This window comes from Prionailurus viverrinus, chromosome F2 (assembly GCF_022837055.1).
Source record: "Prionailurus viverrinus isolate Anna chromosome F2, UM_Priviv_1.0, whole genome shotgun sequence".
NCBI classification, from domain to species: domain Eukaryota; kingdom Metazoa; phylum Chordata; class Mammalia; order Carnivora; family Felidae; genus Prionailurus; species Prionailurus viverrinus.
Window position 1 is genome coordinate 22,060,225 of NC_062578.1, and position 144,179 is coordinate 22,204,403.

At 39.5% G+C, this 144,179-nt stretch overlaps 1 protein-coding gene across 2 annotated transcripts; it reads right to left on the reverse strand.

Annotated features, from left to right (window-relative positions):
• Nucleotides 1-55,019: 55,019 nt before the first annotated feature.
• Nucleotides 55,020-111,049, reverse strand: TRPA1 (transient receptor potential cation channel subfamily A member 1). Of its 2 annotated transcripts, XM_047842531.1 has the most exons (27): nucleotides 110,623-111,049; nucleotides 104,842-105,001; nucleotides 101,375-101,550; nucleotides 96,619-96,726; nucleotides 93,363-93,471; nucleotides 93,032-93,177; nucleotides 92,482-92,618; nucleotides 89,633-89,681; nucleotides 87,589-87,688; nucleotides 86,842-86,942; nucleotides 84,933-85,102; nucleotides 84,681-84,845; nucleotides 82,861-82,975; nucleotides 81,772-81,938; nucleotides 80,049-80,142; nucleotides 75,230-75,289; nucleotides 74,617-74,715; nucleotides 72,051-72,121; nucleotides 70,971-71,133; nucleotides 70,094-70,183; nucleotides 67,670-67,839; nucleotides 65,998-66,127; nucleotides 65,421-65,603; nucleotides 62,174-62,242; nucleotides 58,452-58,562; nucleotides 56,723-56,820; nucleotides 55,020-55,892 (listed from the first exon to the last, which is right to left on the reverse strand). In XM_047842531.1, exons 1-27 carry the CDS (start codon nucleotides 110,731-110,733, stop codon nucleotides 55,688-55,690), a joined length of 3,357 nt encoding a protein of 1,118 aa, XP_047698487.1. In that variant the 5' UTR covers nucleotides 110,734-111,049; the 3' UTR covers nucleotides 55,020-55,687. The 2 variants fall into 2 exon arrangements, with proteins under 2 accessions (XP_047698487.1, XP_047698488.1); XM_047842532.1 differs by lacking the exon at nucleotides 58,452-58,562.
• Between the last annotated feature and the right edge of the window lie 33,130 nt (nucleotides 111,050-144,179).

Sequence of the window (144,179 nt, forward strand, 5' to 3'; positions counted from 1 at the left end):
TCTTTCATGAGTAAGACACAGTGAAGTTCATAATCTGTGAAATCATTTTAGCCCAAGTGAGCTCTTTGTGTCTTTTGTTCATGGAGATTGTGTGAAACCGGGCACAGATGTTTCAATAGTAACTGTAACCCCACTGAGAAAAGACGTTTTTGAGTTGTATGCTTAAAACTCGTTCTTGCATACGTGAGAAAAGAGAGAGGGTAGAACAGAGGGCAGTCATGTAACAGATAAGAACGTGAAGCTTCATTCTCTGGAAAAAGCGGAGTGCATTTACCCTTCTTTAATGTGGCCAAAAGTACACAGTTTGCCTCCGATCCCAGTGTTCTCAGTGAACACCAACCATGGGCATATTCCAGAGCATTCATGCCTGATCTGCTACCTGTTAGGAGCAGAAAAGGTTTGTACGTTCTTAACGCTAATGTATGGACACAAGGGAAGATGTTGACTAGTAACCTTGGCAATTAATTATTAGAAAATGCACATTTTGTCTTGAACGTCTACGTCATCTTAGAAGGAGAGAGACAGTGGGCTTCCCAGAGGGGATTGTACCTCAGTTGAATTTCGAAGCACGGGAAGGAATTAGCAGGCAAAGGTGGTGTGGGGGAGGCATCCTCAACACAGGGCACAGAATGTGCAAATACAGAGAAACAAGAGGCCACGGTGTCATGCGCCCGTAGATGGTTAGGTCTACTCTACATTGACACATTATGTAGGATGCAAACATATTTGCCGATACTGTCTGCCGACTCCATTCATTCAAGAGTATTAATGAAGGTCCTGCTATCAGAACCTCTTAAAACTTCACAGGATCATAGAATCCGGGGAGCAGAAGAAACATTAAATGGCTTTTACTAATCTACCTCAGCTCCCAATCCATAGGATGAGTCCTCACTGTCCAGTGAAAAGCTGGACAGATATTAGAGCCACTGTACGGGAATAAGGGACCAGCAACATTTTCTTTTTTCTCTAGCTGAGGCACTCAGCTGTATGATTGAATATATGTGACTTATGGCCTACTGACGAGCATGCTGAAAGCAGCAGTAAGCATTTGTTTACTTTCATTCAGCCAATAGTGGCCGAGCATACGTTTGTTGAATAAATGCAAAGTTATCAGGACATGGACACCTCCTTTGCCAACGAAGAGATTCCAGTAGAGAAAAATCCCCAGAAATCCAATAAGACACACAAATACCCAGTACCGAAGATAGAGACAGCTAGTCTTATAGTCAGACAGCCACAGTTATTTGTTTATGGACATATGCATTGCCATAGAGATTTATACTTGAGAGAGATCATCCCATTGGGGAATCAGAAAGTCTTTTATGGGGAAGTGGAATTTGAGTTGGATTTTGAAGAACGGATACGTTTGGACATGGAAAACTGGTGGGAAATGGGCACCCCGGGGAGACTGAAGGGAGGAACAAAGGCACAGGGCCACCCAGGCACAGGGTAGGTCTGAGAGCAGAGAAGGCTTCAGCTACTTCTCTAAAGCACGTGGAGAACTGTGTGATAGGAGAAAATGCAGGACATATGGGTTGAGGTCAGACTGCGGAAGGCTCAGGGATCTGGGCTTTATGCAGGAAGCTGAAGCAATGCCTGCACCCTTTATTTCGCCTGGATATTTTCTGTTTCGTATGCTTTATTCTTTATGAACAAAAATGGGAGGTAAATTTCCTTACTAAAATTTTCTTACTTACCCCTTATTGGCGAGATCACCATTAGGGAGGTGACCACTGATTTCACTACACTCTTTGTTGAGGAAGGAGGGAGTGAATATCATGGTTGGCAGCAAGGCAAGTGGAACTTTGCTTTGTGACCTGATGTCTGGAGGTAAAAGTGGTGTTCGTACCTTATCCACTGTCTTCACATTCTGACCCATCAGCTATTCTTACACAATAAAACTTTTTAAATAATTAAGAATTCCTTCATCTAGCAGTTTATTTGTGCTAAATCCAACCAACTGTATCACATTATTGATTATTGCTCTCGATTTCCATTCACCAAACTCTTCTATTCCCTGAGAGAGAATTTCTTCTGGTTGGTGTTTCATCATTTTTCCTGTTAGGTCTCAGAGTAAAGAACCACCTTGAATTAACTGACGTATTGACAATATGTGACTGGAATCAACTGAAAATTTTAACAATTTGAGGATAACCTTAACAGATACCACAGAGAATCACAGATTTTTTTTTTTTTTCACAAAGGAAAAGGACAAAAGCCAAAATTTTTTGGAGACCCGCAGAGCTAGCCCTGTCCCTGTGGATGTCTTGTGGAGTTTTGGTAATTTGAGTCACTATCCGGGTTCTCTTTTTACTGAAGGAGGTGTCTTATTAACTAGTGAATGATTGAAAACTTTATAGAGATATAAGATGTTTGGAGTATCATTTTTGTTACTGACATCATCTACTTTACATATTCTTGGAAAGCTTCCGTGTGAAGAAAGCCACATGAATGCTGATGATAATGTGTTACAGTTGAGGATCAACGCTACTAGGGAGCGGCTGTGCTTCCTTTCTACCTGACTCCCTAACAGCTGTCTCAGTTTCCAATTAAAGCTCTGTATGTTGGCCGTCTTGAAGAGGGGCGGGAGGAGGGGAGCAGGTGAGGTAGAACTTGTGAGAGCAGCAAAATCTTCACTTAAGGGATATTTAACACTAGCCCAAAATTTCTTCAACTAATTGGACTCAAAAACTTGAGTGCAAAAAGGAAGAGCAAATCAACTAGATTTTCAGTTAAAAAGTTATGTTGTGTGGTTGTTACCTATAATTGTTTATTTAAATATAAAGAAGTATACTTTTGATACGTTGGTTAACTTCAACCAAGACCCTTACTACGTTGTTCTCCCAGACACATTGCACTGTCTTTAGCAGATCTGTTGGTTTAGAGAAGCAGAACTTGATGGCAAATTACTCTTTTGTTTGGAAAGAGTTTTCATATTATATTATTATAGAGATGATTTGGGTAGATTGCATATTTGAACATTTTTCTGATAGTTTTGACATATTTGATAAGTATTTATAGGTTTTTCCTAAGACATTATGAAAATTACAAGTTTTATTAATGAGAGGCTAATTAGGTAAGAATGTGGAGATGTATCTTGAATTTCCAATCACTATTTGGGAAGGGAAGGAACAAAGGTTGCAAAGCCAAGAGCTATTGTGCACAAAATCGCCATCTAGTAACCAGAATGCGTAACTGCATGGACATAATAGGAACATAAAGGCAGAATCCATTAAGGCACTGGGTACGGTAACTGGCTCCCATGGGTTCACTCTTCTACCAGTGTCAGTGTTATCATCAAATGAAAATAAATTAGTAATTAATCAGTAATTAGTTTCAAGCTCTACCTTTATCTCCTTTCAGTAAATTCTTGGGTTTAATGTTTTTATGCTTTCTTACCCTTTTCAGTATTGGCTGTTTCAAAATGACCTGATAATCATATTAATTTGTAAAAGACTTATAACTGACCTCAACTCTTCTCCCAGAATATATGTAAATTTTGAAAGACAACACTCTGTGAACAGTAGAGGGATCTTGGATATTCTCTAGACTTATTGTAGTAATCATGTCGCAATATATACCTATATCAAATCATAATGTTGTGCACCTGCAACTAATATGTTGTATATCAATCATATCTCAATAAAAAGATCTTATGGGTTAGTAGGCCTTTAGCTATTTTTGATAAAGAAAAAATCCTCTACCATTTAAAATAGTTGACCAACTATTAATAGCATAAAATTTTCCCTGATTGGATGGCATGGCCATTACAAAACCACCTGGAAACATCACCAAGACATTAAAATTGCTGGCCTTTGGGGTGCCTGGGTAACAGCGTCCAGCTTTGGTCCAGGCCATGATCTCGTGGTTCATGAGTTCGAGCCCATCACTGGGCTGTCTGCTGTCAGCACAGAGCCTACTTTGGATCCTCTCCCACCCTGCCTCCCTGCCCCTTCCCTGCTCATGTGCTTGCTCTCTCTCTCTCTCTCTCTCTCTCTCAAAAATAATAAATAAATTTTTTAAATTGCTGGCTATTAGTACTTTACTATTGCTTAGGAGAGCAATGCATGTAAAGCAAAACACTACAGGGTTAGTTGATATACACTGATATCATGTGTTATTTTTTTTCTTATGTGATACCATGATTTTTTGTCTTTTGTTTTTTGTTTTAATATCCAAAATAGAGCTTACTAAAAGCTAAGAGATGGCTGGTGCCACTTATGAAGAAGGAACAGAATTCCTGAGAGTAAATCCAGATGAGTATATTACAATTTTTTTCAGGTTTGGATTTTCATTCCCTGTCTGCTGTGCAATCTGCCTATTAAGGATGCTCCTTCATGCTTCTGTGGCACAAACAGGTGTCATTTTTAGCATCGGGGGTATCCCTTCTACTTGTGAGGAAAAAAGTGTCCACAAACTAAATGCCCACTAACAGTAAAATGATGAAATAAAATACAGCATATCTCTATGCTGGACTAACAGATAGCAAAAGTGGATTGTCTAAGATCATTTAGTGACATCAAAAGATGCTTCTGATATACTTTGATGAGATTTTTTAAGCCTACATAACTCTATGTTAGTTTGATATCAAGTTTGAAAATAGTAAAAGAATTTTTTACATCCCTAGGAAAAATAGTGGAACAGTGATATCATTATAAGTCATGGTTATCTGTGAATGTTGGGATTAGGGGATACATTTTAATTTCTTACTTATTCTCACTCGTCTTTTTAAAAATTTCAACTCCTGTTTTTGTCAGATTGTATTAATGTCCTCAGTTGTTCATCTGTATAGTCTCACACTTCACCATGGAATTCTGTAGCCCCCCCCCCCCCCCCCAGTAAAAAGGAATGTTTTCACCACGCCTTATATTTGGGCTCAGCCTTGTGACTTGCTTTGGTCAACAGAATGTTAGCAAGCATGCCATAAGCAGAATCCTGAAAAGCGGTTTTGTGCTTCAGCTAGCCCTTTTGCACCTCTGCCGTGTTCATGAGAAGACTGGCCCTAAGCTAGCCTGCTGGTCCCAGGAGTAGGATGAACCATGCCTGGAGCAGTGCCCAGCAGAGCTGAGCCCGGCTGAGCCCTGCCTCCCTGCACATTTTTGCTGGCGACTGAGATTTTGTGGTTGATTATAATGCAATACTATTGTAGCAATAGCTATCCGATTCGCTGTCATTACAAGGAAAATCTATATATGTGATTCAAACAAGTAGTGTCCAATGTAATTGCAGAGTAAGAAAGAGAGTCCCAAGGATGGGACAGCTGTCTCCTCACTGCTCAACAGGCCCAATAGTGCTCATTCCCATGGCTTCCTTTTTTATGTTGTCTTCTTCGACAATGAGGTCTCAAACACTTTGAAGTCTTTAGTCCGGATGTAGAGATCGCAAGGACTCTGGGTCAACCCAACTCCTTTATATGCTTTTCCTGGGATTTTTCCTTCACGTTTCCTTTTAGTCACGAATAAGGAAATTTATCAATAAAATGGTTTTTTGTCGTCAAAGAAGTCACTGTATTATTTTTCAGTTTTCCATGCTCCAATTTGCCTCCCTTCTTTCTCTCTCTGCTCCTCCCTTCTTTCCCCCATCTATGGGTTTCTTTATTACAACAGTGAAACAACACAACAGGCAGCAATTCTAGTGGGTTCTTTTCAAGGAGCATTCCTCTGGACCACCTCGATTTAGTACAGCACTATGTCACTACATTTTTATTCCTAAAGGTGTTACTCTTATGTGCTATCCATTTTCCACTTTATGGAGACTCCAGTGCCTTTGTAGACAGTATTTGACTGCATTGACCAGCCAGGCCTAGGGCAGCAAATTCAGTCACTGTTCCCCCCCTCTCATGCCAAAGCAAGTCGAGTTTTAAGGAGATAGAGGACTCAGAACGAGTTCATCCAGCATGGGCTCTGAGCCACTTCTCTCAGGGACCTGGGGTGCTAGGACTTGCCTTAGATAGTCAGCAATGCCGAGGAACCAGCAGTGTCCCACAGGCCCTGAGCTAGTCAATATGTGGGCATCTGATACACAGAGGGAATTACCAGCCAACTCAGGGCTGCAGAGAAGGCATGACAAATGAAGGAAAAGATGGCAAGCTCATCATGGATCTTCAAGCAGGTTAACACACTCTGGCCTCTTTTTCCCTCCTTCCTACTCAACCACAAAAGAGTAGCGGGAAGGAAGAGGGAGCCCCACCCCACCTCCACTCCAGGCCCCTCCCACTTGTGCTGGCTTGGGGATGAGCAAAGCTTGAAATGCCTATGAGGTTCAAGTGTAAAAGAAAAAATGAACTTCGGTACATTTTAAGAACTAAAATAAAACATTCAATAAGTCGAAGTGACTCAACAAGATGTCCTCAGACTGATACCATTGAGGACAAGTGAAAGCAGCCTCGAATGCAGAGTTTGATAGAGCACAGCTGAGAGCAGATACTGGAAAACTCAAAGTATTTCATGTTTAAACTCCCAGTCAGCTGAAACTGCTTACTAAACCAGCTTCCTCGGCTTATCAAATGAGGCACAAGGGATGGGGAGGAAGAAGAGAAAAACGGATGACTCTTCCTTTGCTCATGGCAGGATGGCCATCCCCTGTACTTCCGTGTCTCCAGCCCCTCTAAGGACTTTGCTGCTTTTGTGGACTTACAGTTACTTTCAGACAAGAGGCAGCCTCATCAGGCATCCTTCAATCTCGTATGAAGAGAGGCCAGGTGTCTGAGTCAATTTAGGAAGAGATCATTGATGCTCCACGCACTGCGTTCTTCATAAAGCCTCCTTCCCCAGTTAGAGGCCTCATCCTGTGTGCGCATGCGCAGTGGGGTATGGGGGAGTGGGGGTGCGGGGATGGGAAGGGAGATGGTCCTTCCAGTTCCCCGAAAACGGTGCCTTGGAAATCTTGACCCCTGTACTGGGCGGCACGAAGTCCCTTGGGTCCTCATCAGGAGGCTGTAGTAGTTAATTCTAGGAAAATAAGAAGCACTTTCTCCGCACTTCACGCTGGCCCGTTTGACGTCTGTAACTCTTAAGAGGGTAGCTTGCCCACACCGCTTCCCGTTTGCCCAGCCAGCCCCTTGGCTTGACCCAGCGGCTTGGACTTAACTCTCATTCCTGCTGCTGCAGCCATGAATGCTAACAGTAGTTTACAAAATACTACTGGCACGTCTAGTCTACACCAGGTGCTGTACCTGCTTTTTGTCATTAAATGCTCACTGCAACATAGAGCTTTATTAGTCCACCTGACAGGCGCGGAATCTTTGTCATTGGCCACCTGTCTCCCGTCCAGTGTCAGAGTTCTAGTATTTCCTTTTTGAGCTTGTGCCCCTCTGGGGCCAGCTTGGTGCCTTCACAGCCACAGCCCCCCCCCCACCCCCCCGCCCCAGGAAACCCTGGGCTGTCCCAGTCTCTACCAGCGGCACTTGCCAGAGAAGCGTCTGAGAGTAAGTGTCCAGAACCAGTTAGGATGATTCACGACAATGACAGGCAGCTATCCTGGTGGCAACAGCACGCAGATTATTCTTCAGAGTAAGGTAAGACTGATTCCGTACAGTGTGGGCAAGAGGCCTCCCGCTTTGGTGGCTTTTTGCTGACCTTGGCCCCCTTTGATGGGGGCCCTCCTTCGCACATTCGCTATGCACTGCCTGGCTTCTCCCCGGTGGCTTGCCTTCCGGGTGGGTTCCCCCCATCAGGTGACACAGAGGCCTCAGAAATGCTAGATGGGATCCTATGAACTAGCCACGTTTGTAAGTCCTAAAGTCAGCGTCATGATGTTGTATGCTTTAGCCTGGCACCTCACCATTCCCAAACCCAAGCAAGCCTAGCGGAGGCTTTATGTTATATGAAGTCAACTACCGTATATTTTATCGGAACTTGTGTTAGAAGATTTAATATATCAATGTACCTAGTGAAGATCTTCTTATGACTTACGGTTTACTTTTATAATAGAAGTCCCTGTGACCCATCTTTGTTTGCCACACTAGTGTTTTGTGTTTGGTTTGTTGGTAAAGCCAAACACAGCGTGTCTGTTTAGCAGAGTTAACTGTCCTGTATCAGCTAAGTGTCCTACATATAAACGGTCATCTATCATATTAAAGTTGATTGTCCAGTTGAAACATCAATAAAATAAATAATGTTAAGCTGTCTGAAGTCCATGCTAGACCCAGAGAAGCTAAATCCAAAATGTATTCATGGACCTGTTTATTTGGGGGGGGAAAAACCCCACTTATAACCATTGTCCAAAATGAAATTGAATTCACATCAGGTGTTCTCAGTTCTGCGCAATGAGGGTTCTAAGTGAGAGAGGATAGAGTGTAGCGTTTCAGGGAAAACGTTCTCTGGAGTAGAGTGGTTCTCTTTAAATACTCCTCAGCTTCAGAGCCCAAGTGAGCTCCTATGCTGCTCAGCCCTCTCTGATTCTAACTGGAAGCATTTAGAAAGGCCCCTTTCCTTGTTGTTCAAGTCACACATCCTAAAATCCTGCAGCTGTTCACCCAAGATTGCCCGCAAGATAACAGCTATAAAACTCAAACCGTAAGATGCACATTTGTGCACATTTTCTCAGTTCTAGCCTAGCAAAAATATCCTGCACCTTCCCTGCTTCCTAAGAGCGGCTGCGCCAGCGTGGGGGTGGCGGGGGGGATGGGCTACGACTGTTCACAGGGAAAGGAAGAACCCTGCAGCCCGGTTGAGCTTACTATGGGTCTCTGCTTCTCTGAGGCCTACGGTTTACCCAGGAGTGACTTCGTTTAGAAATGCTGTGATTGTTTCAAAGGACAGCAAGCGCAGGAAGGGCCATCTTTGAAGTGAGTGGGCACAAGACCACCCTTCTGCTTGTGCCAGTGAACAAAGGCCCAGCCTCTCCAGTTCTAACGGTTTGAGCTAATACAGTGTGAAAAACTAAATATAGAATACTTTTGTTAAAATCAGATTAGACTAATTCTATATGAAGTGCTTTAATGAAAAATGTTTAATGGTTGAAATACTATAACTCTGGAGGTAAAGCGCAGGTGCAGGAATGATATTCTACCCTCCCGAGAGAGAACGCTGCTACATACTGTGAAATGTCAATTAAAGTTTATAGTTGCCGGGGTTGGCTAAATGTCTTTTTCATGGGAAATTTTCATTCTCTTATGAAATAATCATTTTGGGTTAAAATATGTGCTGAATTATGTGGGCATTCCAAGTTATTAAGAAATGGCTTTCTTTTACAAGCAAGCTGTAAGCATTCTTTGCTGTTTTTATGAGGTCATCGACATGACTTTTAAATGGGGCTCCAGGCCAACTCCGATTCTCACATCAGTTCATTAATTCACACAGCTGTCTCTGAAAACTACAAGAATAATATATACTGCAGACAGAGGGCCAGAGAGGGGTGGGGTGAGATTTCCAGGCTGTATTTCAGTCGGGAGATCCTGCTGACATCATAAACTATGAGAAGACAGCTTAAGCTGTTTGGGGAACAGCGGGAGCCCCCCTGATGGAAATATGGCTGGTTTAATTGATTCTTTTTCGCTTCAGAATATACAGAGTGGGGACACCCAGTCGTTTTTATTCGGAGCAAAGTCAGAACATGAAAGGCAGGCACTGCAGGAACGCATTAGCAGGGAAACCCAAGCAGCACCCTGAGGTGCGAGAATGGATTTGATTGTGTTCATGATACACGAGCGGCCGCGCTGACACGGGAAGGGCATGGGCAGAGTTGACTGCACAGTGATTTTGTTTCACGGGTGATTGTGAACTCACTGTCTCCATGAAGAGTTTTCTTTTTCCACATGAGATGTGACCAGGATGATATGACTGTAGCCTGGGTGAGGGCTTGGGAGAAACAAATCCTCCGGCGAAGCCTCCTTCCTCTCTCTCTCTCTCTCTCTCTCTCTCTCTCTCTCTCTCTGTCTCTCTCTCTGCTTCCTGGTGGTGAACACCGAGTGTGGAGAATGAAATAAGCCGTGGTGGGACTTCTGACGGCTTTTCCCACTTGCTCCGAAAGAGGCGTTGCCAACATCGGCGCTGTGGACTCGGTCTGCCGGGAGCCCAGCTCACGAGGGGTTGACACCAAAGTGAATTTGGAGGCAACTTCTGCGAAACGAATGTGTAGGAGGCCGTCCTGGTCTCCAATGCCCCCTCGAGCATTAAAATGATATTTTTAAAAGGAATAGCTGCAGTTTCATATCCTTTAAATCCCAGACTTGTTTGGGTTGCCATGGGAAGGTGGTGAGCTAAGCCTCTCTGAGAGTAGTTTTAGTTTTACAAATACGTCCAGCTACATTTTTATGTCTTTGGATGGGGGAAAGTTTCATGAAATGTGACGTTTTAAGTGTGCTCTTCAGTGACTCTTCATTAAAACGTTGATACCTATGGGGGCGCCTGGGTGGCTCAGTCGGTTAAGTGTCCGACCCTTGGTTTTGGCTCAGGTCCTGGTCTCACCGTTTGGTCCGGGAGATCGATCATGGTGTTAGGCTCTGTGCTGATAGCATGGAGCTTGCTTGGGATTCTCTCTCTCCCTCTCTCTCTGCCCCTCCCCTGCTTCTTCCCTCCCTCTCTCTCTCTCTCTCAACAAATAAACACAAAAAAATTGACACCTGTGTACACATGGATAGTGGAGGTGTGGATGCCCTCGTCTTATTTGGATACACAGATGTCTTTTTGTACATGTGAATTGAAGCTTTGCATGCCCTCAAAGAGTGCTAATGCATAAAAAAAAAAAGAGTGGAAAAAAATAAATTTACTGAAGAGATCAGGGATGAATCCCCTCTAAGCTTTCCCTGTACATTTTTCATTCCCCTTCTATACTTAGTTATTCCGGGGACAAAAACTGTGGGTTTTCCACTTAGGATCTTGAAAATTCTGTAAAAGCCTAGCATGTTGAGCAGAATTGTCGTAGTCTGTTCAGGCCACTCTAACAGAGTACAATCGACTTGCTGGGTTATAAACGGCAAATATTTATTTCTAACTGTTCTAGAGGCTAGGAAGTCCAACATCACAATGCCCACAGATTCTGCGGACACAAGCCTTCTTGCTGTAACTTCATGAGGTGGAAGGGGTAAGAGTGCTGTCTCTGGGGGTCTCTTTAAGGGCACGAATCCCATCCATAAAGTCACCACCCTCATGGGCTAATCACCTCCCAAAGGCCCCACCTCCAAATACCATCACCCTGGGGGTTGGGTTTCGACATATGAATTTGGGGGGAGCACAAACATTCACTGTATAGCTGGATCCCCGACAAGTAGGAGGCAATCCCCAAACATTACCTGAGAGGCTCTCAGGTTGGCAGCTGGAGCTCTGCACCTACGACCCCAGACCCTGTCATACCTTGTCGCCTCTCCCCCAACTCTGGGCTCTGAGATGTTAGACCAGTTGAGAGCGCTTTTTCATCAAGGAGAGTTTGAGCAATCCTCATTGAGAGCATTTGAAACCTTGAGACAGGTGCACCTTTTGATAGGTTTGTGGTGAGAAATCCAAGTTTAGTTAAACATGTTATTAGTTTTAAAAAAGATGCTTTGTGGGGCGCCTGGGTGGCGCAGTCGGTTAAGCGTCCGACTTCAGCCAGGTCACGATCTCGCGGTCTGTGAGTTCGAGCCCCGCGTCGGGCTCTGGGCTGATGGCTCAGAGCCTGGAGCCTGTTTCCGATTCTGTGTCTCCCTCTCTCTCTGCCCCTCCCCCGTTCATGCTCTGTCTCTCTCTGTCCCAAAAATAAATAAACGTTGAAAAAAAAAATTTAAAAAAAAAAAAATAAAATAAAAAATAAAAAAAAAAAAAAAAATAAAAAAAGATGCTTTGTGGCACCTGGGTGACTCAGTCTGTTAAGCGTCTGACTCTTGGTTTGGATCTGGTCATGATCTTAGGATTCCTGAGTTTGAGCCCTGCATCGGGCTCCGCACCGTCAGCTTGGGCTTCATCTCTCTCTCTCTGCCGCTCCCCTGCTCTCAAAAATAAGCATTTAAAAACAAAAATAGGTAATAAGCTTATAAATTAGACCAGGAAACAGGAGCTAAGGGAGAAATATTAGGTTAAGAACTTTAAATGTGTAGCAGCTGGCATTCAGGGAGTTGGTTGAAATCAGAATCTAATCTTGCTAGTGTTATAAGGGATAAGACTTCCAGAGTGAATAGCTGGCAGACGTTATGGACTGAGTTTGTGTTCCCACAAAATTCATAGGGTGAAGCCCTAACCCTTATTGTAATGTATTGGGAGGTAGGACCTTTGGAAACTAATTAGGTTTAGATGAGGTAATGGGGGTACGGGGGGGGGGGGTGTGAAACCTTATAATGGGATTGATAACCCATAAGAAGGGGAAGAGACACCAGAGCGCCGTCTCTCTCTTTCCGTCTCTCTTTCCGTCTCTCGCTCTCCCTCCCTCGCGCTCTCCCTCCCTCGCGCTCTCCCTCCCTCGCGCTCTCCCTCCCTCGCGCTCTCCCTCCCTCGCGCTCTCCCTCCCTCGCGCTCTCCCTCCCTCGCGCTCTCCCTCCCTCGCGCTCTCCCTCCCTCGCGCTCTCCCTCCCTCGCGCTCTCCCTCCCTCGCGCTCTCCCTCCCTCGCGCTCTCCCTCCCTCGCGCTCTCCCTCCCTCGCGCTCTCCCCCCCCTCCCTCCCTCGCGCTCTCTCCCTCCCCCTCTTTCCCCCCCTCTTGCTCTCTTCCTCTCGCTTTCTTCCTCTCGCTTTCTTCCTCTCTTTCTTTCTCTCCCTCCCTCTCTCTTTCTTCCTTTCTCTCTCTCCCTCCCCCTCCTCTCTCTCTTCTTTTCTCTCTCTCCCTCCCCCTCCTCTCTCTCTTCCTTTCTCTCTCTCCCTCCCCCTCCTCTCTCTCTTCCTTTCTCTCTCTCCCTCCCCCTCCTCTCTCTCTTCCTTTCTCTCTCTCCCTCCCCCTCCTCTCTCTCTTCCTTTCTCTCTCTCCCTCCCCCTCCTCTCTCTCCCCCTCCCTCCTCCTCCCTCTCTGTGCCCTGTGAGGACACAGTGAGAAGGCAGCCACCTACAAGACAGGAAGAAGGGTCTCACCAGGCACTGTATCGACCAGCATCATGATCTTAGACTTCCCAGCCTCCATAACTGTGAGAAATAAATATCTGTCATTTAACTCATCCAATTTATAATGTTTTGTTACAGCAGCCCAAGCTGACCAAGTGGGCAGCTTTGTTATGAATGTTACTAATTTATTCCATGGAATGAGTCCTTTTTATTTTTTTTTTAATTTTTAAATTTTTATTTTTGAAGACAAGAGATACAGAGTGTGAGCAGGAAGGGGCAGAGAGAGAGAGGGAGACACAGAATCTGAAGCAGGTTCCAGACTCCAAGCTGTCAGCGCAGAGCCTGATGCGGGACTTGAACTCACAAATCCCGAGATCATGACCTGGGCTCAAGTTGGACGTTTCGCCAACTGAGCCACCCAGACACCCTGAATGAGTCCTTTTTTTAGTTACTGAGTTTTCTTTGTTATAAAGATTTGTTTCTTTTATTTATAGATTATAGGTATACAGACTGTCAATTGTTTCATTGCAGCTGAGTCCTCTCAGTTGTATATTTCAGGTCATTGTTGGTACATACAGTGCAAGTTCATAAGAACTTCACAAGTTCACACCTTACCAGCAACTGGTAGTCTCAACACTGGAATGCCCAGGTGACAATGAAGACGTCAAAAGAATTCTTATAAAGTGTAGACTATTTAGGACTTGTGGATCTTTAATACGTTTACCTACTGAATAGATCTAGTGTTTTCCTTGAATAAAAATTTAAGGTATTAAAAATACATTCTTTTCTTGTGAGAATATGTGATACTGATTCAATAATGATTGAAGACATCCCTGTCTTTGCTCCTTGGATCTTCTTTCTTGTTTTCAAATAGAAAACTGACCTGGGAGAGAGACTCTAAACATTGAATAGAATCATACTGTGAATAGTTTCTATGTCACCTCTTTCAAATACAGCAAATTGTTTCGAGTCTGATTTCAAGTAATTTTCATGTAAGCAATAAAGTATTTTTGAGATGAGTAATGTATATTTTTTTTAGTTTTTATTTTTTTGAGAGAACGTGCACAGGCGGGGGGGTGGGCAGCAGAGGGGGAGAGGGAGGATCCAAAGCAGGAACTACGCCTAGTCCGGTGTGGAGCCCTATGAAGGGCTCAATCACAGGACCAGGAAACCATGACCTGAGCTGAAATCAAGTGTTGGACCCTCAACCTACTGAGCCACCCAGGCACCTGGAGACCAGTGATATTTTCTAATGGCAGCCATTTTTTGGAGATTACTTTTCTTTTTCTTTGCCTTTTTTTCTTTCTTCTCTCCCTCCCTCTGATTCTTCCTTAGAAACAAAGGGGAGGCCACTTCAGGTAATCCCGTTATTTTCTTAAAACAATTTTTCTTACTGATTATATTTGTCCTCAGGAGCACTAGGAAACTATTCAACCATTGAAGGTGGAATCTGCCTATCTGCTGTCTGGAACTGTGGTCCTTTGTGGAAGTAGGTGGTTGGGTCAGTGATCCAGTCCTAAAGATCAGTTAGACTTCAGCCTCCCGTCCCCTACACAGGTCTCCATTCCTTAGTTATCTAGTCCTTTCATGACTTCCCCTCACTGCTTCCTGAGCCCTCTGGAGCAGTGTTAAGTGGTAGATAAAAGCATGGCTTCTGGTTTCAGACCTCAGTTTAAATGTTCTGCTATTTAAATATATGACCTAGGGAACAGCTCTATTTCTTCATCTGTCAAATGGGCATCCTAACGAGCTTCCTATCTTAGGAAATGGGTGTGGGTGTTCAAATGAGACCATGTATGTGAATTACCTGGGAGTACCTGCACATCATAGGAACTCGGGACACATCAGTTCCTTTCTGCTCTCCACACCTGGACCCATTTCTTCTGTTTGATTTGCCCTGGTTCAACTCGAAGCTAAACTCAGGTAGCTATCCCACTGGCGCATATATGACAGATCTATACATAGATGTCAACAATTAACGAAACTGAGTTTCAGGGAAGTCATGCAACTTTCCCAAGATGTAGAGTTAATGGCAGGGACAAGTATCAAGTTCAGGGTGGTCTGATATCAAAATCCATGCCCTTGACCACTCCACCAGACCGGTTCCCAGGAGCTGCTGTCAAGACTCCAGGCAATGGGGAATTCTCCCCAAAGACAGTTCAAAGTATAGATGGTAAAAAGAACAAAGTGGACACTAAATGGCTAAAAATAAGCAAATGTTCTTTAGCAAAGGATTTACAGTATTCTCTCTCTCAACAGTGGAAGCACACCCATTTCTCAACAGATTAGGTGATTCTGAATATTAATGACCTTAGCTATTTTGACTCTCTAATGAATGAAAACTATTACTTTGCTGGCCACTTGTATTTTTCGCTAGCAGGTTCAGTCTGATTTTCACAAAAAATTTTTTCAAGTGCTTATTACTAAGAGACAGAGACAGAGCATGAGCATGGGAGGGGCAGAGAGAGGCGAAGACGCAGAATCTGAAGCAGGCTCCAGGCTCTGAGCTGTCGGCTCAGAGCCTGATGTGGGGCTTGAACTCACAAACCATGAGATCATGACCTGAGCCAAAGTTGGACACTTAACTGACTGAGCCACCCAGGCGCCCCTGATTTTCACTGATTTTTAATGTCAGTTCATTCAATGGCATCTTCTAGTATACGTGCTCCCGAAGCAAGCACTCAAAGGTATTTTCTAAAGGCAAGTCTTATTTTCTAAAGGAAATAAGAAAAGAGCTTACTGGTAAAATGTTTTTTAGATGATTTAAAGTGAAACTTTTATATACTAGGATGATTCAGCTGTCTTCGGACTAATGAAGTTAAAATAACATGTTGAATGTGCTTGTTGTATGGTTTTTTTGAGTAAGATACATCGAAAATCCCTAAGCCTGATGTCGATTCCGACAGACCTACACCAAATCTTAGGTCTCTGGTCAGGATTTTGTGCAGTATTTGTGTCAGTCATTTTGTCTTTCTTAGGTAATTGTGTTTTCCTCCAGTTGTGCCATTTTCTTAATGCATTGCACTCTTAATGTCAAGGCCTAAGTATTAGACAAAGGTAGTATAGTTTTGGAATTTGTTTTTCAGCAGTTGATATTATAGAACCTAGGGATAGGAATGAGGCCCAAGTTTGAGATCTCATTAAAATGTACATATACACTGGTATACATTTGTGTACAATGCACATATCCATACAGATCTGTTAGTAGAATGTTTTGTTGGGACCAATGGAACATTAACAAAAATATTTCCTATACTAGAGTTCAACATAAATTTCAACACCTATCAAAGAATTTTTGTACAGACTGTATTCTATAAGTAGAGAGGAACTAATTTTAGTGATATTTAATCAAAACATAGCCATAGTCTCCAAATGAGGCGCCTGGGTGGCTCAGTCGGTTGGGCGTCCAACTTCGTCTCAGGTCATATTCTTGGGGTTCATAGGTTCCAGCCCCATATCAGCCTCTGTGCTGACAGCCCAGAGCCTGGAGCCTGCTTCAGATTCTATGTCTCCCTCTCTGACCCTCCCCCATTCTCTCTCTCGCTCTCTCTCTCTCTCTCTCTCTCTCTCTCTCTCTCAGAAATAAACATTGAAAAAAAATTTAAAACCATAGCCTCCAAATACTTTTGGACTATTAAAATCACTTCAAACTAACTTATGAGTCAATGACAAAAATTGTAATTGAAATTTTACTCTTGAATATAAAAGAAATATATTAAGTGATTGCATATTGAATCCACTAATATTCTGGGAAAATGTTAGGACCAATTATTATCATAGCAATGGAAAGATGAGTTAACATTAGAAATTCAGTTGAGGTAATGGGGTGCCTGGTGGCTCTTTGTTGAGTGGTGGAGCGCCTGACTTCGCCTGAGGTCTTTATCTCAAGGTTCATGCGTTTGAGCCCCGTGAAGGGCTTACTGCTGTCAGCCTGTCAGCAGGGAGCCCACTTCAGATCCTCTGCCCTCTCCTCTCTCTGCCCCTACCCTGCTCATACTCACTCTCTCTCAAAAAATAATTAAAACATTTTAAAAATGTAAAAAATTCCATTGAGGTAAATTGTCATCTTAACAATTAGTTGGGATATTACATTATAAATTAACAGAAAAAAATGACAGCCTATTTCGTTAAAAATTCAGGAACAAATGGCTATAATGTGAAAAAAATAACATTAGGTAAATAAACTCCAGTTGCTTTAAGGGACTAAACTTGAAAAGTTAACCTTAAGACTTCTGAAAGAAAACAAAAAATTATTTATGACATCAAGATAAAGATTGCTTGAACACAATATAAAGTGAACAAAACAAAAAAAAATGAATAAAATTTACATCATTATTTTCAAAAACTGATGAAAGTATCTTCTATAATAAACCAACATACAAATTACAGACTGGGAGAGGATATACAATGTAATTTAATAAAAAGGAATTCATAGAATTAATATATTGTAAAAGTCCCTACAACCCAATTAGAAAATGGGTAAAGGATCTGAATTTAAGGATGAATAAACAAAATATGTTCACCTTCACTAGTAATAAAGAATTTGTAGGCAACTGACAGAATGGGAGAAGATATTTGCAAATGACATATCAGATAAAGGGTTAGTATCCAAAACCTATAAAGAGCTTATCCAACTCAACACCCAAAAAACAAATAATCCAGTGAAGAAATGGGCAAAAGACATGAATAGACATTTCACCAAGGAAGACATCCAGATGGCCAACCAACACATGAAAAAATGCTCAACATCACTCATCATCAGGGAAATACAAATCAAAACTACAATGAGATACCACCTCACACCTATCAGGATGGTTAACATTAACACCTCAGGCAACAACACATGTTGGTGAGGATGCAGAGAAAGAGGATCCCTTTTGCATTGTTGATGGCAATGCAAGCTGGTGCAGCCACTCTGGAAAACATTATGGAGGTTGCTCAAAAAACTAAAAATGGAACTACCCTATTACCCAGCAATTGCACTACTAGGCATTTATCCACGGGAAACAGGTGTGCTGTTTTGAAGGGACACATACACCCCCATGTTTATAGCATCAGTATCAACAATAGCCAGAGTATGGAAAGAGCCCAAGTGTCCCTCGATGGACGAATGGATTACAGAAGAAGTGGTATATATATACAATGGAGTATTACTCGGCAATCAAAAAGAATGAAATCTTGCCATTTGCAACTATGTGGATGGAACTGGAGGGTATTATGCTAAGTGAAATTAGTCAGAGAAAGACAAAAATCATATGACTTCACTCATGTGAGGACTTTAAGAGACAAAACAGATGAACATAAGGAAAGGGAAAGAAAAATTAATATAAAAACAGGGAGGGGGACAAAGCAGAAGAGACTCTTAAATATGGAGAACAGAGGGTTACTGGAGGGGTTGTGGGAGGGGGGATGGGCTAAATGGGTAAGGGGCATTAAGGAATCTACTCCTGAAATCATTGTTGCACCATATGCTAACTAATTTGGATGTAAATTAAAAAAAAAAATAAAAATTAGATTAAAAAAAAAAGGATTTGTAAATGTGCTAAATTTTCACACCCACCATCTGAGCAGGTATCCTGAGAATACTAAGTGTTGGTGAGGAGGTGGGAAATGGGAATAAGTGGGAATATAAATTGGTCTGATCACTGTGTAGGAGATATGCGCTAACACCAAAGAAGCACATACCTGGAACCAGGGATTGCCATTTTTGTGACAAACCTTGTAGAACTATTTCATTCTCAAAGACATGGAAAATACAACTTGAAATAAAAATTTAAGTATTAATTAAAAACAGAGAAATGAAGAACTATGCCTGGAAAGATAGGCTAAAGTCGAACTTGAGAAGTTTCTGAGTATCAAACTAAATTCTATCTGTAACGGATTCAGGTGGTAATGGTAAGCCACTGAATGGTTTTCAACAAGGAAATACTGAGACCAAAGCTGTTCTAAAGATGGTTTAGCCAAGAGGTGAAAGATGGTTTGGAGTGGGTCAATGACCAGGGAGGAGGCATTGTATTAATATGGGAATAGGTGACAAGCTGAACTGGGGGGATGGTGCTAGGAATTGAGAAGAGAAGATAAAAAACAAATTCTAGAAATATCCCACCTGCTGTGTAAAACTCCCTCCCTGTTGCCCTGCGTGTCCGTTAATCTCCTTCCAGTCCAATACCTCCTCTCAGCCTCTTGAGCCTCTGGGCCATTTTAGACAAGACAGCCTTTGAGACCATGGTCTAATTCACAGCCACCTCCTCCTGGCCTTTCCCGAGGTTGAGCCCCATAAGTACCATCTTGCTCTTCTGGGAGATAACAGAATTTTCTCACATACATACCAAGGTAGCAAAGTTTGTCCCTTGATTTTCTCTTTGTCTTTGGTTGTATGACCATTCTGTGCTCTACAGAATTCCAGTGCTTCCATAAACTAAGTACAATCTCCACAATTAATGTCCTCACTTTTGCAAGAGTTAATATTCCTGTGAACTAGCAAACACACTTCTAGATATAAAATGGCTTTGGAAATATTCCTTCCTCTTCAACTTTTTGGAAGAGTTTGAAAATGAATAGCATTAGTTTTTCTGTAAATGTTTAGCACACCTTATTTTTAAAGATAAAATCTCCACATATGTGATGTTGAAGGAGTAATGACAGCTACCTCCTAGCTTTAGGGTAAAATGACAAAAATAGATATAAAGTCCTATCAGGGAGTCTGGAATATAAAAGAAGCTTTTTTCCAGTAAAAAAAAAGTTTTTCTGGGCTGCCTAGCTGTCTCAGTCAGTCGAGCCTATGACTCTGTATTCTCAGGGTTGTGAGTTCAAGCCCCACATTGGGCATGGAGACTACTTTTTTAAAAAGAGTTTTTTTTCTCCCCTCTACCTCAGTAGACCTGTCAAGAAAACTCAATAAATGTTCACAGAATTTTTAAAGTTTATCTACACACAAGTAACGTATACATTACTGTAACAATAAAACTTATTTATCATTGGTACCCAACAGTGAATGGCACCTGATAGAAGCTTCCAACTTTTTGTACAATAAACTATACAATTATTATGTAAAAAGGGATGCTTTAAAAATATTTGATTAGTGATTTGTTATGACCTTTACAAAATTAGGATAAGAAGTTTTTATCTTTTATTAATACATTAACAGATTTTCAAGGTTAACCTTAAAATCTTTAATAACATTTTTATAAAAGTCTATTACTGGGAATTGTTAAGTAAATCCAGGAAACACGTTAAAGCATTGGAGTCTAAACCATTACCAAAATACATGAAAGCTCTTTTTCTGGAAGGCTGCAAATCCCTTCCAAATATATTTTTCTGGAATTATTTACTCTACTTCTATTCTGTCTACTCTTCCCCTAAGTTTTGTGAGTAAAATTTCAAAATTTCTGATGGGTATATGAAATGTTTCCATTTTATTTGCATCCTACACTCACTTCTTTGTCAGTTACAAGGTCAACTCAGTAAAGCTTTTAGTACTGATTTCCTAAATGTATTGATTTCCTAAAACCCAAAGCTTGGTTTCCAACCTTCCTCATTGTGTTAGGTTGGAATTTTGCTAGTGTTATTCTTTCCCTTTGAATATGTGTAAATAAGGGCAGTGCATAATTGGAAATTGGGGACAAAATTTCAAATCCATTTACTGATGTCCAAATGACTTTACCTTAGCAGTTTACAATTAAATGTTGATAGTTAGGAACCACCTTAGCAACATTCATTTTATTAATTACTACATGCGGTACGATTCTTTGAATTTACCATTTATTTCACAAGAGGAAAGATTTCGTTATCTCATTAGTTTAAGGCACTTGCTTATTTTTATAATCCTCAAGTTGATTTTTTCAATGCCAAAGTATGTAAATGTTCTGATTTGTTTTTCTCACAACTAGAATTTTTCCCCAAAACTGTATTACCCTTTTAATGGATTATTTGTGGCATAGTTCACAGAAACAAATGGGTTCAAATTAGTTTATATCAACTCTCATTTAGTTTTGGTCCATCTATGGTTTTATATAGTACTGTTAACCTTTCTCCCCGCTTTTAAAATGAGATGCTTACAATAGAAAGGTTATTAAGATAGAATAAAATAGAAAAGCCAAATGAAAACCACTCTATAGGAAATCTGCCTCCCGCCTGGTAATAGAAGTGACTTTTAGGTTTATGATGCTGGCGATGTAGCAGGTATTGGCTGTGGAAGCGGCTGGGTGTTTTCACAGGTAGACAAAGGCACACGATGGGTGTAACTTGATCTAGATAGAATTTCACATTGAAAGAAGTAATTTATTGTGTATTTGACCCATTAGATGTCATAAAAATATTCCAGAAAAAATATAGCACCTCCTATAAAAAATTTCTTAAATGAATGTTCTGTGCTGTTTTAACTTTGACCAGAATGCTTTTCCTTAGGTCCTTGTCAAATAAAATAATCGTCCATCAGACTAAAAAGAAAATGCATAGCTTAAAGTTTACTTGAAAATGAACTAACTTTGGGTCACAGACTGAAGCTTATTTGGGGATTGAAATGCATATTCTATAATTGAGTGTGGAAAAGTGTGTGTGACTGTTGTTAAAATTCTCCTTCAAAATTAACTCAGCTTGTGGAGTTTGACACAAAGCCTCCTTTTCGTTATTGTTGGACTCTCTTCTTGAATCAGCACGGGTATCATTAACCCGAAAGGAGGTTTTGAAAGGGTCTGAGGGAGAATTTTCTGCCCCCCATCTGCCTCTCAGTCAAGTTGCCACAGCATTTGGTACTGCCATTACTGGCCTCTCCCATTACTTTAAGTGGTGACTTTGTTCCACGGTGTGACTTGCCCTCGGGCCCCTCAGGCTGGCGACTTGTGTATCCTTCACCCTCTCTCTCACTCACAACCCCTGCCACTCAGTCGATCGCAAGCGCCTCCCAGACTCTGTCCTCTGGCCATTTCCCAGAGCCTCTGAGAACCCCATCTTCGCTCCCACGCTGTTAGAAAGCGGCTCCTAGGCTGGGAGCTCCTCAGCCACTGATCACTTGCCTTTGCTTCAGGCACACGAAATCCTTACCTTTCCTGGAACATTTCTGGCCCTTTCACAGCTCCATGACTTTCTCTTCCTGGCTGTACCTCTCCTTTAGCCCAGGAAAGAACAACTTGCCAGTCAGACTCCATCTCGAATGCCACCATCTCTGTGAAGCACATGCCTGCCAGCACATGTCGTATCGCGGTATTCAGATTTCTGACTACACACTCCCCACTAGACCAAGCTGCCTGAGAGCCGGGGTGACTTCTAACCCTGTCTGGGTCACCGACACAACTGCACTACGCATCGCTGTTCCCGGCACACCTGACATGCTCAAGATATATTTATGTGGTGTGTAATTGGCTGAACAAAACCCCAACGCTTGGGAGTAAAACATCAATCTGCTACCTCCAAATATGTTCATTCCGGTTCCTTTCTCTGGGTTTGGAAGTACCGAGTAGCAAGAAGACATGGGGGCTTGGGGACACTGATGGAGCAGATGAGAGGGACGGCAGGGGCTGAGGAGGCCATCAGCCACACTTCACCCACCTCACAGTGGGCCAGGACCGGGCCTGGTCAATGTGACCGATACCAGGAGGCTTAAAATGCAACCAAAAGAAAGCGGACGGGAGGAGGGAGGGTGGGGAAGGATATTGCTGGACACTTAGATCGTTTAGGTGACTGCTCCGTGGATAAATACATTTTGAAAAAAATAATTTATTGAAGGGAAATTAACATGACATAAAAGTAATCACTTCTTAAAGTGTTTTCTTTATTAAGAGAGCGAGCAGGGGAGGTGCACAAAGGAGGGAACAGAGGATCCTAAGCAGGCTCCGTGCTGATAGCAGAGAGCCCAACACAGGGCTCGAACTGACGAAACGAACCTGGAGATCGTGACCTGACCTGAAGTCAGACGCTCAACCGACTGAGCCACCCCAGGTGACCCTGCAAGTAACCACTTCAAAGTGAGAAATTCACAACGCTGTGCCTCCAGAAGTGCTAGAAATGTCTTGGAACCAGATACATATTTTTAATCCTTCCTTCCGACCGCTGTTACACACAATATCCCTTCAGTAAAGGAATACACTCCCTAGTTCTCCTCCCTCTCAATCTTGAAGCAAACGCACAGCTCAAGGATGAGAAGTATGTCCCAATGTCCACGACGTTTGAATCCCGCCTATTTCAATTCTGGTGTAGTCGGGTGATGGTGGATGCTGAGTGACGAGCTGGAAATGCAGATCAGGTGGATGACACTAGACCGGGACTAAAACCCTCATTTCTGCTTTGAGGTTTGGGACAAGAGATACACTTCTTGTGACTCTTCTATGTTTGATTTCAGAGGAGAGGTACCCCACAAGGAAATCCCCTTATTAAAGAGAGGAGCAGAGGGGCGCCTGGGTGGCTCAGTCGGTTAAGCGTCCAACTTCGGCTCAGGTCACTATCTCGCGGTCCGTGAGTTCGAGCCCCGCGTCGGGCTCTGTGCTGACAGCTCAGAGCCTGGAGCCTGCTTCGGATTCTGTGTCTCCCTCTCTCTCTGCCCCTCCCCTGCTTGCCCTCTGTCTCTCAAAAATAAACATTAAAAAAAATTTTTAAAAAAGCAGTGAGCGCACAACGAATGAATAGTGTAAAGTTGTGCCAGATTAACCTGTACCTGGGCTGCTAGGGAGGTGTCTGTGCACCTGAGCACGTGTGTGTTATGCTAAAGATCAGTGTGCTCTCTTCACAAGGGTGGTAGATGTTGGTAAGCCTGGAGATTTGTAAAGGTATAGTTGTGATTCTTTTTGTTTTCTAATCATTAAAATGCCCAGTGAAAAGCCACGTAGAGACCAGTTTTGGCGAGAGCAAACATAAGCATTTAATTTCATTCTAGAAATCTGCCTAAATATCTGAAATGTGAGTAGCACAAAGACCACATTTCTTTGTAAGACACGGAGACCATGTGACTGTGGATCTGTGTTAGCTGATGAATTATAATGGGTATAGTGAATGCTGTAAGAGCATGTACTTCAAACCTGACGATTAGAGCTGGCAACCTGTGCTAATATATTTCATTATCTTGTGTTTTTTTTAAAAATTTTTATGTTTATTTATTTTGGGGGGAGAGAGAGAGAGAGAGACTGAATGGTTGAATGAATGAATAGGGGAGAAGCAGAGAGAGAGGGACACCTAATCCAAGCAGACTCCAGGCTCTGAGCTGTCAGCACAAAGCCCAATACTGGGCTCAAATCCACGGACCATGAGACCATGACCTGAGCTGAAGTTGGATGCTCAACTGACTGAGCCACCCAGGCACCCCTTATCCTGTGCTTTTTAACTTTATTTTTAGGTTACATTTCTTCTAAAAGATTTTTTTTTTTTTTTTTAGATTTAACCACAAGTATGCTTTCAAGGCATGGAATACCTCTCTCAAGCTACTGTGACCATCCTATCACCAAGTCTGTCCCCACACTGTCCACAAATGCTTGGACCAGAATAATTCCAAGTGACCAAAGAGAACTGGCTACCACCACCTGCAAAGACAGTGCTCCACTGTGACGGAACTACTAGACTGTTGGGAGATTTGCCCTGATACTTGGTATGTGCTTTCCTTCCAGTAACGCTGTCTGTTGCACGTTCATTTTAAGGCATGGCTTAATTGATGCTATGAAACCATTTTCTAGCTCCTGTAAGAAGTCAGTGCTTCTGAGTATTAGCTTTGTTTTCTTAGTGACATCAGTTTGTTTTAACGTTCCCATCAGGGACGCTGTTGTGAGAGGAGATGTAAATTAGGCTTTACTCTGTTTATTCTGCGTTTCTTACAAGCAGGATTTTGATGAAATAATCTTTGGAAATCCAAAAGCCTTACGTACTATGGTAGCATAATTCATTTTCTCCCTCACATCTCATATGACATCCCTCTGAAAAAAAAAAAAAGAATATTTTCAGCAGGAGACAAACACAAGGGAAAGAAGGGGCTTTGGGGGTGAGATGGGGGACAGATGAGAACCGCAGAGTTTGGTGAAATGTATCTGCTCGTTCAATGTGCCGATTCTCAGTCGTCCGGCTTCCTCCACATTTCCACCCATTTGACTCCCCACCTGTAAGGGCAGCTGCTCCAAGGAGCAATTTATAAAGTTGCAGTTCATATTGTGGTTGCAGTTCCAGGACTGACATGAAATTAAATCAGTCTTGAGTGCTGTAGGATACAAAGGTACCTTCCGAGTTTGCTGAGCCCTCTATGACTCCTAATAAATCTTAGAAAGGTAGCGTTCCACCAGTAACTGTCCAGGCTCCCCTGTCATGAAAGAACCTGGCAATGGAAACAATGAAGTTTTCTTTGCGGCCGTATTTCATACCACGAGAACAAGATATACGTGGAGGCCGCATGCCGCAGCACCCTTTTCCAACTTTGGGATAAGCACTTTGTAAGTTAAATGAGCCCTTAACATGCTACTTCGTGTTCCAAATGGCTGGGGCCACGTGCTAGGGAAACATCCATGAACAGTTGACTGTGCCCACAAAGGTTCTTTATTGGTTTTCAACAACAGAAGGTAAGTCTTTAAAAAGTCTGTGAGCTGATAAACTTGCCTTCACAACAAATGTGTCATCCTTCACTCTCCAGGGACACCCGCTGAAGCCCACGAGTCCTCCTTGTGGCGGAGAAGGAGTGTGAAACAGGTGCTATCAGATGGTAATGCTGAATCATGCCCAGTGCTAACTCAGGTTTTCTAATGTTTTAAAATGTAACCTTTATTAGTCAATCGGCCCCAAATCTTGGGACACAAAGAGTCAGTTATTGAGGCCTGCACCAAGTCTTTTATTGGCATTTGCACTTAATTTTCCTCAGACCTATCTGAGCGAAATGTTACCATGATGCCCTGTGACGGTTAACTTTACGTGTCAACTTGGCTAGGCTGTGGTACCCATGGTTCCAAGTTTGGGGCCAAACACCAACTGAGATGTGGTTCTGAAGGCATGTTTCAGATGAGACTAACATTTAAATCAGTAGACTTTGAGTGAAGCAGAGTGCCTTCTATAATGTGGTTGAGTTCATCCAGTTCATCCAGTCCGCTGAAGGCCTTGAGAAAGATTGAATTCCCCTGACGAAGAGGGAGTTCAGCTTCCTGAACACTTTGGACCCGAAAGGGCACCAGCTCTTCCCTGGGGCTCTAACTGCAGATTTTACTTGTCAGCCCTCACAATCCTGTGTACCAGTCCCTTAAAATACATCGTTGTCTCTCTCATGTGTGTGTGTGTGCGCGCGTGGGGGGCGGGGGGCTGTGTATTTTAACCCTGGAGAACCCTGACTAATGCATTTCTCTTTTACAAATGACGAAACAAGTCCCAGAGATAGATATTAATTAGCTGTAGGACACGCAGCTAGTTAGTGGCAGGGTAGAGTGTGGGCTGCTGGTCCTTGAAGGGCCACCCTCCTCCTAGTCACACAGAGAGCCGGCATTCCTCCCTGCCTGTGGCCCGCAGCCACGTGAGGGGCACATGAGGAGTTGCTTGTGTTTAATCCTGTCATCGGTTTATTGGAAAGCTTTTCGCTGCAGCCTGCATGAGGGAAAACGATTTGCTTGGGATGAATGTGGCCACCAATGTGCTATTTCCCTTAATCTAAACAGGGCCTCAGGCACACTTCATTGATCATGCCTCTAAGCTGAGAGGTCGCCTTCAGGCTGGCCAGCAAATATTATGTTTCTCAGGCAGCCCTATGCTGTCAACCACATTTCCTGATCTACTCTGATTAGATATATAAACAGCTTCAGTAAAACAGAGCCCGAGCTTTGCTGTTAAAAATGTAAGATAAGGCTTCCATAAAGATTCATCAACAGCAGAGACGCTGTCTAAGTTGGGTCTGAGCCCTCAGAGCTCACGGCTTCTTTTTTTGGTGTTGTAAGGAAGGTCAGTGGGCAAATGCCTATGATTTATCATCATGTTTTAATAGTGCTTGTGCTTTGGTTAAGGGACACCTTGGGGAGAAGAAAGGGTTAAAATATTTGAGCAGGGTCACAAAGTGGTCTTGCATTAAGAACCCAGCACGCAACTGACATTACTAAAAGTTACTTAGTCATTTTGTACCTGCTAAGAGGTATCGCCCGGTCCCAGCTAAGAACCGGGAAGAAGCGGGCTGATACCTGCATGTTGCAGAAAGTTTATGAAGACCAAACACTCCCTTGAAACTCAGCTGGGGAAATGAAACAACTAAAACCAAACATCTTCTACCTTCAACCATCATGACTGTTTCCGATACATTTTGTAAGATACTCAAGTACAACGCAGGAGAATTTTGTGAAATTTGATTATAGAGACGTGTGTTTAATCCGTGCATATTGCAATATCCTCTTCCACTGTTTGTCCCCAGGATAGATGAGATGATCTAAAGGATTTGTCCACCTCCAGTTTCTTGGAATGAGAACATATGCCTTTTCCAGATGATTTTCAGTATTTATTTTTCAGAAAGAAAGGGATCGATACCAGTTTTAAAGAAGACAAAGCAAGGTGAGAGTAAGAAGAGGTCTAGCCAATATCACTTGGTGGGAAAATGTAAGAAATTAACATACCAGTGAAGTTTTAATTTGTTTTGATATTTATATATAATTTCTGAGATGCATTTTGCTCACATAAAGAGCGGACCATTCCCCACTTTAATGATCATTTACAATTTCCCCAAATTAATCAATGCAATTTCTACTCAATACTAAAAATAATTGCTAACATTTATTGAGCATTTTCTGTGTACCCAGGCCTGTTTAAAGCACTCTATACAAATGAGCTGAGAAAATCCTGCCAGCAATCACATGGCCTGCTGCTTTCTCCCCCGTCTTAATCTCAGTCTATAAAATTATACATGCTAAATTTAAGCCTTTCTTGAATTAGGATTGTATCCTCCCAGGTTCATGCCTGGTTTGGGTTAACATCAAATGCAAATATGTCAGGGCACCTGGTTGGCTCAGTCAGTTTATCCTCTGACTTCAGCTCAGGTCATGATCTCGTGGTCCATGAGTTTGAGCCCCGCGTTGGGCTCTGTGCTGACAGCTCAGAGCCTGGAGCCTGCTTCAGATTCTGTGTCTCCCTCTCTCTCTGCCCCTCCGCCGCTCACGCTGTTTCTCTCTCTCTCTCTCTCTCTCTCTCTCTCTCTCTCTTAAAAAGTAAGCAAACATTTTTTAAAAATGCAAATATGTCCCTTATTCTTCTGAGATAATTGTTTTATTCTCTTGGAATCATTGTAATCAACCAGTGGTTCCTATGTCTGGCTGTGCATCGGGATGGCATGAAGAGCTTTCCAAAAATGCTGGTTCCTGGGCCACACCCCCGACTGCCGGATCTTTTTTCTTTTTGGTGTTTTTAATGTTTATTTTTGAGAGAGAGAGAGAGAGAGAGAGCGAAAGCGTGAGAGGGGGAGGGACAGAGAGAGGGGGAGACACAGAATCTGAAGCTGGCTCCAGGCTCTGAGCTGTTAGTACAAAGCCCAACGTGGGGCTCAAACCCATGAGCCGTGAGATGATGACCTGAGCTGAAGTCGGATGCTTAGCCAACTGAACTGTCCAGGTGCCCCCTTACTGCTGAATCTTTTAGAGTGGAACTCAAGAGTCGCCCCTTTTGTAGAAGTGGTAACTGAATCTCATGAATGTGACAGCCAGAAGTTTACCCTAAGAGTAAATGGGTAGTAAGTGGAATTGTAGTTGATCTTAGTGCTAGTTGTGCTTATAACGATATATTTTCTTTCTACAAGGTACTCAAATACTAAAGCTAAAATGATACTGGCTGCACGGAAGGGTACATTTGAGGCACTTTGGCCATCTCTCTGAAAGGACTAGAAAAAATGAGGATAGGTGGGCTTTCATTCTTTCCTTTAGATCAAGCATTCTTAGGTATGTTTGACACATGCCAGTGGGTTTCAGTTATTAGAGTGACTGGAGAGAACCCTTCCTTCAGATGGTTGTGGGTCTAGAAGCATGGCTGCATGGATGTCTGGGACCTTCAGCATTTTAGGAGAAGCAGGCGTAACCCTGAACCCAGAGTCAGAAGCCCAGGGTGCCAGTGCTGTCCCAGTCACCTCCTATCTGCTCAGCCCTGAGAAAATCTTAGGATCTCTTTGGGAGCACTTCTAGCTTTTGCCTCTGACATCTCAGTGAAGGGCCCTGAAGGCCAATGCCCAGGCGTTCTGTAATGACGAAGCCTGCTGGTTCTCCGAACAAAGGTGCAGAACAGAGGTGCAGGGCACTCTTTTGACGAGCCCATTTCTGAAAGGGGCAAATTCTTCATGAGAGACAAAAAGTGAATCTCTGATAGTATCCAGGCACGGGGAGCCTGAGAAGAAGGGTCTCTTCGGCTTGCTTGATATTTATAAGTGTTGGGGAAGGACAGGGTGCTCTCAGCTTTTCATCTGCAAAAGGAGCATTCTGTTCTGCATGTCATTTTCAGACTTCCTGCAACAGAGTTCCCCACGTTTCTTAAGGGAAGGAATTTTATGTTATAAATATTGCACTCAGGGCCTTTACTACAACAGTAAATTATTTCCTTAATTCTTTCGTAATTCCCAAGTACACAGTGCAGAGGTAAACAGATCTAGCCTTTTGCCATTTAAAGCTCTGAAGTATTTATGTATAAATCCAAGAGCACTGCAGTCCACAGTGTGCAGGTGACACACAGCAGGTTACTCTGTGCGTCCTTTAGTTGTAATTTCCTGTTTACCCAAGGTGAAGAAGCATCTTGCTACCACAGAGCGGAATCAGATATACGCCATTTGCACCCCTGAGAGCCAAAGTTACGAGGACCGAGGACCGTGTCTGTTTTTCAGACAAGCTGTGTTTACTCTGCCTTCAGTCCTTGCTCTAGCCCCGCCCTTTTCCTCGTCATGTTGATGTTCCACGGCTCTATTTACATACTTCTCCCCAAACCAGGTGCACACATTGCGATTTCTTTCCCCTGTAATTGAAATAGATATCATATATAATCATATAGAATAATTATTACATTAATATCAAAATATAAACAATATGTAATACTCAGTTGTATATAACATGCAGTAATAATCACTATAGTATAAATTTCCCTTCTATGTTAATCCTACAACTGCTCAACCTTTACAACCTTGCCGTCCCCATTCTCTGCTGCTGTTGGTCACTGTTGATGACCGGGTCACATCTGAAAAAAACATGAAGTTGACAACGATCCAATCTGTAAAATAAAGAAACAGGACAGTTTTCTGAAGCCCCAACCTTACAAAATGCGATTCATTCCACCGTATCTGTTGAGTTAAACTGAAAGAAATGTCAGTCTTACCGGCTGAAGTGTGAGCAATGCGACCAGGAGGCCAAGCTTTGCACACCCTTCATGCTGTCACATTACCAGCACGGTCAGGGCCCCCGCCTGGCTTACTGACCGCCTCCAAGTGCATTCGTGCCCTACATCTTGCTGTAATGCCTTTCGGAATGCAACTGCGATTGGTGATTGAGCCCTTGGCCTTTGAAGCAAACATCAAAAAAGGTGCTCGTTTTGGGGTTTTGACTAATCTTTCTATTTTCAGATGCAGTGCTGACTAATCTGCCTATTTTCAGATGTGATGCTGAGTTACAGAAATGCAAAGTAAGGAGGTAGTTTAAGAATTAGCAAAAGTCTCTTAATGAGAAATTGATCTAGCATCAAGGGGGGCATCCATGTGGGTAGCTAGAACATATTTTAAGAGTATCTTAAAATCTTAGAACTACATCTATGAATGAGTCCATGCACTGTCACAGGAGATAAATACACCAGATCTTCTGGGAATTCTAGAGAACAGTTAAGTGGTGGCCCTTCTCAGTGGCCCTTCTCAGTGGCTGCAAGTGACTCTTGCAGGGTGTTATAGACTTGAGATTCTAGAGTCCTGAATATTGTTCCTCCAATCCCATGTCTGTCCACCTCGGGCTGTGGACATTTGGGGAATAAGCCTTTGTCGTGGGAGCTGTCCCGTACATTGTAGAACATTTAGTATCATACTCATTAGATGCAAGTAGCATTCCCTGCAAGTAGCATTTTGGAAACCAAAATGTCCTTATCCCTCATTCTTCAAACTAAATGAAAACCACACGCATTTTGCATTTAAATTGCCATTAGGAAATGGACCAGATGTTCAATAGCAAAAGAAAATGCACTAAAGAAGAAAAATACAGGCTTCTTCTGTTCACAGGTGGCCTGGAGGTCATCCCAGCTCCGCCTGTTTCGGCTTCCCCTCCTGTAAACGGTTGACTTTCCTGGGCATTATGTTCTGGCTTCTTACATTTCTTTTAATGTCTTTATCCTGTATCCCATAGTGATGAGACATGTCACAGCCCGCTCTCCTCTCTCGATAAGGGGGGGGGGGTGCGGGTAGCCACAAAGCTCCAGCTGCATCCAAGCCTGTTAAAGGACACATTAAAAAGTGGGACTGTAACCATAGGAAGATGACAGAGGTGTGGAGAGGTCTAGATAGACCATTTCATCAAAAACACTGGGGGAAATGAGCTTGTATAAAGAGAGAAGGGAAAGAATGAAATAATAGAGTACACACTAACAGTCTTTCAATTTAGTGAATTATAAAGGAAAACTTTTGTACTAACCAAAGAAGGCTAGCTAGGGCAAAGGCTAGCAGGACTGAAGTTACAATATGGACCATCTTTCTAGGACTTTGCCTGTGCAAGGGATTTAAGTGTATTTAAGTTCAAGGTGTACAATGTGTTGGTTTGATACATTTATAAATTGAAAAACGATTACCACCATAATATTTAGCTGTCTTCTCCATCTCTCCACATAGTTCCTATGTCTTTTTTTGTGATGAGGACATTTAGGATCTACTCTCTTAGCAACATTCAAGTACATGATACAGTATTATTAACTCTAATCACCATGCTGTACTTCTTTTTATCTTCCCCTTTTGGAAGTCTAGTCTCTTAATCATGAATGAACCTCTCAGCCCCTGGCTTTCCTTCTGCTCTTACGTAAACTCTTTCAGATAACTGCTGATATCAATGTGATCATTTACTCTGTCCACAGTCTGGGAGAGACCATGACTTCAGGGACTCTGGCTGGGCCATCAGCCAGGGAAGCTCATTCTCTGTGTTCACCTGCTGCTCCCTGTGATAGGTACTCAACAAATATCTGTTGAATGAATGAATCAGTCAAGAAAGCTTAATTTTATTTTAATTTCAGGGGAAATATTTTTTTTTCTGTTTTCATAGCAGTAATAGGATGAAGACCTGTCTTAAAGTAATGTCTATCAGTTAATTAGAAGGATTAATTGTGTGTTCATTGGAAGATAACTATCATAGTAGTGAATTGTTTGCTTCAGGTTCTGGAGAAATTAAATCGGCTGAAGCATTATGAGTAGAAAAAGACCAAAGAATCACAACAGAACTGGCAGAGACTGAATAAAGGAGAGAGTTCCATTAATATCCAATTACCATAGAAGAGGGGAAGTTACTTAGAACAGCACCTGACACACATGAAGTGCTCAGGAAATGTCACTGTGATATATCACCCTCATCATCGCTATGATGACAATTTTAAGTGATGTTCCGATAAGACATTCAAAAATATCAAATCACACATTGATGGAGTTATTTCCTGTTTGTTTGTTTGTTTGTTTGTTTGTTTGTTTGTTTGTTTTGAAAGAGGGAAAGAAGGAGAATCCCAAGCAGGCTTCAAGCTGTCAGCATAGAGACCGACGTGGGGCTCGATCTTGGGAACCATGAGATCATGACCTGAGCCAAAATCAAGAGTCAGACACTTAATCAACTGAGCCACCCAGGTGCCCCAAGTTATTTCCTTTTTGATTTCAAGTGTTCTCATGACCGCCAGAAGAATGTGGCCAGGTGGCACTAGTTTATCTTGTACACGCATTGCAGCTGACTCTGAGCAGACCTCAAGCTTAGCTGGAATTTAACAGCATTGTTTTGTTTTCATTGTGGTCATTTTTTTAATGATTACTTTCTATTTATTACAAACAGTATTGATTTTCCTTAGTGGTAGTGCCTAAAGTTTCCCTTCAAATATTTGTTTTTGGAGCTAAAGCAAGCCAATTTAAAGAAAACATGAAGTTATTGATGGAAGAAGAGGTATACAGATCAGGCAAAATCTTGATGGTGGAAGGTTTGTGTCTAAAGTTTAGGAGAGTGCTTCAGGGGCATTTACTTGAACTCATCAAACCTCCCTAACCCAGATGTTTCTGCGGCACCACATGTGGGTGTCCTGTCTACGCTACCTGGCTGCCCGATTGGCACAGATGGCCTAGGAAATAATCCTTCCTCCTCAGATTACTGATGTAGAGAAGGAAAGGACACCCACTGGTGGCTCCCTTAGCCTGAGGTCAGATGCCTTGGCCCCCAGCTCCCCCGGCCCAGCTGGTAGTTGGAAATGCTCACTACATCCTGGTTAGTAGCAAGGGTGGAACCCTCCACAAGATCACACGCTTATCTCCAATGCTGTGCGGGTGAAAAGTTAACAGGCGCTCTCGGGGAAGGACTGGTTTGTGACACTTGCCGATGTCAGCGGTCTAAGTTCTCCCACCTTAGCTGATTTCAGTCACGGCTGTGTTTAACAACCGGCTGACAAAATTCCTGAATATCGAACAGGTGTCCGGGGGCGGAAGCCCCAGCAGGCTTCAGCACGCCACTGTAAGTTGCAGTGTCAGCATTTGATGTTGTAACTGGGTTATTCCTCCGTGTCAGCCTTTTCCTCTAAAGGTGAAGCTCCATGAGAGAAGAAACCACATCTGTCTCACTCACCATGGTAACTCCTGTGCCCAGCACAGTCCTGACACTTAGCAGCTGCCCCACGAATACACTGGCTAATACTTACTGGCAGGCGATCTGAGGTTAAAAGGCATTCCCACAAAGGCCCCAGTCCCTTAAATCTTGCAGCTTTCTCAAGCCTAGTGAAGTTTGAGGGCGTTTTGTTTTGTTTGTGTTCTTTCTCCTTGAGCAGCAGACCAGCTTGGCTCCACAATGTCAAAGAGCACATGTGTCTTCTTGGGAGCCTGAGAAGAGCTGGAGCTGGAAGGAAGCAGAGCCGGGCTGACCACGTCAGGTCCCCTGCTTCAAGGGCCCCTGCCTCCTGCAAGGTGCACCGCTGCGGGTAAGAGCACCCCGGGGCCAGCCGCTGTCCTGCCGGGGTCCTGTGGACTCTGTGCTCTCACAGGTTCTCTCCGAGAGGCGGGAGAGCCTGCACTGACAGCCTGGCCTCGCTGACAGGTGGGGAGCATTCCTGCCCGTGCCACCCCAGGGAAGGGGCCTCGGGGACTGGGCCAGAGGAGGGGAGGCATCAGGCTTCAGAAAGGATGGCTGGGTCTGCGTCAAGAGGCAGGGACCAGGCAGGAGGTGGCGCACGGTCCAGGCGCTGTGGCGGGCGGGTCACGGGAGCTGGTTCCCTGCCCTGCCTTCGGGCTCAGCTGTGCATCCGCCTGTGTGGTCCCAGACTATGCAGCTTCACAGATAGAGCCCCAACCTACCAGCCTCCTTTAAGTTTAGGATCCGTGACACCCGTTTCCTCCTGAAGGCAGCGACATTCGGGAACTTACACTCACTCTTTGGAGGGGGATTGCTCCAGTGGCTTAAAAGGAGCCTGTCCTTCATATCACACCTATCTGACTGTCCTGCCCCTAACTGAAGCTTACAGAGCTTGCGTGGGGCTTCTGTCCCATCTTGCTGGGCTTCAAGGCCATAGAAGCCAGGTGAAAGGACATGCCCGTAGACAGGACATTACCCCCAACCTGGTACCTTAGCCTGGAGAACCTACTTCTTCCACTCAGCACCTTTGGCCTAGGAGCTTATAAAAAGTACTGAAGAAGCTATGCAGACCAAGATACCTTGGTTCTATTTCTAACTTCATCACTGATGGGCTGTGTGACCTCTAGCAAGTTACTAAACTTCTCTGAACCTTAGTTACTTCATCTGAAAATTTGTACCACGTGACTATTAAGGCCCCTTTCAGCTCTGATGGTCCAAGATGCTAAATTTCTACTTGCTGAGGATATACAACTATAACAATTTCTTCCTTAGTAATATTATACACTTTCAGTAAATAAGACTAACAATTGGAAAACAAATACCACAGGCTTACTTCACATATGGCAAAACAAAATCTAATGAAATCTATATTTAAAGGATTTTATTAAGGGCCCTCCAAGTGCAAGACATCTAAAGCATTTGAGTAAGAACTGATAACAACGATAACCAAGTAAATAGAAGGATGAACTATGCTCCCTGTCTTTAAAGAGCCTATATACGTAAGTATAGGTATATGCATATATGCTTTCAAAGAGAAATTTACACTAAGGCACGTAAATATGAAAGATCACAGCACCAAAATGAATAGAGAAACTGACAGTAAAGCAGAAGACCAAAACAAAAACTATAGTTACCTTTAGAGAAGGGAAAAACTTTAATAGTTCCCTTTTTAAAGGGAAATGCCTTTAATATTTCACGTGGATTATAGCAAAAACAGTGAAATAAAGCAAGAGTGGAACAGATGATTTTTGTTGTTCTATGTCAATACTCAAGACAGTCCAAACATGTCCACAATGTCATTATTAATGACGCCGGATTCCTATTTCCAACTAAGTACTATCATTCACTGCCATCTAGTGTTAACCAGATAAATTAATTTTTTTCATATTGTTTCTTAAATTCCTCTCCCAGCCCTCTGTATTCAGATTAAAGGGGACCACACAAACCATCTCTCCTGAACATCTAGTCTTCGGCTGTGATGTCCATGTCCTGACAAATCGTGGTTCCTGCCTACTGAGGTGCGTCCTGTGGCTCAACCTCACCTTATTCTCTGTTCATCTTCCCCAGACCTCCATCACTGGTATCAGCCCTTGCTCCATGGACTTTTCCATGGACCATCATCTCACAGGACTGGATACTTCCATTACTGGGCAGAAAGTTTGTAGCAGAAAGAGAGAGTGTATAACTCACAAATTAATTAGGAAGATGGTGAGGAAAAGGACTTCTCCACTTTTGCAAATGAGCTTGAACTTTCACTTTAATAAAACCCCAAGAGAAGCGTCTGAACTTTACATTAAAGACTCGAGTTCTAATGGCTCTGAAACATTATCTAAAAACCAACTAAGCTATTTAGGCAAACACCAAGTTGCTTTCATGTTTGTCTTATAGCTATAGTAGTTACATCTCTGGATGTATACAGAAGTGCCCTTTGTTTCAAATATCTCCAGTTACTTCAGGTGTCTTCAGTTTGCCTCAGATGTCTCCAGTTGTTCATATAAAATTCCTGTTCTGTTGCCTTTTGTGAACTTTACAAAATAACAAAATCAACAAAATATTGAACTTAGACTACTTAGAATCAGAATAAAAAGAATATATCATATTCAGAGTATTCAAATTTAAATTATCCATGTTTTTCGAACACTAAGAATTATAATTCTCTCAAGATTGACTTTAATCAATTTGTGTAATCCTTAATAGTAGTGAAGCTAAAATATAGAAAATTAAAGTCCTATTTTATGAGAGATAAAAATTAGGACTGCTCTTCCTGGATCTTCAGAAGTAAGCTTATCTGAAGGTTTAAGTAACTTCTGCTCTCAGGATATATGGACACGGAAGTAAACTCAGTTCGGTAGAGACATTTCACAACGCGAGCAGGTGCATCAGGGAGGAAAATCTCCATTCTGCTTACTCAGTTCATTCACTATTTTCCTTCCTATTACAGTTTCCTGATACAGCAGTGTTATGCTTTTCTGAAGATGGGGATTTTCATGCAAACCCTCTTTTAGGACTGCCTTCACACCTTCACACCTGAATGTATCTTCATTCTTCTGGAATGTTTATAGGGCTGCTCTGGCTCTCGCCACTTGCGACTGGATTTTGGTGCAACTTCTAGAATCTGAGGTAAATCCTTCTTGTTATGTCATCCATCAGTTCAACAGCCAGTGGTGTGCTAGACCTTCCCACGCCAGTGTGAGAGCCTAATGTGACATTTTCAGGATTTTTTGCAGGTGTCCACGGATTCCTTTGTTTTGCTTTGTTTTCCTGGTTGTGGATTCCTGATGGTTGTCGGAGCAGGAAGAGCGTTACTAACTAGTTCTTTTTTTTGGTTAAGCATGGACCAGCAGCTACAGAATTCAGGGACTGAGCAGAGAGGAGAAATAAGGAGAGAGTCTGGGAGTGAAAGTGTGTGCAACAGGCTGTCTGCTCACAGTGATGTGAGTGCAACACACACACACACACACACACACACTCCAGAGTCAGCTCGAGTAGAAGTTCTAGTAGGGAAGGATGGGGTGATGGACCATGCAGGACCACATCTGCAATTAGAGTAATTACCTCTCCTGTCTTGGCCTGGCATGGGCTCTCTTTATCATTCAAATGTTCTGAGCTGAGTGTGAACAAAAGCCCTTCACTCAACAACTGGCTCAGACTTGAAATAGGAGCAAAATGTTCAAAAATAAACGATAGTAAATTCATGGGTGAAAAGAGAAATGGAGTATCATAAAACTAGGTAATTTGGCTTGCGAAATAAGTGTTTGCTCTCTGGAAGCTTTCCCCTGCTATCCCCTTTCCCTTGGACCTCCAGAAAGAAAAGGAAGGCCTTGCTTGGCGTATGTCATTAGTTTCCATCGTGCTGCCTTTGAAACTGGTTTTCTATTTAACGTGTAGCCTCTTGCAAACTTTTGTGGATACTTGTGCCATTTTAAATACCAGATTGAGCAAATTTCTCCCTTCTGTTTAGCCAAGACTCATCATCCCAGAGAATGTTTCTATTCTAAGACTCAGACCTCCCCCCTCTCAAAAAAGACTCGTGTCTTCCCCATCAGACGAGGTATCTGACATCAGAAAGAGCTCCCTTTTTCAGAGCCTGCCCTCTCTTAACAGGTGGTGTAATTTTGAATTTTCCCTTATAATCTGTGGTAGAGATTGCTGGTTAACCGGCAACATCTATTGGCCCGTTCTTCCAAGTAGTAGCAAATTCCACAATTCATCTAGATGAATGGAATAAGAACTAAATTTTCCAAACTCTCTTAAGGCAGAGCGTAGTCGTCTTACTAAGTTCAAGTAATGGCATATAAGCAGGGTAATGTGGACAGATTCCAGGAACCTTCTTTGAGAGATATGTGGTGTAGTCCTTTTTTCTGTCCCTCCCTTTAATCCATAGCCTGGAACATGGGTGCCCACATTTGGGACCTTGAAAACAGGGTACATGCTTGGATGGTAGGATGGCGAGCAAAAGAGTCCGTAAAGCATGGTTGCCATATCTTCCCCATGCTATTCACCTCTAGGTTTTGTTAGTTTACAGAGAAGCTTTTTGTTTATGTTATTTTAACTTTACACTTTCATTTATAGTTAGGTTTTGCTCTTGTGGACAGACCTGTTACTGTATCTCCCCCAATCCGTATGTCCAAGTCCTGACCCCAAGTACCTCAGAAGGGTCATTGCAGATATAATCTGTTTGGATGAGGTCAGTAGGTGGGCCTCAATCCACTATAACTGGCATCCTTATAAAAAGAGGAAATTTGGACCCCGAGGGAATGCCAGGTGAAGATTAAGGCACAGATCAGGGCCAGGCTTCTACAAGCCAAAGAATGCAAAGATTTCCAGCAAATCACCAGAAGCTAGGTAAGAGGAATGGAACAGATTCTCTCTCAACCCTCAGAAGAGACCTTGCTGACACTTTGATCTCAGACTTGCAGCCTCCAGAACTGTGAGACAATAAATTTCTGTTGTTCGAGCCATCCAGTTTGTGGTACCTGGTTATGGCAGCCCTTGGCAACTAATACCCTGTCCTAGCCAATTCAGGTCTGGCCAGAATAACCTTGGCTTAATCCAGAGCAATATTATTCTTTACCATTCAGATATTCTTACCATTCAGATAATAGAAACTCCACACACACCCATGTGCCCACCTGACCTTCTATCATAATCTCCATCCCCGATCAGCAGTTTGAGCCAATCTCCTTTATCTGGAAAGACTAAGCAAGGAAATCTTGTGGCTACCCTCTGATAGTGTGGCTCTATCACACAGAAGTGCATTAGCCACATTCAAATGTTGGTTTATTTTAGGTCCCACATAGAATATTTTTTCTCGCCAGTGGAACTACTGTGAACATCTCAGCCAAAATGTATTCCCCATCATTGACTGCTCCTGGTGAGTTAGTGAGTGAGTGATGAATGAATGAGGTGGATTTGGCTGACATTAGCCCAAGCAGTTATACCGGAGCTTTCTGTTAAACACTGGGCTATAGTGTCTAAAAGTGGGGTCTGTGGTGTCATAGGTCTCTAGATTCAAATCCCAGTTTACCATTTGTTAGTGATCCTGGAAATTATGTAATATTTCTATGCCTCAGTGTCCTCATCTGTCAAGTGGGGGGATATGATAGTTGCTTTCTTACCAGTTATGATTTATTTTATGTGAACTACTTTGCATGAGCCATGTCATGATGTGCTGCGGCCGGTTTGTACTGGCTCACAAGGACTGATGATGTGTACCTTTTCTGATTCTCCAAATCCTCCCATCCCCACATCCAGTAACATCTTATTAGTAGCTTGAAATTAATTGGTCCTGTGAGAGTATATACACCGTGGCAATTGTCAAACAGTACACATCAGGGGCTGGGTTGCCCATATGCCATAAATTCTGTATAAATGTTAGCATCATTATGATTCTTAGTAGGCACTCTTTACTCCCTTGTGGTTTTGAGAAAGCATTCTGCTAATTAAATAAATTCTGAGTTGAAATACCACTGATGGGATTCATTTAGCAATTGATTACCTCAAGGGAATTCGTGCATACCTTTGTGGTCTATAGATCTTAAGCCTTAATTCACGTGAACTGATCTTTGGCTCCATGAAAGTAGGAACCGTGTCCGCTTTTCTCATTGCTGCAGCCCCCCTTTCCCCAGCACGGACCTAGGAAGGAGTAGACACGCATAAATACTTGTTAAGTGAATAAATGAATGAATGGAATTTCTGTCAACACTCATATTTTCCACAGGGCTTTCACATCTATTTCACTTTTTCCTCCAAAACCACCCTTTGATTAATTAATTAAAGGTCACAGTGTTGTCCACATCAAATGGGTGAGGAAACTGAAATCCAAAGATGTGCCTAATTGGTGATTTGCTCTCATTCATCATATTATGTTCATTAGTCCAGCATTTCCCAAAATGCTCCATAGATGTGAATTCTGAAGGATGTTAATAGTTATCGTGTGACAGGGGGATCCATGGAAGAATAGGTTTCAAAAAGACTGAAGCAAAAAGAAAATTGGCTTATTCAATACAGTTTTATCAGAGACTTTATTAAGCCAATGTACATTGGGAAAGTGGAGTAGGGTTGGCTGGACACGGTATTGAATGACATATCCAACGTTATTAGCAGAAAATAGTCACTAGACCAGCGCTTCTCAGACTGTCATGTGCACGCGAATCACCGGGCAATCTTGTTAAGATGCAGATTCTGATTCGGTGGGTTTAAGGTGGGGTAAGAGATTCTGCGTTTCTAGCAAGCTCCTAGGAGATGCTCGTGCGGCTGGTCCACAGGCCACACCTTGAATAGCAAGGCTCCAGAATACATTAGAGTCAAGAAAAATATTTGGTATCCCCATGAAAGAGCATATACCACCACTGAAGCATATACTACTCACCATCAGGACCAGTTGTTTAAACCAGTATGCTGCTTAGAAGGGATGAGGAAATGTGGGATCAACCCATACGGAAAACACGTTTTGGAGGAAGCAGCAAGCGAGACTAAATTGAAGTAGCTTAAGTAGGGCAGGTTGCATTCGGCTAACGCTTAGATGGTGGGTTAACTGGAGAAGGGACACAAGGATAGTTAAACAGCCCCTAATTGGCATAGGGACTAAAGGAGGTTCATTTTACCATGAAAACCCAGGTGGGAGGAGGGGATGGGGGCGGGGAGAAAGACACAGTACTCGTTCAGATTTGTTATTATTTTCTTTCTCTACCTACAAACTCAAGTTCTGTAGGTTATGAAATTTTAAAAATGAACTCATTTTTCAAAATGGGATATTAATGTCAGAAATTGGAGGGGGAAAATGGACTGAGATAAAAAGAGGTTAACCTGAGTCAAGTGCAGTAAGGCAAGTAAGGTAAGACCACAAAATATAGTCAGATATGTAAAAAGGTTCATAAACCCTTCTCCCTCCGAAGACCCATCTTTCTGCCGAGGCCCTGTTCTCGTCTGCCAACCTGGTTCTGGCACCTGTGCTACTCCAGCGGCTGCTGATCTCTGCTGGCTGCCTTGGCCTGACAGACTCTTCCCTCCTGGTTCCTTGACAACCGTGTTTTAATAACCTTTGTGGGTCACACAGTTCATAAATGCAGAGCTTGGGATTAGTCTAATGGAGGTATGATAAGGTTCTCCCATAATATTTCTATCAGTGATTCATTTCTACCAGTTATGGCTTGACATATTTTGGTAACTTATTTGAAACAAAAAGGCTAATAACTCATGACTCCTTAATAGATCAAAACCTTTATCAGTGGAAAGCACTATTTTTGCTTAATTTCATAATTTCTCCCTTCAGTTCTTTACGTTCATTGGATCACTACCATTGTTTACATTTTTAGACTTATCTTTGTTTATCTTTCTACAATGCTAGCTTATATTATCCTCTAGTAATTAAATTTCTTCACTCAATTGATTTGTTGTCAGAGTCGACAGGTTTTGTTTTATTTGGGTAGTCTTGTTTATGTGTTTGGATTTTTGCATGTCCTGGTGTTTTCCTTTTTTTAAAAGAAAGCTTCTCTTATATTGCTCATTTGGTTAACTTTCTGCTATTTTTAATCATAGGTATTCTGTTTAAAGTATGTTTGTGGTTACTTAACAATTTTTAAAAGAAATTGTCTAACCTGTATTTCTAAAGTTTCAAACATCAGGTATGAAACGGTATCTTTACTTGATTTGAATAGAATTGACTCCTTGCTAAGAAAAATGATTTAATACATTTGCCATCCCCTGTGTACCACCATAACTGCGAAATGCAAACAGCTGGACTTTTTTTATCGTTGTCAGAGCTGTCATTGATCAGTACTGAAGGTATAATCTATAGGTACACAGCCCTGGCGGTCTTTCAAATGGATACGGTGGAAATTTACAAACAGGTTAGTTTCTTCCCCCATAAACATCTGTGTCTTGCGCCATATACATCCACGCTGTGGTGTTCCCGATCTCTTGGAACATTTGTTGATCAGTGAGAATTCATAGTTGTTTCTGCTCCAGAGTTTGGACTCAGGCATAGTTAGTTAAAACTGAGTTTTAAAATATCATAAAACAACTATCCAGTGCCCAGTAGAACCTTAGTTAACATTATTTTCTGTATGTTTCAGTGCTGCATTTTATTGCTCTTGTCTTATCTAGTGGAATTGGTGCACATGTCAAATGGTGTTCCTCATTATGGTGAAAAATGAAACAAAAGGTGCTTTTTTCCCATTACCTTGTATCCCGAAATAGCCAGAATATATACACATGGCACCAGAAGAACAGAGAGCTTGCCTTTTTCTAACTTGTTTTAAAAGTTCAGTGCAGACAGGCTAAATCCATCTGGGAATTCTGTGGGTCACAAGTGTCATTAGTGGTGTAGAGTTGAAGCCGTCTAGAGCTGACTCTAGAATATTTACATGGAAAGGTTGTTTGTGTTGCCTTAAATCTTCTTTGAAGGTTATGATAGCCACTTAATGACTGGCTATTTTTTTTAATCAGTGATACATTCTTTGTTTAATTCAAAAGCATCTGATACTTCTTACCTAAATACAGAATTTTAAGTCACACACATAATACAATGTATATTAACATTACAGCCCAGATACATAGCCCTAATTTTCTATTTACTCATGTGATTTGTGTCATTTGAAATGTACTGTTCAAATCAGAGTTTACATTTCAAAAGTTATCTTTAGTGCTAACTCTCAATATATTCACTTATAAAGAGTTCTTAGGATGTCATTTTTCAGAATATGAAGATATATGAGTGTATCCTTGGGAAGTTAAAAACCACAGCTAATTATTGTTTTCTGAGACTGTGTGTGTGTGTGTATGTGTTTTCCTATGATAATGGTTTCTTAAAATATTCATTTAAAAGCAAACATTAACCATAAATGGAAACATCTATGGCAATTACTATTCGAAATGGTTTAATCAAAACACCCATCCTGACTTTTTCTCTGTCATCCTTTCCAAGCAGGTGAGGCCCTGAATCTTAGGAAACATTTTACCCAACCAGCAAAGTTCTGCCCACACTGAAAGGCCTACCCCAGATTTCCGCTCTAGTAGCATGCTTCTCAAAGTAAACAACCTTAAAAACCAAAAATAGAACAGAATGGCTACTTTAAGCCACTCATGGGTTATGGTAAACTGTGTACCAATCTTATGGAAAATTAAAGCAGCAGTTTGCTGAATTTCCACATGAAAAGAACATCAGTAAAGCCAGCACAGTATTATTTTTTGTAAGATTTTATTTAAATATTCCCTACACCCAACATGGGGCTCAAACTCACAACCCCAAGATCAAGAGTCGCATACTTTACGGACTGAGCCAGCAAGGCACCCCCGCCACATTATTACCTTAATAATAAGGAAATCACTGCATTTTTATGATGATTCTTATAAATTCTAGGACTTAAAATGGCAGTTTCAAACATACCTCAAAAAACATTTAATTTCTCTCTCACTGGCTTTTCTTTATAGTTAAAACACACACACACACCTCTATTTTAAAAATTTAACATTGTGAAAAATTTGACCTGCCACATAAGCAGTACTTTCATATTGTGAAATTAATATATTCCGCATTTCAGGGGTTTGATAAATTCTGTGGACTGTCACTCACCAATGTATAGAAACTTTGAAAATCCCTGATCTTCTGGCTGATCATTTGCTGGCAGTGTCACCATGACAAACTTGGGTCGAATCCATTTCAAGGCATTAAGTGGCAGCATAGCTCTTACAGGGTGGCAAGAGCTTGTTATCAGTAATTGGACTGGTCAGGGCTTGTTCCCAGTGATTTGGATGAGAAAAAGGCCACTCTATGCTCTTAGGAGCTGAGGCGGAATGGCGGAGGCTGACCACTAGATGGCAGTGCTCTGACTGCCACGGAACCGCAAGGGGAGGACAATTGGGTTTAACATTTCCCGTGCTATTGAGGAGGGCACCTGTTGGGATGAGCACTGGGTGTTGTATGGAAAATCAATTTGACAATAAATTTCATACTAAAAATAAATAAATTTGGATGAACACATTTTTTTAAAGCAAATTTATAATTGGCAAAGTTTTCAAAGTGACATTGGATGGTGGTAATTGCATACAATTTTACAGGCAGTTCAATACCACAGCTCTCCAGTACTTTTCTGGTTCCTGTAGTACACCCTGGACTTGAAAGGCAAAACCTGTCTGGGTCACCATGGTGGAGAGGAACAGACTTGGAGTCCCTTTTTCAAGACAGCAGTGTGGCTTGCTTGTTTCATTTCTTCACAGGACCCATCCTGTATCTCCAGGGCTGGGGACACCTCCCCGAGTCACAGTAAACTTGGGACTTGCGGGTTTACCTGGTTGTGAAAGATTTTATGTCTAACGTAAGGTGTCCTGAAAGTAGAGATGTCTGCTCTTTATCCCCAGCTCCTGGTTTTTCCCACTGCGATTTTCTCAGCTTTGGCTTCTTTAGAATCAGTGCCGTGTGTCTGTGCAGCGTATGGTTCGCGACTGACCGGTAGTGTTTTCACTTTTACTGAGTCTGTTTGTAGACAGGAAAACAATTACCTTTGTTGAGCCACTTGATTCCCCACCCCGCCTCACGCACACACATTTCCCTCTTCTCGTGGACACACTTAGGCGGGGGCTTACACTGAGAGTCCTGCTTTGCTCTGAAACCAGGCCTGCAGCAGGTGTTGATGAGAAATTTGAATTTTGAGAGCAACTGTTGCTGTGGGGCTGTGGAAGAAGAGTTGGTTGTTATTCTAACAGGTTCCTGAGCTCCAGGATTGCTTCAAAATTAGATTCTTGAAAGCTGGTTTAAGAAGGTCCAAGAGAAACCGTCCTCTTCAGGTTTTGCTGGTACCACTGAGAACCCTTCTGTCCATGAACCATAATAACCTTGCTCCTCCCCCTTTTTCTGATTTTCTTCTCCATCAGTTTTTTAAAAAACAATTGAACAGTTGAAGTTCCTACTGATAAGTTTGTCTTCTGAGACTTTTATTCCTCAGCTTACTCACTTTTTTTGATTTGGTTCTAGAGAGGGAACATCTCCTTTAAGCCACTAAATACTTGTGATTTACACAGAAGCATCATTTACTGGCACCCTAAATAATGTAATGCTGCAATTGCAATTGAAGCCTTTGGTAAATTAGTACCACCATCTACCTTTGCCCTTGCAAGTGACCAATACATTTCAGTGGGAGAATGGGCAAAATTGTATGTAATTGCCACTGGAGATTTTCCTGTGATTTAAAAAACAAAACAAAGCAAAGAAGAATTACCTGTGGCACAAAACAGGTCTCTGGCAATGTCTTCCGTTCAGGCTCAGTATCATTCACACCTCTAGGGGGCGCTAGTTTTATTGTTGCCATTAGTGGAGTTGCAGTTCAGTTGTCTTAAATCTCCTTTCATCTCCTGAGAACCTGTGGAAATGCTTGAATGCCTTTTTGCGGGCGAGTCTAGAGTTGGAAATGGCCAGGGGTGGCCTGCAGCTTCCTGTCTTGTCTCCCGCCGAAACTGCTCTTCTTTGAGAGCAAGTTAATGACAAAGATGTTGGTGTCAGGGACTCTAAACTAGAAGGCTCAGATGTAACAATGAAATTTAACCCATCCTGAAGCCACGCAATGACAGGAACTGAGACAGTCCCCAGAATCAGAGACGGGTCCTCTGATTTTTAGACCCCATTTCCATAATGTCATCAGGAGTTTTCTAGCCCCGGATTCCTGCAATTTCCCTCTGATTACACTCGAGATCTTGCAGCCAAGCAGGTGCTGCTCTGCAGGTTTCAGTGACAGTCTTGACATGTGGGATCCCTGGGTTACTGGGTCACTGGCCCCTCCCTCAGACCCTAGGCCTGCATATGCTGCGTGCACTAAGTGATGTTTAAACATTTCTTAGATGTACTTCATATTTTTAAAAAATTTTTTAATGTTCATTTATTATTTTTGAGAGACAGAATGTGAGCAAGGGAGGGGCAGAGAGAGAGAGAGAGAGAGGGAGACACAGAATCTGAAGCAAGCTTCAGGCTCCAAGCTGTGAGCACAGAGCCTGATGTGGGACTTGAACTCATGAACCATGAGATCATGACCTGAGCCGAAGTCAGATGCTCAACTGACTGAGCCACCCAGGTACCCTGAGATGTTTTTTAAAAATAACTTCGAGGGCACCTGGTGGCTCAGTCGGTTAAGCGTACAACTCTTGATTTCCGCTCAGGTCATGATCTCGCAGTTAGTGAGATAGAGCCCCACATCTGGCTCTGTGCTGACAGTGCGAAGCCTGCTTGGGATTCTCTATCTCCCTCTCTCTCTCTCTCTCTCTCTGCCCCTCCCCCACTTGTGCTTTTCCCCTCTCTCTCAAAATAAGTAAATAAACTTAAAAAATAAATAAGTAAAAATCACTTTCTACCCTGGCCAATGATTATTTGTCTTAGAAGGATGCTAATTTCCAGGCTGCATTTTTAAATCTCATTGCCCTTAAAAAACCAGCCTTTAAAATAAATCTGTGGCTTAAACATACCTGGCAGATGGAAAGAGAACCCAGGCAATTCCTATATGCATTAACCTTCATTACCTAATCTTCAAATGATATGTTTTATGTTTGCCATCTTCGTATAATCACTGTTACTTGAAACAGATATTAGATTCATGAAAGGGTTACCAGGCACACGATGCTCCTCTATCTTATTCATAGTTTAAAAAAAAAAAAAAGCAATTTGCCCATTTGAGTTTTTATAACTTACAAAATGTCACCATGATCTGGTGGGAAGATAGGTCATATCAAGCACATGAGTGAAATCAGATTTGAGAAATTTGGGAATCAAACCAGGAGGAAAATCTGAACTAGGATATGATAGCTAAATTTTTAAGATGGTCCTTCTACAGTTCACATTTTTCAATTTGAATAAAAAGGAAAAAATGCTTTAAATAAATAGTTGTTCGGGGGCGCCTGGGTGGCGCAGTCGGTTAAGCGTCCGACTTCAGCCAGGTCACGATCTCGCGGTCCATGAGTTCGAGCCCCGCATCAGGCTCTGGGCTGATGGCTCAGAGCCTGGAGCCTGTTTCCGATTCTGTGTCTCCCTCTCTCTCTGCCCCTCCCCCGTTCATGCTCTGTCTCTCTCTGTCCCAAAAATAAATAAACGTTGAAAAAAAAAAAATTTTAAAAAAAAAAAAAAAAAAAAAAAAAAAAAAAAAAAAAAAAAAAAAAAAAAAAAAAATAAATAGTTGTTCTTCCAGAACTTTGCAAATGATTTATTCTTCTATAATGGCTAGTAATTTTTGAGTGCTAATACTCAGAATAGTGCCAAATTCACTATTCCAAGCATTTTACCGGCACGAATTCACTTAATCCTCAGCACAACTCTGTGAGGCACATACCCTTACTATCCGCACTTGACCAAGAGTTTAAGTATGTTGTTCAAGGTCACACAGAACGTCATTTGATGTGGAGAGAGACTCGGGCAGCCAGACTTCAGAGCCTGCGTATCTGATGTCATTATGTCTGCAGCGTCCCACGCCTCCTAACCTTCAAATGCACGTACCTGTGAATATTACATTGAGAATATCCACTCGGTAACCTTTCATGCAGAGTCCCCAAGGAAAAAAATGATCTTCCTGATTTTTATTTAAGAGACAGGATAGATAGCTTCATGATGAGAGCGCAGCATCCAGAGGTAACCCTCTGAGGTCACGTCTCAGCACTGTAACTTTGGACAAGCTACTCTACCTACAAGTGTCATGATTTCCTTCATAAAACAAGGATGATGAATAATAGTACCTACCCGCTTATGGCTGTTTTGAGAATCAAATGAGTTCATACATAGCACTGGAGCAGTACCTGATACAGTAAAATCTTGGATTGCCAGTAACTTCTTCTGGGACTGTTCCGTGAGATGAACAAGCATTTCTAAGAAATTTCAACTTGATAAATAAGCAATGTCTTGCAATATAAGTTGTACATGATGCCAAATGTCACATGATCACAACTGAGCCAATGGTTCTCCCTTTCTCTCGCTCGCTACAGGATTGTGGGTGATTGTCTCCCATGCTCGGATGCTCAGTCTCAGGCCACAGTGTTTGACAGAAATCAGTGATTTTTCAGAATGTTGGAAGGTGCCCAAAACTGGCACTAGAGTATTTTTTTTGTCACTTCAAAGCACCTATGCACAGTCCTTTGCTTTTCCATACCAAGAGTAAGCTTAGGAATGCTTTGCTTCATTCTAGGTCAGGCTGCCTGAGGATATAGACCCTTTCCTCTGCTCCCTTATTGCCAGTTACATTAAATACAGTAGATGACAAGAGTTTATCAATACTGTACTGTAGTCAGCATCTGTGTGAGCGTATACAATGGTCCCCATGCAGAAAAAGGTTGAAAAGAAAGGCAGTAAGGAGGAGGAGATGATTATGGTGGAAGTTAAGAAGGAAATCATAGAGATATAAAAACGAGGTATGTGAGTGGCCAAAATTGAAAGATTTTATGAGAAGTCTATGTCAGCACCTCTTCTGCAGAGGAGGAGGAGAAAAAGGCGGAGGAACCCATCACTTTATTTTTTTTTCAATATATGAAATTTATTGTCAAATTGGTTTCCATACAACATCCAGTGCTCATCCCAAAAGGTGCCCTCCTCAATACCCATCACCCACCCTCCCCTCCCTCCCACCCCCCATCAACCCTCAGTTCTCAGTTTTTAAGAGTCTCTTATGCTTTGGCTCTCTCTCCCACTCTAACCTCTTTTTTTTTTTCCTTCCCCTCCCCCATGGGTTTCTGTTAAGTTTCTCAGAATCCACATAAGAGTGAAAACATATGGTATCTGTCTTTCTCTGTATGGCTTATTTCACTTAGCATCACACTCTCCAGTTCCATCCACGTTGCTACAAAGGGCCATATTTCATTCTTTCTCATTGCCACGTAGTACTCCATTGTGTATATAAACCACAATTTCTTGATCCATTCATCAGTTGATGGACATTTAGGCTCTTTCCATAATTTGGCTATTGTTGAGAGTGCTGCTATAAACATTGGAACCCCTCACTTTAAATGAGATTAGGGAGATGTGTAAAATGTGAGAAGCATTGCAAAATTTTGTAGAAGACCAACGCCCGAATAAGGCTGTAGCAGTGTGAGTGATGAATCTGTTTAATAACAGTGCAAGGTCACATTTCTGCAAAATCCTCAAAAGGAGGCAAAAGCAAGTGCCGTTGGATAGGTTCCTTGTTAAAGTTGAGTGAAAAGAAAAGGATTCCATTGAGTCAATAGTAGCTGTGATTCCATTAGTGATAGTGAAAGTCTTCCTAAACAATAACCCTCCTCTCTCTTGTCTCCCTCACACCAGCCAAGAAGGTTTTCAAGGGTAAGTGCAGGTTAATTTGTTTATTTTTCTTTATATTTTTTATTTGCTTTATTATTTTGTATTACAGTATTGTAATCATTTTTATATGAATATTTTGGGGTTGTGGAATGAATAATCTGAGTTTCCATTATTTCTTATGAGGAAATTTGTTTTGGTGTACAAGTGCTTTGGATTACAAACATCTTTCCAGGACAAATTATGCTTGTTGCAAACTAGGGTTTTCCTGTACACAGTAAATACTTCATAAGCCTTTTTCTTATTACTGTTGTTTAATCTGCTAATATCCAGGGGTGTCTGGATGGCTCAGTCGGTTAAGTGTCCGACTTCAGCTCAGGTTATGATCTTGTGGTTCTTGAGTTTAAGCCCCACAGGGTGCTCACTGCTGTCAGCTCTGAACCTGCTTCAGATCCTCTGTCTCCCTCTCTCATTCTGTGCCCCCCCCCCCACGCTCTCCCTCTCTCTCAAAAATAAACATTAAAATCTTTTAAATGGCATTTTTTAAATCTCCTATCAACATGTCAAAAATGATTTCAAAATACACAATGCTGATGGGTTATTCTGGCTAGCAAAGAGCTGGTGCTCTGTTGATGTTTGGTCATTTGAATCTGGGGCAAAGACCAGATAAGTGCTAGTACATATTTTAATTATTCTTCTCTAAATGTGAGGTTTTTATTGTGGTACACACTCCAGGATTTGTTTGGCTAATGAGATCCAGAAGTACCTGGGAGTGCCAGCTTGTATCAGGCTGACAATTCATTCATTTCTGAGGAAATTACATGCATAATCCATACGATATGAAACTCCTGTGTTTCGTGATCCCTTTTACTTCAGGTAAATCAGTTCTCTTAAACACATTGCAATAGCATTTATTGTGGTAGGTACTTTGCATGCATAGTTTCCAATCCTACCTACACCATAGGGATATATGCTCTTATCACCACTTTACAGATGTGGAAACATCCAGAGTCACTCAGCCAATAGGAGTTAGGGTCAGTATTAAGGCTCCAGTTGTCTTATTCCAAAGCACAGACTTCACCCAGGCTAACCATAGTAAAAAATCATAATCAACAACAAAAAGATTGACGTAGTAGAAAAGGCAGAAAAGTGGTATTTTAATGTCTCTTCCACCAGCTAGGGGCAAATTATTCAACTTTTGTAGGGCAAAGAGTCAACAGAATAGGAACACTAAACTTCTTTTCTGAGGCAGATTGAACTAGTTTTCTTGCAATATCATTCAGGCCTGTGATATTTATTGTTTTCACTGATTTTTATTATTTATGTGTGTGTATTCATTGGCCTCTGTCATGTGCAAGGGCCTGTACCAGGAGCTACAAAGCATGGGGGAAAAAAAGGTGATTTTTGGATCTCTTGAGACTAATGACGTTAGTGAACCATGGACCCCAGTAGAAAAGAGAGTCATGGTCAACACGGCAAGCAGAAGTGCCAGAGGAGAAGTGCAGTGTCACCAGGTCAGAGGAGGCAGGAGAATCATCAGTTGGGATGTTAGGGAAGACCTCAAGGTGCAGGTGCCATTTAAAATGAACTTGAAAAGAGTTGGAGGGAGGACATTCTCGGCAGAAGACAGCATCTTACGAGGCAAGGAGGTGGGAAGCCATGATGTGGTTGGATGAAATAGTGCTCTTCTGGTTTGAAGGAAGTACAGAATACTGGAAGATAAGGCTAAACTAGATTAAAAAGCCAGGTTAGGAAGATCAGTTTGCTTACGAAAGAAAAGTCTTTTAAAGAAAGTTTTACAGCATGAGTGTGAAGGCCTAGAGCTAGATTTTAGAAAGATTAAGCAATGAAGTATGTCAGTCCCAAGTCTAGGACCCTGAGAGAATGCTGGTACCATGGACAGGAAATAGGATACCAGGAGGAAGTGACTGGTTTACCCTCCTCCATTTGTATTTAATGTATTTAATTTGAAGAACTATGGAAATGCAGAACTGGACTTTGGGAGACGGAGCAGGAGAGATTATATCAGTCAGTCCATTGTAAACGTAAGTGAAGATGTGACATGGCAAGACTGCCAAGAGGTGAGTCTGTAAGAGAAGAGGGCCAAAGACAGACCTCACGGGTGTAAACATCTAGCTAGCAGGTAGTACAGAGAAGTCAGTGGGAAGCAGAGGAGGAGCAGTAAGCAAAATAGTGGAAAAAGCAGCAGAATTCAGTGTTTGGGGGTAAAAGGAGGAGAGAATTTCAGAAAGCTAAATGATTTATTCAATTGTAAACTCCCTGAGAGCAGGCTAGATTACCTACTTATTTCAATATTTCCCCAGAATAGATGTAGTAGAGTATTGCACACATTCTTGGTGTCCAGTAAATGTTAAAGGTCTGTAATATGCAATGCTATTCACTGTTCGAGGAGACCATTCGTTTTCATGATTAGGACATCCTGGTTATTGTTCTTGTGTGCTTCCAGCCTTTCTGTTTTAAGGAAAATAAAGGACAAAGACTGTGTCTGAATCAAAGATTAAGGAACATACAACATTGTCTCTAGGCACGTGTTCTGCTGGACCACGAATGCAAAAATGTCTGGTTTCCTCTTATTTGTGACTCAGCACTCTGCGTGTTCGCGGGAATGTATGGTTGCGAATGTGTGTGACAGCAGGAGGTGGAGGCCACCAAGATGTCCATCTGTGGAGAAGAGATGAGCCCACGCAACGGAGGTATGTGCAATGAGAGTAACATCTGTCGGCACCCTTGTACTAGATGCACAGAGGGTACTACAGCTGCACCTTGTAGCCATCACATCAAGTGGAAAGAGAAGAATCCTAGTGTAATAACACCTATGTAAATACAAACACATACACTGTTCAACATAACACAAGGGTACATACATGGCCAAAAGCATTCACTAGAGTGAGCATCTCCTGGGGCAAGAGAGAGAATAAATGTGAGAATCAGGGTGAATGGGGAAAAAAGAATAAAACAAAAAGAAGGACCTTGAAAAGATCAATGATGAAGTATGTGATGATTCATACTTTGTGGTGGATACCAAAAGCAAAAAGGGCATATGTGATGGATGCTTTTTTTTTTTTTTGCATCATGATAAATGTGCTCTTTAATCCTCATCCCCTATTTTACCCACCCCCCAACACATCTCTGCTCTGGTAACAGTTCTCTATGGTTGAGTCCGCTTCTTGGTTTGTCTTTCTCCTTTGCTCATTTCTTATATTCTACAAATGAGTGAGATCATATGGTGTCTTTCTCTGATTTTGCTTAGCATAATATTCTCTAGCTCTATCCATGTTGTTGCAAATGCTGAGATTTTATTCTTTTTTATGGCTGAATTATATTCAGTAACACACTATATACATAGTGTATATACACTATACTATAATATTGTGTATATAGTGTATATACATGCTATATGCATAGTGTATTATTGAATATAAATATTGTGTATATATTGAACGTATATTCAATATAAAGTCTTTGCCAATTTGGATGTCTCACATCTTCTTTATCCATTCATCTATTGATGAACACTTGGGCTGCTTCCATAGTTTGACTATCGTAAATAAAGCTGCAGTAAACAAAAGGGTGCATGTATCTTTTCAAAATAGTGTTTTTGTATTCTTTGGGTAAATACCCAGGAGTGAAATTATTGAATCATATGGTATTTCTATTTTTAATTTCTGGAGGAACTTCCATACTGTTTTACACAGCGGTTGTGCCAATTTACATTCCTACTAATAGTGCATAAGTGTTCCACATTCTCCACATCTTTGCCAACACATGTTGTTTCTTGTGTTTTTGATGTTACTCATTCTGACAGGTATAAGGTGATGTCTCATTGTGGTTTTTATTTGCATTTCCCTGATGATTTGTGATGTTGAGTATCTAAGTGTCTGTCGGCCATCCGTAACTCTTCTTTAGAGAAATGTCTGTCCATGTCTTCTACCCATTTTTAAACTGGATTACTTGCTTTTTGGGTGGTGAGTTGTATCAGCTCTTTATAGATTTTAGAACACGTTATTGGATATGTCATTTATAAGTATCTTTTCCCCTTCAGTGGGTTGCCTGTTTTCTTGATTGTGTCCTTCATTGTACAGAAACTTTTTATTTTGATGAAGTCTCAAAAGTTTATTTTTGCTTTACTTTGCTTGCTTCAGATGTGCCTAGAAAAATGTTGCTATGGTCAATGCCAGAGTGATTACTGCCTGTGCTCTCCTCTAGGATTTGTATGGTTTCAGGTCTCACATTTAGTGAGTTTGAGTTTATTTTTGTGTATGGTGAAAAAGTGGTCCAGTTTCATTCTTTCGCATGTGACTGTCCAGTTTTCCCAACATCATTTGTTGAAGAGACTTTTTTCCATTGTATGTTCATTTCTCCTTTATTGAAGATTGACTATTTAACCTGTGTACTTTATTTATTTCTGGGTTTTATGTGCTATTTCACTGATCCATTTGTCTATTTTTGGTGCCAGTACCATACTCTTTATACTACTGCTTTGTAATGTAACTTGAAATCTGGAGTTGTGATCTCTCTAGTTTTTTTTCAAGACTGCTTTGGCTGTTCAAGGTCTTTTGTGGCTCCATGTAAATTTTGGGATTGTATGTTCTAGTCTGTGAAAAATTCTCTTGGTATTTTGACGGGGACTGCATTAAACCTGTAGACTGTTTTGGGTAGTATGGACACTTTAACGACATTCTTACACCCCCACGAACATGGAAGGTCTGTTCTTTTGCCTTGTCTTGAATTTCTTTTATCAGTGTTTTACAGTTCTCAGAGTACAAGTCTTTTGCCTCTTTGGTTAAGTTCATTCCTAGATATTTTATTGTTTTGGTGGAATTATAAATGGGATTGTTTTCTTAATTTCACTTTCTGCTGAACTCAGTGTATAGGAATGCAACAGATTTCTGTATATTGATTTTGCATGCTGTGACTACTGATTTATCAGTTCTAATTTTTTGGTGGAGTCTTTAGAGTTTTGTATATATAGTGTCATATAACCTGCACATAATGAGAGTTATATTTTTTCTTTACCAATTTGGATGCCTTCCATTTCTGTATATAGTCTAATTGCTGTGGCTAAGACTTCCAGTACTATGTTGAGAAAAGTGGTGAGGGTGGACATCTTTGCCTTATTCCTGACCTTAGGGGAAAAGCACTCAGTTTTCCACCATTGAGGATGATGTTGACTGTGGGTTTTCCATATAAGGCCTTTACAACATTGAGATAGGTTCCCTGTAGACCTACTCTGCAGAGGATTTTTTTTTAATTATGAATGGATGTTGTACTTTGTCTAATGCTTTTTTGGCACCTATGATATATGATTTTTATCCTTTCTCTTATTGATGTGACGTATCATGTTGGCTGTTCTGCAAATATTGAACAACTCTTGCATCCTGGCAATAAATCCCACTTGATAGTAGTATATGATTTTTTAAAAAATGTATTGTTGGATTCGGGTTGCTAACATTTTGCTGAGGATTTTTGCATCTATGTTCATCAGATATATTGGACTATAATTTTTTTTTGTAGTGTGTTTCTCCATTTCCATATGTGATGGAAGCATTTTTATAAATCTCAAACTAATTGCAATAAAAAGCTCACACAATTATCAGTGAGGTGACTATATAGGCTTTACATTTATTATGATTATTAGCAAACCAAAAATACAGAAATAACATATACTATCTATATCCATAGTAAAACCCATGCATATCATAAGGTCTATTTGAATCCCAACTCAGAGTGACATCAGGTTTGTTAGGAGCAACAAGAAGGGTGTGGCAATTTCTTATAGTTGGAACAGAGGACACAGCGTTCCACACACAGGTTCTTCCAACACCAAAAACACGTACCTGAATGGTATAACCTAATATTTTATTATATGATGTACTTGTACATCATATAATAGGTAATCAGGTAATATGAATATTATACAATTATCAAGCAGGAATCCAGTATTAACATTTGTGTTACATTTAACAGTTGCATTTACTTCTTATTAAAATTTGTGTTCTACCAAATTAGTTTTCTACCCATTCAAATAATGAGGAGTGAAGTACAACTTGAACTTACTAGCAAAGACATTCTCTATACATAGTAACTGGCATAAAATATGAAAAGAGAGATGTAGTTTCTTTACAAAGAATGCAGGAACCACCATTTTGCAAATCATGAAATCATAATCCTATTTCTACTTTTTCCTCACTCTTTCCAAACTGGAAATGAGACCCAATAGGGTCCTGCAAACCACCGCCCCCACGATAGGAAACCCCGTTGCAGGCTAAGGGCAGTGTGTTTTTGCCTTTACTGCTTTCAACACAGAATTCCATTTGCTATTCCTTTGTTCTAACTGCTCTTTTTTAAACCTGTCTTGAAAAGAATGATGGTTGTCTTCATCCTCTGTCTCAGAGATGATTTCCATCTTCTGAATGATGAGTTTAATAAGCTCATGCTGTTTCTCCACAAGAGAAGTGAGATCCTTCAGCCTAAAAGGATATACAGGGCTCATGAACTTGTTTTCAGTTATCTTCTCAGTCTCTGAGTGCAGGAAGGCCCAGGTTACTAGAAGTGTCCTAGATCAGATGAGCTGTGCTCAGGTCACAGCATCCTGGTACTTATAATCTTTCTAAGCAATACATATTTTTAAAAAATATTTTAATGTTTATTTTTTGAGAGAGCGCACACAAGCAGGGAAGAGGCAGAGAGAGAGGGAGACACAGAGTGCAAAGCAGGCTCCAGGCTCTGAGCTGTCCTCACAGAGCTGGACATGGGGCTTGAACTCATGAACCAGAGATCATGACCTGAGCCAAAGTCGGATGCTCAACTGACTGAGCCACCCAGGGGCCCCAGCAATATATATTTTTTAAGTTTAAGTGTTTTTCCTAGTTTATTTTTGCTCCCATTTTAAAGATTAAAACACAGTTGCACAGAAAGATGAAACTGCTTTGCTCAGGTCAGTGCATTAGGAAGTAGTTGAAGAGGGCCTTAAACTCAGATCAGTTGATTCTAAAGCCCTTGTGCTCAACCACTGCACACTCTATACAGCTTCTCTTGGAATTCTCCAGAGCTTTCAAAGCTTTGATGTATGAATCCGGATGGATCATGGGAATGTGGTTTAAAACACTAATTGGCAAGCTGGTGAATTGCAGCACATAAGTTGTTGGGTCTAAAAATGATTTTCAAATGATTCTCAATATGCTATGACATCAGTCAATTAAAAGTACGACTTAATATGTGAAATAAACACAACTATACAACATAACCTTACATCATTATTTAAAAGTTTTATCAAATACAGATAAGGAAAAATACATACCGATATTTCTGCTTCAATATTTCTGTTTCCAGAGATGTGTCAACATTTGGAATTTCCTGCCTTTCTTCTTGGGTATAAAAAATAAAATGAAATATAGCCTGCGGGATAAAAGATTAATTATTACTCAGGTTGAACTCAATTCAGAAGCCATTTCTTGCACATGCGCCATGATTCAGCTACTGAGCCAGGTACGATCACACCACAGATACTCTAAGACATGACTATGACCCTCAAGGCGCTCACAGTCTTTTGAGAGAAATAGACGTATAAAGAGCTATACGACAAACTCATACATAATTATAATAAAGGAAAGTATGAGATGTACAGATAATCTAGAAGAAGGAGAAGATTGGAGTGGGGATTATTTATGAAAAGGTAAAAATCATTTTATATTTTCTCATGAAAAATGTCCATCGTCAGTGGTATTCCACACAGGATTAGTTCTTTCTCTAAAACTGCTCTGCACAACTGAATTTCCCATGAGGAAATTTCAGAAATGCCATTTTAATGTGTGTTTTCAAAATTTAGTGTTTTTTAAACCATTGGTAGACTGGAAAGCGTTAAGGGCGGACGTGAAATGACCAGGAATCAGTGAGTCAATTCTAGGAGTCCACGGAAGAGAAGATGGCAACTTGCACAGGCCAACCAGGAAGACTGATCAACCAAACAAGGGAGTGACTGGGTGTGAGGGGTGAGGAGAGGGAAAGGAGGTCAAGGATGACCTCTTGCACAGGCAAATGAATGGTGGTGATGTTAACTGAAGCAAGAAACTTTGGAGAGAGGAGGCTCTGTCATTCTTTCCCTGCAGGGAGGCTGAAACCTGGGAGGAGTGAAAACTGTGAGTTCCTTTTGAAGAGTTTATTCTGAATATGCTGAATTTGAGGCACCTTTGAGCCATACCAGTGAAGATGTCAGGTAGACAGTTGGACAGAAGAGCCTGGAACTCAAAGAGAGCTCCCGGAAGAATGAATTGCCAAGCCTTCTGTGTTTCAGGAGTGAGTAGTTGCAAACACGGGTATGAACAACATTATACAGGGAGCTAGTGTAGTTAGAATAAGGCCTAGGCCAATACCCAAATCAACTTTATCATTTTATGACCACAGCATGGAAAATTAACATGTAAAGAACTCAGAATGTTCATAGAACTAGGAGGAAGCCCAGGCATGATTAGGATTAGCATCCAGTACTTCTGACTCTCAATACAGTCCCTTCATCATTATAATGCAGTGGCCTTGTTTAGTCTTTGATATCTAGTATATTTTCTATAATGCACACTCTCCATGCGCATGTGTGTGCATATATGTACCTGAATGTACATATGTGCTCTATATTTTCACATAGACACACACATATATTTGCACATGCATATAAATGATAGGTGACTGGGAAAAACAAGAAAGGTACACCTGCACTTTAAAAAAGATACTTACAAGGTACAGTCAGTCCACCCACCCACCCATGTGCTCTCACAGGGATGTGGTACATGTTTAACACTGATGCTGTGAATGAGCCACTAGGAAGAAGGAGCACAGGTCTCCCTCCCACTGCCCATCGCTTTTCACACTGTTGGGTAATCATGCACTTTGTTGTTTTTTTTAAGTCACAATTCCTTCTTTTCCACAGGCACAGTGACTCAAAGTCTATAGAAGGGTACCCTTAAGGATAACACAACGAGTGAATGTCAAGCAGCAGCACATTCTCCACGCTGGTATTTTTCACATGTACTTACTAATAACCCTGTACACCTGGGTCTGTTGGGATACACGATGATGGATTTCTGATCTACTTTGCGTAGGAACCACAGTGGCAGCTTCTTCTCTAAGCTGGTATGAAGTTCCACCTAAAGCGCATTTTGGATTTATTGAGAGAAATGATTAAGAAGTATCTAGAATCCTTACACTACACAGAGACAGCGATGAGTACAGTAAACTGAAAAACGAGTCCTGTGTCCTGCTTTACACCACGCAGCTGGGCTGGCCAGGTTTCCTATCTCTCCTCTCAATCACCAACAAGACAGGGGAAGCAATATGCAGTTGGGGCAAATTGTTTAAAGAAGAAGTTCAACTCAAGTGAGCAGCTGTTCACTGTTCAGGGACTGTGACTGACACTGGGCCCATAAGAAAAAGGCTTCGTCCATCCCCTGGGGTGTTAACAGAAAATGTGCACGACTGCGCTGTGTGCTGGTATGAAGGCGCGCCTGTGGCAGGACAGGAAATGGTGCTTCGATGGAGGAAAACAGTGGTAAGCACTGAAAGGATTACAATCGGCACACCTAAGAGTACTTATCGACGTTTCACCCTGTGCGATCTGGTGCAAAATGGGTTATCCATGCTATATCTTGACTACAATTTTTTTTTATGTTTATTTTTGAGATAGGACAGAGTGTGAATGGGGGAGGGGCAGAGAGAGACCAGAATCTGAAATAGGTTCCAGGCTCTGAGCTGTCAGCACAGAGCCTGCTCTGGGGCTGGAACTCGGGAACCATCATGACCTAGGTGACATCATGACCTAGGCCGAAGTCGGACACTTAACTGACTGAACCACCCAGGTGCCCCATATCTTGACTACAGTTTCTATTTTCAGAGATAACAATCCTTTGTCTCATTTAATGGATTTACCTTGAGTTGATAGTTTCTCATATTTTCAACTTTTTGTTTACCAAATTTGTCTTCCACTCTTTTTTTATAGCCCTTTGTGTCTCTTGTTTAGAATGGTTTATTGTAATTACCATATAGGTGAGAGTTTGCTAAGACCATAGGCTTTTTTATATGTGGGTATTTAAGTGGCTTCCATCCACAAATGGTGAGATGTTTAAAGCTTTGGGCCCCTCTTCCACATATTGCTTCCCTATTTTTGTAGCACTTACCACCACATAACATGCTATATATTCCAGTTTCAAGAGAAGCTATGTTTTCTTGTATTTTATTAACAATACCAATTAGATGTTTGAGTTTCTATAATAACTTCCAAAGTTCCTTTTCCTCTTGGGTCTTAAGGTCAATATTCCTTTCCCTTTGCAATATACATTTTTTTTCAGAGGTCACATGTTATCATTCACTTACTTAAACTTCACTGAAAAAGATTTATTCAAGCCTGGTGTTTGCCAACAGATCAAGCACATGTTTTGTCTTAACCTTATTTGTTTTCCACATAGGACCTGCCAGATATTCTCTCTCAGGGTCCTGGGGAGGATGGCAAGCAGCCCCCCTTGGTGGGTCTAGTGGGACCCATTGCCCATGGCTTCTCTGGGCTCAGGGAGCATCTCCACCTCCTCTAACTGGCAGGTTTTCCGTGTTGAAGGTAAGAGCACTCTGTGCATTTCCTTTTGTGATTTGCTGCATGGACGTGAACGTCAGTGGAGTGTCTACAGCTGCCAGCCTGTGCTGGACGTGTGGTCACCAAATGTTAAAAACTAAACAGCTCTAAGCCCCTCACAATACTCACAACTCCTGTCCCTGTGTAACTGTTAGACCTCCCAGCATGTGCTGTCCCCACTTAGGTCTGAGACGACTCTGTGAGAAGACGAATGTCTCTCTCTGTGACACGTGCTGCTGCCTGTCCCCTTATGCCCTGGTTCTGATGCGGCCTCAGACTTAGGTTATAAGTCTGACATAGAGAGTTGTACATGGATGTAGAGATTTGCTTTAAAAAAACTCAGAGAACTAAGAGAATGGCTTCCTGGTTTTCCAGTCAATGCTCTTTGTGATCCAAAACAAGAACCGCTAACACGGGAGTACTTGCTTTGCCATTTACTTTATAGGCCTTTGTGCCGTTGTGTTTCAGGGAAGAGATCAACTCTGATATAGAATTGTGCTTTTCAAATCACCCGCACTGAAACTGCAGTGTAGTGGCTCTCCCCTAGACATCTAGTGCTGTTGCTTATATTGTTCTTCCTTGATCTTTTCAGGAATTACTAGTTATGAAGTAATGACATGTCTGTGAAGAGGCCTTTTTGCATCTCTTTTCCTCTCTTCATCCACCTACCTGGAGTCCTACACTCCATCTTTGTGGTGGTAATAACTGGTTAGCTCTTCCTTCCTCCAAACTTTCCCCGCTAAGGTGATAATAGATCATCTTACGTACCACTCCCATTTTGTTCCCATTCTTTGGAAGAGCTGGTAATGACTTCCCACTAACAAAATAACTCAGAGCACTTCACCCTTTACTGCCCTATCTTTCAAAGCTAAGGTTTTCCTCATTTGTTAGCTCTTTTTTTAATAAAGCGCTCTATCATCTTGGGCCACCTTAATACTCTCTAAGGAGCCATCCCTCCAGGCCAGGGGCCCTTCACCCTTCCTTAGCCATTTCTCCTTGTTCCGCCTTTAGCCCATTGCTCCTGCTGGGTCCTGCCTTTCTGGACCAGTCTTGCTGTTCCTCTAAATCCCATCTTTCAACATCTGTTTCACGTGCCAACTCTTCCATGTAGCATTTCCATAACTGTTTATTTTCTGTACCTAATATTTTAACCATTTAATTTATGTACTTTTGTTCTTTAAATGTGCCAAGTCCTCTGCATAATACGCAGCTTAGTCACAGAGCATAGAGTTTAAGGATGGTTCTAAGTTGATTTTGAGATTTTAAACTCTGACTGTTTAATTGGTGTGCTCTCCAGTTAGACTTATTTTACTTAGTGAAGTCAAAGGTCACACAGGCCTTTAACTCCTCTGGGTTCTCATGGTCAGTTGTACTCTGCACATACCACGTACTGGAGCATTTTTTAGAAATAAATATGTGCTGACATATAGCAGAATGAGTAACAGAGAAGAATGAAGCGTGACAAAGAACAGTGAAGAGTGAGGGGAGAGTTACCTCTTAACATGAATTTGTCTTTCTCTTGAACTTGCCTAAGTTTTTTAATGTGTACGTTCAACTGGTCATCAGGTATTTTTGAAGCATCAGATATTCCCGTTCAAATTTGATAAACACAATGCAAATGAGAGCATAGAAATAGTTTTTCATTGTGTAACAGGAACAACCTCACAAGATTCAGTAGCCAAGGAAAAACGTAAGGGAGGTCACAAAAGAACAAAACCTCACGGATGCAGTGAACACTTCAATATAACATGTGGGAAGCCTGCAATGCGATGGCCAGAGTATCAAGGGGTCCTAGGAAGAGCTGGGCTGTGACAGGACAGAATACCTCACACCTGTGATAATTCTTATTTAGCAGATAGCTACCTGGTTGGCTGCATGTTGACATTTTAAAAAGCTCAGGTAATGTCTCAATTTCTCTGCTCAGATTGTTCTGAGAAAATGTTTTCATTAGTTTTTACTCTCTGATCACAGCAGGCACGCCAGAGAATGTGCACAACAAGGTACCGTATGTTGCGGTGCTTTAGGACTGACAAAGTACCTGTGTTAAATACCTGTTCTCAGAAATCAGCTATTCGTATACATGGAAAATTAGGGTGGTGCTAATTTCAATACGTTTTAAATAAACGTAAGACTTACCTGCATAGCAATCCTCTTCAACAATGCGTGCTTCTGGACTTCTGCAATGTCACCAACTGCCAACCCAATCTGAAGTACAACACAGCATTGAGTCATTACCAATTTAATGGCGCACCTATAAATGCACTAAAGGTCTCTCTAGCTGCAGTGGGGGAGTGGGCATATAATTGCCTACTAGTGGCCTCAACATACTTTTGCCAACACATCTTACAGAAAACTGCAAAATCTGTACACCTTTGTAACACTGGTGGCCACACTGGTGGGTTCAGTAACCTTAAGTGTTATCATAAATTAAGACACGTGAATCTGAAATTATTTAAAATAAAAATGTTCTTTTTGAAGAGGACAGGGGTTATATGGTATCAAATGCCATTGGGTTGGCCATGCAAATGGTTGCAGATTCCAGGAGTTTAGCATCTAGGTAAACAAGAGTGAGTGGACAACACAGAAAAGTAAAATAGTAAACTGAGGCAATGAGGGAATTTATACCTTACGTATGTTTGGCAGGAAAAGGTACTCTTCAAGGGTGGGTGTGGCTTGATTAAAAAAATAAAGCAGTAATTGTATCTAGAAATCTGTGGCCAGATAGAATTAGGTGAGGGGACGCTCACCTCTACTCAATCCAAATGAAATCGCTTACTTAAATTAGCCGACTCATATTTGTTAGATAACCAGTACCTGTCTATGCTCGACCAGCCTCCTGGATGCTGATGCCTTCAAGAAGCTCAAAGTCAAGTAAATTCCACGAGAGGGGCTCTGTTTCGGGCACCACTGGATGCCCAGTGCTTAGAACCATGCAGAGCATGTAGTAGATACACAGAATAGTCACTAAGTGAATAAGCAGTGAAGAGTATATGCTAGGGTGTGCAGACTAGCATTGAGAACTATCTACAGTCAGACACTTTATTTGGCAGGATAATGTTTATTTTTAACGCGGAAGCCTTTAGGTAAGCATTATCTCTAGTTTATATCAGCCACCATCAGTCGGTTGAATGTCCAACTTTGGCTCAGGTCATGATCTCCTAGTTTATGAGTTTGAGCCCTGCATCGGGCTCTCTGCTGTCAGCATGGAGCCTGCTTTGGGTTCTCTGTCTCCCTCCCTCCCTCCCTCCCTCCCTCTCTCACACACACACACTAAATACATAAAATAAAAAAAACAGTCTCATACTGACTGCTTCACACATTTAAGATACTTGCCTGAGATCTGAAGACATCTGATTTTGTGAGTCATAGAGTAGATAAGTTACTAATATTTAATAGTAGCTAACGTTTACTGAGTGCTTATCATGTGCCAACCATGGTTTTGAATGCTTTACTTTTACTTGAGAAAGAGAATATAACTGGGGGAGAGGGGAAGAGGGAGAAAGAGAAGATTTTAAGCAGGCTCCATACTCAATGGGGAGCCTGATATGGGGCTCAATCCCATAACGCTGAGCTGAAATTGAGACTTGAACGATTAACCAACTGAGCCACCCAGATGTCCCTCAAATGCTTTGTATTAACTCCTTTTATCCTAATAACTTAGGAAGTAGGTTTTATTACCTTTTTCTGATTTGTGTCCTAAAAATTTTGAGAATACGAGGAAGGGGCATCCAATTTAGATAGGATGATGGGGTGGAGGGTGTTGGTTAGGAAGGTCTACCCAGGAGATCTGATGCTTGAGAGCTGAGTGTTAACAGCTTAGGAAGAATTAACCCAAAGTGGGAAGGTCTTTGAGGAAAAGGAACAGCTTGTGTGGAGCTTAGGCACAAAGGAATATAGGGCATGCTCAGTGAAAGTTGATGGTACATGTCTAGGCAAATCTTGCCAACAGTGGGAGGGGTGGATGAGATCTGGCTAAGACCCAGATCATGAGGATCCTTGCACTCCATGCTGATGGGTTTAGACTGAGTTGAAGAGGCATAGAAGAAAAAAAAAAAAGGCCTGACAGGCCCAGCTTTTCCTTATCAGAATATCACTGTGGTGACAATTTAGGAAAGATTAGACAGAAGTGAGAGGAGACAGACTGTTTGGGCTACTGCAGCAATATGGATGAGGAACCATGAGGGTGTAAGGCAAATGGAAGTGGGTGTAAGAGGAAAATATTTACCGGAAGAACTGAGCAAAGAGCAGGGCTGAATCTAGAGTATCTTCCAATGATCTGAGTTAGAGGACCAGGAGGTGGTACTGAGAGGCGGCAGCAAAGTTTGAAGGAAAGAAAACATGGAGTCTTGGTCGGCTCTTTTGGGACTGATTTTCCTCTGGGACATGCAGGTAGAGATGGCACTAACATGTACTAATGCTAAGCCAAATCTTCTAGATAATTATCTTCTGAAACGTCAGCAATTCTAAGAGAAGAATGTGGGCTTTATGTCATTCTTAATTATTCTTAGTGCTATCCTTTATGTTTCTAGGTCATCAAAATAAAACTCTGGATTTGTATCAAGTAAGTGAATCAAAACATTAAGTAGTATTTTTTTTCTTTCCAGAAACATTGTACAGGACAATCTCTGGTGCATAGTCTCACTCAGAAAATGTACTGAATGTGTGCATATATGCATAAATAAGGAAAAAACATGCACTGTCGGGTCAGCTCGGGCTCTCCATAGACCTGAGATGTACTTCTGTCTGCATTGGCTAACGTGGTCATGGCTAGAGCAGGTTCTCTGTGAAGGGCATGTTCACACCTGCTGAGGATTTTCAACCTGTAACTGGTTTAGAGATGGCATCTGAATGCCACAGATGCCCTCATGCCTGAGAGGCTCTTTGCCACTTGAATATCTGGTCGATGAGAAATTTAAGAGCAGAGATGAGGTTTAATCCTTTATTCCCCCAAGGTCTCTGCCTAACCTCTGACCCCCACCCTAACACCAGAGCAGTACACACCATTTATCTTTATTTCCTTATTCTGCTTTATAGTTCTTCATAGATAGCATTTATCACTCCCATAACATTATACTACATAGTTATTTATTTACTACCTCATGACTAGTTTATAATGTAAGGACGGGGTATTGGTCTATTCACCACTGTTTCCCAGCACCTGGATCAGTGTCTAGATTATTCATAAGTATTTGCCAAGTGAATGCATCTTGGCATCCCCTGGGCTTTAGTGCTGTGTCTGGTACTAAATAAATGTTGAATGAGTGGATTTTATAATAGTCCCTAATTCCTTTCATGGAGGAAGATTAAGGAGGCTAAAAATAATGATCATTGTCAAATGCCCCAAATGATCAACAAACAGAAAACACAAGGATAAATTACTTACAAGTAAATTCATGAGCACAATTGGGACAAACATTGTGAAGGCAATAAGCTGTGCAAAAGACAGAACTGGATATACCAATTCATTTCTCAAAAATGGTTCTAGGAAGGCATCGCGGTAATTAATATCTCCTAGCATCATGCTGAAGGTCTGGATTATAGAAAGCAATGGAGAGCTGAAAGCATCCTGAGAAAAGATGGTAAGGTAAAAATGCAATGCAAAACGTGTACAATGAAAAAATCTTTTCTGGAGAGTAAAATGATAAAAATCGTATTTAAAATACTCTTTTAAATCACAGGACTATGGCTAATGATAAGAACTACTAATAAATTGGTGATAAAGTCATCAAGAATATCTTTTCTACACATATAACAAATACTCATGCATTATATTTAAACTTTTTGACAATGGGAAAAAGTCATGAGGTAGGGCTGCGATAAAAATCATTTGAAGGCTATTTAATCAGACAAAAAGATAAAGTCCTATTACTATAAATTTTCTAGGCCATTCAGATTTAAGTATAAATATGTATTCCCAATATTCACAGCAACAGAATCAAGTACTGATGCAGGTGCCTCACCTGTATACTCAGGAGGACGTAGAAACTGAGGCCAAAAGCCAAAAGTAGGAAGACAAACACGACTGTAGACCTCAACAGAGTTTTCATAATTACCTCCAACATAACGATGAAAATTCCACAATTTTCAAATCTAGGCAAATTTAAAAATCATATATTCACTTTTCTGGTGAAAAGTGTATCTCATTCAATGTCTATATCATGCATTAGGTACTAGGTTTCATAGGTGAGTCACGCTTTCAAAAAGGAGACAGAATTCATGAATAGTCATCTTACTTTCAAGCTGTTCACTAAACAGCTTTGCTGCTTCTTCCTTCTTGTTAACGTTGATCTTTGTCCTACAACTTGACCACTAGGCATTATTTCACACAAAGGAGGAGAGACAAATCTTCCCAGTATCAAAGAAAGTGCTACCAAAGCTTGATAAATGGATCTGAGCGGTGAGATGGGTGATGCAGCCAGTGGAGACTCTACATGAGCTCATGTACCTGAAGGGCGCCTGCGTATGGTTTATTCACCATCCTCATGACCTCCTGAGGTTTCTTTTTTCTTTCCCAGCAACCAACATTGTGAAATGTTTGGGTAGATAATGGGTGTGCCATCCAGCCACCAATGTGGACATTTCCTTTGGCAAAGACAACTTGTTAAAAGGGGAATCACAAGAGTTTAAAGCTCCAAAGGACTTCAGAGGTCTCAGAAACTTAGCTCCCAAGAGTTGTCTAGTAACTCGGTAAGGTCACTGATGACAAAGCCAAAGGAATGACAGTACCTAGACTTGCCCTGAAGCCTCTTGATGTCCAGACCACTGCTCTTCCCACTATACCATGTCCTTTTAAAGGGGCTGGCTTCAACCCTCCAGCATTGTGTGCATGACATACAGAAAATATGGTAGGGAAAGCATTGTACTTGGGGTTGGAAAGATGGGTAAAAGTGCTTACATCTTGACTTACTAGCTGAGATCCTGGGAAAGTTACTTAGCCCTTCATCTTCTTTTATATACCAGAAGTGATTGCAAGTTATCTTTACAATAACTAGAGGTAAATGTTAAGAAGATACGTGAAATAACAAGTATGGGAGGTAGGAGAGCTTTGCCCTTTGTTCCCCCTCTAGAATTAGATTCTTTGAGCTTATTTTCTTCTCCTAAATCGCTATTATTCCCCATACCTATCACTTTATTTTGATTGTTTTAATCTAAAGTAAATGCTTAGTAAATAATACCAAGTAAAACCAAGAATAGCCAATACTTTTATTCCCATTTACTCCCCCCACTTAATCTAGATTTGTCTTGACCTGGGGTAATGTTGCCACTCAGAAGATATTTGGCAATATCTGGATACACTTTTTGTTGTCACATGGTGGGGAGGGGGGTTGCTACTGGTCATCTAGTGGATAGAGGCCAGGGATGCTGTTAAACATTTTACAATGCACAGGACAGCCCCCCACAACAAAAAATTATCTGGCCCCAAATTTCAGGAGTGCCAAGGTTGAAAAATCCTGGTCTATACTCTGAACTCCAAACCTCCCTCCCCTTTTCCTTAATACATATTAAGGTACCTCCACAGTCTAAAACAATTGGAAAAGGAATAAGCCAATTATAAATATGGTACTTATAACAGTTATTCTTTTAATATTAAAAATCTCTAAGGGATACAGAAATCATTCAAGCTGGCTTTACCTTTGGAGATACAGTAAGAAGTTCATCCAGTACAAGTATATAGCAATCGCTCCACATTGCCACTGCACATAAGCTGGTATACCAATGAATAAGGGTGACACAAAAATGATACTTGTTGTGTAGATAATCCATTCAGCTCCATTGGCATTATCCAAGATGTAATTCCTTTTCTGGGGTTAAAAAGAATTCAGAATTACCACATGTAGAGACCAGGACCTAGCATCTTATGGATGATTTTATATATACGTATATATATATACACATATGTATACATATGTGTATATATATACACATATGTATACATATGTGTATATATATACACATATGTATATATGTGTATATATATACACATGTGTATATATATACACATATGTATATATATGTATATATACATACACATATGTATATATATGTATATATACATATATGTAAATATATGTATATATACATATACATATATGTATATATACATATATGTATATGTATGTGTATATGTATATGTGTATGTGTATGTATATATATAATGTTGACCAGTAGCAACAACTGTCTGGCTTTGCAGTTGGACAGGTTTAGGACCAAGGAGCCAGCTTCTGCCATCCTGGACTACACTCAGCCCTGGGTACGGACCAGTGTTGAAGGTGGCCCAATCTCTTCTGTTGAATTGGCACTTTGGGAATCTGATGCCGAAGTAAATTCTACAACTTTGTGGGCTTTCTCTGAGTCCATTTCTTCTTAAGGAAAGTTCTGGGGAGCTGCAGGTTGGTTTAATGATTCCTTTATGCCTGTGTAAGGACATGCATATAGATTTCTCAGGATACAAATGAACTAAAGCTTCTTCTAAGGAGGTTTGAGACCTATGCTAAGACTTAATTGCCATAACAATTTGATGTCATTTCCTATCTTTAAAAATTTCAAGTTTTGGGGGCACCTGGGTGGCGCAGTCGGTTAAGCATCCGACTTCAGCCAGGTTACGATCTCGCGGTCCGTGAGTTTGAGCCCCGCGTCAGGCTCTGGGCTGATGGCTCAGAGCCTGGAGCCTGTTTCCGATTCTGTGTCTCCCTCTCTCTCTGCCCCTCCCCCGTTCATGCTCTGTCTCTCTCTGTCCCAAAAAAAAATAAATAAACGTTGAAAAAAAAATTTTTTTTTAAATTTCAAGTTTTGGACATCAAATTTTCTATAGAGGTGACAATTTCAGTATCAATTAAAAAATGTGGAGACCAAGTCTGTTAGAGAAATCATATAACTTTATAGTTCAATTTAGAGTATAATCTATAAAAAATGAGAATTATGATGAGATTAAATAATATGCCCTAAATCAAACTACAATGGAACAACAGTCTAACTCTCAGAATTGTGACAATCTACTGAAACTATATACAGACACACACACACTTGCAAATATATAGTACCAAACAAATGCAAAGCATTGTAATGGTCATGGACATTCTTTAAGACAGGTATCAATGTGCTTATATAAAAGTAAATTTTCACATAAAATGAGGTACTTATAAAAGTTACATATCTTATAAAAATAACATTCACAAAAATACAAAAATGAATAATAAAAGACTTTAAATAAAAGCTTGATGCCATTTATTAACCAAAGCAAGGACCTGTAGATAATTCACATAATTCTTGAGTCTGATCTGAACTTGGTTCATCCATTTAAAAGTATGAAGTAAAAATTATGCTATAAAAAGTTCCCAAATTTTTATTATAGCTTGAGAATTTTATCCAGTAAAGAAAAGCATTCTTATTAAGAAAGGAATTAAAAGACCCATTTGAGGGGCGCCTGGGTGGCGCAGTCAGTTAAGCGTCCGACTTCAGCCAGGTCACGATCTCGCGGTCCGTGAGTTTGAGCCCCACATCAGGCTCTGGGCTGATGGCTCAGAGCCTGGAGCCTGTTTCCGATTCTGTGTCTCCCTCTCTCTCTGCCCCTCCCCTGCTCATGCTCTGTCTTGCTCTGTCCCAAAAATAAATAAAAAACGTTGAAAAAAAAAAATTAAAAAAAAAATAAAAGACCCATTTGAAATGGAACCATGGGCCAAGTAAGTTCTTTATAAATAGTTATATTCAAAAGTACCTAATTCAAAATCCAGCTATCATGTTAGCAAAATATCAAACTGATAGAGAAAATACAGAAAAGTCATTCATAAGTTCATTTGTAGACAGACTCATACAGACTAGTAGAACTAGAACATCTCTACTTCAGATTTATCAAATAGGCACCATCCGATGCAAGAATCTTGTCTAAAATCATGTGATTTCTACAGTTTGAAAAGTTTATGTTTGGTACTTCCAATCTATACATTGGTCAAGTTATGTGATTTTATTCTGACATATATTGTTCAGTAATAGTTTAGCAACTTATGTTCTGCATATTAAAATATTTGCAACTTTAGAGATATAAAATGTATCATGTACCTGTTGGAAAATTTGGACCACTTCTTTGCAATATCCAAATATACTTGATAAAAAAACTAAAATCATACAAACTTTTATAGAATAGGAATTCTGAAACAAAAATGTGTAAAACAGTTATGAAAGATAGCAAATAAAACACTTTTGCTTTTGCATAATTTCCACTATTAAATATTTAATTTTCTTCTACTTCATTTCTATGTACCATTATATTTGCTTTAAACAGAAAATTACTGATACCAATATAAAGACACATACTCATTTCATAATGTCCTAAGAGGTTCAAAAATCACCAAATGAACTCTAAAAGAGTATGAATCTGTAGACCTATGTAAAATTTGTTTTACTATGGTAAAATACAATAAAATTTACCATTTTAAAAGTTTTACATTTTACATGTACATTTACATTTCAAAGTGTATAATTCTGTGGCATGAAGTACATTTACTATATTATGCAACCATCGCCACCATCTATCATCATCTAGCTCTATAACTTTTTTTCTATCACTCCCAAATAGAAGCCATGCATCCATTAAGAATGACCCCCTCTTCCTAAAATCCCAGACAGCCATAAATCTGCTTTATTGTAGACATATTTTAAAGTAGTATATATATACTTCAGTATTAAAGCTACTATCTCATATGTCAATTCCTTTAAATTAATTTACAAACTCATTTATTGACCAAATTATTTATATTCCCTCGCATTTCACAAAAGATCTTAGGAAAAATTGTTCACATATGAATCATACAGTCCATAATAATAAAAGCCTTAATATTTCAGATTTACTATGGGGTTAGCATTTCTGAGGAAAAAAACACACTTGTAATAATCTTTTATTTTAAAAATTTGAAATATGATGACCAATCAAAAATACCTTGGTGTCTAATATTTCTGAATGATCACTAGTTTCATTGATGATTCCAGTTGAGTTGAAAGCCATACCTGGCTTTATACTGACAACAAGAAAGGTCATAGGCAGGAGACCAAGACAGTAAGATCCTAGGTTCATAATATGGGCTCTAAACCCATAAGCCAACCTACAAAAATAAATTACAATCTCAACAAAAAATACTTACTTAAGATAGCCTGTGGAAAAGGTAGTTATAATCTCTCTCAGAAATCTATTTGGTAAATTCATTGAACTTTAGAACCAAGATCTTCAAATTCACCTTTTTTCATTTTCAGAAAAGAATCTCAACTTCCCAGGAAATCATGACTTACTTAAAATATCTCACCAATTAACGGAAGAACAGAGACTTTAGCTCATATTTTCTGACTTCCACGTTGATTGTTCTTCCCAGGTACCCCTCTCACTTTACTGTCCACTAAACTGCAAGGCCCAGGAATGCTTCTTCATATCTCACACAAGGGTTTCTACCTCCTAAATATTTCATTTAATGTCGAAAATAAACAACATCAGCATTCTTAATACCAAAACATTTGCCTTTGACACATTTCTTTTTCAAAGTGTAACACATTAATATAATAAAGTCCAGGGGCATCTGGGTAGCTCAGTTGGTTAGGTGTCCAACCCTTGGTTTTGGCTCACATCATGATCTCACATCACATCACAGTTCACAGGTTTGAGCCCCATCTAGGACTCTGCTCTGACAGTGTGGACAGGGGATTCCCCCTGCCCCACACCACTCTCTCTCAAAATAAATCAATAAACTTAAAAAAATCGAAAACATATTATTTAAGAGACTTTAAATTATTAAAAAGAAATACTACTTGGAGCACCTGGATGGCTCAGGTGATTAAGTATCTCACTGTTGGTTTTAGATCAGGTCATGATTGCATGGTTCAAGCCCCACATCAGGCTCCATGCTGACAGTGCAGAGCCTGCTTGGGATTTTCTCTCTGCCTCTCCCCTACTTGCTCACTCGCTCTCTCTTTCAAAAATAAACTTAAAAAAAATACATACATACATACATACATACTGCTTAATACCCACCATTTCATAAGTAAATATTCTTTACATACAGGATGATTGAGAAGCTCTATGCGGTTATGTTGTACCATTGCCTGAGAATAATAAAAATAAATCATATTAAACTATTAAGTACAAACTAAGTTTTTTGTTTGCTGGTTTTATAACTTTAATATTATAAAAATAACACTTTATGAAAATTTGAAAAATCAAAAATTATATCAGGAATGTATTTTTAAAAAACCACAAGCTAGAACCATTTTATATAAATGCACTTACTTGATTCATTTTGTCTCTTTCAATTTCTTACCAGTTGAGATAGAATAAGCACTTTAATCTTACACAAAGTTACAACTGGAAAGGATATTAAAAATAAACGAGCAAGAGCTACACTCATTCTTTCCTTGAAGAAACTCAGGCTTATCTCTCTAGAAGGATTTTAAATAGTAGAGTACACATAGTCATTAAATTAGCTTGTGGATTAAGTTTTCATGAATTATTGGGAACTACTAGTATCTATTTTAAAAACAATTTTTAATTATTCAAGAAATACACAGAGGAAGTGACATCAGCAAGATGGTGGAATAGGAAGTCCTGGACCATCTATGCCCATGGAGACAAGACATATCACAACTTAATACCTGGACCAATTGCCTTTGTGAGAAATACAGAAACCAGTTAAGAGGTTCCTGTACCCCAAGTGAACCTGTAGCCAAGAAGAACCACATCAAAAACAGTAGGAATATTCATGGCATTTACTTGCCATAGCCCCTCTCCCAGCACAGAACAATGAGATCAAGAGAAAATCCCCAACTCCTGGCTTCCACCTGAAGAGGAAAACGATATGTGGAATGTTCTAATTGTTCAGGGAGTGGCCCAAGGGACTGGTTTCTGTCTTTCCTGAATCTAAGCACTGACAGGTCCATCCAGTCTCTCAGACTTCTGTGCACAATAATTTCCTATCGCAGACCAGCTCTCCTTCCAGAAGAACCCCACTCAGCTCAGATATAATGAGAGATTTGTTATGTTATTAAGGCATTATTCAATTATGCCAAAAGTCAACCACTAAGTGAGGTGTATTTATTCAAGCAAACCTGTGTCATATAAATTATTCTGAGTCTATAGTATACAAAGCCTATTTCCTCTTAGAAGCTACAAAGTTTTATTTCCTCCTTACTCTGCTGGTGGAAACAAACTCTGGTAGAAGTATTGACTGTTCTTCAAATTATAATTTAAAAACCTCCACATATACACACAAAAATTCTAAGTAGAGCTATAGTATAGTTACTTTTAGGTGACTTTGTTATTCAGTCTGAACTAAAATAACAACTACAAAACATGACATACTCCAGCAGAGCTAAAATGTTTTGCATAGAGCCAGTGTGAGGTTAGTTTCCACTGTCAACCTTGTGGGCATAAAATCCATAGGACTCTGCATCCCTCCCACTCCAAGTACTCAGTAAGCCTTCTAGATATCACTTAAGGTGATGGTTGGTACCATGGTCTCTATCAAAGGCTCCCATGTAGAGAAATGAATTCATTTAAAGTGAATAAAAATTCCCAATTGGTCTAGACCAGTGCTGTCCAATAGAAGTTTCTGCGATGGAAATGTCCTCTATTTGTGCTGTTCAATATGAGAGCCACAAGGCACATAGTCTACTGAGCGCTTGCAATGTGGGTACTGCAAATGAAGAAATAAACTTTGAATTTTAAGTAGTCACACATGGCTAGCGTTTACTGTATTAGACAACACAGATCTAGACCCTAGACCACAATTTGGAAATCACTTTCAAATAGGTTTTCTTTTGCTTGCAACTGGGTTAATTTGTTGCCAGTGTGTACAGGGCTGGGCCGCCAATCCCACATGGCACCAATCTGTTGATGCTGCTAGCTGCTCTCCCTTTAGACAAGGAGCCCACTCATCAGTTACATCTTTCCTCTGCAGTTATGTATTTGAGTTGGAGACCCCTGATTTAGACTGCAGTGGATCATCTTGCATGGCTTTTATTGTCCCATCTGCTAGAAATGTAAAATCCACTTTGGAGTAAGAGCTGGTTTGGTCTTAAGTCTCTCGGGCAATTGGGGTCCATACTGTGCATGCTAGGCCTGCTTTAAGATTGGGATCACTCCTCCAGAAGCATCAAAGAGCTTCTGAAAGGTCAGAGTTTACCGTGGATCCCCTTAGACTGAACTTAGAATCTGTGATTGTAAAATGTCGCCCCTACATTTTCCTGTGGCTTGCATGGAGAAAACTCTTAAATATATAGGTCTATATTTAGATGGATGGAGTCAGGGAGTAAGCACTGACTGTCAGCCTATGTTGTCCATGGTTTATTGGATTTTGAATGAGGCAGGTTTGACATGACCATTAGAACTAAAGTGATTAAGAGTGTAGAACTTTAAGGGGACTAAAGTAAAGGATCCGTGGAAAATGACTGCTTTCTTCACTGAAAAGTAAAGGATTAGGACACATGGCAGAGAGAGACATCAAACTGTAAACGTGGAATTCTCTCCAGGCCTCTCTCTGGAAATACACCAAAACACAGAACCCATGTAGAAACTACCTAGATAGTGAAAACACTGGACTTACGTTGAGGGTTGTAAGAGGCTCATATGTAACATCCTGTGCAGGTGTTACTTTCTTGGTAAATTCTAATGGACACTGAAGATACCTGAAATTATACTCAATCTGTAGAAGACACAATTTTTAAAACATTAACAATCTAGTATACACCCTAAAGCAGGTCTTGACAAATCAAATACATAAGTCTACCATTCTTCTGAAAATTAAATATTTCAAATAAAATTGAGTCATTTGGTCTGAAGAAATGTAGATTGTTATTTCATCTTAATTAAAAAAAAAATATCCTGAAAGGCTGTTACGTAACCTTCTATAACCCACAGTCATGGAAGAAGATGAATTCTCAAAAGATCACTCAGATCTTTGGAATTTCATTCTTCAGGTTAGTACTACCCAAAAAAATACAAAGACTAGAAACAACCCTAAATAATGCTATTAGAAACAATTAAAATATTGGGGGGAAACCAAGGAAAAATTCTCTCACAAGCAGAGGATATAATCATATAACAAATGAAGACAGTAATTACCATCTTCTGAGACTGTGGAACTCTAGTAACATTGTTTTTAGTATTCATTAAAGAATTATAATAAACTTTCAATGACCATGATAAAACAAACTTACATAATAGTCTTGGCAGGACTTGTCTCTTTTGGAGGGCATCATGCAACAATCTAAAAGGACCTTTAAGAGAGAAAACATGGCTACGACATTGGTCAGAAAACGAAATGAGAGATGGGATTTGATCCCATTTCAAAAATTATACCCAAGACACCCCCCTCTCCCTTTCCTTTATTTCTGGTACTTCAAAGATAAACTATAATCCATGCCATTCAGGAACAAAGTTTAAAATATAAAGTTTTCAACTACTACCACATGCCTCAGAAATACCTAGTGATTCTGAAAAATATGCCTAAGAATGAAATCACATTTACTAAAATTTGAGTCAAAAATATTTTGTGAGTTTTACCCAAGAGTTGATGTCCTTCTGGCCTTCTACAGAATATATAGCTTATAAAGGGTTCCTTTGCTCCATCTATATCTCATCTTCTATACTGCTCCAGCATGGAGTGCTGTGTTGGTTTCTGTCCTCACTTGCTGAACAACACTGACAAAGTATTTGCCCAGAGCAGCATGAACAGCATACTGAAGGACAGAGGTTAAATGAAGAAATATTGAACGCCCTTCAGGTGCTTGAGAAAAGGGGAGAACACTTAAGGGATCATTACAGCTACCTCTAGGACATGTAGGGATAAATGTTTTTGTGGGGTCCCTGTTAACATAAACTATTTCAGTCACCCCCAATCTGTGTGCTGGCACCTTTCTGGTGCCCAAATTCATCATCCCAAGAAAGGAATACTGCTCAGATTGTTCTCCTGGAGAAGAATCTGGACACAAAAAGCTCCAGATGATTCCACCAGTGTGTCCCCCAAAACTCCTGGGCATCTGGTCAACCCCACCTGCAAGAAGCAAGGGTAGAGGACTGGACAGCACCCCTTCATGAAGGAGAGAAACAGGGACCCAGGCCCCATTGGGAGGGCACCCCTGTCCTGCTGGTAGTCTCAAACACCCGGAGGGACTTAAAAAATTTTCAGTCTCGGGGCGCCTGGGTGGCTCAGTCGGTTAAGCGGCCGACTTTGGCTCAGGTCATGATCTCGCAGTCCGTGAGTTCGAGCCCGGCGTCAGGCTCTGTGCTGACAGCTCAGAGCCTGGAGCCTGTTTCAGATTCTGTGTCTCCCTCTCTCTGACCCTCCCCCGTTCATGCTCTGTCTCTGTCTCAAAAATAAATAAACGTTAAAAAAAATTTTTTTTTTCAGTCTCTGTTGGTGACCAGGCAGTGATACTAAGGATCATAAAAAGCACCCTAAGAAATAAGGACAAAACTAGTCAGTAGTGCTGTGCAAGGCAGAACCAGAGAAGCAGGTCTGAGACTGTTTGAGACCTTTGTAATTAATAATCAGCATAAGCTACAGAAAGGAAGGTGGAAACATGGGGAGGGACTATGTAAATTACTCAAGTGTATGATGTGAGGCTAAACTAAAAGTTATTTAAGGACAAATTCACAATACTAAAATGCAAGAAAATTATCAAAAATGAACTAGAAAATATATAATCATGTAAAGAAAAGAAAAACTAATCATAATCCCACAATTGTGGTAATTCTTATTAACATTTTGGTGTAATCTTTTAAGTTCCTTTCCATGTTTTCCATATGTATTTCTAACATATTTTTTTTACTGTTATTAATGCTACATAAAATATTACTATATGTAAATCTGTATCTCTGTTCATTAGGACAGATTCCAACAACTAGAATTATTGAGTAATTCTGAGATCATTTTCAATCCTGAATATTTATGTTCCCTTTGATGAATTTAAGTACTTGAAATGCTAACCTATGAACTGGACAGGCTCCAAAAAAAAGCATGTGAAGTACTTAGCACATACTAAGTGCTTACTGACAAGTAAAAACAGTTAAGTGTGAGTAGCTGTAGTACTAATAACCAACCACACAAGCAGTATAACAGTAGGTTGTACAAGGTATGACAAGCACCCTCCTGAATACTTCATATATCTTGCCTCTACTTTTTGTAATCACTTTGTAAGATCAGTATCAGCGTCACTTGTTTGGAGATGAAGCAGAAAATGAAGTTCAGGGAGGAAATGACTCACCTAAAGCAGTAGCAAGAGCCAGGACCAAAACCCAGGACCATCAGGCTCTAATTTTGTCCCTGTGCCCCTGTCTTACTATGTCTCACTGCCTCCTCCATATTTGAATATATTTTCCCTCTGAATGACAGCCAAAGGCATCTTTTTTTTTTTTTTTGATTATTCTTTGTCCCAATCTTCAAATATCAACCTTCTCAGGAGGTTTTTACCTGCATCCTTAAACACGCACATGCTCATCAGTTCATGGGTGTTTCTCTTGTAGTCAAAGTCAGTTACATGCTGGGTATATGTTCAATCCAGCACAGAGAATCACACACTTGGAGGCCCACAGAAGCCAGGGGGTAGTGTAAATGAATGAACTGTGCCAGCATTAAGAGCTCTTTTCCACTGTTTTTGAAATGTTGTCTCTCCTCGGGCTGGTTTCTGTCTTTACAACTTGGGTAAATTCATACATAGAGAAATATCTCTCGGCTACAAGGAGAGCAGCTGCACCAAAATGACAATACACGGCAATGAACGGTAGGCATTAGACGGAGTATACAAAAGGAAGAGGTGGGACTCGCGGGCCAATGGTGGAGAAGTAGGGGGACCCGAAGTTCCCTCGCCCCTCAAACACAGAAGTGTTGAGGCCAAAGGACTTTGAATTCCAAGAGTCTGGGCTGCAGAGGGACAGAGACGTCCCTAAGGACCCACCAGGACAAGCTGGTGGGCCATAGGTGTATGACTGTGGGAGAGAGAAAACAGGCTGCGTAGGCAAGGAGGGGAGGGATCCCCTTCTGCGGAGAGACAAAGGGAAGAGAAGGAGAAGCTGGGGAAGCATAGGACTGTATCTGGACGAGAGGAAAACCATGGAACAGGATGGAGAAAGATCCAATCTCTAACCTCTTTGACCTCAGCCACAAGCAAATATGTCTTGCTTGACATATTTCCAAAGGTAAGGGAATTAGAAGCAAAAATGAATTACTGGGACCTCATCAAGATAAAAAGCTGCTTCACTGCAAAGGAAATGATCAACAAAACTAAAAGGCAACTGACAGAATGGGAAAAGATATTTGCAAATGACATATCAGATAAAGGGTTAGTATCCAAAATCTATAAAGAACTTACCAAACTCAACACCCGAAAAACAAATAATCCAGTGAAGAAATGGGCGGAAAACATGAATAGACACTTTTCCAAAGAAGAAATCCAGATGGCCAACAGACACATGAAAAGATACTCAATGTCACTCATCACCAGGGAAATACAAATCAAAATCACACTGAGATACCACCTCACACCAGTCAGAGTGGCTAAAATTAACAACTCAGGAAACAACAGATGCTGACAAGGATGTGCAGAAACGGGAACCCTCTTGCACTGTTGGTGGGAATGCAAACTGGTGCAGCCGCTCTGGAAAACAGTGTGGAGGTTCCTCAAAAAATTAAAAATAGATCTACCCTATGACCCAGCAATAGCATTGCTAGGAATTTATCCAAAGGATACAGGAGTGCTGATTCATAGGGGCACATGTACCCCAATGTTTATAGCCACACTTTCAACAGTAGCCAAATTATGGAAAGAGCCTAAATGTTCATCAACTAATGAATGGATAAAGAAGATGTAGTTTATACATACAATGGAATACTATTTGTCAATGAGAAAGAATGACATCATGCCATTTGCAGCAATGTGGATGAAACTGGAAGGTATTATGCTAAGTCAGTCAGAGAAAGACATATATGTTTTCACTCATATGTGGAACTTGAGAAACTTAAGGGGGAAGGGAAGGGGGAAAAATAGTTACAAATAGGGAGGGAGGGAGGCAAAACATAAGAGACTCTTAAATACAGAGAACAAAGTGAGGACTGACTGGGGGGTGGGGGAGAGGGGAAAATGGGTGACGGGCATGGAGGACGGCATTTGTTGGGATGAGCACTGGGTGTTGTATGTAAGCAATGAACCATGGGAATCTACCCCCAAAACCAAGAACATATTGTACTCACTGTATGTTAGCCAATTTGATAATAAATCGCATTAAAAAAAAAAAAAAAAAAAAAGGAAGAGGTGGGATGTATCAAATGGGAGAGTGCTTGCCCTATCTCAAGGAAGCAGCTGCTACTTGCCCGGAAGTTTCTGCCTCACCAGATCTGATTTTTACAGGAAGCCAGATATGTGGATCCTTAAGAGAGGCATACTGGTTTTAAATATTAACAACTAACGCAGATTTGAAACAATAACATATGTGCCCCCAAAAAACTACCTGGAGGCTGTATTCCACCAGCAACCACCATTAGTAGTCTCTGTTCTCGATTTGGATTATTCTAATAAAAAAATGTTGACCATATTTTCCTATATTCCATATAAAAACTAACATCATTCTTTAATTCAAGTAAACACTTGTTGGCTAACTTCTCTGATCAATAGCCTATTGTTAGAAACTTTACTTTAAAAATGAAAATTACAGGGGCGCCTGGGTGGCGCAGTCGGTTAAGCGTCCGACTTCAGCCAGGTCACGATCTCGCGGTCCGTGAGTTCGAGCCCCGTATCAGGCTCTGGGCTGATGGCTCAGAGCCTGGAGCCTGTTTCCGATTCTGTCTCCCTCTCTCTCTGCCCCTCCCCTGTTCATGCTCTGTCTCTCTCTGTCCCAAAAATAAATTTAAAAAATAAAAAATAAAAAAAAATAAAAAATAAAAATGAAAATTACATTTACATTGTGATTACAGCAATAAATCCTCATATTATATTATATGCCAAGCATATACCCAGAATCAGTTTTGTCTGGAGAGCTTACCTTCATGCATTCAGGGAGGTATTCTACCATTTCCATAACTGGACATTTATTGCTTGGAGAATAATGACTAAAAACCTTAAGGCATTCTTCCCATCTATTAAAAAGCAAAACAAAACAAAACAAAAAACAATGGTGATAGTAATAAAAGAATCACAAGTCATAATCCTTCTGTTCTACACCACAAAGATGCCAGTTGAAATTGAAGATTATACCTTTAGGAGAAACCTGAAATTGTTCCAATGGAACCAATAGTTCACGAATCAAGATCAAACCATTAATAGGGTCCTTGTCCATTAGTGGAAATTAGAAATGTGGGAAAATTCTAGGATGGATATAATCACTGTTCTTTTTCTCTAAATTCCTTCTTAAAAAGGTAAGCTTTTACCTTCTTTTCTCCTGAAATCATGAAATAGTATGAGCTGGTCATGCTGGGTAGAGATACTCACATTCACATATATACAACAGCAACATAGTACTGAACATGATATATTTTTTTTATTTTTTCTAATGTTTATTTATTTTTGAGAGAGAGAGAGAGAGACACAGAGTGTGAGCAGAGAAGGGGCAGAGAAAGAGGGAGACACAGAATCCGAAGCAGGCTCAAACCCACGAGCTGTGAGATCATGATCTGAGCCGAAGTCGGACACCCAACTGAGCCCCCCCCACCCCCGCCCCGGCGCGCCTGAACACGTGATATTTAATGGGTAATCCGTGTATATATATAATGTTGAATTAAACTACAAAATAACATGTGTCAAGAACGTTAAGAAGCATGGATTCTGCCAGGAGATTACAGAGTCTGCTCTCTTCTTCCCTGCCATTTGTTTGGACACGATAAGAAGGTGCTTTTGATACCAAGGAGGAAATAAATCTCCAACAGGAAGTAAAGAAGAGACCATTTATCTCCAAGATCCTATCTACGTCATAGGAGACTATTTCCAAAAAGTACCAAACTTTCTGTTAACAGTATCAGTAAAATGCATCTAGAACATCTGCATAATCAGTGGCAAACTTCTGGTTGCACACTTGCATTGGCTAGCGTTTCAAAGGAATAATCATTGGTGACGGGTGGGTCTTGAGATTGCCCATGCTTAAAAACACAGGCTTATCTGTCTCGAATATGAAATGGCTCACCTCTGTGTCCACAACTGGGTGATACGGGGCCCTTGAGCATATCTGTGATTATACAGAAAAGTTTATGTACAAAAACTAGGACAAACTACCCTCCAACTTTATCATTAGAACTCCTTAAAATATGGCATAAAAACCCACAACCACAAAAGGTTATGTGTTAAGGGAAATTCCAGTCGATGGCCCTAGTAACAACCTGGATATACCCCGCAGAGGATTTTCACCAACATCCGGTTTCCACATTCGTATTGGCAAGAGAGTGTTGGCAGATTCAGGTTGAGCAGGGAATAGTGTGCTAGACAATGACCATAGTGCCAGATACTACCCATGCCCGAACCCCATGAGTGTCACATGAGTGTTATGAAGGTGATCTATGCTCCCACGATTTAGAAATGGAAACCAAAAACCACAGAGTTCAGTAACATGTCCGTTATTACCCAAAGAGTACATTAAAAACTTTATGTCAACAACTGATGTTTAAGAAATGTTGATTAACAGCTGAAACTTATTCTTTTTCTGTTTCCTTTCAGGTTATAAATCATCCCTCGTGCCAGAGGACACGAAATGACAGTGGGATAGGAAGAAAGCATACCTTTTGTTCTTGATGGTCGTAAGAACCACGTCCTTCCTCTTATTGTGAATTGCAACATGCAAAAAGGAGGCCTGCTGCTTGTTCAGGACGATGTCAGCATCATAACTCAAAAGAAGTGCGACGGCTTTGGCATGGCCTTCCCTTGCAGCAAAGTGCAGTGCTGTGTTCTTTCAGAGAGAACAGGACACAGAAAATCCAGTGACAATGGCTAGTCATCCTTTGGCTATCGTACTGCTTTCATCTTTGAACTGCTTAAAATAAATTACTGACAAACCCAACTATTTAATACCAAAATATGTAAAATTTAAAACCAATGCTCAGAGTCAAGCATCAAATAAGGAGTTTCTAGTTCACACACGGGGTGTGTGTGTGTGTGTGTGTGTGTGTGTGTGTATGCGCACAAGCAATTCCAAGTGGTTTGTTTTACTTTGTTTTTATATTGGGATGATTCTGCAAGGACAAATGACAGACTTTCAGAGTAAAGATGTTGGAGTGAACACAGAATACTTCTAAGAGGTTTCTTGTCTTAGTAGAGCAATGATTTCCAGATGTTGGCTTTTTGTAGTCTGGTGAAATTTTTTAAAAATCAGGAATTGCTCTAAGGTTGCCAATCTTTAATTTGACACATAAAGACATCTTAAAAAGCAATAACAACCTTCTACCTCTATCATTTCATGAAAGAATGTGAATTTTAATACTCTCCATAAAAAGAGAAAGTATATTATAGCAGAATAAAGGATAGTCTTTCAAATCAAATACACTTAGCTATATGAAAACATACCCCGGACCTCTTCATTTTTCTCAGTTCACCAGGGAGTACTGAAATTTTTTTCATCAATCTACGTGGGCCTGTAGACTCTCTGCGAGACCCAAGAGGTGTCCTCAACATGCACCCACCTGTTGGCATTCTCCTTATTCTGTTCCCCTCTTACTCATTCCTCACTTAGCGTCTGCAGAGTAAGAACCCAACAAAAGACTATGAATGCAGCAAGGAAGGAATTAAAATGTCTGGAAAGGATGCTTTCGTGCAATTTTGGAAGTTTCTTCAATGCCAAGACTTTGGGTAGGTATGGAGAACACAGTACATACCCCTTCTTCATCTAGCTGATCTGTGCACTTCATGTTAGTGTCAAGAATAACCTTCATGGTCTGAGTGTACCCACCCAAGGAAGCATGATGCAAAGCAGTCCAGCCACTGTGGTCACTGTTAAGAGTTAAGAAAGAACTGTTCATTCACTTCTCAGATGAATCTTGGGAAGGAATGCCACCAATTTGAAAGGGGAGTCTGATGAGTACAAAAAATAAATGCATATCTGAGTTCTAGCAACTAAGTATATATTACATATTTCTAAAAATGAGCTAATTTCAAGACTAATGGTCTTGGGGCGCCTGGGTGGCACAGTCGGTTAAGCGTCCGACTTCAGCCAGGTCACGATCTCGCGGTCCGTGAGTTCGAGCCCCGCGTCAGGCTCTGGGCTGATGGCTCAGAGCCTGGAGCCTGTTTCCGATTCTGTGTCTCCCTCTCTCTCTGCCCCTCCCCCGTTCATGCTCTGTCTCTCTCTGTCCCAAAAATAAATAAACGTTGAAAAAAAAAAAATTAAAAAAAAAAAAGACTAATGGTCTTAAGTAATCTTCCAATAATGTGATTCACATATATTTTTTAATTTAGTAGATTAACATATAAAAGTATATAAACACATCAAACATCTGTGGGTGGGTAAAACTTGAAAAAACACATTTTTCAAGACTATAATGTACTTATACACACTATTTTAAATCTTGTTTTATTCTTTCGTTGAATATTGTATCAAAACTTTTCCACGATGGTGGTTATTAGTCTTCACGGCCACTAATTGCTGCTGCTGCTAATAACATTTTACAATACACGGCCTTAAGATGCTTAGCTTAATGCTACTTCTGTTTCTAAGACTTCAGGACTGAAAAGATCATTCCTCCAGTGCTCTCAAAGACGCTTATTAATCCCTTTAGAAAACATCCTTTCTCTCACAGAAATTCAAGATGTAAATACAATGAAGCCTTGTCATCCTTCCAAATTACAGATTGGAAAAAAAAAAGTATGAGATCCTGAAACAACTTAATTTTAGTGCTAGTGAGCACCTATTTTAGGTTGCAAGGGCCACCTCGCCATTTCAGTTGTGAGGCACTTAAGCAACAAGTGTCTGGCCTGGATCCATTTGGGGTCCCCCATGCATGTCTGCTGAAGGCAGAAAGGAACTGAGCAGAGCATTCACTTCTCAGCTGCAGCCCTACCTTGCAGGACTGGTGCTCTGATACAGAAGTGTGTTTCTGAACATTAGCCTAATGAGCTCTTTGCTTCCACATTGGTAAAATTAAAAGATAGCTCACCACACTTCTATAAAACTTGGCTTTTTACAAAGATGTCATTTAATTATGCTATCTTCTAATTATGTTTAATTATTTTTAATTTGTTTTTGCTCCTTGTGTTAGACTTAAGTATAATGAAATTCAGGAATTCTTCATGTTTCGTGTTGTAGCATAAAGAGATTTTCACCTCCATCGTTCATCAGACAGAATGAAAAAGTCTTTGAATTTGTATGGGGTGTGTGTATACATGTATCTGCATAAAAGGATAGTAGCATGACAAAGCAAAATATGAAGAACTGTGTCTCAAACTACTTTGCACCAAGCCACTTATTCTGTGAACTCAAATGAAGTCTTCAAATCTATAAACCTTGATGTCATTGTCAATTAGAAATAAAACTGATGTCCTGTTCAACATATGAAAAATCATCTAGGTTCTGAGAATTAAATAAGATGGACAAAAGCACTTAGTGAGAAAGTTAGATATCATAATTCAGAATAAAATAGAAAAACAGCCAAAAATGGCTAATTAAAAATACATAAATATTCTGGTCAGATATCCTTACCTGAGAAATAATGCACCTTTTTTCAGAAGAAGTTGAACTACCTTATCATGCCCATTTTTTGCAGCCAGGTGCAAAGGCGTCATTCCATGGAGGTCACCTTCATTCAAAAGCCTCGTGTCATTCATATCTTGCAGAAGCCTCTGACAGGTGTTGATACGCCCGTAACTTGAAAAAATTAGGTTTCATATTTTCAAAGTAAATACTAAACAGAAAGAAGGCACGCTCACAGGGTCAAGGTAAATGGACCCTTACCTGGCTGCAAAATGTAAGGGTGATTTCTTATCTTTGCTTTTGGAATGAATGGACACATTAAAGTCAAGGAGGTTATCTACAGAGATAGGAATCCCGTGTCTACATGCATAATGTAGAGGAGTACACCCGTCATCATCTTCATCCATTACCAGCTTTTTAATATGTTGCATCTATGGAAAAAATTAATATTCTAAATATAACTGTTCTCAAGCTCATGTAGTGTTTTTAAACTATCTTGTAGGACAGAATTTTCCAATGGTCAATATGTACACCTTGAGGGCAAAAATATAAGTAACTCAAAGGTACTAGAGTAAAATTAATTTGGATGATGGTGCATGCTCTGTCTCCCTGAAATGTAGACTTCCATATTAAAGGTTATGCAAAGTCCTAAGAATAAGATGTGTACTTAACTTGTTCAATCCAGCATCGCTACAGGCCACCCTCTTCAGCCCTCCTTTCACTTTTTTGTCCCAAATAACACTTAAGAACTTAATGCTAATGTGTTCCATTAGACAAAAGGAAGGAGATGTTAAAAATTAGGTTTACTTTATTTTTATATGAATATTAAATTAAAAAATGAATGGAAAATGAGCACTTAGTCCAATCAATAAACATTTTTACTTTTTTTTTTTTTTAATTTTTTTTCCAACGTTTTATTTATTTTTGGGACAGAGAGAGACAGAGCATGAACGGGGAGGGGCAGAGAGAGAGGGAGACACAGAATCGGAAACAGGCTCCAGGCTCCGAGCCATCAGCCCAGAGCCTGACGCCGGGCTCGAACTCACGGAGCGCGAGATCGTGACCTGGCTGAAGTCGGATGCTTAACCGACTGCGCCACCCAGGCGCCCCAAAACATTTTTACTTTTAAACATGCAACTACAAGGATTTTTATTCTCAATTAAAGACTCTGACAATGTTAAAAATCTTTTTATTATAAAAATATGGTGAACTTCAGATACACCTAATAGTCACTTGATAAGTATTAGCTGGTGAATATAAATACAGAGATAATGTTTCAACCTGTCAAGTGAAATATGTTGAATAGTTTTTTTTTTTTAATGCTTATTCATTTATTTTGAGACAGAGAGAGTGCATGTAAGCATGAGTGGGGAAAGGAGAGAGAGAGAGAGAGAGAGAGAGAGAGAGAGAGAGGCAGGCGCCGGTGGGGGGGGAGAGGGAGGGAGAGAGGGAGAGAAGAATCCTAAGCAGGCTTCGCATTGTCAGTGCAGAGCCCCAGGCAGGGCTGGATTCCAAAAACCGTGAGATCATCATCTGAACCAAAATCAAGAGTCAGACGCTTAACTGACTGAGCCACCGAAGCACCCCAAATAGTTTTTCTTAATTGATGATTGAATTCACTCCCATACTTGGCTTTTCCACTGATATGTAATTTGTAATAGTTAAAATACTGATGGAAAGCTAAATTATAGATGGGGATATAGAGAGGGCACCTGGGTGGCTCAGTCAGTTAAGCGTTCAAATCTTGACTTTGGCCCAGGGCGTGATCTCACGGTTTGTGGGTTAGAGCCCCACATCTGGGCTCCATGCTGACGATGAAGAGCCTGCTTGGGATCCTCTCTCTCTTCCTCTCTCTTGCCCCTTCCATGCATGCTCTCTCTCTCAAAACAAATAATAAACTTAAGAAAAAACAGATGGGGCATATAGGAAACCTCTCTAACTTGAAAAATTCAACCCCAATGAAATTTATTATCATAATTATCACCATCATGTTGTAAATATTAAAATATGGAATTTTTACTTTAAAATAATTTTTAAATTCCAAAATGAGACTTAATAATAAAAACCATAAGCAAAATCATTTTACCTAACTCAGTTTATGGACATCCACATATATATCTTTTACCTAAACCCAACTTGCTTTATGTAAATCCACATATATATCCATTACCTGCATAAACTCAGGTTGCAGATTTTTTAATCCATGAGGTTGCTGTACAGTCAAATGCAAAAAATTACGTCCAAGGTGATCTTTTATATCTACATGGGCACCTATAAAAACATAAATATAACTTCTACTCATTTATTTAAAGCATGACCTATGGTTGATTTTCAGTTTAAGAAAATCAAAGATTTTTTACTTAAAACTTTGTCAACCATTAGCTTACAGGGAACTTTATTTATAAAAGAAAACTGTATTTAAAATGGATTTACCTTACTGCGTATGTATGTATGTATGTGTGTGGGGGGGGGTAGAGAATCTATGATTTGTTGCATTAATTAATGTAGATCTCACCTTTTTAAAGCATAAAATATAAAGATGGAGAGATTAGATATCAAGAAAAAAAGGGACAGTAGTTATCTTCTTTGTTATCTTTACATCAGGTAGTACCTACAGTGGAGACAGTTGCAGTACCTACATCACAGGATTAATCATTGAGAGAATGTAGATAAAATGTTCAGCAGCATGCACACAACATAAAACTTGCTTTATAAATGTCATCTATTATTGTTCGAAATTATCTTTTTAAGGGTCACTCCCTTACTGAACTTAAATTTTCCTAGACAGGGCAAGTGTTCTATTTATCTCTGTATTCACAGCACCTGGTCCAATGCCTGGCACATGATAAGTGGTTAATAAATGTTTAATATCAAATTAAGTAGTAGTTGTAAAGCTTGGCCTGGTCCCTCATGGTACCTTTAGACAGTAGCAAATTTACAATATTCCAAGATGCAGAAGCAGTTGCTAATATAAGTGGAGAACGTCCTTCCGAATCAGTGCTATTGATATCTGCTCCCTAAAATAAAGAGTTTATGAACAAATTAGCTTACAAACTGCAATCTGTAAATAATGTTAATTCATTGAAATAAAGTGTCCATATATGGCTAGCATTCAAATGTATAACTATATAACTACTTGAAATCTCCCTAGAATTCATATCTTGTAGCATCAGAAATCAAGGCATTCTTTTATAATTTCAACAACAAATTATCCCCACGTGTTAACCTTTTGACATCTGGTGATAGATCAATGTTATTACCGAAATCATAAAACTAAAATCCTCTGACCTATACCAATAGTTTAGTTCTCAATGTAAGAAAACATTTTTAAATATCCATGATAGGGGCGCCTGGGTGGGTCAGTCAGTTAAGTGTCCGACTTTGGCTCAGGTAACCATCTCACGGTTGGTGGGTTCCAAGCCCCACATCCAACTCTGTACTGACAGCTGGGAGCCTAGAGCCTGCTTAGGATTCTGTGTCTCCTTCTCTCTCTGGCCCTCCCTCACTCACACTCTCTCAAAAAGAAACATTAAAAAAATTTTTTTTAATATCCATGATAAAAAATCATCCATATTTACTGCATATAGGATTTTTAAAACATTCACAAGAAATAGTTCACTTAAAAAAATCTACTTCAGGGGCGCCTGGGTGGTGCAGTCGGTTAAGCGTCCGACTTCAGCCAGGTCACGATCTTGCGGTCCGCGAGTTCGAGCCCCGCGTCGGGCTCTGGGCTGATGGCTCAGAGCCTGGAGCCTGTTTCCGATTCTGTGTCTCCCTCTCTCTCTGTCCCTCCCCCATTCATGCTCTGTCTCTCTCTGTCCCAAAAATAAATAAACGTTGAAAAAAAATTAAAAAAAAAATCTACTTCATCTAAAATAGATGAACTTAAATAACTGAAGTAATTCAGATCCTAAAGTAAAATTTTAGTCAAATATCTGATAAAATGTATACTTAAAAATCATATCGTACAGATAGATTTTAAATTAATAAGTCAATATTTAACATTATGTGTTATGGTTATAATATTTTGCAGGACCAGAAACAAAAGCTTAAAAAAAATTCATGGGAAGAATTCTGTCTCTTGGACAGGGATAAAATAGCTTAAACTCCGACTCTGGATATTTCCCTGTTCTTTGGGGACCAATAAATACAGATGATGACAGCACCAGCACCCCCTTTGAAAGCCTGATATTGGTTAGTGAGCTCCTGCCACAGTTCTCTTGCCAAGCAAAGACACAGCTGTGTTTGCAGAAAACCACGCATGACAAAACTATGGCATATAATGAATCTTTCCAGGATTCCTCTATGTAAATATCACAATTTCAATAGTTGCTATTGACAACAAACGCCTGAGGAACACGACAAATGGAACTACATTCATTGTTGATATGGTGGGGCTTAAATACATACATCATACAGTCATCTGTGTAAATGACTTGTTAAAATTTAACTCGAAAGTCAACTGAGTACACCTCTTAGAATGAAAAAGATTGTGTGCTTTCAGTTGTAACAAACTCTGGACAGTATTTTTCTCAGTTTCCATCCTTGGAAAGACGGCGCTGAGGCAGCCAGGGTGGAAGCTTACGGAGAATGTGGAAGGTGACGTGTATTGCCTGTCCTGTGTCCCTCTCCAAGCTGCTTGTACATGAAGAGTCAGCAGAGCTGTGAAGCCTAACACTCCTCGAGGACTGCTTCACAGAACTGTCCTTGCTATGTACCCACCAACTCCCAACACTAAAAACACGGGTACAGTTTCTGCCCAACTTGGTGGTAATGAAGTCCGGCCATTATGGATTCGTATACAACATACTCTATTTGTAAATGTGTCAGTCATCTTTTTGTAAACTTTTTTTGCTGATAAGCAACAAAATTTGGCTTAGTTTTGAAAATCCATTATGTAATTATATGATTTTCTAACTGTAAATAGTAATAAAACAAAAAACTGTCTATGGAATAGTTACCACTGAAATTAAGTAGTCTGCCAGTTCATGGTGATCAAATAATGAGGCTCTGCAAAAAGAGAATGATAAGCATATTAAAGTACTACTGATATAAATATATAAAATAAAGCTATACTATACTCAAAAAGTTTATTTACATTATCACTTAACAACATAATAAAATGCTAGAAAATCAATAGCCTTTCAAAATTTATAATTGATTGTGATTTAGGGTAATATTTTCAAAGTAATAGTAATCGAGAAAGTTCAAACACATCACAATATTTTCTTCCTCATCTTTTAGTAAAGTGGTTATGTCCTCATCAAATCATCTTGAACATGTGAAGTGAGTAGTAACATCTGTCCTAAGAGCTTAAAGTAAACGACAAAAGAACAGGCTGTTATCACTGTGATCATGGGGGAAAAAACAGTTGCATGCAAGGTGCACCTACAATTCACCTGCAACATTCAAAATGCCCTCTCTTCACCAAAGTTAACAAAGCATTAGCTTTCCTAAGGTTTTATGAAGCCAAAAACAAATTATGGGAAGAATTGAAGTCATTGTGGCATTATGTCATAGCCAGTCACAAAATGACATTAATAAAGCAAACCAAAGTTTTCAATCTAAAGTGCCTCCATAGCAAATGTTAATGCTAATAATTGAAAGCTTATGTTTCGTATGAAAATATAATTTCTTTGTCCCTATTTAAGATTATTTCATCAGTTCTTAGCCTCATATATAAATTTCAGAATCAGTTTGTCAGTTCTCACCCCAAATTCACAAGAGGTTGTTTTATATTTAAATTGCATTAAACCTGTTTAGTAATTGAAGGGAAATGAATAATAACATTATGAGCCCCATATGATTTGTTCTTGTACCCCCCCCTCCCCCCAGTCTAGAGCTTTGCTACTCGAAGTGTGGGCTGCAGACCAGCAGCACTGGCACCACCTGGGAGTTCATTAAAAATGCACATTCTCAGTAGATGTTAGCATTGAGGCTTGGAGAGGTAAATGATTTGCCAAATGTTACGTAGCCAGGTAGGGCTGGCACCCCATTCCCCTTACTCCAAAGCTTATTGTTTCAGCCAGAATAATGTACCGAGGTCTTTGCACTGTGGTAAAAAAAAGAATTCTAGCCCAAAGAACAAACCTTCCTTTGAAGTTCAAGATAAACTCCAAATGTCACTGGCTATTAGAAGGATATTCCAGGATTCTAAATCAGTATTAGGTTAATTAGAATTGGACTGAATTGGTCCAAGAAATCTACAGCCAATCCAAGGTGAGTATGTCCAACTAGAGTAGTCACCAGGCTAAAGACACTTATGGGTAAGGTGAATGGATTTTTTCCTTAAATAATTCCTTCTTATGCATACTTGTACATTAAAGCTGTGATCTAAATGCACACATTTTCACTATATCCAGATCATTGGGGTTCTAAATTGGATATAACCTGGAAATAGTCACAGAGTTTTAAAAAGTTCCTAAGACCATCGTGAAGCATCTGATGTAATCTGGGATATGAACTGGCATGAGGACTTTATAAACTACCCCCATGATTCTAAGGGGCAGCAATTTGAGACTCTCCAGTGTGGACGTCAATCTATCTTTTGTTTTTGTTCTGATCAGCCATTTCATATCACCAGTCTTTTATTCCAAATGCCAATTTGTTTTTAATAATCTGTCATCTTAATCTACTTATTTTCACATAGTTGATTATTCCTTCCTTTAAATTTCTGAACATCTTAAATAGCCTTATTTTCAAATTATTTTCAGCTTGCTCTATTATTTCTATCTCCTTGGAAGCAAATTACCCTTTCGTTGATCTTGCTGTCCTCTATAAATTTTCCTCATTGCTATGAAATTTTACTTTGCAAACACATCCTAAGTGGGAGGTTCTTTCCATTCGCACATAGCTCATTGTGGCTGGTGCTTTTACTAATGTGGACATTCATATCCACCTCCCTAGTTGAGAACTAGATCTTCTATTGGTAGCCAGAGTTTCTTTGTCCCTGAGGGATAGTGTAGATTTCCTGGTCCAGTTACCTATTGGGAATACTCAGCTCTTTCCTGCCATTCAGGGCTTCTGCATACTCACAGTGTGTGCGAGAGAGAGAGAGAGAGAGAGAGAGAGAGAGAGAGAGAAAGAAAGAGACAAAGACATAAAGAGAGAAAGGGAAGACTCATCTTGCCTACCTCTTTCACTCACACAGGAAGCATTTAATCCTTGTCTTCCAAAAGGAATTGAACTCAGTCCACACTGCCTGTTTCCCATCCTACCATCTAGTAAGCCTACAGTTTCAGATGCTTTTTTTTTTCTGATGTGTATTTCTGTTAAGCCTCAAAAAAAAAAAAAACAAAAAAACAAAAAAACAAAAAACCACACACACACATTTATCTTGTTTGGTGCTTGGTGACCATTTCCTAAAACTGGATGCTTTGAAAACATTTGTAATTGTGAGGGTGAGTGGAAAGGGTAATGGGGTGCGAAAAGTGGAACACCCCTATGTATCTGCTCCATTATCTCTAATAAACATGAGAAGACACATATGACGCAGTGAAACAGATTAGAAAAAGGCTTGGAAAGGACATGTCTGTTGACCTCCTGTGCATACAGAGAATTCATCTTGAGCCTATTCCGCTGGCCTGAGAAATGATCCAGAACATGCCACTGGAAATTTTATTTTATGAAAATCTATTTAATGCTCTAATTTTAGAGGAACACAGAAATTCCAGCTGAAACACAGAATCTTTATGTTATTTTCTTCTGAACTATAGAATCTGTTACTATAACACTAACTTTTTCTGGCAGCGTACAATTTAATACATGAAGACTGAAAATGTGTACACACAATGATAGGTAGGAAACTTGCCTGTGAAGGAGTGTCTCCTGATTTCCATCCACTGCATTGACGATATCACTGCTACCAGAATAGGAAGATATCATCAATTTAACAATCTCAGTGGCTCCCTGGGTGGCAGCAAAGTGAAGGGGTGTGCACTTTCCATTCTGCAAAGAGGTTTAATACCAGAACCAATATTTAAGTCCAAATTTAAGGATATAACCTAAATTCAGCTCTGGGTTTTTTCTTCGCAAGTCAACAAAATCAAGCATCGATATAAGAATCATGGCTAGCAATTTTGTTTCCATGCAGTCTGATAGCTCTTAACATCTCAGTATCTCTACCGTCATTATCAGTATCATTACCTGTACTGTATTTGCATTTGCAATTGTTTTGGGTAGCTCTTAAAATTCTTTGGCTAGGCTGAAATTTGGGATGTTTTCTTGTTCTGTTTCTACATGAGCAGCAAAAAATAATACCTACTTCAATCTAAATTAAATGTAAAGGAGTTATAAAGCATTTTGGAACCTAATTTATGACAATTCTAAATAAAAGTAGCATGTAGAATATGAACAATTACTTCCATCAGATCCAACTGTGCGCCATTGTCCAAGCACATTTTAATCATTTCCAAGTCACCACTTTGAACCGCCATGTGGAGGGGACTAGCTTTTGCATTATTCACAAAGTTAATATGAGACTCTCTGCTATATCCATGTTCCTCACCTTTAGAAGAAAACAATTCAAGACAACAATTATTATAAATAAATAAGAGGAATTTTAGGGAAAAAAAGGACATTTAGATTTATATAGAAGCAGGTGTATAAACTCTATTAAATATTTTTCAAATTAATAGCATCCACCAGAATAGGATTCTTTACAATATATAATGTATGAAAGCCTCTACTCACCAAACTTTAATATTATTTCCATGCATTTTTTGGCACCTGAGAATGCAGCCTGATGAATAGGGAAACATCCCCATTTATTTGCCTTACATGGCTTAGCTCCTTTATTTAACTGGAGTCAAAGAAAAAAGTCAAACGACACAAGTTAAACCTCAAATCACAAGGACAGACAAGAATTAAATGCCTCTCCCAGACCATTTCATTATTCTCGGCAACACTACATAGAAAAGCTTCGTAGACTATGAAATTTAGGCACGAAAGTAATTTTGGAAGTAGGCTAGGATAATGAACTAGAGACATTTTATATTTCCAAAGATGAAGTAACAATGTGGACATAAACATAATCAATCCTTATACTCCAAACTAAAGTCAACACATTTTTCAATGGAATTAATGAAATGTTTAAAACATTACCATGACTTCTATATCCATGCTCAATTCTTTATGTTAATAAAGTGATAATATTTCCCAGATTCTTTCCTCTCACTTATGTAAAATTTATAAGTGGTAAGACCAGCACTCTTGTTAAACTATGAAAATCAAGTATTTTCATTAATGGAAATACTCTGCTAAAAGGACAATAGAAGAACCGAATCTAATGTTATCTTGATCTGAGTCCATCATTTTCAACTATCATTTTTTAATACATCAATGAACTTCAGTTTTAAGTGCCTTTTATTTTCACAAAAGTAAAGAATTTGAAAAAGCAGAATAGTGTGAAGAGGCTAATATTACCTGGAAACTTACCTTTGAGGAACAGTGTTGGTTTACATTTTAGGAGACATTTGTCTTATTTCTTTGCACAAGTAATTACGTGTATACTGTGTAATCACACTGCTTAAAAAGATTTTACTTAATGACATTCTTTAAAACTATGATTTTATTAAGTACATATTCCATTTTTGGATACACAAAAGTTTATACAATAAAATCTCTATTACTAAACTTTTTTTCTCAGTTTTCTCCGATATATATCTATAGATAGATCGATAGATATACATAGATATGTTTCTATATCGATATATATATATGTATGTAACACTAGCATTAAAATCAGTAATAGCTTTAATTATATCCTTGGAATGTATTCCAAGAATTGGAATTGGTAAATCAAAAATATTCATATTCACAGTGAATGAAATTCTCTGATTCATCAAAATTTCTCTAACCCTGAACGTCAACAAGGTTGTTTCGTCCTTCCAATTTAGGAGACGAAAAAATGATCTCATTGTTTTAATGGGTTTCTTTTTCATTATTAGAGAAATTAATTAAACTTCATGTGTCCCTTGCCAATCTTCTGTAGAGCACTCTCTTTTCCTCACAAATTTGTAAGAATACCTTATAGACAAATTTTTATCCATTTAAAAATAAACAAATGGATGTAATTACACACTTGGTCTGGTTCAGCTCAACTGATGTGCTATCATCCGATACTGAACTATCTGTACGTTCCCTGGATAAGGCCAACATGGTACTATGTGTTACTCTTAACTATTTCAATCAATTTGCTAGTATTTTTAAGATTTTGCATCTATGTTTATTTACAGGTAAAACTGGTCTCTATTTTTCTTTTGAGGAAAACTGTCAAATTTTGGAATTATTATTACTTTTCCTTCTTAAAATTAATCTGGAGGTTTTCGCTCTTCTCCAGTGATATAAAACAGTTACTTGAAATGGAAACTTTTCCCTGAAAGTTTGAAAGAACTTGTAAAATCTACAAAAGCTTATAAATTAGTTGGCTCCAGAGCTTAATAATGCATTTTTAAAACTTTTTTATAGTTCTCTACAGGTCTTTAATTTTTAAATTAATTTCTAAATTTCAATTCCTTTCAGCTACTCATCCATTTTTAGAATAGGATTATGCACAGTGATCTTTTATCATCTTAAAATTCTCCATCATATCCAAATAAAGTCCTCTGTTATTTGCATTTTATCTTTTTCTGTTTTATTCAGACTTCCCAAAAACAGCTCTATTTTATCATCATTTTCTTTTTTTTAAAATTTTTTTTTTCAACGTTTATTTATTTTTGGGACAGAGAGAGACAGAGCATGAACGGGGGAGGGGCAGAGAGAGAGGGAGACACAGAATTGGAAACAGGCTCCAGGCTCTGAGCCATCAGCCCAGAGCCTGACGCGGGGCTCGAACTCACGGACCGCAAGATCGTGACCTGGCTGAAGTCGGACGCTTAACCGACTGCGCCACCCAGGCGCCCCTATTTTATCATCATTTTCAAAGAAACAACTCTTGACTTATCATAAAATGATAATGATATAATGATAATGGCTTTTTCCCAAAAGCCATTAATTTTTGTTTTCAACTTTATTCCTTTATTACAGTTTTGTTTTATTTGGGGCTCTTTTTCTAAATTCTTGGCTTGAGTGTTAACTTATTTTTATTCTCTTTTTGGTCCAATCATGACATCTTATAGGAATATGTATTTTTTTTCTCCAAAACATCTAACAACCACATTAGAACATATTTGTAAATTTAAATATTCAGAAAGCTATTCTAAAATTATTTTTATTCTGTTTTCCTACTCTCTGGGAGAGTGAAGAAAAAAAATCAAGTGGTAAAAATATATAACCTGGCCTGAATAACATACAAGTGATTAAGGGATAGTTGAAAGAAAGCTATTTTCTGGAATTCTAATACCACACTCAGAAGGGACACAACGTAGTCAGTCATTTAGATGGGCATCTCCAGAGTTTCTGTGGATCACATCAGAAAATCTCACCAGGAAGCAAGGGCTGGCTCTTGTTTTAGGGCTGTGGTTAAGGACCTTGGTCATTATGCCATGCAGGGCTCCCTTTCTGAGAATCTTCTAGTCCTGCGAACATGAATGGCTTCTTCTCTTGGTTTATATTTCATGAGCCCAACAGTAAGTTTGTAGTTGATTATGTTTCTCTCTCCCTAGACCATTCAGAAGCTCAGATCCACTTTTACTAGCACACAACCCACTATACTTTGTATTTTGTAGTATCGCCTGACCACCAGCTTCATATTCATTTCTGCTGTCCATACTTTCTTTTCGCTTGTATTTTCCTTATTGTTTTCCTGTTAGCCTTCTGTAAGCGATTTCAGATGGACTTAAGATTTAAGGGGTGTGTATAACTACAAAAACATGGAGAACTTTTTTTCTGACATTTTCTGCATTTTATATTTTGCTAAGAAGAGAAGCTGAGAGCTGTTACAAATGCCAATGACTCATGCTATCTTAATGGAAAGAAAGAAGATGGGGACAGGGGTTAAAACACAAACCAAGATTTGCAGTGCTTCACTATTATCTTTGGCGCATGCGATTATCACAGCTGTGTTTCCATTTTCTCCTTCCAAATTAATATTAGTGTTGTTGTGCTCAGTCAAGACCTACACAAAAGAGGGGAATAACGGTCAGAAAGTTAGCTTTCAAGTTTCCAAACACGGTACTTGTCTTCCATTAGATTATAAGCACCTGCATGCTAGGGACCATGTCCTTATTCATCTTTCTCCCACAGAATCTGGCACAACATAGTTGGTACCACGTAAGTTTCTCAAAAAGATGAAATAATGGTGATTTCTATATCACATCGATTTAGGCAATATGGAGTTGTGAAACTGGAAATAGAATACGAATTATGGATGCTAGTAAACGTAGCTCACTTAATACTTTTCACTTGTATTAAATGAACTATGTTGACTAATATCTTCAAGAAAATAAATCTGTGGAACCATCTGGAATATGTGAGTGTGGAGCGGAAAGGGAAGGGAAGAAGAAGAGGGAGAGTGAAAGTGAGGCAGGGAGGCAGAGGAAAGTCTGCTTTCTCCTCTCTAGCCATTTTTCTTGTACCTCTGTTCCAAGTATTGTGGGGAATGTCAATTAAAACTCCATTCTCTTCAGCATAGAAAAGAGAGTTCACATAATGCTGGTATGGGTTAACTCAATTCATTCAAACTTAGTCTGGAACAGAAATTTATTGTAGGATGTAATAAATTAGCATTCCTGATAAAATGGTTAAGCAATTTTTCTGATGGAATTTAACGACCTGTTGCCTCCTCACCTGGCTGACTTCTAGCTAATTATTGGCCAAGAATCTATATATCTTTAACCAGTCTTCATTTTATATTAAATTTAACAATAATTATCTCATATAAACGTCTCTCCCAAGACAGAAATCTTTGAGTTGGCCTCCTAGAGGTCTTTTCTCTCATGGTAAGACTATAATAAAACTATAATATGTGCTTACAATTAAATTGCTTAAGAAGAATTTATTAAATAAGCTGTTTGCTAGAAACCTTGACTTAAAAAAAAAAATCACACAGAACTCCTTGTTAATAGAACGTGTCCTGATAGATCAGCAAATGAATTAGGCTTCCTAATTAACTCTGCTCATAAACCAAAATTAAATTGAGATTTTAGTACATAAGAACATGTAGAAAATTATTGACAGATGAAAGAAAATGAGAGCACAAGTTCAGTCTGAACTTCAGGCACTTTCACATTCTGTTCTCAACAAACACTAGATTCTCATGCAAAGTAACCTACCAAGTCTATAAGATTTTTCTCTTTGCCCTCTTAGAATCAGAGACCATAGATTTATGGCACTTATTAGGGTGTTATTGCTTACTACCATAAGCACAGTTTTTCATAAAGCTGTGTAAAATTCTATGTGGCAGAGGTCCCAGAGAGAGCAACTAAACTGTGCCCACTTCAGATTCACTCAAGACCAGGCAAGTCTGGAGGTTTGCAGGTGAGGCCTCCAGAGGTCCCTTTGATAAAAATCCAGGAAGCCTCATGGGAGGCTCAAACCACTGGATACTTAAGGGTTGAGCCCTAAGGACAAAGGCCAGACTACCTGCTAACCCCCAGGCCAATGCATCCCAGGGAACACTAAACACACCACTGGTGTCTGCACAAGAACCCGAGGTGACATGTGAATAACAACTTTTTACTTTACAACCATCTAGGCAGAGGTGGAAGGCCTGGGGGAAGGCTAGCCAAAGAGACAATGGAGAAGCATTCTACATTACGGCTGGTGGGGTACAAGCCGGACCCAGGGGCGCAACTGGGAAGGGTAACCCCAGAGGCTTGTTTGTAAGCACATAAACACACCAAAATTCCTCCTCCTTCCATTCTCTTCATCTCCGGTTCAGTAAAGGGGTTTGGAGACACTTTTTGATGAAGTTATGACTGGTAAGACCAAGCAAAGGAGAGACCACTAATTTCAATTCTCTTATAACCCAGCTTTTTTTCTTGTTCTTGTGTCACCAGGAAATTCTGTTATATACACCATCTAGTTTATAAATCAGTTATGGGCTTATTTCTAAACTCTGTTTTGTATTTCTATGTGATACCTTTCTGTATCTGAAGATTTCTGATATCTAATTAACAGCCTTTCAACTGTTACCTGCCTTTGAATTCCCAAATCAAACTTTCGGAGTCAAGATTAATTAAGTACTTGGGCACTTGCTTCTGAAAAGAGACCTCAGAGGAAGCCCAAGAGTTCCTTGAGGAAATATGTGGCCTCTCTGGGTGGGGAGGGGAATCCCCACAGTCACTAGTTTCCAATGCAAATGGTAGAGAAGGAGCATTTGGCTCACAAATAACGCAGACAATTAAAAAACAGTTTACTGCCAAAGGCCTTTTCAATAACCTCTTCAAGGGGCTGTCCTGACCCATCTTCTTAGGTGCTGATACCTAAGTTCCTCCATTCTCCTTCCAGCAAAATGCCCATTCACTCATTCATTCACTTATTCAAGAGCCATCCTTTACCAGGTGAGAACTGGAGAGATTTATATTAGTTGCACACAGTCCCTCCTTCAAGGATAACCAGCCAGAGCAGGAGAAAACCAAATGAACATTTGATTACAACATCATGTGCTAAGTATTACGGTAGAGCTATATACAAGTTATAGTGGGAAAGCAGAACGCAGGCTCCCCTCACACCCTCTATGCTTGGCTTCAAGAACCCAAGGACCCAAGAGGCTGAGAGGAAGGTGTTTGGGTTAAAAGAGGCATGGAGCTCAAGAACACCCCTAGGATTTCTTTGGTAATTTATCAACAAAGTAGGTTTTCGCGTGGTATGATGGACCAGAAATTTTTCCCTCAAAAGTTGAAATGCTAATCCTCAATGTGATGGTACTGGGAGGTGGGGCCTTCAGAAGGTGATTAAGAATGGCATTAGTGCCCATATAAAAGAAACCCCAGAAAACTCTCTTAACCCCTTTCACTTTGCAAGGACACTAAGATAACAGCCATCTGTGAATCAGGAAGTGATCCCTCACCAGACACCGAAACTGCTAGTGCCCTGACCTTGGACTTCTCAGCCTCCAGAACCGTGAGAAATGAATGTTTGTTATTTAAGGCCCACAGCCAATGGTATTTTGTTACAGCAACTTGAACTGGGTAAGATATGTGGCTTAGCACAAAATCCAAGTCATTATGTGCAGTATAATTTCCTTAGGAAAACTTACTCTCGGTTCTAAATTGCCTCCTTTAGAAATGGATATCTGGTGGCTAACAGACACAAGAAAAGATGCTCAGCATCACTCATCGTCAGAGAAATACAAATCAAAGCCACACTGAGACACCACCTCACACCTGTCAGAGTGGCTAAAATGAACAAATCAGGAAACCACAGATGCTGGCAAGGATGTGGAGAAACGGGAACCCTCTTGCACTGTTGGTGGGAATGCAAACTAGTGCAGCCACTCTGGAAAACACAGTGGGGTTCCTCAAAAAATTAAAAATAGATCTACCCTAAGACCCAGAAATAGCACTACTAGGAATTTACCCAAGGGATACAGAAGTGCTGATGCACAGGGGCACACATACCCCAATGTTTATAGCAGTGCTTTCAACAATAGCCAAATTATGGAAAGAGCCTAAATGTCCATCAACTGATGAATGGCTAAAGAAGATGTGGTTTGTATATACAATGGAATACTATTTGGCAATGAGAAAGAATGAAACCATGCCATTTGCAGCAATGTGGCTGGAACTGGAAGGTATTCTACTGAGTGAAATAAGTCAGAGAAGGACAGGTATCATATGTTTTTTACTCATATGTGGATCTTGAGAAACTTAACAGAAGACCATGGGGGAAGGGAAGGGGAACAGAGAGGGAGGGAGGCAAACCATAAGAGACTCTTAAATACAGAGAACTGAGGGTGGATGGGGGCGGGGGGCGGGGGAGAGGGGAAAGTGGGTGATAGGCATTGGGGAGGCCACTTGGGATGAGCACTGGGTGTTGCATGTAAGCCAATTTGACAATAAACTATATTTAAAAAATAGAAATGGATATCTGGAACATATTCCATTTGTAAATTTCATTGCCCTTTAAGTAAGCATGTGTGTCTCCTAATGTGTCTATGAAACTCTGCGATGCAGTTTAAAAGCCTTGGACTAAACCTTACCCTTTAGACATTCACCAGTATCTCCACTATTTGACAGAACTCACTCTGCAGGTTTGGAAAAAATAAGAAATTCCCCGAAAGTATGGTTCTTCTTCTGCTAAGACATGCCAGACGCGAAGGCATGTCGTCCATCCTAACAAAAGTCGTAAATCACAATTATGTTTTCTGTGTTCACTGAAGCACTCATCACTGTCTTCCTTTTCATCATTAAATCAGGCAGGTAAAAAAAAGTAAAGCATTAACTCACAAACATGGAAATGAGAACAAAATTACTAATTCTTGCTTCCAACCAGTTATGCAACATTAGGCAAATTATTTCATTCTATCTGTGCCTCAGTTCCTCAGCTATGAAATGGGGACAATAACAGTCTGACTACAATGTTCTGTTTCTTTTAATGATGATTAAAAAAATTAAAATATATGAATCTTTTTAGAAAATGCTGGCACATAAAGGCAAGACTATCATCATTAGTCATCATTGGCTGGTCAGAAGTAAAACCAACATTATTACCACTATTTCCATTCGCTCTGGTAAGGTTAGGTTGGCCACTCTGGCTCAGGCAGAGACCACAGGACGTGGGTCCTATCCCATGCTATGATGGGGAGATGGCAGAAGCCTTACCTTCATCACCTCATTGTGTAAGCCCTGCACAGCGATGTGAAGAGGAGCCATCATGTTGCCGTTTCGGAGGTTTGGGTTGGCTCCTTTGCTAAGAAGAAACTTAACACTTTCAACCTGGTTTTTTTCTGTGGCCCAGTGCAGAGGGGTATTTCCGTAATCATCCATCACATTCAGCACTAGAAAAAGACACCAAAATAAGGATTAGATTTTGCTTGGACTATATCCAACACCTACTGATGCCTATTTACTTCAAAGCTCAGTGCCAAGTGCTACTAACATAGGCTTTACCTTCTGTATAATAAAATGAAGGGGTGGGCTCAGTCAGTTAAGCATCCAAGTCTTGATTTGGGCTCAGGTCATTATCTTGCAGTTCAGGAGTTTGAGCCCCGCATCGGGCACCATGCTGACAGTACAGGGCCTGCTTGGGATTCTGTTTCCCTCTCTCTCTGCCCCTCCCCTGCTCACTTGCTCTCTCTCAAAATAAACATTAAAAAATTGTTAATTAAAGTATTGCTTCAGTTCTTAAGACACATCTAATGGACACCTGAATATACAGCAGATATGCTGACGTATGGCATGGACTTTGTCAAATGACTTAGATGTCTGTCTGCAGTATCCGTAAGAAATAGATTCTCCTACTGCTACAAGGTTTTATCTGTGGTATGAATTTGGAGATAGTTATAAAATATTGAGCTCACCTAAAAGCAGAAACTATATGCCAGGAACTCTACTAAGTTTTACACAATCATTATCACACCCAACCCTCTAAGGGCCCACAAGGAACCATGAACATTTTTCAGAAAGATAAGGAAAAATGAGCCCTGGAGAGTTTCAAAACCTTGCCAACATTACATAGCTAGCACAGAGTTCTACAAACTGCCTTACCTCTTTGAACCTCAGTGTTAGTATATTCAAATTTGGTAAGAGGGAAGGAAGAAGAAAAGGACGAGAGAGAGGAAGGGAGGAAAGAAAGGGGAAAGAAAAAAATTTAAATATATATATTTCACAATGTTTGGGGGAAAAGAGTATCAAATCATGTCTTCAAAGATCTTAGTAGAGTTATTTGGCCCATAGCAATGGTTCAAAAAATGTTAATGAGGAAAAAAGACATATCACTAATAAACTAGAAGACTGGAATTAGGGCCTGTGCTCCCGATGCCATATGTGGTTCCCACTTATTTCTAGGATACAACATATTGTACTATTTACCCTGTGGGCTCAGCCTAAGAATATGCCCTTTCATACCACAATGTCTTACATCTATTCTAAAATAGACTTGACTATATGCTTTTTAATTAGTGGCAAAATATTCTTATGTCTGAGGCGCGAGCAAAGTATTCAGTCACAAATATTATTTGAGGACCATCTGGAACCATGCTGCAGCCACATTTCACATTTTTTTTCTTTTTAAATGTTCATTTATTTATGTATTTATTGAGAAGAGAGAGAGAGAGAGAGAGAGAGAGAGAGAGAGAGAGAGAGAGAAGGAATGCGGGGGATGGGGCAGAGAGAGAAAGAGAGAGAGAATCCCAAACAGGCTTCATGCCCAGTGCAGAGCCCAATGTGGGGCTCGATCCCACAACCACGGGATCATGACCTGAGCTGAAATCAAGAATTAGATGCTCAACTGAGCCACCCAGGTGTCCACCCCCCATTTTGCTCCTTTTAGAATGTATCTTTGCATTCTTTTCACTCACCCAAGTACCTCATTCTCAGCAACACAAGTGTGCACGCACGCGCACACACACACGCCCTCTCCCTCATACTCATACACATTCTTTGATCATTTTGATTGATCAGGACACTCAAGTATTTCATTCAGCCCCAATTTAAATAGGGGCTTAAAATTATAAATTCCCATTCATTAAATAACTTGAATTTGACTTTTATCTCCATCACTTTCCAGAAATCATTTTTACAAAGGTCACTGAGGCCTTTTAATATAAGGGTTATTGGGATCTTACTTTGATTTGATCTCTTTGATACAGTATTTCTCATTACTCATCTATCCAAAAACTCTTCTCTTGGCTTGTGTACCATTAATATCTTCTCCATCACATCTCACCATCCTCTTGTTGGTTTTTCTTCTGCCATCTGATCCTCGGTATTTGTGCTCTACCCTTAGCTACCTTTGCGGGCAATTTCATGGCCTCCTAAAGGATCTCCATGCACTTCCACAGCCTCATTGGCCCTGTGGGGGCAGCTCCCTTCCTTCTAGAGTTCTAGTCTACTAGAACACTAGCTATTAATCTACTAATCTACTGGACATTTTCAAGTAGCTGTCCTCTGGGCCTTTCAGACTCAGTATGACCAAACCAAATTCACTATTCCTCACATCTTACTCTGAGTTTTCTTCTGTTGTTTCTTTATTTTTTTTTAACGTTTATTTTTGAGAGGGAGAGAGACAGAGAAAGAGACACAGTGCGAATGGGGGAGGAGCAGAGACAGAGGGAGACACAGAATCTGAAGCAGGCTCCAGGCTCCAAGCCATCAGCACAGAGCCCAACACGGGGCTTGAACCTGTGAACTGCGAGATGACCTGAGTCAAAGTTGTATGCTCAAGAGACTGAGCCACCCAGGCGCCCCTGTTTTTTTTTCATATGCCTTCTTTTCTGGATAGCTATACTATCAGCCTCATCTCCTAAATTAGGAATCTCAAAGTCAGTTCAACCACTTGCCACTTTCTCTTCACGTCAAATCTCTTATCAAGCACTGCCTGCTCTACATGCAAAAGAGCTCTTGATTCTTTCTTTTCCCTATTCCAATCTCAAAACCCTGGTGGACTCTCACCTTTTCTTTGCTACTAAGGTAGCTTTCTCATTGGGCTTCCACTTCCAATCTATCTTCTACAATATTGATAGAATCATCTTAAATAATGAAGGTCTTATCATAACATCTCACTGCTTAAATCTCTGTGGCATCCCCCTTCCTCGTTACAGTTGAGTTTCTCCAACAAGACGGTGTATGCACAAGGCTGAGCTAGGGGACGATGTTCCATCTTCTTGGAGTCTCAATTTTATTTAATGATATGAAATTTAAGTGCAGAATGACCTCAATGGAAATAATAGAGAAGAATACATAAACTGCATCTGAAGGAAATCTGTTCCTGTTGTACAGCATCCCAGGTATCTGTACCATCCTTTGCAGTATTTCAGTGGAAATATATATTCTTTTTTTTGAGAGAGAGAGTGTACGTGAGTGGGAAAGGGGGGGGAGGGGGAGTGGGAAAGGGGGGGGGAGGGGGAGGGGGAGGGAGAGAATCTCAAGCAGGCTCCACATTCAGCATGGACCTCAGTGGAAACATTTGAGGAACACTGGCCCAAAGGGCAAACCACACTCCTGAGTAAGATATTCAGGTCCCTTATAATCTGGAACTAATATGCCCTTCAAAACTACCTCATACCACTCTTTCCAATGAATCTAATGGATGATGGACTTATGTAGCACTTATTATAACATTTTGGCACCTTCAAAAGAGGAGTCATTGATGATCATCCCCATCAGCTGCACTTGACCTTCTTCTGCAGCATGGTGCAAAGGGGATGCGTTCACATCATCATATTTGCTTAACTTCTTTCGTTTCTTCATCAAGTTGTTAAATCTACATGTACTTCCTTCAAAAACCACCTGGAAGCATACAAAAAATTGTTACCTCCAACAAGTATATATAAAACTCAATACAGATTAACTGTTAAACGGTTACTATCATCCAAAACTATTTATCATGCTTATGATAAAATATTTTTTAAAGAACACAAAATGCACACAGACATATAGAAGGTACAAGCAAATGCTTGAAAAGTTTTGAAGTAACTGTAAGGGATATGATCTAAGAAATACTAAGTATAGTCAAAATACAGAGAAGTTTTCTTTGTCAGGTGAAAATGTACTTAAAGCATGGGGGATTTTGGTTAGATAAAAAGATTTTCATGAATGCAAGGATCAAGTCATGTAACTTACATGGTCAGTACCCTAAAACAGCTGCCCACTCACCACCCTGGGATTAAGTAATTCCTCCTCTTCTGACTACTGGAATCCTGCACGAGGCCAATTCAGGTCAGGTTCACCTCCTCATTGTTCTCTGCACACTGGAAATGCCAGCATTTCTGTGCACTTACTTAGGACCAGATGTCAGGACACTGAGAGGTGACACAATTTACCCAAAGGCACGCTAAATGGCAAAGTGAGAACTTGAACCGGAGACGCATGGAATATATATTTTGGCTGACTGGCGAATGTTGGAAAAACCAACATACAGTAGAAAGTAAAGCCGAGGTGAAAACCATCATCACAGAATGAACTCTGATACAGTAAATGCTTTAATCATAAACCATAAGAACAGACTTTGTAGAGTAAGCTCAGTAAGCTTTTGGCACAGTTGATGTTGTCACTGGCCTATAAAAGTGTAACTCCAAGCACACGCTCACTTCCACTGATGCCAAGGGAGGAGTGTGAGCTTTTATGAATACCTGTTTTTCTTTAACACTCTTTTCTTCCTGTTTTTTAAATTATTTATTATGATCGGACTGAGGATGATTTATCATAATCATAATTCTTCCTTGTAAAGTTTGTGGGGACAGCATTGACATTCTGCTTTTGATTCTCACAAGATATGAAAAATTCCCAAACAGAACCTTTTCTAGAAAATCTCATGGCCTAAACAGACTAAGGTAACTAAAAACTAATCTTCAAAAATAATTTCATTTGATGTTATTAGTGTTACTCTAGCAAACAAAATTTTTTAAAAGCCTTCATGTGATAAACTTGTTTCTATTATCCTGCCTTGCATTATTTAAATTTTCATAAATACTTCAGATCAAAAAGTATATTCCATTTTTCTAAAAGTTAATTAATGTATCCTCTCTTACTACCTGTATTAGCTGACAATCTAGTTCCCTATTCAACTACTGGAGAATTCTTAGTATTGGTTTTATATAGAAAATTAAGAATTTTCAAAATAATTATACTCATTTACAAATTATCCTTCAATTGACTGATAAGAGATTTATTCAAAGTTGCTTCTAGAATTCTCCCTTATATTTGAAAGTGAGTACTAGGTATGATCCATAAATATGAATGACATACCTTATTCTATTGCTAACATTTTTATATTACTTAGATACGATGGTATTGATTACATACCAATTTGGAGACACTGGAAATTGCACTGGATTAGGTATTTTGATATTTGCTTGCCAAAGCCAAATTGCAGATTTTGGCCCCCAAATAAGGCTGTAGCCAAACCCTGGCATGTCCCTGAATGGTATACAAGTGTTCTACCAGAAGCTAACCTCTTCTAGCCCCACGCTGTGCTGTGTTCATGGGGGACTTAGCGAGAGTTAAACCAGGCTGTCTACCAGAGTGAAGTGTGCCCTTCTCTCTCTTGTTTCGAATCCAATGCCCTCCTTAATTCTCCCTCCTCCTTGAGGCCTTCATGAGAAATACAAGATGCTATTCTCTAGCCTGGCCTTGCTTTGTCTCTCAAAAGTGCCCAATAACAGGCCACAGGACATATGGGGACATTACAGCACTGACAGTTGCTGGAATGTGTGCTATGGATTCCCATTTTTTCCTCCATTTTTAAAAAATTTCTGATACAGAAAATATTGGTGGCTCTAACCCCAAAACAAGCATTCTTTGGAATCTTCAATTTTAAGTTTAAAGGGATTCTAAGACAAAAAAACAGTTTGAAAAACACTCGTTAGTTCTTTCCTCACACTGTCTGTACTGAATGTGTACCACACATTTGGATACTTATTTTCTGTGATACTTTCTACATGTAAATAAGTATGCCAGAAAGAGACAGTGGAGGAAGGAAGGAAATAAGACCCAGAGCTCTTATAGAGCAGCAGGTGGGGCCAAATGGACCATTATCCACTGCAGAATTTCCCCCAGACTACCTTTTTAAAAAGCAATGTGGAAAATTAATGGAACCTCATTCCATTGCTATGGTAATATATGTACTAAAATTATTTCTCAATGGCCCTTTCAGCTTTGCAAATATGTGACCAAATAAGACATTTGTCTGATTTTTTTCTGAAGATATTTCTTAATATTTCATCACATGAACCAAAAGCAAAACGTTTTATAATAGTCCAGGAAACCACTGTAGAATAAGTACTTCCTGAGAATGCTGAAACCTTCTTCAAACAGATGATCCAGGTACTTGCTTTAATTCTGTCTTTAGCAATGACTAGTCACATTTGACACACATGAAAGAAAATGAAGTGTTAAAGTACTTATTTTATTGAGAGAGAGAGAGCAGTGGAGAGGGGGAGAAAGAATCTTAAGCAGGGTCCATGCTCAGTGGAGCCCAACGTGGGGCTCAATCCCCTAACCCAGGGATCATGACGTGAGCTGAAATCAAGAGTCAGGTGCTCAATCAACTGAGCCACCCAGGTGTGCTGTACCTAATGCATTTTAAAACATAGTAAATAAACATGGAGCATATTAGCATTCACTCATCAAATGTCAGGCTGAAATAAATAAAACAAAATCCCTTAAAATTTTGAACTTTGGGTTTTGCTCTGTTATCATGGAATAGTACCAGAGAAATCACTTTTCCAGGACAGTCCTTTAAATACATTGTATCACTTTTCAACTACTAAATTCTATGTAAGCTACACATAATTTTAGTGGATGAAGGATAGAATAGCATCCAACCATTTCCAAATTTACAGATTCAGTTATAAATTTAAAATGAATTTCTTACAGAAATAAGTGAATTCTCAATGTCTCACCCAGCAAAGGCAGGTTTGTCTAATTCCATTTGGAAGTATTTTAGCCACTGAATTTGATGTTCTTCCAGTGATAATAAAGGGATTACACTGCCCACCCCACGGTGCCAGAAAGAACAATTCACAGGTCTGCTCAGCGATGTGCGGTCAACACAAACCCAATTACACACTCTGAGAACAAGTACTAAGTTCAGACACTCACAAAGTACTGCTGAATTCACAATGACAAAAGAGCATCTAAGTACTTTATATAAGCTCATCAGATGTGCTCAACAGTCTGAATTCAGTACATGATATGTTAAGGCAGGCTTTGAAGAGACTGCTTAAAGAAAGTTCTGCAAGTAAGCCAACGAGGTCATTTAGAGAAAATTATTATACATTCAATATAGTTTTTTATGGTCACAAAGTTACTTCAGATTCTTTTGATTTCTGAACTATATGACTAGCTATGGAACATGATGGACTAGATCACTTTTAAAGAAGTTAATTCTAAGCCCTTTAAAACAGAGATATCAAATACATTTGTTCTAGGTTGCCTCAGTGAAATACATACAAACAGTAATGGAGTAAAAAAGAGGGAACCTAGGTGAAAGACTGTAGCAAATGAAGGGTCAAATGCTAATGTATTAATTCTCTTGAAAGAAAGTCATGAAAAAAGCTAAAAGCATCAGATGGTTCTTTTTTCACATTTCTCATCTTGTAAAGTTTCTCCCATCCTTTGATTTTGTTAGTACTCCTGAAATAGTCGGTCTATGCTGGAGAAAATATACACCATATCTTTTTAATAAGGGAATCCTTGGAGTAAGAACTCTCCACAGTATTACACGTACTTATTTGTAATTAGTCTCACCACTGACATTTCTACAGAATGATCTGGAATTATTGTACATAATACATAAATCCCTCAAACTACAAGCTCTATTGTGGCTTCTAAAAGTCTTAAATAACCTAAATGGCTCCACTTGACTTAGGCAATAAAACTAAAGACAGTTAAATAAAAACCATGAAGAAAATGAAGTTTGAGACTTTGTGCTGCAGAAAACCTCCCGTAAATATCTAAGACAAAACCACATTGGTAAGTGAAGGATCTCGGATCCGATTTTTGAAATGTAAAATTGTCTTCCATTCCATAATATTCATTCCAAAGACATTATCCTAGTGCTTGAAATCAACTCGAGAGCTCAGGTCTTTGGGTTAACCCTATAGATGCCGGTTAATACTCTAATACTAAGGAGGAGGAAAAAAGTCAGTGTTTAATCTGGAGGTGCAAACAGAGTCACCTTGGGAAGTCTGGTTTGTCAGTTTATGTGACTTACTACACGTGCCTGACTTACATGATTGGCAGCAGTGCCAATCTGGTGATTTCAATCAAAATTAAAGCTCTTGGGGCACCTGTGTGGCCCAGTCGGTTAAGCGTCTGACTTCCAGCTCAGGTCATGCCTTTGAGCCCCTTGTGCTGACAGCTCAGAGCCTGGCGCCTGCTTCGAATGTTTCTCCTCGCCTCTCTCTGCCCCTGCCCGTCTCGCACTGTCTGTCTCTCTCTCTCAAAAATCAATAAACTTTTTTTTTTTAATTAAAGCTCTTGATCCTGCTGGGACTTTCACATACATGCATATTCACTAAATGTACTGACAAAAGAAACTGCATCTACACTCAGACACAATCTCACCTGTGATGCAAAACAAAAACCCTGTCCACTCTTGCTGGACCAATGAATGACAAATTCATACAAGAGACTACTATAAAGCTGCAGAATAAGAGTGAAGTACACCTCCAGGTGCTGAACTTTAAAGTATTCTAAAATATAACATAGTAAGTCACGGGCGTGTATTTGTGCAACCCGCGTCTCCCTCCCCGTGCGCTCTGGAAAATACACAAGGAACTGTTAACATGGATTCCACCGTGGAAAGGGATTCCAGGTGGGGCACGGGAGACACACTTGGGACGTTTTAACGCTTAAAAAGAGACCCTTCTTCCCGCCGACCACGTGAAGACAGCTAGGGGCGGGTTTGCAGAGCCCCCAACAGCCTCGGCGCTCAGACTGCGCCCTGCCTCTCCGGACGTCAGGGTGTCCCGGGAACCGTGCAAACAAAAGAAACCCGTCCTAGCCCTCGGGGTCTCGCGAAGACCACCTACCCAGCGTCCAATGGCCTCCTCTTTCACAGTCCTTCCCGAAGCCCCCACTCCCTGGAGGAACTCGCCAGTCCCGCCATGTTCGGTACTTTGGGCTAAGTCCCCGAAGCCGCAGGTGCCCGCCCGTGAGCAAAGGCGGGCCGCGCAAACCAGCGGACAAACACAAAGGACCCGGCAGGCTGCGGGGGCGCCTCGCTAACGCGCCCCTCGGAGGCCCCAGTGCACCCCACACACAGCCTGAAACCCGCCCGCCCACCTCGCGGCGCTCGGCACCCTCGGGTCCCGGGGCAGCCGGCTGGGAAACCTTAGCGCAGAGTTCAGCAGAGCCGCCCCCGCCCGTGCTCCGGACCCGTCCCCACCGCCCAGCGCCTAGGGTACCTTCAGCGAGTCCTTGCGGCCGTCCATGCCGTTCTCCACGCCCTGGTAGACTGCGCCCTGGGGCTCCTGCTTACCCCCAGGGCTCAGCATCTTCCTCAGGCTGCGCCTCATCGACCGCACCCCGTCGCCACCTGCGCGAGCTGCTCCCCACGTGCGCGAGCACCTGCGGCGAGAGATTGTGGGGAGGCGGCCGGAGGCCGAGAGAACTTCTGGAAGGGGTTCTTCGGCCCCGGGGCCGCTTGCAGCGCAGGAAGCAGGAGGCACACCGGGAAGAGGCAGGGACACAGACCTCTTGTCCGCGCGCGGCGAAGGGGTGGCCGCGCCGAGACTGTCCCCCGCTCGTCGCTTCGAGCCCAGAGCACGCACGACTCGCCTGTCCGACCTGCGACCGCGGCAACGCACCCCCTAAGTCATGGTGTCAGTCCAGTGTGGATCCAAGGAATCTGGAATCTTTTATAATAAAAACAGTAAGAACCGCCCACCCGCACAACCGGGGAGAGGGGCGGGGGAAGGAAGGGAGGCGGGGGTGGGGGTGGGGGGTGATAGTTGGGAATGAGAGAATAACTGGGTACATTGGGAAGATTTTTAATTTTTAGGATGCACCCCCCCCCCCCAAAGCTTCTGAGGTTGTTTCTCGTTTCATTTTAGAAGTCTAGCTCTTTGACTTGGAAATAAGGTTTTTAGAAAAGCGTCTCTTTCCAAAAAAAAAAAAAAAAATGAGGGACTAAATCCTAGCACTGGTTTGAGCAACTAGATCAGGTCTCTTAGCACCTCAGGTTCCTTTTCCTGTGGATCGCAATGCTTATCTCATGATTTGGTGTTTCACAATGGCTGAAAAAGTTACTTGTTAGGTTAAAGGTAAATCCTATCGACTCCTGTGAGCTGTTTACCCTCAGCTTTGTTTGAAAGGTTTATCTTCACGGGCCTGCACTGCATTTGTTAATCAAGGGCATGGGTGTAAATTGTGGGGTGGTAGGGTCTCCTCTCAATTGCAGAGGCCACTTCTCTTAATGTTCATTCAGTGGAGCCTCTGAAACTGTTGCAGTGATGTTTAGGCTACAAGGTTAGAAAGAAAAACAAAAAACTTCTTTCCAAAACTGATTAGCTTTGCACAGGACAGCACTTAGCTTTGGCGGTCTCTTGTCTGGACAATCTGTGTGCTCCTTTAAGGCCCTTGATTGTCATATTCACCTGGGAATCTCCAGCACCTGTCACACGTGGCTCCAGGACCTGGCCATAGATCCTACACTAAATAAAGATTTGTGGACCACTTGGCATAGGGGCCACACTGGGTTGAACTTAAGGGCAGGTAACCTAGCATGGTGATATTCTGGAACTATGAAGCCCTCGCCCTCAGTCTATCAAGAGATATTGCAAGTTGTTATCAATTTCACCTGTGAAGTGGAATGCTTTAGGGTAATATTGAAGTTCTCACCATGTATCAGTTTGCCATCTACCAGTTGATGGACATTGGATTGTTTCTAATTTTTGTCTATTGTAAATAATGCTGCTATGAAATTGTTCATGCACATCTTTTTGTGGACATGTAAATTTTCATTTCTCTTGGTTAAATACCTAGTAGTGAATTGCTGGGTCGTATGATAAGTTCAGCTTTGTATGAAATTTCCAAACTGTTTTTCCAGTGGCTGTGCCATTTTACGTGCCCACGAGCGCAGTGTGAGGTTTCCAGTTTCTCCATATCCTCACCAAATCTTGGTATCAGCAGTCTTTTTGATTTTAATCAGTCTAGTGTGTATAGAGTGGTATCTCCTTGTGGCTTTAATTGGCATTTCCCTAATGACTAATGATGTCTGCGTTTTTCATTCCTCATTAACCGCTCATATGTCTTAACGGAGTGCTTATTACTTAGCTTTTTTTAAATTGAGTTGTCTTCTGAGTATTGAGTTGTAATAGTTCTTTATTCTGAATACAAGTTTTGTATCAGATAAATGATCCACAAATATTTTCTCAGAGTCTGTGGCTTTTCTTTATTTTCTTATTGGTGTCTTCTGAAAAGCAAAACTTTTAATGTTGATAAAAAGTCTAATTTATTAGTATAGATTGTGCTTTGGGTTTCATATAAAGCAATTTTTGCCTATGTTAAGGTTAAAAAGAAGGCTTATGGTTTTGGTCTCTTACGTAGATTCATTTTGAGTTACTTTTTGCATATGGTGTGAGGTAGAGGTCTAAGTTTATTTTTATTGCATATGGATATTCAAATGTTACCATTTGTTAAAAAAACAACTATGCTTTCTTCACAATTGCCTTGGAACCTTCATCAAAAATCAATTGGCCATAAAATATGGGTTTGTTTCCGGACTTGGTATGCTATCCCACTCATCAGTAGGTAGGTCTCTGTGTAAGTCAGTACCACACAGTCTTGATTTTGTAGCTTCCTGGTAATTTGGAAATCAGATAGTATAAATCCTCCAAATTGGTCTTTTTCCAATTAACTGTAATAACTTTATTCTGGATTTCTTAGAAATTTATACATATAAGATCGTATTTTTTGCTGTAAGGACAGTTGGCTTCTTTCGTTCCGAACTGTGTGTCTTTAACTTTTTTTTCTCCACTGTCATGCACTGGCTAGAAGTTCTAGGGCATTGTTGAATAGAAGTCCAGAGAGTGGACATCTTGCCTTTTTCCCAGTCTTAGGGGAAATGTATTCCCCTTCACCACTGAGTATGATGTTAAATTAGAGTTTTCTTGGTTACCTATTAGCAGATTGAGGAACATATCTTCCATGATTACTTTAAGAGTTTTTAATCATGAGAGGGTGTTAAATTTTGGCTGATGCTTTCTCTACAACTATTGAGGAGATTATGTGCTTTTCCTCATTTATTCTCTTACGTTAATTGATTTTCTAATGTTAAATCAACTTTTTTTTTTTAATGTTTATTCACCCTTGAGAGACAGAGAGACAGAACATGAGAGAAGTAGAGAGAGCGAGGCCCAGAATCTGAAGCAGGTTCCAGGCTCTGAGCTGTCAACACAGAGTCTGATGTGGGGCTCAAACTCACGGACTAGACCGTGAGATCGTGACCTGAGTCGAAGTCGGATGTTTCACCTGCGCCACCCAGGCACCCCAAATCAACCTTCTACATGTTGCTGAATTCAGTTTGCTAATCTTTTGTTAAAGATTTTGGTGTTTATATCCATGAAGAGTATTGGTCTTTAGTTTTTCTTTTGTCTAATGTCTCTGTGTGGCTTTGGTAGCAGTGTAAATAGTGGCCTCACTGATAGGGTTGAGAAATGTTCCCTTCTATTTTCTGAAGTTGTATATATAGCATAGGTATTATTTCTTTCTAAAATGCCTGATAGAAGTCACCAGTACAGCCTGGTGAATTGGGTTGTCTGGGCTTTTGGCTTTTTTCTGGGAATATATTTAATTACCAATTCACTTTTCTTTTATAGGTCTTTTCTGAATTTATATTTTTCTTCAGTAAATTTAGGTAATTTGTGCCTTTCAAGAAATTTGTTTGTCTGAGTTGTCTATTTATTGACATAGAGTTATTCATAAGATTCCCTTAGAATCCTTTAAATTCTTGTAGGGTCTATAACAGTGTCCTTTCTTTCATTCCTGATTTTGGTAATTTGTGTCATCCCTCTTCCTGAGCTAATAGTTTATCAGGTTTCTTGATATCAAAGAACCAATTTTTAATTTTATTGGTTTTCTCCATTGTTTTTCTACTTTAGGTTTCATTGTTTTCAGTGTTTCTTCTCTCTCATTTTTCTTTCTAGTTATTTTGGGTTTCATTTTTCTTTCCAGTCTTTTTCTTTCTAGTTATTTTGGGTTTTATTCTACTTTCTCTACATCCCTGGTGTGTAACCTTAGGTTATTGATTTTAGATCTTTCTTCCTCCTAACATAAGCATTTAAAGCTATGTGATGCTTTCTAAACATTGCATTAATGGCATCTCATAAACTTTGATTTGTTGTGTTTTCATTTGTAGTTTCTTCTTTTACTCACAGGTTATTTTTGGGAGTATAATGTTTAATTTCCAACTATGTGGGGTTTCCCCACATTTCTTTCAGTTGTTGAATTCTAGTCCAATCTGGTTGTGGTCAGGGAACACACTTTTTATGATTTTGATCTAAATTCAAATATAGACTTGTTCAAACATGTTTTATGGCTTCCATGTGGTCTATCCTGGAGATTGTTACTTAAAAGAATGAGTATTTTGCTCTGATTTGGTCAAGTTTCTGAATATGTTATTAGATCCAGTTAATAGTGTTGTTCAAGTCTTCTGTATTCTTAGTGGTTTTCTATCCTTCTATTAGTTACTGAGAGGGGAGTATTAGAATTTTCAATTATAACTTAAATTGTCTATTCTCTTCTGTTCAGGATGTACTTCATTTTGGGGGAGGGAGCCTGTGTTCTTAGATGCATGTGTATTTATAGTTGTCACTTCTATATTTTTCCTTTATTGTAATGAGATTTCTTTGTATTTAGTAGTATTTCTTGTTTAAAGTCTATTTCAAGTCTATTTTGTCTGAGATCATTACTCCAGATATCTTATATTTGCTTCTTCCATGGTAAATCTTTTTCCATTCTTTTACTTTTAACTTGTTTGTGTTAAACAGTTAAAGACTGTGTCTTTAAAGTCCATTTCTACATAGAGCATAGAGTTAGATATTACTCTGATCTGGCTTGATGTCTCTGCCTTTTAATTAGTGTTTAGTCATTGACTTTTAATGTAATTGTTGCTGTGATACTGCTATTTTGATATTTGTTTTTCATGTCTCATGTCTTTTTCTGCCATGTTCCTTCTTTACTGCCTTCTTTTGTGTTCAACAATTCTTTTAGCAAACCATTCTCATTTATTGGTAGGTTTTTGTTTTTTAAACATTTTTTTAAGTTTATTTATTTTGAGGGGGGCAGGACAGGGAGAGTAGGGGAGGGGCAGAGAGAGAGGGAGAGAGAGAATCCCAAGAGGCTTCATGCTGTCAGCACAGAGCCTGCTGCAAGGCTCAATCTCAGAAACCGTGAGATCATGACCTGAGCCAAAATCAAGAGCTTAATCAATTCAGTTACCCAGGCGCAACTGTTAGTAGGTTTTAAAATAAGTTATTTTTTTATGTTACGCACTCCAAAGTCCCAGGACTCATTTCTTCCTGTAGATTTTGAGTTACTATCTGGTGTCATTTCTTTTCAACCTCAAGGACTTTCTGTAATATTTTTGGTAAGGCAAGTCTGCTTGAAAACTGCTGGATGGAGAACTTTTGTTTGACAGGTGTGTTTTTAAGGACTTTGAATATTATTATACTGCCTTCTGACTTCCACTGTTTCTGATGAGAAGTCATCATAATATGATATTGTTGTTACTCACTTAAACTTAAGGTTTTTGTTAATCTCAAAAGTTAATGATTATAACTTCTCCATTTATGATAAAGTAAGCTAGCATGCTTGCATTTCTCTTCTTCCTGATTATCTCTTCTATCTGTATTAATACAACCAGTATTTTAGGTTGATTTTTAAGAAATTAAAAGGTAAATTTTAATTTAAAGGTAAATTTCTTAAAGGTAAATTTATAAGGTATTTAGACAAGTATAAATTGTATTGTTATTACACTTTATTTTGCCATTTCTCAAAATCTTTATTCTTTTTCTTGAATTCATATAATTTATTTTGGAATCCACATGTAAGTAATTCTTTTAGACCAACTATGTTGGTGGTAGAATTTCTAGTCCTTGCATGTCCAACACTCTCCTTATTTTGGCTCCCTATTAGATAGCAGTTTAAATGGATACGAAACACTTTCAAAGTCATTTTCCCTTAGAAAGTTGAAGACTTTATTGCTCCCTTTCCATCATCCATTTTTGCAGATAAAGTGTATTATGTCAATCTGTTTCTTATTTCTTTCTTGGTACTTTATTTCATTTCTTTCTCTGAAAACTTTAAGATTTTTATTCTGAAATTTTACCATCATGCAATCCAGTGGTGATCTTCTGTTGTTTGCCTGTTCTGTATTCTGTGGTCACTTTTAATCTAGTGATTATCTCTCTTGGACTCTGGGAAATTTTCTTTTATTTTGTTTATTATCATTATTTATTTTTACATAGGTTAAGCATCTTTTCATACCAAGTAATAGAAGAATGCAATCAGAAGTGGCTTAACCCAAACTAGAATTAATTGTTCCCCAAACTAAAAAGGCCTGTGGTAGAACTAGCTTCAGACCCAGATGGATCGGGAACTCAATGTCATCAAAGCTGTTCTCTTTTTTCATCAAGAGCAAGAAATTTCTTCACTTCTTTGAAGGCTCACCTACAGTATCTCCTGGCTGAAATCTTTCATATACATCCATGGCTTTCATCAGTGAATTTTCTACCAGCCCTACAAAATTTCCTGATGTACTGCTGGCTCTAATTAGGTTACAAATCAATATCTTAATCAGTCACCATATCCAGAAAAAACTATGATCTGATTATTCAGGTCTGAGTTACATGCCCTTCAATAAAGTCATACTTGGGAGTCAATGAATTGCATGGACTGAGAATGGGGAAAGGATAATTGCCATCACCCTGAGATCAACTGGAGTAAAATTGGCAAAAGAAGGGGGAATTGATGGTATCTATTTCCAGCTGAATTTATAGATGTTTATATACCTTCATTCTGTTTGATTTTTCTGGTTACATATTAAAATTTCCTGATCCATTTTCCTTGTACCTTAAGCTGTCATATATATACATATATATATGTACATATATATATGTATATATACATATATATATGTACATATATATATGTATATATACATATATATATATGCATTTGTGTGTGTGTGTGTGTAATTTCTTTTTCCCTTTATACTCTATCATGGGAAAATTCTTTGACTTGATCTTCCACTTCACTATTTTGCTCTCTAGTAATGTCTATAATTCAAGTATTTTTTTTAATTTTATGAAGAAATTTTTATTTCAAAATCTCTGGTTAAGTCTCTGTAAATGTAATATATTGTCACATTTTTATTTTATTTTATTAAGTCCTGATCTCCTTTTCTCTTTACAATAGTGTTCATTTCCTTCAAATGTTGAGTAATCCCTATTTGCTCATTTTTGTGTTTGGTACCTCTATGCCTCTGCCTCTGCTATTCAAGGTCAGTCTCTGGTGATTGTGTGGTAGAGACCAGATGTCCTGTTGGGAGGGATGCAGTGTCCCTCAACTTCCCTTCTGGGTGGAGCAGCTGTCTCCCCTTTAGATCATTGCTCTGCCTCCAGGGTCCCATGCCCACACTGTACTTTCACTGATGGGCAAACACAATTGTGTCCACTGCCTACCACAAATCAGAGAGGGGAGAGGTGCTGACTAGCCTCACTCGGATGGTTTCTCCCTCATTAACAACCACTGTGAGGCATGCTTGAAGACCACCTCTTTTTATGCTGTGGCCTGTGGTTCCCCCACCCTCAATCTTCTCATCACAGCATACTTTTGCTTATGCTTGTGTTTTCCTTTATTCATATCTCTATAGATCTGATCCTGCCCACCTTCCACCTTTCTAGAATTCTTTAACATTTCTAGACTATAGGTGGCATTGTTTTTTGTTTCCTACCTTTGTATTTACTCCTTACTTTTTATTTTTATTTATTTTTATTTTTTGAGCCTTTATTGCAAAAGGTCTGTTACAGGTACTCATAAAGTTCATATTCTCACAGATCAACTCAGAGAAATAAGATAAATATTTGCAAAGGTCATAATTAGCACAAAAGATACAGAGAAGCTCTTCAATAACTTAACATCAGACTGAACTTGGAATACTTTCTTTGAGAGGAGCTAACTTTGTTTTTAAATATCACATTAGGTAATTCTTTTGATTGTCCTAGGAGTATAACTGTAGATGATAATAAAATAATTGTATTATTATCTTTAGTTTTGAGAGGTATGAGCAAATTGTGCTAATTTGTTTCTTTTTTTACACCCATTTAAATTTTATTATTTTTTTAAATTTGCATCCAATTTAGTTAGCATATGATTTCAGGAGTAGATTCCTTAATTCTCCTTACCCATTTAGCCCATCCCCCTCCCGTAACCCCTCCAGTAACCCTCTGTTCTCCATATTTAAGGGTCTCTTATGTTTTGCCCCCTCCCTGTTTTTGTATTATTTTTGTTTCCCTTCCCTTACGTTCATCTGTTTTGTCTCTTAAAGTCCTCATATGAGTGAAGTCATATGATATTTGTCTTTCTCTAATTTTGCTTAGCATAATACTCTCCAGTTCCATCCACATAGTTGCAAATGGCAAGATTTCATTCTTATTGGTTGCTGAGTAATACTCCATTGTATATATATATACCACTTCTTCTTTATCCATTCATCCATTGATGGGCATTTGAGCTCTTTCCATATTTTGGCTATTGTTGATAGTGCTGCTATAAACATGGGGGTGCATATGTCCCTTTGAAAAGCACACCTGTATCCCTTGGATATATACCTAATAGTGCAATTGCTGAGTCATACAGTAGTTCTATTTTTAATTTTTTGAGGAACCTCCATATTGTTTTTCAGAGTGGCTGCACCAATTTGCATTCCCACCAACAATGCAAAAGAGATCCTCTTTCTCCACATCCTCACCAACATCTGTTGTTGCCTGAGTTGTTAATGTGAGCCGTTTTGACAGGTGTGAGGTGGTATCTCATTGTGGTTTTGATTTGTATTTCCCTGATGGTGAGTGATGTTGAGCATTTTTTCATGTGTCAGTTGGCCATCTGGATGTCTTCCTTGGAGAAGTGTCTATTCATGTCTTTGCCCATTTCTTCACTGGATTATTTCTTTCTTGGGTGTTGAGGTGATAGGTTCTTTACAGATTTTGGATACTAACTCTTTATCTGATATGTCATTTGCAAATATCTTCTCCCATTCTGTCAGTTGCCTTTTAGTTTTGCTGATTGTTTCCTTCATTGTGCAGAAGCTTTTTATTTTGATGAGGTTCCAGTAGTTCCATTTTTGCTTTTGTTTCCCTTGCCTCCAGAGACATGTTGAGTAAGAAGTTGATGTGGCCAAGATCAAAGAGGGTTTTGCCTGCTTTCTCCTTGAGGATTTTGATGGCTTCCTGTCTTACATTGAGGTCTTTCATCCATTTTGAGTTTATTTTTGGGTATGTTGTAAGAAAGTGGTCCAGATTCATTCTTCTGCATGTCACTATCCAGTTTTCCTGGCACCACTTGCTGAAGAGACTGTCTTTATTCCATTAGATGTTCTTTCCTGCTTTGTCAAAGATTAGTTGGCCATATGTTTGTGGGTCCATTTCTGGGTTCTCTATTCTGTTCCATTGATCTGAGTGTCTGTTCTTGTGCCTGTACCATACTGTCTTGATGATTACAGCTTTGTAGTATAGCTTGTAGTTCGGGATTGTGATGACTCTTGCTTTGGTTTTCTTTTTCAAGATTGCTTTGGCTATTCAGGGTCTTTTCTGGTTCCATACAAATTTTAGGATTGTTTGTTCTAGCTCTGTGAAGAATGCTGGTGTTACTTTGATAGGGATTGCATTTAATATGTAGATTGCTTTGGGTAGTATCGACATTATAACAATATTTGTTCTTCCTATCCAGGAGCTTGGAATCTTTTTCCATTTTTTTGTGTCTTCTTCAATTTCTTTCATAAGCTTTCTATAGTTTTCAGTGTATAGATTTTTCACCTCATTGGTTAGATTTATTCCTAGGTATTTTATGGTTTTTGGTGCAATTGTAAAAGGGATCAGTTCCTTGATTTCTCTTTCTGTTGCTTCATTGTTGGTGAATAGGAATGCAACCGATTTCTGTGCATTGATTTTATATCCTGCAACTCTGCTGAATTCATGAATCAGTTCTAGCATTTTTTTGGTGGAATCTTTTGGGTTTTCCATATAGAGTATTGTATCATCTGTGAAGAGTGAAAGTTTGACCTCCTCCTGGCTGATTTGGATGCCTTTTATTTTTTGGTGTTATGTGATTGCAGAGGCTAAGACTTCCAATACTATGTTGAATAACAGTGGTGAGAGTGGAAATCCCTGTCTTGTTCCTGACCTTAGGGGGAAAGCTCTCAGTTTTTCCCCATTGAGGATGATATTGGTGTTGGATCATTCATATATGGGTTTTATGATCTCGAGGTATGCTCCTTCAATCCCTACTTTCTTGAGGGTTTTTATCAAGAAAGGATACTGTATTTTGTCAAATGCTTTCTCTGCATCTATTGAGAGGATCATATGGTTCTTGTCCTTTCTTTTATTGATGTGATGAATCATGTTCATTGTTTTGTGGATATTGAACCAGCCCTGCATCCCAGGTATAAATCCCACTTGGTCGTGGTGAATAATTTTTTTAATGTACTGTTGGAGCTGGTTGGCTAATATCTTATTGAGGATTTTTGCATCCATATTCATCAGGGAAATTGGTCTATAGTTCTCCTTTTTAGTGGGGTCTCTGTCTGGTTTTGGAATAAATATAATGCTGGCCTCATAGAAAGGGTTTAGGAGTTTTCCTTCCATTTCTATTTTTTTGGACAGCTTCAAGAGAATAGGTGTTAACACTTCCTTAAATGTTTGGTAGAATTCCCCTGGAAAGCACTCTGGCCCTGGACTCTTGTTTTTTTGGGAGATTTTTGATTACTAATTCAATTTATTTACTGGTTATGGGTCTGTTCAAATTTTCTATTTCTTCCTGTTTCACTTTGGGTATTGTATATGTTTCTAGGTATTTGTCCATTTCTTCCAGATTGCCCATTTTATTGGCATATAATTGATCATAATATTCTCTTATGTTTATTTCTGCTGTGTTGATTGTGATCTCTCCTCTTTCATTCTTGATTTTATTTTCTTGGGTCCTTTTTCTTTTTGATCAAACTGGCTAGTGGTTTATCAATTTTGTTAATTCTTTCAAAGAACCAGCTTCTGGTTTCATTGATCTGTTCTGTTTTTGTTTGTTTCGATAGCATTAATTTCTGCTCTAATCTTTATTATTTCCTGTCTTCTGCTGGTTTTGGGTTTTATTTGCTGTTCTTTTTCCAGCTCTTTAAGGCATAAGGTTAGGTTGTGTATCTGAGATCTTCTTTAGGAAGGCCTGGAGCTATATACTTTCCTCTTATGACTGCCTTTGCTGAATCCAAGAGGTTTTAGGTTGTGTGTTATTTTCATTGGCTTCCATATACATTTATAATTTCCTCTTTGACTTCTTGGTTGGCCTGTTCATTCTTTAGTAGGATGTTCTTTAGTCTCCAAGTACTTGTTACCTTTCCAATTTTTTTCTTGTGGTTGATTTCGAATTGCATAGCATTGTGGTCTGAAAATATGCATGGTATGATCTCGATCTTTTTGTACTTGCTGAGGGCTGATTTGTGTCCCAGTGTGTGGTCTATTCTGGAGAATGTTCCATGTGCACTGGAGAAGACTATATATTTCACTGCTTTAGGATGAAATGTTCTGAATATATCTGTTAAGTCCATCTGGTCCAGTGTGTCATTCAAAGCCATTGCTTCCTTGTTGATTTTTTGATTAGATGATCTGTCCATTTCTGTGAGTGGGGTGTTGAAATCTCCTACTATTATGGTATTACTATCGATGAGTTTCTTTATGTTTGTGATTAATTGATTTATATATTTGGGTGTCCCATATTTGGCACATAAATGTTTATAATTGTTAGGTCTTCTTGGTGGATACACCCCTTAATTATGATATATTAATTATGCCCTTCTGCATTTCTTGATACAGTCTTTATGTTAAAGTCTAGATTGTCTGATATAAGTATGGCTAGTCCAGCTTTCTTTTGTTGACCATTAGCATGATAGATGGTCTCCATCCCCTTACTTTCAATCTAAAGGTGTCTTTAGGTCTAAAGTGTGTCTCTTGTAAAAAGCATATGGATGGATCTTGTTTTATTATCCATTCTGTTACCCTATGTCTTTTGATTGGAGCCTTTAGTCCATTGACGTTTAGAGTGAGTACTGAAAGATATGAATTTATTGCCATTATGTTGCTTGTAGCTCTGGAGTTTCTGGTTGTGTTCTCTGGTCCTTTCTAATCTTTGTTGCTTTTGATATTTTATTTTATTTTATTATTTTATTTTATTTTAATTGATTTATTTTTCATCTTTTCTCCCCTCAGAGAGTCCCCCTTAAAATTTCTTGCAGGGCTGGTTTAGTGGTCACAAACTCCTTTAAGTTTTGTTTGTCTGGAAACTTTTTATCTCTCCTTCTCTTTTGAATGACAGCCTTGCTGGATAAAGAATTCTTGGCTGCATATTTTTCTGATTCAGCACATTGAATATATCCTTCCACTCCTTTCTGGCCTGCCAAGTTTCTGTGGATAGGTCTGCTGCAAACCTGATCTGTCTTCCCTTGTAGGTGAAGGACTTTTTTTTTCCCTTGCTGCTTTCATGATTCTCTCCTTGCCTGAGTATTTTGTGAATTTGACTATAATATGCTTTGTTGATGGTCGGGTTTTGTTGAATCTAATGGGAGTCCTCTGTGCTTCCTGGATTTTGATGTCTGTGTCTTTCCCCAGGTTAGGAAAGTTTTCCACTATGATTTGTTCACATAACCCTTCCACTTTTATTTCTCTCTCTTTCTCTTTGGGACCCCTATGATTCTGATGTTGTTCCTTTTTAATGAGTCACTGATTTCTCTAATTCTTAAATCATGCTCTTTTGCCTTAACTTCCCTCTCTTTTTCTGCTTTATTATTCTTCATAAATTTGTCCTCTATATCGCTGATTCTCTGTTCTGCCTCATCCATCCTTGCCACTGCAGCATCCATTTGAGATTGCAGCTCAGTTATAGCGTTTTTATTTCATCCTGACTAACTTTTACTTCTTTTATCTCCACAGAAGGGCATTCTAATCTATTTTTAACTCCAACTAGTATTCTTATTATCGTGATTCTAAATTCTGGTTCAGACATCTTGCTTGTGTCTGTTTGATTAAGTCCCTGGCTGTTGTTTTTCCTGCTCTTTCTTTTGGGGGTGAATTCCTTCATTTCATCATTTTCAAGGGAGAAAAGGAATTGAGGTGTAAAAAATTAAGATAAAAAAAATTAAAATTAAAACATATTAAAATTAAAAAATTAAAAACAAGCACACAGAAAAAAATCGAATAAATGATGCTATATGCTAGGTGTGTTTTGGTCTGGGTGTTGAAAGTGGCTTGATAGATTAGAGAAAAACAGGAGGAAAAAAAAGGAAATCATTTGAAAATTTGAAAAAATGAATACACTAAAGGTAGACTAAAATGAAATGATGGAAGTAAAATAGAATTTGAAAAAAATTACACAAAAGTAAAAAAAAGAAAAAACTTAAAGAAAAATATTTTTAATAAAAAATGAAAATAAAACAATTTTTTTCTCTTTATGTATTCAAGAAAAAGAAAAGAAACAAAAAAAAAAGAAACAAAGAAAGAAAATTGAATAGTTGGACCGGCAAACAGACTGAAATACAACTAAAATTACTTTGTTTTCCCCTAGAAGTCAGTCTATGTAGCACCCTATAGTCCATAAACCAAGCAGGTGGTGAGACTTGTGTTGTTGAAGAGTGAGGATGGCCCAGTTGGGCGGGGCTTAGTGTAACGGCTCTGTTCTCCACTAGATGGCGCTGCTAAGCTTACTGGGGTGGATTGTTGTGACACTTGTAGGTGCATACGCACAGGCATGGGAGTGGTGAAAATGGTGTCACCCAGCTACCCAGTCTCTAGTATCCGAACTCTGTTCTCCCCGATCAGCAGTCGTGCACCTGTCCTTCATCTTTGGCTTCCGTCTGCTCCCCACTTCCACACTGTTTGTGACCAAGCCCCAGGCAGCACCTCCCTCCCAAGTTGTCTCAGATGCGGCTGTTTTCCCTGGCCCCCCCACTTCAGAGGGACTGCAGCTTTGACCCGCTTCACCCCTCTATGGAGGGTCTCACTGAGCAATGGCCGGGTGCCGGTCGTACCCAGGAACGCTTGAGGGACTGTGCTGCTGCTGATACCCAGAGACTGTCACCAGGTACCAGCCCGCCCCAGAAAAAGTTCACGAGATAGTGTAGCAGCAGCATTTCAGGGATTATGGAAAACCACAACACCCATCTAGCACCAGGCTTCACCCCCAACGATCTTGTTCCAGCACCAGTGAATGTTGCTGTTCTTTGGGGTCTGCTGGGCCCAGGTGGCCTCACGGCTTGTACCAAATGTCCTTCCAGCAGTGGGACCACTTCTTCCCGTGTGGCCCAAGAACCTCCCAGACCCCACTCTGCTCCTGGGGATTCACTCTTCCCACCAGAGCACTGCCAGGTATCAAGCTGCGGAGTTTCAGACTCTGTGCTCCCCCTGTTTACAGTCTTAATGGAATTTAAACCCTCTCCTTTCTCCTTTCTCCCTTTTTAGTTCAGTCCCTGCGGCTGTTTCCAGTTTTCCACTTTCTCTCCAGCTACTTTTGGGGAGAGGTGCTTTTCCCGTATTCTCCACACCCCCGTCCTCTCTCCGCACACAAAAGTGGCTCCCTGCCCTCTCTGGCTTCTCTCTCCCCAAGTTCACCCCTCCACGCCATGTACCTGCTAAATTCTGTGGTTCAGGTTGTGCAGATTGTTACGCTAATGATCAGATCAGTTTTCTAGGTGTGCAAGATGGTTTAGTGTTGGTCTGGTTGTATCTCATGGATGTGAGACACACTGTATTTACTCTTTGTTAAAATAAATAAATAAATATATATATATATATATATATATTGCCATTTCATAGGTTTTCAGATGGGAAATAAGGCATATATGAGTACTCAGACAACTGTCTTAATCAAATCACTTTCTCTTATTTTTTATGTAATTTTTAAAAAAATTCTACCCTGTTTATGCTAAATTGTATGCAAAGGAGAAATTTTTTACATAGCGTGTCTTGAAATACTTACATTAGAAGAGAATTGGAGCAGGAAGGAAAGGAGGGAACTAATGTGCATGAGATTCTACTACTCACCAGGGTGTGTCATTAATTTGGTGACAGTTGAGTCTCAGGTAGAAAATTCTGCTTAATACTGATAAATCGTGAGATGAAATACACACAGACACACATACACGCATTGCTGTGGACACTTATAAAATGCTCTTTTCTACCAGGGAATCAGAGAAAGTGTACTTTGTTACAGAGAAACCTGAAGCAAATTCTGCTCTACTTCCCAGAAGACCAGTTGCTGTGCATAGATTATCCAAACCACCATTCCCAGGGTCCTTATCAACCATGGTCTACAGAGATTACTGGAACAATTAATAAAAATGCAAATCTGATATGATTATTTAAAATGTGATATATTTAAAAAGCTAGTTAAATTGGCCTTCTAGATAAGGAAACCCTTGCTAAAAGTTAGTGTGTCATGCCAAATAATAACTCAAATTTGGGGATAAAATAAGGTATATAAATTTATTTTATTTTCATTATATTTTTATAAATGTTTATTTCATAACTTAATCAGATTATGGAATTAAATTTATGTCATGAATTTTTATTTCTGTTTAACCTGAAGCAATAGCCAAAATTTTATGAGGAAATTAATCTTTACATTGTGAATTTTTATTTCTAACTATTTAACCCAAGGCAACAAAATTTAAGATATTTCCATGATATCTGCCAGTGAATGAGAGGTAATGGGAGATTTCTCATAGTAGCAGTATTACTTTATGAGATTTGAAAGTACAGTTCAAGCTGCCCGCTGGTTATAAAATGCCTGTATGGTGCAACTTTACTTGATATACACTTAATTTTTAAATTTTTTAATATTTATTTTTGAGAGAGACAGAGGGCTCACACAAGCGGGAGAGGGACAGAGAGAGGGAGGGAGACACAATCCAAAGCAGGCTCCAGTCTCTGAGCTGCCAGCACAGAGCCTGATGTAGGGCTCAAACCCACGAACCCTGAGAGCGTGACCTGAACTGAAGCCGGATGCTTAACCGACTGAGCTACCCAGGTGTTCCTGATACACAATTAATTTGTACCTGGATCATTTTAGACTGGAGAAGTATTAGTACAAAAGAAAGCTCTTTTCTCTTTAGCATCTCTGCTTTTTACCTTGACAACTTTATTACATACAGAGCTTTTCTAGTTAAATTATTTTTTAATTATTTTAAATTATTTTATTTTATTTAAAATATTTAAAATTACTTAAATTTAAAAGTATTTAAAATATGAAAAAATTTTATTGAATTTGTCTCAAGTAGCTAACACTCATCATGTCTATAGTTCAGTTTGTCTTCAGTTGTAGAGAGATTCTTGTTACTGTTTCAAGGCTATATTAACTTATCCCAGTCTGTGAAGAGAGAAACTTTAGGGTCTCAAGTTTTAAGCTTCTTAGTGAATTTTGGACAACAATAACTTAAACAATTCAAATACAATTAGTTGTAAAATAAAGTTATTTCATCCAATTTATGATAGGAAGTAGATCATATTAAAATTAAAAAACATCAAATGTAAAATGAGAGCCTACCTTCCTTTCAGATGAAACCCAAACTAGCATTTCAGATGTAAAATTAGAATTAAAATTACACCAATTTTTCATATCAGAAAACTTGACTTATCTAACTTCTGAAATACATGCATTATCCTTTAAAACTATGAAAGTCACAAGATAGTAAAAATTACTCTTACCTTCATTAATGGAAATTGACATCCTGTTTCTCAGGGTACACAAATATAAATGTCCAAGCACAGAACTGTTCTTTTCTGACCGAGTTCATAGGTTGCACCCACTTTTATAGTTCCATATAATTATACAAGGGGTGGTTCATTCTAAGAGTCAATATTATGCCTTTTTATTAGACTATCTTACATAAATAATGGGTAAACACAAAGATTTCATAATTTCAGTTTTAAAATTTGATTATTGGTTACTGAAAAGTAATCACCTAATTTTTCACCTGCTATAACCCTTTTATAACGCAGTACCACAAATCAATGTAGTTAATTAACAGTGGTAGTTAATTAACAGTGGTTAACTAGTAACAATGTAGTTAATTCTCTTAGGAGAATTATCTAGCTTTTTCAGAAAACTAGTTACCATCTTCCTAGTGAGTAAAAGATTGCTAAGAAAAGTAAATAAAATATTACAGCATTGTCACTAATCTGTTACAATATGTTACATACCAGTAAATTGAGGAAAAAACACTGACCTATCCAAAAAAGAATTATCTAAAATATTATAGATGCCTCATACAGTAAGCATACATCTGTGTCTACCATAGATATGATTTGAAGAAAATTACATTTGTAAAGAGGGTAATTATCAAGTTACCTTATGAAAGCTATAATATTTAAAAATAAACTTTTTGGGGCACCTGGATGATTCCATTGGTTGAGCATCTAACTCTTGATTTTAGCTCAGGTCATGATCCCTGGTTTGTGGAATCAAGCCCTGTGTCAGGCTCTGTGCCAAGTGCAGAGCCTCCTTAAGATTCTACTCCTCCCCCCTCCTTCTGCCCCTGTGATCTACTCAGGCACTCTCTCTCAAAAACAAAAACAAAAACACTCCATTTTCTGTGTGTCTAACAATATTGTGAGCTTAAAACACACATGACGAGTAGAGTCAGTAAAATCAGTAAGGATGGCATAGTGGCCATAAAGTTGGCAAGGAAGATGTCCTAAACTGTGGCAATGAAAATAAAGAGGGAACAGCATATGTTAGATGTTTGGGACATAAACACTACAGACATTGGAGGACAATTGGAGGGTGAAATGAGTGACAGTAGATCATAGAATGACTTCAAGGTTTCTGTTTTCCTTGCAATGGAGAGCACAGGAAGGAAAAAGTGAGATGTGTTCAGAGAGGAAGGAGAAAAAAGATCCTGCCATCCAGAAAGCCATGAGATGAGAGATTTCAAAATGGTAGAAAAATTAATTTTGCAAAATTTGCAAAATGGTAAGGAAAATGAGAACCAAAAGATAACTTTTCACTGTTGGAAACTAGAATCTCACTAGTAACCTTGCAAACAGCAGTGTAAGAATTTAAATGTGTTGGTTAATGCGAAACACTGTAATAACATTGGAAATAATATCACATTTGCTATGATAAATAATAAATAGGGGTGCCTGGGAGGATCAGTCAAACATCCGACTTTTGCTCAGGTCACGATCTCATGGTTTGGGAGTTTGAGCCCCGCATCCAGCTCTGTGCTGACAGCTCAGAGCCTGGAGCCTAGTTCAGATTCTGTGTCTCCCTCTCCCTCTGCCCCTCCGCTGTTCACGCTGTGTCTCTGTCTCTCTGTCTCTCTTAAAAATAAACATTAAAAAAATTTTTTTTAACCAATAGTACAGCTTACTTTAGTGTTTAAGCGATTTGGTTATAGATCAGAAGGGGATTTAATATTTATCACAATGATATTAAGCACATAAAATTAATGATTATGCTCTGAACATTAAAAATTATTTCTAGGGGTGCCTGGGTGCTCAGTTGCTTGAGCATCTGACTTTGGCTCAGGTCATGATCTCGCGGTTTGTGAGTTCAAGCCCCACATCAGGCTCTGTGCTGATAGCTCAGAGCCTGGAGCCTGCTTCAGGTTCTGTGTGTGTCTCTCTCTCTGCCCCTCCCCCACTCACACTCTGTCTCTTTCTCCTTCAAAAATAAATAAACATTAAAAAAATTAAAAATTATTTCTATACAAAATTACTGGAGTTTCAATTCTGACATTTCTGCCTAAGTTTGTTGGGAAATTTGATGATGATAATGCATGTGAGTATTATTACTAACATATCATGCTGAGTGTTGTAATTTACAATAATTTTTTAAAAAATTTTTAAATGTTTATTATTGAGAGAGAGAGAGACAGAGCATGAGCATGGGAGGGGCTGAGAGACAGGGAGACACAGAATCTGAAGCAGGCTCCAGGCTCTGAGCTGCCAGCACAGAGCCTTACACAGGGCTCAAACTCACAAACTGTGAGATCATGACCTGAGCCGAAGTCGGACACTCAATCGACTGAGCCACCCGGGTGCCCCTCCAATAATGTTTTTAAAGTTCAATGTCAAAATGATAGAAAATCATACTATATGCAGGAATGATGACCTTGTGGAATCTATGACAACGAAATTTCAATGTATGCCAAATAAAAAAAAATATTTTTTTCAATTCTTATACCAAATAACATGCTTTAGTTATTTATTGTCAATATTAAACATTTTAATAACAGACATTTAATATACAATACCAAATCTCTGAAGGATAAGAAATAGCTTTTAGGAACTAGCAAAACTGGATGTGGCAGAGGGCAAAATCGTGGTTTTACTAAGAAAACAATTTCTCAAAACTTAAAATGCAATGCTGCATTCTCTGGAATAGCAAAATCTCAAAGAAATGAAAGTGATGTAGAAATTGGCCCGTTAAATATATTTGGTAATACAACCACTGATACCCTTACAAACTGAAACAGAACACTTTTTCACTAGGTATTCCATGAGAAGCTCAAAAACTTAAGTGGTAAATGACCTGCATTTATTTTAAACTTCTATTATGCTGAGTTCTTACAAAAACAAAAAAACAAGTAACCTGCCTTTTGCTTTTGCTCAGTTTGGGTTTTGTTTTTGTGGATTCACCAGGAATGAAGTAAATGCAATAATTCCACATTGGAAAGTAAAACAACTCTACCCTAATACAGAGGACACTGCAAATGTTGGTCTGTCACCTCATTAAGAAGTCAGCAAACCCATGCCCAAAGCACCGTCTACTCACCGAAGATCCCACAAATGCTCTGCTAAACCAATCTTTTCTAGGCCAAGAGACCAAAGGCTCAGGCAGTGACATGGGATTTGAAGTAAGATCAAGATTTGAGTCACAGCTTGCCCATCCGACAATTTTGTGACCTTTAATTGGTCATGTAACTTTTCTGAATTTGTCTTATGCACAATATGGAAATAGTAAAACCAGCCTCACTGGGTTATGTTACAAGCAAATTGGACTGTGTATGAGCAAATGCTAATTAAACTGTAAAGAGCTGTGCAGCATAATCATCTGGGTTTTACCAGCAGGATTGCAAAATGCTTATTTATTATGCTGATGATCAGTAATAGGAGAGAGCATTAGGATCACAATGCAAAACAAAACATTTATGAACCTTTCAGGTGGAGAAGCATTAAATCTTGGACTCTTCTAAAGTCAAAGTTGCTTTATTGAGGTTCTTGGGAATAGGACCAGCCTTTGGGGACATGACTAGAGTGGTTTTTTAACTGAGTCACTGTAATACAAGGGAAATAATACTTTATGCTTCCTTTTTATTCCAGAGTGATGAAGCAACAGTAATTACTGGAAAACTGTTCACTAAATTGATAGCAACATTTATTAATGATCACAGTGAGCCAGGTTTTATATTTATTATCTCATTTAAGTGCTTCACATTTATTATCTCAGTGAATTCTCATGACAACTTATGTAGTAGGTCCTTTATTTTGCCCATTTTACAAATGAGAAAATTAAGGCATAGAATGGTAGAGTGATTTTTCCCAAGTCAGTATATACTCCTTTTAAGGACTGTTATGAATAGAGGTTCTGTAGCATCTTTGGTTGGCAGTTCTAACATTTAATGGTCTCTGTGCATCAACAAGTTGCCTCAAATACTCCCTCTATTGCTCTGCTCATGTAATTGTTATTTTTATCTGTAAACACTGAGACTTGATAGTCTGATTCATCCTGACTGTGCTCAATAAATACTTCCAGGCAAATTGCCTGCCCAAGAGGAAATCCTTCTAGATATAAATTTCCTGTGTTGTGGTTGAAGAAAAAGAAACAAATTATGACTGCTTACATGTTCAATAAGGTACAAAATTAATCCAAATTAGGGTTAATATTGGACAAATCATCTGTCACCCTCATTGAGAGATTCCAAGCACAGATCCAAGGGGGATAACCAATTAATCTCTAATAAAGGCCAAATGGAGAGCCAGGGTGAAGATTATTACCCTCTTTCTTTAAAAATCACTTCCGTACTATTGAAATCAAGAGAAATATCACAGTTTTGTTTTCCATGTAACAACATTTAAGATAAATCTTAGTGGACAAATTGGAATAAATACATGGTCAAACATTAATCCCCTGTTTTAAATGATATGTTTATTCAATTAACATTTGCTGAAGACTTTCTGGACTAGATACTGGAGATAAAAGGAAAAGAGAATAAAAGAAAGAAAGGCATGGTTTCTGGTCTGAAGACCTCTTCTAAGAGGAAAAGCACATAGGTATGTTTACAGGAGTCAAAAGATGGTGGGTAGGCATATCAGGGAGAAGAAACAGAATGGACAAAGGCTTGAGGGACTGGAAGTCTGATAAGTTTTTCAGTGTTCTTGGAGCATAAAATTGATAGGTGAGTGGCAGCATCATAAGGTGGAAGTGAGATTGTTAAGGGCTTTCTTATCCTGTAGATTGTAACCGCCACCCCCACCCCTGCTGCCGCCAAAAAAAAAAAAAAAGTATAACATTCAATTTTCTTCTTAGAAAAATTAGTTTGGTGATGATCTGAAGAATAGGTTGAAGACAACCTACAGATGGGATAGGTTAGGAGGTTTTAACAGGCAAGTGATGGTAAGAGTCTGGTTGGGGGTATGACAAATGCACATGGAGAGCCTGGCGGATGGATAAGATTCATGGGCAGAAACGGCAAAAATTCTAAGCAATTGAATGTGGGTAGATGAAAGGGAACTCCTTTCTGGGATTACTCCATTTCTAGGTGGTGGGTGGTATCATTCATCTAAAAATCAAGAGAGAGCTCTGAATTTGAGGAACAATTGACATCATCAGAGTGAAGGAAATCAATCAAAGTGAATAGGTAGAGCAAAGATTATAAGCCAAAGTAGTATCATAAATGAGCAAGGATTGGTGGAGGAAGAAAAAGTACTGTGAAAGTAACATCACTGAGAGTGGCAAATGTGGGTGACTACATCCGTCTAAAGCCCTGCTACTCAAAGTGTAGTTCATGGATCGGCAACACTGACATTGCCTGAAAGCTTGTTAGAAATGCAAAATCTCAGGCCCAGCCTCAGAGCTCCTATAACCAGCTATTCATTTTAATAAGACTTCCAACTGATACTCAGGTTCACTGAAGTTTGAGAAGCACTGATTGAAAAGGTCAGATTATTTTCCTGCTGTAAGTAATTGTTTCGATGTGAGAATATGGGCCTGGTATTGTCAAGTGTCATTTCCTAAGAGGGGCTTTCCCAACTTTAAGAAATGGCAGCTGTGTGGTCAAGGTCCCAGAAGGAAGCAGAATTACCACAGATGATTCAAATGTAGAAACTTTAATAAAAGGCCTTCTTGTAGAGGCAGGTTAGTATTAAGAGAACCAACAATGGAGTGTCAACCTTCCACTGGGTAGCAAAAATGCACCGGGAAGCATTACAGCCTGCTAGAGCTGAAGGAAAGAAAGAAAGAGAGTTTGCCGAGCCCACCAGGGCCTAGAGTGCTAGGAACAAGGCCAGTGTCCGAGAGACAGCACCAAAGGAGGGAGGAAGCAGAAAAGAACCGCTTGACTTCTCCTGCCGTCCTTCAGTGTTCTGCTGGTGTCTTCTGTCTGTGTCCATCAGCAAGCTTTAACGGAGCCCACCAGAATCACCTCCCAAGGCAACTGAAAAGGACAAGAACAGGTGGGGAAAGAAGAAGACTGTAAGCCAAACTAAAACCTGTTGGGGCTGTATCTAGAATCATGAGAGAGGAGAGCCAAGAATGATGTCCTAAGGAATGCCACCTGCACCCCACCATGTGGGTGTGGTGCATTGCCTCTTTAAGTGGTGAGGTAGGGAAAAAATGTGGTACAAAGTAGTAGCTTGAGCTAAGAAGGAGCCCCTGAAATCATCCAAGAATCCCCACAAGAAGGAACTGTCATCCTCTGTTTATCTTGTCTTACCATCCTCCTGTTGTTCACCAGTGCTATCTTCCTTCTGCTTTTTCTCCTGCAGCCTGCATTTCCAGATTAATATTTTTCTCTTGGGTGAGCTACCTTAAACGAGGATTCCAGCCCCATTCAGGGAAATCCTCTAATCCAATTCCTTCCATCTGTTCAAATAGTGAAAATCTGAAAATCTACTCCCCTTATAGAGCATGCTCCCACAAGATGCTGGCCAACTTGACCAGCCACAAGTACAAAGGGTGCACTGCACATTTCGGACTTTGGCACACACTGTTCCAGCAGCTAATTTTCTTTCTGAGCAGATGTTAGTCTTCCATTATGGTCATGTGTTTATATTGCCAGATGTTGCCTGATTTTCTGTAAAGTTGCCTCATCACTGTTTTACGGTGTTGTTGCCTATTCCCAAGGGTGTTTAGGCATATGAAAAATTTAAAACATCAAGAAAGCTATCTTAGCAAGTGAAATAAATATTTGGGGAGGACATAAACTCAGATGTGTTTGTTCCGGAATAGTAATCAACATAGAATCTCCATTTTCAAATGTTGATTTTTTCCTTTGGTGTACTTTTGTGCTATCTTTTGGGATTCTTTGATACATTTGACAGTGTTATTTTATTTTGATTTCACAGAAATAACATGATCATCTGGGGTACAAAGGTGAAATACCCGAGGTTCATAAGCTTGTAGTTATTTTTGCATGGTGGTGAGGAATTTGCACTCATCTGCTGGCATCTCTTTCTACCTATTCTTTGTAGTGTTATTGTGGAATTGAAAATGTTCAAATATTCACTTCAGTTTTCTCATTCAGCTAGAGCAAGTTTACATTCCAATATGTGACCTGATCTGTGAGCCTACCATTAAAATACATACACAGGTATTATGTAAGTGCATTAAAATATTAAGAAACAATTATTTTTATTTTTTTTTCTTCTTCTTGTTGACCTACATGTGGCATCTCATAAGAGACTGTGATGTTGGAAAACTCAGGTTGAAGACTTTTGTTCAAAATGGTGCATGGCCAACAGCCACAGTGCAACCCAGAATATATGTTGTTACTTGCCTACCTGATGTACATTGCAATTTTTTCTTTGAAAATCCTGAGTTTTGGAGCACCTAGCTGGCTCAGTTGGTAGAGTATGCAACCCTTGATCTAGGGGTTATGAGTTTGAGGCCCATGTTGGTTGTAAAGGTTACTTAGAATAATTTTTGTCAATAAAACAATAAAGGCTTTATTTTATTTGCATTTAAAAACATTCCTTCAAATGCATAGCCTCTCCCAATTTCTCATCGAAATGCCAATGGTGGCATAGGAAAAATATTAGTAACTCATTATAAAAACAAAACAGCAACAACAAAAATCTCGTTACTTTTTCTTTTTATTAAAAATGACAGAAATTCGTAAGATGTCTCCTGAGTGCTAGAAGAAGAAACCAATCAAAATCAAGCAGCGATTAGCCCCCCCACCCCAATTTTGGCTTTATTTTTTATTGAGGGAAGTAGAACTCATTTCCCATATTTTCAAGAACAAAATAAACTAGCAGGAGGCTCCTCCACATTCTCCTTATGTTCTGTTGTTGAAGCCAATTACAGTGAGAGAAGAAGCAGTCCTGACAGCTTTGGCAATGTACTCCTCTGCTTTTGTCACCTTGGAACCTTATTAATTAAAAAATTACCCAGGAAAACACCACTGTATTTCTTTTTTTTTTCTTTTTTTAAATGTATTGATTTAAATTCAAGTTAGTTAACATACAGTACAGTATTGACTTCAGGAATAGAACCCCGTGTTTCATCACTTACATATAACACCCAGTGCTTATCCCAACAAGTGCCCTCCTCCATGCCCATCACCCATTTAGTCCCTCTTCCCACCCACCTCCCCTGCAGCCACCCTCAGTTTGTTCTCTGCATTTAAGAGTCTCTTATGGTTTGCTTCTCTGTTTTTGTCTTATTTTTCCTTCCCTTCCCCTATGTTCATCTGTTGTGTTTCTTAAATTCCATATATGAGTGAAATCATATGATATTCATCTTTCTCTGACTGACTTCACTTAGCATAATACACTTAAGTCCCATCCATGTTGTTGCAAATGGCAAGATTTCATTCTTTTTGATCACTGAGTAATATTCCATTATGTGTATATACCACATCTTCTTTATCTATTCATTGTTCAGTGGACATTTGGGCCCTCTCCATAATTTGGCTATTATTGATAGGGCTGCTATAAACATTGGGGTGCATCCTTCAGATAAATACCTAGTGGTGCAATTGCTTGGTCATAGGGTAGTTCTATTTTTAATTTTTGGAAGAACCTCCATACTGTTTGCCAGAGTGACTGTACCAGTTTACATTCCCACCAACAATGCAAAAGTGTTCCCCTTTCTCCTCATCCTTGCCAACATCTGTTGGTTCCTGAACTGTTAATTTTAGCCATTCTGACAGGTGTGAGGTGATATCTCATTGTGGTTTTGATTTATATTTCCCTGATGGTGAGTGATATTGAACATATTTTCATGTGTCTCAACATATTAGCAAATCAAAGTCAACAGTACATTAAAGGAGTTATCCACCATGATCAAGTGGTATTTATTCCTGGGCTGCAGGGCTGGTTCAATATTCACAAATCTGTCAATGTAATATATACCACATTAACCAAAAAAGGATAAGAGCAATATGATCCTCTCAGATGCAGAAAAGGCATTTGACAAAATACAGCATCCTTTCTTGATAAAAACCCTCAAGAAAGTAGGGATAGAAGGATCATACCTCAACACCATAAAGGCCATCTATGAAAGACCTACAGCTAATATCATCCCCAATGGGAGAAAAACTGAGAGCTTGCTTCCTAAGGTCAGGAACATGACAGGGATGTCCACTCTCACCACTGTTTTTCACATAGTACTGGAAGTCCTAGCCTCAGCACTCAGACAACACAAAGAAATAAAAGGCATAAAAATTGGTAAGGAAGAAGTCAAACATTTACTCTTCGCAGATGACATGATACTCTATGTGGAAAACCCAAAAGACTCCACCAAAAAACTATTAGAACTGATACATGAATTCAGCAAAGTTTCAGGTTATAAAATCAATGTACAGAAATCGGTTGCATTTCTATACACCAGTAATGAAGCAGCAGAATGAGAATACCATTGTATTTCAGGGGCTTAGGCCAATGTTTTCAATGATGACTCAGGCTCCTAACATCAAGACATGTTGAGTAAAATTAGGTCATGATAATATAAGTTCCTTTTGTCATCTTAAAGGAGAGTATCGTTGGTTTAAACATCCTGTGCTCAGGAAGCACTGTAATTCATTTATATAAATATCTAAACCACAGTGATAAACATGGCCATGTATTATTGTATCACTTGAATCCACAAACCTATACTTTGCTACAGGAAGGTAAATTTCCATTTTCTGCTACTTGAATTCATGTGAACCTTCTTACAATTTTAAATTCAAATACAGATTTTTAAAAAGCAATTTTATCAAACATAATTGCTCATGTGCATCATTACAAAAAATAAAATGTGGGAAAAACACTTAAGAAAACTAGAAAACTCTAGCATAGAGATCCATAGGAATCAGGGACATTTTACACATAGAGTTTAAGTGTGTGTGTGTGTGTGTGTGTGTGTGTGTGTGTGTGTGTGTGTGTGTGTGTGTAATGTTCAGGGAATATTTCACAAATTTAACCTGTGTAGTTGGTACTCAGATAAAGAAACGAAATATTACCAGAACCTCAGGAAGACCTCATTTGTGTCCCTTTTAGTATTAACTCCACTTTCCCACAGTTGACCACCATCCTGGCTTCTCACATAATTATCTTTGCCTAATTATGTGATTTATGTAAATGAAACAGTCCTTCATGGCTTGGTTTTACATTCAATATTAGGTTGAGATATTTTGGAGTTGTTTTATGTAGCTGTAAGTCATTCATTTTCACTGTTGCATTTATTCCAATGTGTGAGTATGCCACCATTTACTAATCCATTCTATTTAACATTTTAAATTCTCAGGTTTTTTCTGTTAACAATAGTGCCACTGTGAAAATTTTCTTTCATGTCTTTTGGAAAATATATGTTCAGGGTTTTTTTGTGGGAGTATATATGTAGAATTATTGGGTCATAGGGTATGTATATGTTAAGCTGTAGTAGATGCCACTGTCTTACAAAACAATATACTAATTTACATTCACATCTGTGGTGTACAAGTGTTCCAATTTATCCACATCTCTGCCAGCATTCGGTATTTTCCATTTTTTTCATTTTTTATTTCTGGCAGGAATATTGTGATATCATATGGTTTAAATGTGCAATTCCCTGATAACTGTGAACTTGGGCATTTTACATTTACTAGCTATTTGGATATGCACTTTTGTGACATATATTGAAGTATTTTTTCAATATTTTGAGTGTACATATATATATATACGGGTATATATATATGTGTATATATATATATATATATATATATATATATATATACACACACACATACATACATATATATATATGTTTTTCTTACTGATTGGTAAGAGTTCTTAATATGTCCTGAATAAGGCCCCTTTTTTTAGCTATATGTAAGAGGTTATCTTCCCCCACCTCTGTGAGCTATCTTTATACTCTTCAGTAGTGTCTTTTAATATACAGATGTTCTTAATTTTAACATCCACTCTGCCAACTTTTGCTTTTATCTTTAGTGCTTTTTGTGTATTGTTTTAAACAATCTGCCTACTCTGCGTCATGAGATAACTTCTGACATTTCTTTTTAAAAATGTTGATACTTTATCTGTTACATAGATATCTACAATATATATAGTATTGATTTTGGTATATGGTGTGAGGTGGGGAGTCAGAATACACTTGTCTAACATATGAACATCTAATTATCCACAACCATTATTAAAAAGCTGTTTTTGTCTAGTGTACTTCTAGGTCATTTTGTCATAAAGCAGGTATCTAGATCTGTGTAGGCTTATTTCTGGCATATCTATTTAGTCCTTCCGTTCAGTTTGTCTACTTCGTACCAATGAAACCCTGTCTTAATGATGTTGATGGAATTTTAATGCCCTTGTCTGTTAACCCCATTATCTGGGTCATTTGTGGGTCAGCTCTCTGTCTAGTAATTGCTGATTCTATGTGAGACCAAAAAAAAAAAAAAAAAAAAAAGAACCATAAAGAACCATATTGGATCTAGTATTAAAAAAACCATAAAGGTTCTAGTTGATGTAATTTCCCACCGGAGAGGTTTCCATATTTCCTTTTTTAGGAAAAGAAGGAGAAAGGATGAGCATCGCAATTCAGTCAAGGATTGTGCTAAGTCATGCCTGAATTGCCATTTTAATAAGACTGATTCTAGGTCTGCTGCATATTATTGTTAAAGAAGTGTCCTTCTGGGATTTTAATTGAGATGAGGTGCTTGCCTCCTTAATCTTGAAATACTGTAGATTTACTTCTGCTTTCAGAGGTGCTCAGGTGATCTCTTTAGATCCTTACCCCACATGGCTCTACGTTTTGTCAAGGAGCTTAAGGGGTACTAGCTATTGTTTTTAGGCAGTAAAACTATGCAAGATCCCATTCTGCCTTTTAGAAGTGTTTTGTATTCCTTCTCAGCCAGCTCCTATACAGACCTAGATATCAGAAAATGGCCCATGGGAAAATTTGCTATTCAGTGGAGTCCCTTATGTCTCTCTCCAATGTATTACTCCAGCCCCACGTAGCCACTAAAAGCTTTGCTTGTCCCCTTTTCTCCTGAAAAGGCCCTCTGTGTGTTTTCAAGTTTGTCTTCAGCCCATGCTCAGAATTTTCAAGCGCTTCCAGAGAAAAAACATGTGACTGTCATCAGTTTACTTTGTAATGGATTTATTTCTCTATTTCAGTTACTTTCATCCTGTTGCTTCCACAGTTCAACAATACCTTTAAAAATCTAGTTTGCATAACTTATCTGGCTTTTTCTAGTTGTTTCAGCGAGAGGGTTAGTCTGCTGTTTCTAACATATGACCACATGCTTATTCCATCTATTTTGCAGAATGTATACAATTTCCCATTATTAAGTATAATAAGAAAAAAAAATGTCTACAGAGGGAGGAGTGGTGCTAAGTCAATCCCAGTTAGCGTCCTCATAAAGAAGGTTTATATAATGTCATCAAGAGTAGTATCCAGTGTTTCATTCGTATGATTCCTGGGAATGACTTTTCTATCTCTCCCAAGAAGCCTTAGTGAGGAACCAAAGGTTCTTCAACGGAGTTGAATTTCAGAACCCTTATTTAAGAATTCTCCCTTGCTAGGGCAAGAAGCCAGAAAAGAGAAAGGATGATATATAGAAGAATGCCCTAGAGGGTGAAGGTAAAAAAAAATGACCTCTTTACTTTTCAGGAAGGAGTAATGTTAAATCTGCAATGTCAAGTAAGCAACCACAACCACTGAGGAAAGGAAACAGCTACAGTTATTATGGCAGAAAAAAAAAAAGTGAAGTGCTGATGAGAAGAAAATCAACTCATGGATGTTCAATACTAGCACAAGGTTGGTGTTTTTCCCCTTATATAATCTGTTCCAGCAAATGAAAGACAACTTATCTTGGCCAAGCTTTGGTCTTCACAAAGCCAAGTAATTGACGACAAGAATATAGGGTTGATAAATTGAGGGTTTGGGTTGCAAATTACAGAGACTCCAACCTAAATTGTCTTAAAGACATTATATATATATGTGTGTGTGTGTGTGTGTGTGTGTGTGTGTGTGTGCGCGCGCGCGCATATACATATAATGTATATACACATATAATGTATATACATACACACACACACAATTAAGCAATGATGAAAGAGTAAAAGAGGTTATTTTGAATTGTACTTGAATTATAGACTCCCTTGAGACTCTGACAAAAATCATACACTATTCCTCTAGGAAAAAAAATACACATTAATACATGAATAAAAGCATACTACTTTCAGTAGATCAAGCATTCCCTGAAATCCATTGTGGCCCCAGGAATCCATGGGGCAATAACTCCTCAAATTATATAATAATGGGAAGGAGGTAACCAGGACCTTTAATGAATAATTTATTCTGAACCTTTGATTTTTGTGACAACGTGTGTTGTAGTAAATTGAAGTCTCCTAGGCACTTCAAATTATCTTTTTGTTTCTAAAAACAATCCTGTTTTTACTATGTAGAAGAATAAATCCCATTCATATTAGTATTCAAAATAGCTTTAGTAATATTCTGAATTTTCCTTTATTAAAAATACTTGATTTTATTTATTAACAATTTTTCCAAGAAAAACAAGAGGGGAAACCTTGTAACACGTTTAGAAACACAGTTTACAGTTGTATAATCACTTGTTTGAATATATCAGTGGTAGTTTTTAATGAAAAATCTTTCCCCTACTCCAAAGTTTCTGTAATGTTATTATTTGAACTATGTGCATACTTTTTGATACCCATTGTTTTGTCTTTCCCCCCTAAGTATAATATACTGCATTAGGAGAAAATAGTTGTCCCACACACTGAATCACACTAAGGTATGATTCAATGTTAGAAAACACATGCAGACACATGGGTCATTTTCAAGATAGCCAAGATTTGCCCTGTGCATACACTGTACAATTACAGCTTAGGGGACTAGAGACAAGAATTTAAGGAAGTGAAAGGCAAGGGGGAAAAACGACTGTGTCCATCATATTTCTTCTTTGAAAAATGTAAATTAAAAAAATGCCAAAAGCATGAGATACTGAGCAGTGGACACAGAAACCAAAAATATGTTTAGAGTAAAATCCTGAAGTGAGATGTGAGAGGCCATGTCCATGGGTGAAGGATTTGATTTAGCCATATGAGACAATTAAAAAGAAAGGGGTAAGAAAACAGAAACTATAAATAAGCAGAGGTAGCTTAAAAGTTTTCAGACTTTTTCCCCCAGCAACAATTGTCCTAACAAAAGTTTTCTCACAGTCCCAGTATGTGATGGGTAAACATAAAACTACTCTGGTTGTATCAAGGGTAGGGGGCCCCAAACCCTCTTTCAACTCCCTCTAACTCACTATGGCAACCCCTACGGGGCCACCCTGGAAACTTAACAACTTTACAAAAAATATATGAATCCTATTGAGTTAGAGAAGAGTATTATGCTAGTCCTTGCTGACAGAGTATTGGGAAACAGTTGATGCTAATAGAGAAGCAATGCAGAGTGTGGGAATCTATTGGACATCCTCAGGGATTGCTGCAGAATCTCTGACCTCTCTAGAGACTCAGGTTCCCACTGGCTTTCTAGTTCCTGCTTCATTTCCAATCCAGGAGTGTCATACAACATACTTCAGTTTGCTCTTATTTCTTGTAATGCCTTTAGTGAGCCAAGTGATTTTATGCAGCTCCCATCCTATAGCTACTTAGGACCCTACCAAGAGTCACTTCATTAAAATAAAAGACACTTGGATCACCCAGGAAATTCCAAAGGATTTAGGAGCTCTAGGTCAGATAAGAGCAAAGACCAAATATTAGAAAGAAAGGTATTCTTATCATCCCTATAGCACAGGAAATTATAGAATTTTAGGAGCTATGTTAGGAACCAGGAACAGAAACCCAAACTGTATTTCTTATTATGCCACACATCTGTTTAAACACAGAAATAACTTTCATAGCAAAGCCTGTATTATAATGATTTTCAGCCAGGCTAGTTCTTTTTGGTTTTGGAATTTTACCCTCAATTTTTTTATTTCTTAGACTGGTAAGTTAATAAAGCTTTTGAGATTTAATAATAGAGATTTTTTGTCATGATTTCTTTCCCATGGAGAATTCTGGTGATCAGCATTTTAGGCACAAAAGAATTATAGAAACAGACCCTTAACTATAGATAACAAATTGATGGTTACCAGAGGGGAGGTGGGCAGGGGGATGGGTGAAAGAGATTGATGGGGACTAAGGAGTGCCCTTATCGTAGTGAGCACCGGGTGTTGTATGGAACTGTTGAATCACTATATTGTACACCTGAAACTAATATTGTGTTAACTAACTGGAATTGAAATAAAAATGAGAGATAGAATCTAATGAAAATATATGTAAAATTTTTTCTAATGAAAAATAGTTATCCTATTGGTCTTTACAATTTATCACTTTAAAAAAAGTGAAAAACCCTTGGCAAAACAAAAGGCTAAATAAATCTCTTAGTGTCCTTTGATAATCACTTAATTTTCATTTACTTTGTTAAATTCATTTAGTCTTTTGAGTTTTATCTGGGTGTTTTGAGATAAAAAAGATTTGTGTTCTAATTATGTATTTTGAAAAATGTAATAAGAATGTCACAGTAGAGTCTTTGCTATTCACTGCTTGGAGAAAAGTACCCTTTTATGGTGTGAGGGCACATTTTATGTTATTACCACTACATGTTTTGAGGTCATTGGAAATCATAACTCTTCCACAGTTCTATTTGTGGAATACCACTGTGCAGGGAGGGAGGATTAACCGGCACAAACACTCATAGACTTCCCAGGATGAGTACTGAGTTGATGATGGGCAGGCCATTCCCCGAAGCTCTGGGGTGTCAGCTTTGACCTCCTGCAACTAGAACCTGCTTGGAATCTGAAGCTGAGTGGCAGAGATCTGTGGGGGTCTTAGAGGTTTGAACCAAGAGATTTTGGGTCTTTTTGTGTTGCTTTATTGGATTTAAGTTCCGAATGGGCATTTTTAACATTTTCTCTAGGAAAGAGCAAGATGGAAAGACATACAGATTCCTATAAAGTGGCAAAAAATAGCAGATAGTCAGGGAATCGGAAAGCCAAGTGAAGATTCTATGCCAGTTATGCCTGCCTTGGACTTGTGTAGCCATATCTCACATAAAGACGTATATATTTACATATGCCTTTTTCAGCCTCTTTTAAGTATAATTCTTTGTAAAAAGGTTAAACTGATTTAACCAGGCTTTGGGAAACAAGAAGGATTTGATATTTGGGGCTACTAGTTTTTTTTATTATTTAAAAATTTTTGTTTAATATTTATTTATTTTTGAGAGAGAGAGGGAGGGAGAGAGGAAGGGGCAGAGAGAGAGGGAGACACAGAATCTGAAGCAGGCTCCAGGCTCTGAGCTGTCAGCACAGAGTCTGATGTGGGGCTGGAACCCACCAACGGTAAGATGGTGAGCTGAGCTGAAGTTGGTGTTTAACCAAATGAGCCACTCAGGCGCCCCTGGGGCTAATAGTTTAAAGGAGAGATAATGAATTCTGGAGAGTCAGGCCTAGAAAGCGCTTGGAATCCTGAGACAATTTCTTGAGGTGGGTCTAAAAAAGCATTTGTGTGCACGTGGGACTGCCACATTCCATCCAGAGACTCTCTGCACTGCTCTGGCCTGCTCAAACTGCAAAAGTCAATGTTCATGAAGAATGTGGATAAGGGATGTCCTTATCATAAGTATTCATTAAAGAACCCTTACCGGGTGTGGTTTTTGTGAAAGTAAACATTCTTTCTTCTGAAGTGTTGGAATATGACTTAACATATCAAGAAGAGACTTGCTTCTAGTGTCTCAGCAGACTGGACGTACTCAAATGACAGAACGGACCAGCAGTGGTTCACAGCGGCACATTTACCGCTCTTAGTTGGAATTAGTCAAATAAATTCTGAGGGTTCGATATGCTCTCAGCTGGCCTTGAGAAATTTCTTCTCCGCCCTTTATTATTGCTGTTGAACTCAGTGAGGAGAACTGCTTATTGTTTCACTGCTTCATCTGCTTCCAGTTATTGTTGCTGTCCAGTTCCTACACTGTCACTACCCATCAGGGTTGAGGT

What these genes read in the sequence shown, in the direction of transcription:
- TRPA1 (XM_047842531.1), bottom strand. Translation starts at nt 110,733, where the DNA reads ATGAGGCGCAGCCTGAGGAAGATGCTGAGCCCTGGGGGTAAGCAGGAG. An exon ending in AGCCTCTTACAACCCTCAAC is followed by an intron (nt 72,122 to 74,616) that starts GTAAGTCCAGTG and finishes TATTATTCTCAG; the next exon opens with GCAATGGTACAACATAACCG. An exon ending in TGAAGAGGATTGCTATGCAG is followed by an intron (nt 58,563 to 62,173) that starts GTAAGTCTTACG and finishes AATGCGCTTTAG; the next exon opens with GTGGAACTTCATACCAGCTT.